The 123862-nt window shown below is 46.7% G+C and overlaps 1 protein-coding gene across 2 annotated transcripts; it reads left to right on the top strand.

Annotated features, from left to right (window-relative positions):
• The first annotated feature begins 51342 nt into the window (after positions 1-51342).
• On the top strand, positions 51343-122978 carry LOC135896911 (papilin-like). 2 transcript variants are annotated; one of them, XM_065425414.1, is made up of 19 exons: positions 51343-51422; positions 54227-54415; positions 58118-58147; positions 60596-60766; positions 64416-64607; positions 70540-70590; positions 71741-71794; positions 76037-76207; positions 82003-82053; positions 84664-84834; positions 88199-88246; positions 91837-92010; positions 93566-93616; positions 99181-99354; positions 108782-108832; positions 111856-111906; positions 116294-116467; positions 118644-118703; positions 122416-122978. In XM_065425414.1, the coding sequence occupies exons 1-19, from the start codon at positions 51380-51382 to the stop codon at positions 122616-122618; spliced, it is 2109 nt and encodes a 702-aa protein (XP_065281486.1). In that variant the 5' UTR covers positions 51343-51379; the 3' UTR covers positions 122619-122978. The 2 variants fall into 2 exon arrangements, with proteins under 2 accessions (XP_065281486.1, XP_070378510.1); XM_070522409.1 differs by lacking the exons at positions 51343-51422; positions 54227-54415; positions 58118-58147 and adding an exon at positions 59253-59314.
• Positions 122979-123862: the final 884 nt, after the last annotated feature.

Here is a 123862-nt window from a genome sequence, read left to right as displayed (position 1 = left end):
TCGCCTTATAAAGTTGGTCTGCGTTAATTTAAGGTGTGCTTCTTGAACACAGAGCACCTTTGGAGTGATTTTGCGGAGGAGTTCTTTAACAGTGTCAAGGTTGTGAAGAAGTCCTCTTACGTTCCATTGTAATATTTGGGTATACACAATGGGAATGAGGTTATTGCTGTGTGGATCACAAGAAAGGTTAGGTTACAGGGCGCTTTCGTGGTCCCGCAATGCGATGTTTCTCTTTTTTTGGAGCGGTCGAGAGATTCTCGCCGTTCCTCAGGCGCTGGTGGCGCCGTTTGACTAAGTGTCGTGTCTATCGCCTCCTGCGAAGCGCTGGACACCCGCTCTTGAGACGATTAGTTTGACGAGAAGGCTTCTTTTCAAGGGATGACGCCTTTGAGGGCACCAGCCCGGAGGTCGATGGTCTCTTCATCTCAACGGCGGAGCAGCGCCAGCCGCAACCGCCGAAGGGGTGGGTGACGTCCTTGCCGGCTCAGTGTGTTTGGTCCGGACAGCCGCCGGAGGCCATTGTGGTGCTGCCCCCTGACGCGCCACTTCGGCAAAGGTATTCTTTGGGAAGAAGGATACGCGTCTGCGTGCCTCTTTAAACGCAATGTTCTCTTTGATTTTGGTTGCCACTATTTCTTTGTTCTTTTTTCCAAGATGGGCAGGAGCGCGTGTACGTGGGGTGCTCCCATTCACAATTCACACAGTGTGGAGTGTTCGCACCTGGCTCGGACGGATGTTCGTGGTCGCTAATCTTGCCACAGGTTAGTTGGCCACGGCAGTTCCGGGAACTGTGGCCGAATCTTTGACATTTAAAGAACTGGGGGGGGGGGGGATTTCGTGTACACGGCCTGACCCTGATATTCACATCGCTTGCCTCAATTGTTTCTGGCAGAACACTTGAGCCCAATGTGAGAATAAGATGCTTAGTCTGTATTTCTTTACCATTACGCGTCATCTTGATTCGTTTTACATTGACTCCATTCTGGTCACTCCAGCCTTCAAGAAGTTCAGCATCTGTCAGATCAATCAGGTCACTATCAGATACAACACCACGGCTGGTGTTCTTGGTGTGATGCGGTGTCACATTCCCTGAAGCGTTACCAAAAGACACAAGATCCGGCAGCCTGTCATATTGACACGTGTACTTATCTTTATCGGGCGACCACGTTTCGCCGCTTAACAACTGTAATCGCACAGCGAGGGACGCGCCTGAATGTATCCGACGTTTCTGGAAAGTTATCGATGCTTCTACCTGGCTGTCTGTTGTCGCCGAACCTTGTGTTATCTGATTTCATCGCGTAACGCGAATGGTGTAGAACTTTGTGGAAGGCACACGGGTCCGAACGATTAGTCTGGAACATTCGACGACTGCTCTATAAAAGCCGACGCACTTGACCCGCTGATCAGATTTTCGACGTTCGCCGACTGTGTTCGCCGCTATCGTTGTGCTTTAAGTGTATCCTGCTTTGTGGGCACAGGTTCGCCTAATGAAAGCTAGTTTTGTCTTTCACAGTACTGCTACTGTGTTCTTTCTTCACCGTCACTACCACGTGACATCTGGTGGAGGTGCTAGTGCGTTCATGTACCGAACGCCCCCGCAAAGCCGCGATCCAAGCCCGAAGCCCGAGGACAAAACCGACACCGCCCAAGACCAGCGTGCTAGCCGCAGACTGCAAGGACTGCCCCCAGAGCACGGACTTCTACCTGAGGCGACAAAGAAGATCGTGGTCAAGGCAACCTCAATGGCTGCCCCAGCGTCCCCCGTTATCTTACAACAACCCCGGGACCCACCGACCTTCCATGGAGCAGCGACTGAAGACCCGGAATCCTGGCTGGAGACCTACGAGCGAATCGCGACATTCAACAACTGACTCCGACGACAAGCTGCGGCATGTTTACTTCGCCTTAGAAGACGCCGCCAGAACGTGGTTTGAGAACCGGGAGTCGACCTTAACGACATGGGACCTCTTCCGTTGCGGCTTCCTGCGCACCTTTACGAGCGTATGGCTTTCAGCATGGCTTCCGCACGGCTTCCGCACGCATGGCTTCCGCACCTTTACGAGCGTATGGCTTTACCAGCATGGCTTCGGCCCTTTAAGTGCCGAAGCCATGCTGGACGCCCGAGTGCAGCTACCGAACGAGAACGTTGCTATCTTCACGTAAGCAATGAAACGTCTCTTCCGCCACGCCAACCCGGATATGCCCGAAGAGAAGAAAGTCCGCCTTCTCATGCGTGGTGTGAAGGAAGAACTTTTCGGTGCAATGGTACGAAGCCCACCGAAGACCGTAGAAGAGTTCATTCGCGAGGCAACCAGCATTGAGAAGACACTCGAAATGCGGAACCGGCAATTCAACCGCCGTACGAGCTCTACCCACTACGCAGGAATTCAATCACTGGCCACAGACGATCTGCGCGAGACCATCAGGTCCATTGTGCGCGAAGAACTGCGCAAGGTCTTGCCTTCGTCGCAGCCTCAAGTGGCCTCGATCGCCGACATCGTGAAAGATGAGGTGCACCGATCCCTTGGAGTTCCTGAGGTGGAACCAGAATCACCGCAGCCGGAGGCAATGACCTACGCCGCCGCCGTCGCCCGCCGTCAAGGCCCCCCTGCGCGACCGCGCCAGGGTCCTGCAACGCCGCAATTCCGTCGTCCGCCGCCGCCGCCGCAGCCAGCACGCCAATACGTCGCCCAGCGCACCTACGCGAGGAAGACGGACATTTGGCGAGCCCCCGACCACCGCCCGCTCTGCTATCACTGCGGAGAAGCCGGCCATGTGTACCGCCGATGCCAATACCGCGACCTGGGACTGAGAGGGTTCGCCGTCAACGCGCCGCGTCCACAGCTTGGCGAGCGCCCACGTGAAATCGCCGATTACCTAGCCGCCACTCAGCGGAACTCTCGACGACCATCCCGTTCACCGTCACCAGGCCGCTACCTGTCACCGCAGCGCCGACCGTACACTGGTCCAGCTCGGGGCCGCTCTGCGAGCCCATATCCGGAAAACTAAAAGCAGTAACCGATGGAGGTGCGGTTGCTGTTCGTCGAACTGACGAAGATCCTCCGCCGCCGACGAAGTCGATGAAGAAACCATCTCGACGACCTAATGACGACACGCCGCCGTCCCGACGAAGTCAGCAAGCCAAGACTACACCGACGAAAGACGACTTGACGACGCGACGTTCCAGTTTCAGTTCAACACGACGCAGCCGTGATCCGACGCCGAGACCTAACTGCAACGCCAGACAAAGAACCACCGACCTCGACGTGCTTCTCGACGGCCACGCAGTTACCGCCTTAGTGGACACCGGTGCTGATTACTCCGTCATGAGTGGCCACATCGCCGCCCAGTTGAAGAAGGTTAAGACTGCATGGGAAGGCCCTCAAATTCGCACCGCTGGAGGACATCTGATTACGCCGACTGGAATCTGCACGGCAAGGATAACCATTCATGACCGGACTTACCCTGCCACCTTCGTTATCCTCCAACAGTGTTCTCGAGACGTCATTCTCGGTATGGACTTCCTGAACCAACACGGCGCAGTCATCGACCTGAAGTCGAAGTCAATAACGCTGTCGGAAGATAAAGCGATACCGCCGGAGAGCCCTCGTAGTCACCACGCCTTGAGTGTGCTCAAAGACCAAGTGAGCATCCCGCCCCGCTCCAGCATTGTTATTTCGGTCGGCACCGAAATACCCGCTGACGTAGAAGGTGTCATCGAAGGCGACCAACGCCTCCTGCTAGACCGTGAAATTTGCATCGCAAGAGGGATCGCTCGACTGCATGGAGGGAAAACTGAAGTGTTGCTGACAAACTTCAGCCCGGTGTTCAAGCACATCAACACGGGCACGACGATCGCGTACATCGAGGAAATTGTGGAAACCAGTAATGCGTTTGTCCTCTCGGATTCCGCCACATCTACCCCGACGACCACGGTTCCCGAACCAGACTACGACATTAATCCAAGTCTCCCAGTGATTAAACAACAGCAGCTCAGAAGTCTGCTCCGACGATACAAAGACTGCTTTTCGACGACATCGAGGATTCGACAAACACCAGTCGCCAAGCATCGCATAATCACCGAGGAGTACGCTCGACCACTCCGCCAAAGCCCTTACCGAGTTTCGCCGCGAAAACGCGAAGCTATAAGAGAACAAGTCGACGAAATGCTGCGCGACGACATCATCCAGCCGTCGAAAAGCCCGTGGGCATCCCCTGTTGTCCTGGTGAAGAAAAAGGACGGAACCCTACGTTTCTGCGTCGAATATCGTCGTCTGAACAAGATCAGGAAGAAGGACGTATACCCCCTTCCACGGATAGACGACGCATTGGATCGGCTTTGCAACGCTAAGTACTTCTCCTCGATGGACCTCAAGTCTGGCTATTGGCAAATAGAAGTCGACGAAAGAGATCGCGAAAAGACCGCCTTCATCACCCCAGACGGCCTCTACGAGTTCAAGGTTATGCCATTTGGACTGTGCTCGGCGCCTGCAACGTTCCAGCGCGTGATGGACACGGTTTTAGCGGGATTGAAATGGCAGACCTGTCTCGTTTAATGGGATGATGTCGTTGTATTCGACGGAAATTTCGACGATCACCTTAGGCGGCTTGCCACAGTACTAGAGGCCATCAAGTCATCAGGGCTCACTCTGAAGCCAGAAAAATGCCGCTTCGCTTACGACGAGCTGCTGTTCCTAGGCCACGTCATCAGTAAATCCGGAGTACGCCCCGACCCGCAGAAAACAGCTGCCATCGCAAAGTTCCCGCAGCCCACCGACAAGAAGGCAGTGCGTAGATACCTTGGCATGTGTGCCTACTACAGGCGCTTTGTCAAGGACTTTTCACGCATCGCCGAGCCGTTGACACGTCTAACTAAATGTGATGTTGAGTTCAAGTGGGAAACGGCGCAGGCCGACGCATTTGAAGAACTCAAACGACGCATGCAGTCGCCGCCGGTACTTGCGCACTTCGACGAGTACGCCGATACAGAAATCCATACTGACGCCAGTAGCCTAGGCCTCGGTGCCGTTCTAGTCCAGAGGAAAAACGAAGTCGAACAGGTGATATCTTACGCTAGCCGGTCGCTGTCAAAAGCGGAAGGCAACTATTCTACGACCGAAAAGGAATGCCTCGCCATCGTTTGGGCTACAGCTAAATTTCGCCCTTATCTTTATGGCGGGCCATTCAAAGTCGTCAGTGACCATCACGCTTTCTGTTGGCTAGCGAGTATAAAGGATCCTTCAGGACGACTGGCGCGGTGGAGCCTCAGACTACAAGAATACGACATCACTGTAACCTACAAGTCCGGACGAAAACACTCCGATGCCGATTGCCTTTCACGTGCCCCCATTGACCCGCCACCGCAAGATGACGAAGATGACGACGCCTTCCTTGGCATGATAAGCGCAGAAGACTTCGCTGAGCAGCAACGGGCAGACCCGGAGCTAAAAGGCCTGGCGGAATATTTGGAAGGGCACACCGACGTTGTCCCCAGGGCATTTAGGCGCGGACTATCTTCCTTCACGCTTCAAAACAATCTCCTCGTGAAGAACTTTTCACCAGTCCGCGCCAACTACCTTCTTGTTGTCCCGTCAGGACTTCGTCCAGAAGTATTGCACGCCCTACATGACGATCCGACCACTGGACACCTCGGTTTTTCCCGGACACTCTCGAGGATACAGCAAAAGTATTATTGGCCGCGCCTGACCGCCGACGTCGCCCATTATGTCAGAACATGCCGAGACTGTCAGCGACGTAAGACACCGCCGACAAGGCCAGCTGGATTACTACAGCCAATCGAGCCTCCTTGCCGACCATTCCAGCAGATCGGGATGGACTTGCTGGGACCCTTTCCGACGTCAACAACCGGAAATAAGTGGATCGTCGTGGCGACAGACTACCTCACCCGCTTCGCTGAAACTAAAGCACTGGCGAAAGGTAGCGCAGCCGAAGTGGCGAAATTTTTTGTCGAACACATCCTGCTTCGACATGGCGCCCCAGAAGTCATCATCGCCGACAGAGGAACGGCCTTTACAGCGGAGCTCACCCAAGCCATTCTGAAATACAGTCAGGCAAGGCACAGGAGGACCACGGCCTACCACCCGCAGACGAATGGCCTTACGGAGCTGCTGAATAAGACCCTCGCCGACATGCTAGCGATGTACGTCGACGTCGAACACAAGACCTGGGATGCCGTCCTGCCGTACGTGACATTTGCTTACAACACGGCGGTGCAAGAAACAACACAGATCACGCTGTTTAAGCTGGTTTACGGCAGGAACCCGACGACGACGCTCGACGCCATGCTGCCCCACGTCACTGACGAAGAGAATGTTGACGTCGCTAGCTATCTCCAGCGCGCCGAAGAAGCCCGACAGCTCGCCCGCCTACGGATCAAGAACAAACAGAGGACCGACAGCCGACACTACAACCTCCGACGACGCTTTGTTGAGTACCAGCCCGGCGACCGTGTTTGGGTTTGGACACCGATACGCCGACGAGGACTCAGTGAGAAACTACTCCGACGCTATTTCGGACCCTACAAGGTCATACGACGTATTGGCGCTCTGGACTATGAGGTCGTGCCAGACGGCATTTCGCATTCACAGCGGCGCCGCGCACGATCTGAAGTGGTCCACGTGGTGCGCCTTAAACCCTTTTACGGACGCTGACGAAATTCCTTATTTTTTGTTGTTTTCTTTGCTACGGGTGTTTTTATTTCGCTTGTATGTAGCATCGGGTCGATGCTTTTTAAGAGGGGGGTATTGACACGTGTACTTATCTTTATCGGGCGACCACGTTTCGTCGCTTAACAACTGTAATCGCACAGCGAGGGACGTGCCTGAATGTATCCGATGTTTCTGGAAAGTTATCGATGCTTCTACCTGGCTGTCTGTTGTCGCCGAACCTTGTGTTATCTGATCTCATCGCGTAACGCGAATCGTGTAGAACTTTGTGGAAGGCACACGGGTCCGAACGATTAGTCTGGAACATTCGACGACTGCTCTATAAAAGCCGACGCCCTTGACCCGCTGATCAGATTTTCGACGATCGCCGACTGTGTTCGCCGCTATCGTTGTGCTTTAAGTGTATCCTGTTTTGTGGGCACAGGTTCGCCCAATAAAAGCTAGTTTTGTCTTTCACAGTACTGCTACTGTGTTCTTTCTTCACCGTCACTACCACGTGACAATATTGATTTTTATCGCGGAGTTCCAAAAGGAGATCTCGACTTGCAAGTTTGGAAACTTTATAGCCTTTACCAAGAACATCGGTTATTGATTTCGACACCAGAAAAGGAGAGATCAATCTCGCTCACTTTGCGGTTTTCTCGGAGTGTATGACATGGAATTTGGGAAAGTTTTCACTATGATGGCCATAGAACCAAAATACTTCTTCGGTGCGCCCTCGGTTATGAGGGCGATCAGGAAGGGGGGCAAAAGAACTTGCCATAAATATATGCGGAAATGCGGAAGCACCGCCAGCCACTCACCATGGAATTCAACAAGGGGACGCTGCAAGACGGTGAAAGAACACGTCCTGAAAGAGCCAGCTATACGACACTACTATAACCAAATCTGTTATAACGAAGTTTGGGTATTCCACACAAGGTTAACCCTTGCTGTCTGGAAAACTGTATGTAAAACGAAGCCAAGAAAAGAAAGCAATCATATAAAGCAAGAGAAAGGCAAAGATTAGAGAGGAGGATAAGAAAAGGCAACTACCGATTTCTCCCGGGTGGATAAGTCCGGGGGTGCCGTCTACGTGAAGCCGAGGCGAAAGAGGTGTGTCGCCGCCGCGAAGGGGCCGTAAGGGTCCGAACACCCAGCATTGGCTCAACCCCTAGGATCCCCTTTTCGCCGGACTGGGCTAAGCCACGAACCGTTAAAGGCGGGATGGTCCAACCCTCATGTTCTCGGGTACGTGGTGTCGCAACACACCAAACGCCTGCTCATGCAGACACCCCTGCGGGAGGAATGGTGTCTGCAGGGCCTTTGAAGAGGATGGAGTAGCCCTGGCTGCTTCTACCACGGGGCCCGGAGGGCTCACTGCGGGATCACTATGCGTGGGCTTGGAGGACTCCTGAGGCCTCCGTGACGGTGCCCCCCTCCTGCATGTTAACGGCGTAGCTTCTTCGCCAGAGGCACACCAATCGCTTTCTTGCTTCAAAGAACGAACTTTTTTCCTTAAAGGTGTGTGCAATTATATCTTTTTTTCTAGCAAGGGCAGGACCGCGAGCAAGTTGCATGATCTCCTTTGCAGTTAACACAATGTGGGGAAGAGGTGCAATTTTCAAATTGCTGATCGTTGGAGCTGTATATAGCACAATTTGTTTGTCCTCGGCATGCATGGGGAGCATGTCCACACCTTTGGCATTTGAAACATCGCCTGGAGTTCGGGATATATGCTCTGACATTTACTTTTACATAACCCGCATCCAGCGAGGTAGGCATTACGCTTGTTCCAAAGGTGAGTATAACATGTTTGGTCGGGATTTCTTGGTCGTTTCTGCGGATGACAATTCTTTGTACTTCGGTAACATTATGCTCCTGGAATCCTTCACGCACTTCCTCATCGCTCAAGCCAACCTGGTCTTTCTGGATATCACTCCCACGCTTATATTAAGTGTTCTGTGGGCTGAAATTGCAACGGTCGTGTCGCTACTACTAGTAAGTTCCGAGAGCTTCTCTTCTTGATCTTCATCATTCACTTCTAGGAGGAGGTCCCAGATATTTTTGAGGCTTTGTATGTCGGTCCGATTTTCTCTTTCAGGCACTTGGCAACCAGGAATGGAGCGAGCTACATAGTACTTGGGGAAATATAGAGCGCTGCTCCGAAAGGAGAATGGAACGGTGCTTCGGTGCGGCAACTTTTCAGGCGCTGATCACAGACAACAGATATTTTTGCTGCCATAAGAAAGTGTGCATGTTCTGCAAGAGCGCCGACAGCACACCACGGATCCCAACGGGGTGACGCGGCAGAGCTTGTGTACAAGCCTGCACGACGCCAGCCGTACGCCGTCACTATAACCAAATATGGTGTACCCAAGGTAGGATAGCCACACCAGGTTAACCCTTGCCGCTAAGGAGACAGGAAGTAAATGGAAGACAGAAGACCGTAAAGGTCAACTGAGAGAGAAAGATGAAGATTTCAGGAGAGAGAGAGTGAGGAAAAGGCGACTGCCGATTATCCCCGGGTGGGTTAGTGCGGGAGTTCTGTCTACGTGAAGCAAACGCCAAAGAGGGGTGTTGCCGCTTTAAAGGTCGGACCGGCATCGGCTCAAACCCCAGGATCTCCCTTTCCGCTTACACAGCTTTCTGCTTACGCACGCGGGAAGGTCCAACCCTCATGTGCTCGGCAGTGGCGTCGCCAGAAATATCGTTCGGGGGGGGGGGGGAGGGCAGGGGCTCAAGTTGCAACTCGGCCTCCTCCTTAGGAGGAAGCTTTAGCTCGAGTTCTGCGATCTAAATACGTGTGGAAGCGGCATTCGTTTTTCTCGGCAACCGCTGCACCAAATTTGAAGAGCTCTGTTGCATTTAAAAGAAAAACTTAAATTCTATTGAGTGCTAGGCGGCTATCCTATACACGTTCGAAAAGCCGACGCTCGATTTCGCCTCACGCGATTGGACTAGATTACTCTAGGCCGCATTATCGGCGCAGCCTGGCCAATCGCGCGAGGTGAAATGGAACGTCCGCTTTTCTAACGTGTACAAAATAGCGGCCCTAGTTTCGAATTTTTCATTTACGTTGCCAATTCATTATTAAAAATAGGCCGAATTCGCACATTTTCAGAAAACGAAACTATCAAGTTTCGAACTCTGTAACTCAACAATAAAAAATGATAGCATAAGTCTGTGAATTTCATCTAATAGTACATTTACAGTGGACAAAATTGATATGTTACACATGAATCTCAAAAAATTAAGTATTATAGAAATACGGCTTTTGCAGTACCCTTGTACACAACGTAACCAATTCACGTAAGGTACAAGTTGACATACCAAATTTGTACGCTTTGCTGTTTACAGAACCGCAATATATGTTCTTGATACAGAGCTATTAGAGTGTAAACGTTGTGCTTCTATTTTTTTCTAACTTTCGAATTTTTCGAAATATTTTAGACAAAATTCAGGTCCTAAATCGAGATTCCGCTTCCAACAGACACTAGAATTTACCTTTCTCTCTTAAATGCAACATATTTTATTCAAAGCGACCTAAGGGTTATCTCAGAAAAGCGTTTCTGCGTTTTACATGTATTTGAATAGGCCGCGTTGGAGTTGGGCCCGAGATAAATCTTCCTCCTAAGCAATTTGTCGAGGGATCAAATATTTGAATAATAATTGCATTGCCACTGCAAAAGATGCTGCAAACGAATTCTTTAACACTACGCACTGACAAAACAAGCAAGATATTTATTTTTTCATAGAAGAATATACTTGTATGTGCCAAAAAGTTTGCCCATAATAACTGATATCAATGCTTCCACGTTTTTTGTCTATTTAATAAGTAAAGAATGCATAACGTGAACTTTAGAACTATATCAGTTCGAAACTAGCAAAGCTGTGCATACCGTTGATATGAAAAATGTAAAGGCCATGAAATGAACAAGTTGAAGACAAATATGTTAATGTCATTCTTTGTCTTATATCTTTGTCATTCAAGAGCCGTGATCAAGAACGGCCAGTGAGAAATCTCAATGATGCCGTCATTTGTTCCAATGTATTACGCAGTAGCAGCTGACACCGGTCGTGTATCGTGATTAATTGCACCGAAATTATAGTCGCAACAGAGAGCACCTATAAAAAGCAGGAGTTCTGCAAAATGTACGAGGGCGAGTCAAATGAAAGTGAGCCAATGCGAATATAGGACAAGCGAGGCACTTTATTTAAAAGTAGTCTCCATGAGCATTTAGACGTTGGTCCCATTGAATAACGAGTCGCGTGATTCCCGTCTCATAAAACTCCTTGGGTTGCTGCTTTAAAAAGTCTGTAGCTGACTCTTTCGCGTCATCGTCCTACACGAATCTGGTTACCTTGAGCTGTTTTTTCGTTTGCCGCAAAATGTGGAAGTCGCAAGGCGACAGGTCTGATCTGCATGGCGGATGTTACAGCGTTTCCCACTTGAACTTTACCAGTTTGTATTAACCACATCAGTGACGTGGGGATGGGCATTGTCGTGGAGCGAGATGACCCCATTCCTCAATTTTCCACGTCGTGTGTTCTTGATTGCGACACGCCGCCGTTCCGGCGTTTCACAGTATCGGAAACAATAGATAGTCTCTCAGGAGTTAGCGAATTCTATGTAATGGCCCCTGGCGACCGAAAAAAAAGTCACTACCTTTGCTTTCTTTGAGCGAGGTGAATTCGAATGTTTCCACTGCAAGCTTTGCCGTCGTGTGTCAGGCTCGTAGTAGTGGCACCATGGTTCGTCCCCGATAACAATTGCAGACAAGGAGTGGTCACCCTCATTGTGATACCGGATCAGATGAGTCAAGGCAGCGCCGAGCTTCTCCGTCTTCTGGCGGTGGTTCAAAACCTTGGGCATCCATTGCGCACACAATAGCCGATAACCGAGCTTTTCATGAATTATGCCGTGAACCGAACCGTGATCGATGTTCACACGCTCTGCAAGTTCATCGATGCTTATCCTCCGTTCTTGTCTGATCAGCTCATCAACATTTGCAATCTTGTTGGGGCTGATTGCACGATGCCTTTGGCGCGGTCTCGGTTCGTCTTTGCAAAATTCATGTCCTTCCTTGATCCGTTTGCTCTAACATTTCACAGTCGACAATGAAATGCAATGTTCAACGTACACGGCAGCCATACAGAGACTAATTTCTTTTTGGGAAATACCTTTAGGTGTCAAAAACTGCACGGCAACACGCTATTCAACTTCTGCAGTGTCATTTATGTCACGCAACCATGCTCAACCCAGCGTATGAGAGCATTAAAGAACCTTCATCCTCACACTTGCATGTCGCTTTTGTAAATGAGAGATGCCTCTCTGCTTCGCGCATGCCTCTCAGATAATGAACCGAACCATTATTGCGTAGGGTGGGTAGGCTCACTTTCATTTGGTTCATCCTCGTGCATTAGAAATGCGAAGATACAATGGGATATACAAATGCGAAGATACAGCTTGATCAAGGGCAAAAAAAGTGTCAGGCAAACAAAGTTCTATGCACGTATACACAAAACCTCGCAACAGGGTATTTAAATATACGTATAGGGCTCCAATAAATCTACGTATCTGAGAAAAAGTCACTGTATATATACCGTCAAACAAGGCAAATAAACATGTTGCGCAACCACAGATCCACAGAATCCTAGATCCCGCTCTCATTATATGCACTCCCCCCCCCCCCCCCCCCCCCGATGTATCGCGCGCGACGCGCTTCCTCCCTGCTTTTCTCCTTTGCGCACACAAGACTGAGTCACCATCGTCGGCTCACCGATTCAACCCCCCCCCACCCTTACGCTTTCACTCGTACTATCAGCGTCCAATGAAAGTTGAACAGCGGAGCGCGTGATGATGATGATGATGTGGGGTGTTTGTGGCGCAAGGGCCAGGTTTGGCCAAAGAGCGCCATGACACGTGGTAATGTTGACGATGAATTATGGAAGATGTGACTTGGCTGTAAAGTGGCCTAAAAATAGTCGCCGTAAAGTGGTAAAATCTACGTGCTATAAAATTATGGCGATGACTAATGACGAATACTGTGAACATTAAAATCCATCGTTGAAGAATGATGCAAAATATAAAATATATAAGATGGCCAAAAAACTTGGAGCACTGCTGCCTCGCAAGAGCCTTTGAAACACAAGGGCCTAGAGGCATGTGCTATACCAAAGAGCTATCACAGCGGCATCCTCTGAAGAGAGGACCCTCTACGAACATGTGGGGCTAAAAACATGCAGGAAACATCTTTCAGGAAACTTAGGACTGCGTTGGTGTCAAATAAAGATTCTAGGCTGAGTAGCATTGCAGGATGAAGGGGGATCTGCTGCCGGTACGCTAGGGGAAAATGTTTCTTTTTCTCAGATTCGGCTGCCCGACACTCCAGGAGGACGTGGAGGACGGTCAGCCTCTCCCCGCATCTACCGCAGGCTGGAGGGTCATTTTCAGTGAGTAAAAAGTTATGTGTGCTAAAGTGTCTCCTATTCTGAGGCGACAGAATAGGACATCTGTTCGCCGTGATTTCGTTACGGAGGGCCAAGAACCTGACTGTGGCTTTATCACGTGCAGTTTGTTATTTACTTCTGCGTCCGACTTACGCTGCCAGTGGTCTCGCAGTTTCCTTCTTAAAAAAAGGCTTCAGGTGTGTGACAGGGATCTAAGCAGTAGGATTAACTGTATGCAATGACATTAATGTGGCCATCTGGTCTGCCAGAACGTTACCCTCGATGCCTCTATGTCCAGGCACCCAGCATATAATGGCATGCTGGTTAGACATATACGCTCTACAGAGAATGGAATGTAGCTCAATAATTATGGGGTTTCTGTGTTTACAGTGTGACTTCAAGGCTTTTACGACGCTTAAGGAGTCTGTAAATAATACTGTTTTTTGAGTATTTGATTTTCTGATGTGTTTCACAGCCGACAATAGTGCATGGGCCTCAGCCGTAAATATGCTTGTTTCAGGGTGCAGTACACCGGATTCCGAGAAGGATGGGCCGCGTAGGACACCCCGACATGCGACGTAGAAACGTCTGTGTAAAACTCTGTGCAAGAGTACTTGTACTGGAGCTCCAAGAAGTGTATTTTGATATGTGTCTCTGGAGCATGTTTAGTGACCTCTACAAAGGATGTGTCACACTCTATCAGTTGCCACTCCCAGGGCGGTATTAGCTTAGCTGGAGGCATTAGGCGTTGTTCGAGAACTGGGACATCCATTTCCGTGCTAAGTTCTCTTGCACGCAGTGAGAAAGGAAGTCTCATAGAGGGTCTGTTATGAAAAAGTGTTTTACCCGTCAGGTCCTTAGCAGTTGCGAAATACGGATGTTCCTTATTAGAACGAACCTTGAGAAAATACGTTAAGCTGATGTTTGTTCTCTGAAGATGGAGTGGCCACTTATCTGACTCTACATATAGACTTTCGACAGGGCTTGTTCTAAATGCGCCAGTGGCCAGACGGATACCCAGATGGTGAACGGGGTCTAACATCTTAAGCGCGCTCGGTGCGGCAGAGTGATATATTACGGCACCATAATCTAACCGTGATCGAACAAGGCTCTTGTAAATATTCAATAAACACTGTCTGTCGCTACCCCGCGTTGTGTGGGATAGGATTTTAAGTAAGTTCATTGTTCCAAGACAAATTTCTTTAAGATGTTTTATGTGAGGAATGAAAGTGAGCCTGGAGTCTAGAATAACACTTAGGAATTTGTGTTCTTTGTTTACAGAAATTTGTTGTCCGCCCAGTTCTACTCATGGATCTGGGACCAGGCCTCTCTTTCTTGTGAAGAGAACACAAGAACTTTTGTGGGGGTTGCCCTTAAATCCGTTTTCGTCTGCCCATTTGGACACTTTGTTTAAGCCCTGCTGTACCTGTCTTTCGCATACTGTGAGGTTGCAGGATTTGAAACCTATTTGTATATCGTCTACGTATACGGAATAAAAAATGGCAGGTGGTAGTGAAGCACGTAGTGTGTTCATCTTAACGATAAAAATAGTGCAGCGGAGCACGCCTACCTGGGGTACACCACTTTCCTGGGTAAAGGGACGTGACAGTGCATTGCTGACTTTTACACGGAAGGTACGATTGGACAAATAGCTTTCAATTATTTTCAGCATATTTCCACAGATGCCCATTCCCGACAAATCTCGCGAGATCCCGTAGAGCCATGTTGTATCATATGCCTTCTCCATATCGAGGAATATGGAGAGGAAATACTGTTTGTGTACAAAGGCATCGCGAATATATCCTTCAATACGCACAAGATGATCTGATGTTGACCGCCCTTGTCTGAAGCCACACTGATAGGGATCGAGTATATTGTTAAATTCAAGGAAGTGTATGAGTCTGTGATTAATCATTTTTTCAAAGAGCTTACAGAGACAATTTGTAAGAGCTATCGGACGATAACTTGGTACCAAGGAGGGGTCTTTTCCCTGCTTCAGGACAGGAACCACAATCGCCTCTTTCCATGCAGATGCGAGGTATCCCGCAGCTAAAATAATGTTGTAAAGTGTGAGTAGTGTAACTTGTGTATCAGCATGTAAGTTTCTGATCATATCATACATGACTGTGTCAGGTCCCGGTGCAGTGCTTCTGCATGTGTTCAAGGCAGCTCTCAACTCGGCAATACTGAAAGGCCGGTTATAGGGTTCGTTCTGTCTGGATTTTCTAATTATTGGCTTACATTCTTCTATTTTTTATATTTGAGAAAGGACTGAGAATAATGGGTTGAGCTCGACACGCTCTCAAAGTGCTCATCAAGTGAGTCTGCCTGATCTTGCAGGGTATCACCTTGTGTGTTTACCAGAGGGAGTGAATATGTTTGGCGCCCTCTAATCCTATTGACCCTGTTCCAGGCTTTGGCTTCGTCTCTAAACGAGTTAATACTCGATAAAAACTTCAGCCAACTCTCTCTTCTGGCCTGTCGGCGTGTTCTCCTACCTTCGGATTTTGCTTTTTTAAAGTTAATAAGATTCTCCGCAGAGGCAGAGGCGCGTAGCGACCCCCACGCTTTGTTTTGTCTCTTACGGGCGGTCCTACATTCGTCGTTCCACCACGGGACGCGCCGTTTGCATGCTAAACCATTCACTTCGGATATGCATTTTGATGCGGCATCTATTATGAATGTTGTGAGATACTCCACCCCAGCATCAATTTCTAAAGAGGACATGTCAGCCCATGAGATGCTAGTGAGAGTTCGAAATTTCTCCCAATTAGCTGTCTCAGTCTTCCACCTAGGAGCTTGTGGAGGATATTCGTTTTCTTTAGGTGACCTTAGCAGTATAGGGAAGTGGTCGCTGCCGTAAGGGTAGTCGGTAACTTCCCATTCAAGTTCAGGCAGTACAGACGGGGAGACTATGCTAAGATCTATTGAAGAATAGGTTCTGTTTGCAAGAGAGTAATATGTGTGTTCCTTCTTATTCAACAGGCACGCACCAGAAAAAAAAGGAACTGTTCAACAAGACGTCCTCGCGCGTCTGTACGAGAGTCGCCCCACAGGGAGCTGTGCGCATTGAAATCGCTAAGAACAACATAAGGTTCTGGCAATAGATCTATAAAGGATTGGAATTCATGTTTCGTTAATTTGTAGTGTGGGGGTACGTAAAGCGAGCAAATGGTGACGAGTATATTTAGAAGAACAGCTCGAACCACCACTGCTTCAAGGGACGTTTGTAGCTATAAATGCTGACAGGAAATACATTTATGAATAAAAATGGCAACACCGCCTGATGATACGACAGCATCATCGCGATCTTTGCGGAACTTGACATAATGTCGGAGAAAGTTTGTTGTGGTTTTAAGTGTGTTTCCTGTAGACACAGCACTTTTGGATTGTGTTTTGGATAAGCTCTTGCACGTCATCATCAAGGTTCCTAAGAAGACCTGTAACGTTCCATTGAATAATTTGTGTATCCATATTGAAAGTAAATAAGTGCTGTGTGTATGGAAAACGGAGGTGATGCCTTAGGTTACAGAGCTCTTTCGAGGCCCTGTAACGGGGGTTCTGCCCTTTCTGGAGCGTTCGAGTGAGCCTCGCCGCTCCTTAGGCGCTTGGTGCGCCTTGGGGATAGGTGTAGTGTCCATTGCCTCTTGTGAGGCGCCGGACACGTGCTCTTGCGAGCGAGAATTTACCAGCGAGGGTCCTGCCTTGGGGTGCAAGACCCCTGCACCCACCAGCCCCTAGGTCGATGGGGCTCCCTGGGAGATTTGGCTGCGCTGGCTGTTGCCAGCGCTGGAAGGGGTCGGGGAGGTTGGGGCCGCCTCGGCTGCGCCCACCTTCATTGTTGGTGACACCGTCTGGTGGGTTGACGGAGCAGCGCTACCTGCAACCGCCGCGGGGGCAGATCGCATAACTGCCGACTCACTGCCTGTGGGTCGGACAGCCGCCGAAGGCCGTTGTGACGCTGCCCCCTGACGCGCCGCATCGGCAAAGGTTTTCTTTGGCAGGTTCGATACCCGCCTGCGTGCCTCCTTGAATGAGATATGCTCTTTTACTTTGATCGTTACGATTTCTTTTTCTTTCTTCCAGGAGGGGCACGACCGCGAATATGCGGCGTGCTCCCCGTCGCAGTTTACACAGTGGAGAGCGTTCTCACAAGCTTCAGGGGTGTGTTCTTGAGCACTGCATTTTGCACAAGTTTGGCGGCCTCGGCAGCTCTGCGAGCTGTGACCGAAGCGCTGGCATTTGAAACGTCGGAGTGGGTTTGGCACGTACGGCCTAACACGGAGCTTGAGGTACCCGGCCTCGATTGATTAGGGCAAGATACTTAATCCAAAAGTAATTATTAGGTGCTTCGTCTGAATCCCTTTACCATCCCGCCTCATCTTAATTCTTCTGACATTGATCACATTTTGTTCGCTGAAGCCCTCCAGGAGTTCCGCTTCAGTCAGCTCAAGCAAATCGTCATCTGTCACAACACCACGGGTGGTGTTCATTATACGGTGTGGGGTTACTGTTATGGGGGTCTCTCCAAATGACACTAGTTGCGGTAGTTTCTCATGTTGTTTTACATCGCGGAGCTCTAAGAGGAGGTCGCCGCTTACCATCCTCGACACCTTGTATCCTGGACCAAAAACATCAGTCAGCGACTTTGAAACAAGGAATGGTGAAATGTTTTGTACTGCTTTGTTTGGCTTTCCGGAATGAATAACGTGGAAGCGCGGAAAATTCTGGGTTTGGCGTTCAAAAAACTTGAAGACATCTTCGGTGCGCCCTTGTTTCTGAGGGGCGATCAGCAAGCGAGGGGAAAGAAGTTTCCATGAAAAAATGTATACATTCGGCAACAGCGCCGACCGCCCACCACGGAGCCCAACGAGGGGACGCGGCAGAGCTTGCATAGAAGTCTGCACGACGCCAGTCGTACGCCGTCACTATAACCGAATATGGTGTACCCAAGGTTGTATAGCCACACAGGGTTAACCCTTGCCGCCAGGAGAAAGGAAGTAAAAAGAAGAGAGAAGGAGACAAGAAAGGTCAAAAAGTGGGAGATAAAGACGAAGATTCGAGGAGGGAGAGACAGGAAAAGCCGACTGCCAATGTCCTCCAGGTGGGTCAGTCTGGAGGTGCCGTCTATGTGAAGCCGAGGCCGAAGAGGTGTGTTGCCTCCGCCGGGGGGCCTTAAAGGTCCAAACAAACACCCAGCGTCGGCTCAACCCCCAGGATCCCCTTTTCCCCAGACACGGCTAAGCCGCGCACGGCTACACGCGGGAGGGTCCAACCCTCGTGTGCTTGGGTACTTGGTGTCGCAACACACCAAACGCCTGCTGACGCAGACGCCCCTGGGGGGAGCGGAGCGCGTGGCCCAAGCATAAGTGAAGATATAGTGCGCGCCGCCCAGTCATCACCATTGACAGGCGCGCACATCTGGTTTGGCCGCACTGCGGGATCACCCTCTAGTAAGATAATTTCGCTTCTGTTCTGGCTTTTACATTTGAAAGGGAGAAAATTAAAAATACAAATGAAGCTAAAATATTGCAGTTTACGTCGAGTCTCGCCGAACAGATCGCCGAAGCCACAAGTGCTGTAGGCGCGAACAGCGGTGTGCGTGATGCCGTTTGCACCGTCATCGCAAGGTAGATTCGCCCGCCCAGACGGCACGGGCCTGGCGCGTTCTGGGCCTGGCGAATCCACCTTGCGATGACGGTGCAAACTGCATCTTTTCGCGCCTACAGCACTTGTGGTTTCGGCGATCTGTGCGACGAGACTCGCCGTAAACTGCAATATTTTAGCTTCATTTGTATTTTTCATTTTCTCCCTTTCAAAGGTAAAGACCAGAACAGAAGCGAAATCATCTCACTAGAGGGGGATACCACAGTGCGGCCAAACCAGATGTGCACGCCTGTCAATTGTGATGACTGGACGGCGCGCACTATATCTTCACTTATGCTTGGGCCACGCGCTCCGCTGTTCAACTTTCATTTGACGCTGATAGTACATACAGCATGCGGCGCTCGGTCACCATCATATCGCCCTTGGACTTTATATGAAACATGAAGACGACGGCAGGAATGCGCCTGGCGTGTCCAAATAATTGGTATTGGAATAATATAAGAGTATCCGGCAACTGAAGCGTCCCGTGGCCCATTACCTTCCGCAAAAGAAGTAACAAAATCGAACTCTAACCATGCGACAATCCCCTTCACCGCAACAATGTATTTTTTTCCTCTTGTGGAGCGGGGGCACCGAAATGAAGAAACGCAAACGAAAGTATGTTGGCTGCAATTGAATGCCTACTTTGGGCACCTAATGTGGCTACCAAAGGAATATCGAAGAAAACGTGCGACGCTTGGTCTACCGAGAACCATACGCATAATGCTCGGTATCCTACACCGGCGAGACAAGACTTAACGGCGAGGCTGTGCTCAAGCGAACGCAGTGCAATCTGTCGAGTCCCCACAGTGATGGTGGCGAGCGACCATTGTTTCTTTTTCTCGTCTGCTAGCCACTAAGCGTCCAAAACTCTGCCAGGTGAAAATCCACTTGGTCATAGCAAACCGAACGCGCACCGAAGTGCGCCGCGTGGTGGTCGGGGCAACACGAGAAAAACTTATGCGCTCTGGCTGGCTCTGGCAGCTCGCGGGTAGGGTAACGAGAACAAAAAAAATGAAGAGGCTCAATGTGTCTGCGCGAATAAAAGTCACAACAGAAAAAATAAATGAAAACCTAGTTACCTTGGCTGGCTTTAGTGTCTTGACATGGTCGCTTTGGCATAGGTGAACAAAAAATGTTGGTATTTTTTCATGTGACATGACGGCGCAAGTGATCCACCACGACGCTTCGTCTCATCGGACCTCGCTGCGTGCTTTGTCAACTTGTCTGATAGTGTGTTGATTTCGCTTGTCTCGCTGTATGTTCTGGTGTAACACAGAAAAGTCAATGCCCCTGTGTCGTGAAATGTTTATAACTGCATTAAACCCACAAAGTTCCGCAATTTAAAATCTAAAGCACAACTTTGGAAATGTCAATGCACCTTTTATGTCAAAAGTTTGTGAAATTTATACCCATAAAATTTTTGAATTGACATACATGCGCTCCGTAGATTCCGCAGCCTCGGTGATGTGCCGCAGTGAGCCCGTTCGCCATCAAAACGCCTTTGAAACTTTTTGCTCAGAAGTGGCTGATTGCGTTACGTGACTACCGGTACATTGGTATGGCCACAAAATCCAGCCCGACTTCGTAATGTTCGCGGTGAAATGTGTTTTTGAGCGTGAAAAAGACATTCTATACAAAATCTAGAATGATTTCCAGCGCTGGGGGTTGCTTTGGTCAGCGGTGCATCCGCAGCACTAAAAAATTTCGGGAGGGGGGTTGAAGCCCCATAAGCCCTCCCCCCCCCCCTGGCTTCGCCCCTGGTGCTCGGGTACGTGGTGTCGCAAAGCACCAAACGCATGCTGACGCAGACGCCCCTGCGGGGACAGATTATGAAGTATGGGGGACAGTAACGCCTCACGCAACCAGCTGCGCCTGTGTGTTCTCTTTACTACGCAGACAAGCAGCAGTGGTGAACGCGAGTTAACGTTTAACATCAACTCACCACTCTCGTATTAGACTAAATCTGAATAAATGTTGACGAAATTAAACATTCGCCGCCACCACCCGCATAATATGTCGTCAATCCAAGCAAACAGCACAGAAATCTCCGCTTACATCGATTCCCATAGTGCGGTGGATCCGCATAATTTTTATTTCTTCCAAGATGGGTATCATCCTGAATAGATGGTGTGGTCTCCATCAAAGTTAGCACAGGGGATAGCGGAAATTCCCATTTTTGAGGAACGGTCATTCTGTGCACATTTTCCACAGCTACAACACCTCGGCAGCTTTGCGACCCATCCCCAAAACTCTGACATGAAGCATCAGCGCCGATTGGGTTCGTGCGGTCGTACACCGGAGCTCACAATATGCGGTTTCTACTGACTCGGAGAGGATGCTTGTACCAAAGGTAAATGATTAGGCATTTGGTTGAGACTTTCTTGTCACTACTTATCTTAATTATTTCCAGCTTTACCACATTCTGGCCTTGCCCTCCATCCAGCAGCTCGTTTTAACAAAGTTCAACGGATCGTCACCAGAGATGACGCCGCGCACAGTGTTAATTGATGTGTGTGGGCCCACTGAGATAGAAATGTCTCCAAATAGCACGAGTTTTGACAGCTTGACGTACTGGAGATTGCCACGCACTTCTACAATGAGGACGCCACCTCTATCTTCGTTACTTTGTAACCTGAGCCCATTGATTCTGCAGGACATTTTGCCAGAACAAATGCGGATATCGGTTTCGTGCTCGTTATGCGTCACAGGGTATTTGGGAAATGCATATATTGGTTTTATTCGGAAGTTGAACGTTTCATCGGTGCGCCCCATATCCTGTCAAGAGTCTCTCCAAGAGGTGTGATACGCGCTCACATATTCTACGACTATACAGGGTTCGGGAACTTTATCAATAACACTTTGAAATTCTGTTTTAATCGTTGATAGCTAGGAGGGCTCTATGAAGAACTAATTGCGACAAGCTCGTTAAACTTGACCGCTTCAACCGCAGCCACATCAAGGGGTGTTACAAGCTCCAAGTTCTGGCGGGCAACACTCTCATCTACTTCTGTAGCTAGTCTGCCCGACGAGCAATAACATCATGGAATCGGCGCTTTGATTCCGGAAACTGGCTTATTGCAGGAGAAAATTTGCTTGTATGTATTTGAACCTGGCATGAACCTGATATGAATCTGAACCTGGCAACGTTTAAAGCTAGAACGGTATCTAGTGAGGAGAGTCTAGAACAGGGACAACATGGCCACACAGGGACAACATGGCCACAGTAACACATGACCGAGGTACTTGCAGAAGTATGGAAGAAGCCTTTGCCCTGCATTGTGCGTAGCCAGGATGATGATGATGACTTCATGTATATGTTATGTAGCGTCGCTCAAGTAAGTGACTGAGACATATCTGTGCACAGATGGGTTTCGTCTGCCATTTAATCTCCAACCCCCACTAAAATCCTCTTCTTCTTCGTGACCGTTTTCGTCGCCTTCTCTGACTATTCATAAGCAGACCGCTTCCCTATACCGGACTACATTTTTCACACCCCCTGTTGTAATATTGGGATAAATTACTAATGGAGGCGAACTCTATTTCGTCGGAGACTCCTAAGTACCACGTGGTACTTGTGTTGATTACTTGAAAGTGTTAGCAGTGTTGATTAATTGAAAGGATCCATAGAACTTGTCATTGGAAGTCCCAATTCATTTGCGTACTAGAACCTGGTAGCCAAGTTGTATGCCCACTATATCGCTTCTACGTTTTCTCTGAAAGCTTTTCTTCATTTAATTTCTATATGCCTGTTGTCTTTCGAACTTTTCTTTCACTCAGAAAGCTCTAGATTGTCGAGGAGGCCGAGTTCGCAATCCACTGGAAGTATGGGCGCAGTTTCTCAAGCAGGAAAACGTGGGCTACATCCAAGACCACTCGTGCTAGAACGGTTCCGATGTCTCACAGCGGCTTCGAGGCAGCACTTCCAACCCCCTGAAAAGTTCAGGTACATTTTTATGCAATATTTCGTGTCTCGTATAGCACGTTTGGCAAGGCCATTAGCAGGTGGGTGATATGGTGAACAAAACTTCATTCTCATTCCATTGTCTTCCACCCGCTTTGCAAGTGTTTTGCTCCGAAAAGCAGGCCCATTACAGCACACGAAGGTATTTGTGTCTCCGAAACAACTAGCCTTCAGACAAGCGATGACATTGGCGTCTTCCTTTTCTGCCCTGGGCATAACCATCCTTCTGCATTCATAAAGAACCAGCAAGAAAGTTCTCCTTTGTGTGACGCCTAGCCCTCTCTTTCTGAGCTCCGCGAAATTGCAATTGACTTCAAACGGTTTGTTTTATTGATCTGTGCTTAAAATTATGTCTATTGAGTGCCTGAGCATGACTACTCTTCTGGAACAAATGGCACGTTCGGCTTTAGGCTCAGCTATCATCCTTCATATCTAGCCACGTAAATCTCTTTAGCCATTTATTGCAGGTGCGCCAAAAATCATCTTGTTTACCTTATTATGGGGTGTCATTGTAGAAATACAGTACTTTGGCGGCCATTGTAGCGGGAACATAGTATTTGCAGTCGATAAACTTCGTTTCTTCGACACCCTCCCTGAGCATCATGTGATTATTTCTTGAGCATAGTCAAATGTGTTCCATACCAGTAACCTGGACAGCGCATTAGCGTCGGCGAGTAGAAGACCGGGGCGATGGAAAATGACAAAATCAGACTGTTCGAGATAATCTACCCTTTCCACAGATCACCAGATACTGACTCACCTTCTTGACAAGACACAACCAAGAAGACTCATCGCTAGATAAGTAAATTATCCCCAACTCCCACTAAAATGCTTATTTGATCTATTTATTTGTATTTGATGTCACTATTCAAGACGGAGGAGTTCATTATTTTTGCCAAAATATGAATAAGCACTCTAAACATTCTATTGTAGTACTTGTTTGTTCATATTGTAATGGAAATTTGTGCTGTGTCTCTAAGGGAGGGAAACTATTTTACAGGGCATATTGCGGGCACCGTAATACGGGGTTTGTTTCCTTTCGTCCAGTCCTGAGACGCGCGCCGTTCCTTAGGGACTGGCCGTGCCATCTGCTTCGTTTGGTCCAACGCCTGCTGCGAGGTGCTGGGATATTTACCTTTAAAGCCTGGCGTCGAAAAACGAGAACTTGGAACCGATCACTCAAAAGATAACAGCTCCTTCTTCTGAGATAGCGAAGAAGCGCTGGATGCGGCCGCTCAGCAGATGAACACCGTTGCCATCGGCTCATTGAACGTGGGCCGGGCAGCCGCCTGCAACCGCTGTGACGCTGCTCCCGGATGCGCCACTTGGGCGAACCTGTTCTTTGGTAGGCGTGACAAACACCTCCGTGCTTCATTAGCAACAGGTCCTCCTTGATCCTAATTACCACGATCTCTTTTTCTCCTGCATTATAGACAAATTATAGACTTCGCAGGTTTAAGCTGGTTGTTCGTGGGTACTCCATTCAGCTTAGGTCCGTCGGCCTCGACAGCTCCGTGAACTGTTGCCGAATATTCGGTGTTTTAAACAACGGACAGAGTTAGGCATTTATGGCTTTACTCGAACACGAATGTAGCCGGCCTTGATGGTTTCTGCTAACATGCTGATGCAGAACGTAAGAATTAAGTGCTTCGTTTCAATTTCTTTCCCATCGAGCCTAATGACGCATGGGTCACTCAGTATTCCATGATCAAATGGGTAGCGCATCGAGCAGCTTTGCTGAGGGAACTGTGTTCTAGACCAATCGTCCGACCGGCCTGCATTCACCTTTACCGTGTTTTCCCCGAACAATGGAATCTGTTTCATGATTATTATAATAAGAAACAACGCAATACAAATGAATAAAACACCCAAGAGATATGTTTCAGGATTAGTGCAATAATCGCGCTATAATAACAAAGGTGGGAAATGGTACAACAGTGCCAGTTTGGGGTGGTAACAGAGACTGAGGAGATGCCTTGAATAATTCGTTCCAATCAGATAGCGTGCCCAAAAAGTAGGGATCTTTATTATTGCCAGTGCTAGAAAACTAAAGTGCCAGAGAGTTGGCCTGGTGGTGGTTTGTGGGTCCAATCAGTAATAGCGGTAGATCTATAGTGAATTTGTAGTTAATAAACAGTCAAAAGGAGTCACTTCTGAACTGTTTTCCACGCTTTTGAAGAAGGGGAATGTCATGGGCTATCGCTATTTCCGATGGATAGTCAGGTCAGGAGAATTTGTTGTAAATAAACAGGACTGTTTTCGACTGTATTCTTTCCGGGCATCTAATGTTTAGTTGAGAATGCGGATCCGACAATGTACAGTCGTATTGGAATTTTGTCTGATAACAAATCACAACAAAGTAGGGTAACATTACTTGCAGCCGTTTGAAATCGTTTTAGGTACCAGAGCTTTTGTAAGGCAGATGAGCAAATAATATTAACGTGTATATTCCAGGATAAATTAACTGATGATGCAACAGCGAAATATTTGTATTTATCAATTTTTTTTCAGTTACTATGAACCAAGTATAATGTAAAACACAAAGCCACTTTTTACGTGTAAGAGGGAGGACTACAGTTCTGCCGGTTTTAGCAAAGGATCGTCCCTTCTTTTCTGTATTTAAATATGCTATTCACGTTGGTAATTAGCTCAATTTGGTTGCCGGAACAAAAAAAACATATTTGAAAGCAATGCAAACATCTACAAACAATTGAATTTTCACACCTGGACCTATTACATTCACAACACCGTTAATTTAAGCCCACAATAGCAGGGGACCCAGGAAACTACCCTCTGGCACCCTTGACGTGACGGGCAGACTATTAGATGATGGTCCTCCAATGTCAATGTGCTGCTTCCTGCGAGTCACGTAAGCGGAAATGCAGTTGATAAAGATTTCTGAGATTCCAAAGATTCTAAGCTTTATAATAAATTTATCATGCGCGATCTTGTCACAATCTTTACTAACACGAAGAAATATTGCGCCTATTTGGCCGTTACAATCAAGAAACAAAGCGAACGAGTGAACTACCATTATTAGTTGGGTTATTGTTGAATACCATTTTTTTCGAAAGCCATGTTGATACTCTCTTAATCAAGCACTATTGAGGCGAAGGCTTTAAGTGCCTCATGGGTTGAAACATCCCTTTTCCAGCGTTATCAAAAGATTAAGCGTCCGGCATTATGGCACCGAAATTCAATGGCAACGAAGTTGATGGTGCAACCACGGCCATTGGTGGGACTCGAAAGCACGACCTTTGCGTTCAAGTCCATTCGAGTTGCGTTCGAGCCTCCAAGTGCAGCACCACGCAGTTGGAGAAATAGCGATCGCGATACTGAGCCTCTGCTATAGCGCAGATACGCGCAGATAAGAATGAACAGTGTTCGACAGCGCATTCAATGCAGATATCTGAAAGTTTCGGCAGCAGATGTATGCCAAAGCCCGCGGAATGCGATTGAGTCTGCAAAGGTCGGGCATTTCTTGTTTCAGAGACAAATCAAGTTTGTATTTCGGGGACAAATCAAGTTCGACATATCTATTGGCAGGACCATTTGACTTCGTTGAAAGAAGGTTTTAAAACGTGGATATCTACGGAGGTTTAGATGGGGATTTCCCTTTGTTACATCCAACAATCGTTATGTCCTGTTTCGTTATAACGAAGCTTCACTGTAACATGTATTTGCTAATATCTTGTTGTACCTTCTAATTAGAGGTGACAAATCTCTGTTCACGCAACATTAGGAACAAGCTACATTGTCTGCAAGTGCATCAGCCTTGGGAGCTGGTGAAGCCAGCTCCTTTAATCATGAAGTGACCAATGTGTGATAACCTAGTCACAAAGTAAATCTCTAGGTGTGTTACAAACATTTTGGTTATGTATTGGTGTTATTTATTTGATTTAATAAAAATTCTTTGAAGCTTTTCGCCACTTCAGCTCTTCATTTGGGTGATTGATCATTCTTTATTTTAAGCGTGGCTTTAATATGTGCTGTCACTAATGTGGCCTTGCCAATATTTCAGTGGTACTATGGTGGGTGGTAAGAAATGGGCCATAGACATTGATTCTGGTGCTGCAGCCAAACTTTACAATGTTACGAGAATTAGGAATATTCCCATTGATTTGTCCATTTAGCTTGTCAGGAGCAACTCGATTCCTTTATCATTTATGCTACAGTGGAAGGGTGTATTGTGCTCCTAAATTCATGTTTGTGCCAAACATCCATGTGAGAAAAACTTCTGTGATAGTGTAGTTGGGGTCCTTGATATTGTTACGTAGGAAGACGCAGACGAAAAGCTATATACAAATATATTTACAAGGAAAATACGCTGCGCTTGGCCAAGAGGCAACAGCCCGCGCAAGCTTCTAACCGTCGTCGTCGTCTTCACACTGCTGGCCTTTCGTGATCGCACATATTGTGCCGTAGCACTACCCCCGGCTGCAAAAGCGCCGTCCCGGAGCGACTAAAGATCGGACTCGGAAGCAGTGTAGTAGGCCTTGAGCCTACTGACGTGTACGACATCACTAGATGCCACAGGAGAGGACGAGGTTGAGCCCACAGGAGCAATTTCGTAAGTCACAGGCGTCACCTGGCGCAGCACGCGGTAGGGCCCTGTGTATCGCGAAAGAAGCTTCTCTGAAAGTCCGACGTGACGAGAGGGCGACCACAGGAGCACGAGCGCACCAGGTGAAAACTGCACGTCACGATGGCGGGCGTTGTACTGACACTGCTGAGTGGTCTGTGAGGCCGTAAGTCGAGCACGGGCAAGCTGGCGTGCATGGTCGGCGAGGGCGATGGCGTCGCGCGCATACTCGCTTGTTGAGACCGCAGCAGGAGGAAGTGCCGTGTCTAGGGGCAAGGTAGGTTCGCGACCGTACAGTAGATAAAAGGGAGAAAATCCGGCGGTGTCGTGCCGGGAAGAATTGTACGCAAATGTTACGTAAGGAAGGGCAATGTCCCAGTCGTGGTGGTCCTTGGAAACGTACTTGGCCAGCATATCGGTAAGAGTACGGTTTAACCGCTCTGTCAGGCCATTGGTTTGAGGATGGTATGAAGTAGTCAGTTTGTGTTGAATGCAACAGGAACGCACAATGTCAGCGATAACTATCGAGAGGAAGTTTCGACCACGGTCAGTAAGCAGCTGTCGCGGGGCGCCATGAAGCAAGATAAAGTCACGCAAGAGAAAGTCCGCGACGTCAGTGGCGCAGCTGGTAGGGAGAGCCCGAGTGATAGCGTATCGGGTGGCGTAATCAGTCGCGACGGCTACCCATTTGTTCCCAGAGGATGACGTGGGCAAGGGACCGAGCAGGTCTAATCCAACACGAAAGAACGGTTCCACAGGGACGGTCATCGGCTGGAGATGACCGGCAGGTAGCACCTGAGGTGTCTTCCGACGCTGGCGGGGATCACAGGCAGCAACATAGCGTCGAACGGAGCGAGCGAGACCAGGCCAATAGAAGCGGCGGCGGACGCGGTCGTACGTGCGGGTTACCCCAAGATGTCCTGCAGTGGGTGCGTCATGCATCTCAAAGAGCACAGTCTGTCGTAGATGTTTTGGCACGACAAGAAGAAGATCAGGGCCATCAGGGAGGAAGCTCTTTCGGTACAGAATGCCGCCCTGGAGGACATATCGGCGAACGGATGCGTCGGTATGTGTAGAGCGCAGACGCTCGATGAGTACCCGCAGCGATAGGTCTCGGTACTGCTCATCGGCGATGTTAGCGAAGGCAGACACAGAGAAAATGCCGTCGGCGGTACTACTGTCGGCGTCGTCAGGCTCGTCTATCGGGTAGCGAGACAGGCAGTCAGCGTCCTTGTGTAGTCGGCCAGATTTGTAGGTGACAGGGAACGAATATTCTTGGAGGCGTAAGGCCCAGCGACCAAGTCTTCCTGAAGGGTCTTTCAATGAGCATAACCAATAAAGCGCGTGATGGTCTGTAACAACGGAAAAGGATCGGCCATATAAGTATGGGCGGAATTTCGCAACCGCCCAAACTAGGGCCAGACACTCACGCTCAGTGATGGAATAGTTGCGCTCCGCGGGTGAGAGGAGCCTGCTGGCGTAAGCGATAACACAGTCGTGGCCACGCTGGCGTTGTGCCAGTACTGCTCCAATTCCGTGACCGCTGGCATCAGTACGGACTTCGGTAGGCGCAGAAGGATCGAAATGGGCCAGAACGGGAGGCGTTGTGAGAATGTCGATTAGATGAGAGAATGCAGAGGCCTCGTTATCGCCCCACTCGAAAGCAGCGTCTTTTTTCAAAAGGTCGGTTAGTGGTCGTGCTATGGCGGCGAAATTCCTCACGAAACGGCGGAAGTACGAACAAAGGCCGATGAAGCTGCGCACATCCTTGACACACTTCGGAACAGGGAAGTGCGTAACAGCATGGATCTTGCCTGGCACTCCGTTCGCGTCAACGAGATGTCCAAGAACGGTAATCTGGCGACGGCCGAAGTGGCACTTCGATGCGTTGAGTTGCAGACCGGCTCGCCGAAAAACGTCCAGGACTGCTGAGAGGCGCTCGAGGTGCGTAGCGAACGTTGGGGAGAATACGATAACGTCGTCCAAGTAGCACAAGCACGTGGACCATTTGAAACCGTGAAGAAGGGAGTCCATCATGCGTTCAAAAGTGGCAGGAGCGTTACATAGGCCGAACGGCATCACCTTGAATTGATAAAGACCGTCGGGTGTTACGAAGGCAGTCTTCTGCGGCAATCTGCGGCAATCTGCCAATAGCCGGAGCGAAGGTCAATAGAGGAGAAATAGCGAGCACCGTGGAGGCAGTCAAGGGCGTCATCAATCCGAGGTAGGGGATACACGTGCTTTTTGGTAACCCTGTTAAGGTGCCGATAATCCACGCAAAAGCGCCATGAGCCATCCTTCTTTTTTACCAGCACAGCCGGTGACGCCCAAGGACTACATGACGGTTCAATAATGTTCTTGGCAAGCATTTTGCGAACTTCTGCGTGAATAACTTGACGCTCAGCTGGGGACACTCGATACGGGCGGCGATGAATAGGGGGGCATCGCCGGTATTAATGCGATGTTTGACAGCTGTAGTTTGGGCCAAAGGACGATCGTTAAAGTCAAAAATATCGTGGTAGGAAAACAGAACGCGGTAGAGTTCACGAGCGTGCTCGGAGGGCAAGTCGGGGGCAATCATTTTCCGTAAGTCAGCGATGGTACAATTTGTCGACTGCGATGGTAGAGGAGTATCGGATGAAGTGTCGTCTACTGCAATGGATGCTACTGAGTGATCCTCGAATGAACAAAGCTGGGCCAAAGCCATCCCACGTGGCAGCACTTGTGTCGTCAAGGCAAAGTTGACCACTGGCAGGCAGACGCAATTCGCCGTAATAGATAAAACTGTATGGGGTACTGTGATCCCGTGTGTAAGGAGGACGTCTTGCATAGGAGCCGCGATGTAGTGACCGTCGGGGACTGGTGGGGATGACACTAAGTCAACGTAGGTCAGTGCCGAAGGTGGCAAGCGAACGAAGTCGGCGGAACTGAGGCGACTGGGGTGGGGTTCAGCAGGATCCAGAACAGGCAGGTCAAGGCGGAGAGTACTGGCGGAACAGTCGATGAGAGCAGAATGTGCGGAGAGGAAATCTAAGCCGAGGATGATGTCGTGGGGACAGTGGGCGATGACTGTGAATAGCACGATTGTTGAGCGATCGGCGAAGGAGACGCGGGCGGTACACATACCAATTACGGGGGCTGTTCCGCCATCGGCGACACGGACAACAGGCGTCGTGGCGGGCGTGATAATTTTCTTGAGCCGGTTACGAAGGTCAGCGCTCATTACGGACAAATGCGCTCCAGTGTCTATGAGAGCAGACACAGAAACACCGTCGACTTGCACGTCAAGAAGGTTCAGATGAGTGGGCAAAGTCAGTAGAGGATTTGGCGGCGTAGGGAGCAATGCAGCGTCACCTCGAGGTGCTGCATCGTCTAGTTTTCCGGCTGGGAGCGGCGTCCGAAGGGAGTCGGCGAGTAGGAGCGACGGGGCTGGGGAGAGCGAGATTGTCGTCGTTGGGGCGAAGGCGAACGAGAATAGGGGCGGTTCGTTGCAGGAGAATCAGTGGCGGCATTATCGGAGCGTGTGGCATAGGGACGAGAAGGGCCACCTGAGGGGCGAGAGTAGGCAGTATAAGTAGACCGGATCGGGGAACTCCAGCGACTACGACAGTACCGAGAAATGTGCCCGATTCGATGGCAGTGGAAACAAATAGGCTTGTCGTCAGCAGTGCGCCATTCAGATGGGTTGCGGAAACGTGGTGGGTAAGAAGATGCGGGACGGGGCGAAATCGAAGAAGCCGGGCGGGTATCAGGGCGATGGGCCGAGCAGATGGTGCGAAGACCCATGTTTTCAAACTCCTGGCGGACAACTGCCTGGATCAGTGAGACCGTGACTGCAGATGTGTTAGTGGGACTGGAGTCCAAGGCAGCCGGATAGGCGGCCTCGATCTCACGCCGGACGATCCTGGTAACATCGGCAGTGTTGTTGGGACGAGGAGCGTCGGCACAGGAAGATGTCGCTGGGGTGTTGGGCAGACGGGCAAACTGCTGGTCAATACGTCGGCTTTTGGCGAGTTCCAGGCGGCGGCACTCTTTTATAACAGCATCCACCGTGGCTACGTTGTTGCAAACGAGCAAGTTGAAGGCGTCATCGGCAATGCCTTTGAGGATGTGGGAAACCTTGTCTGACTCAGTCATGTGGGTGTCAACTTTGCGGCACAGAGCCAAGACGTCCTGAATGTACGTGACATAGGGCTCTGTTGACGTCTGCACACGGCCGGAAAGCGCCTTCTGCGTGGCAAGTTGTTGACCGTAGGGGTTGCCGAACAAGTCTCGAAGCTTTGTCCTAAGGGAATCCCAACTGGTGAGCTCATATTCCTGCGAGCGATACCAAACTCGAGGTGTGCCACCGAGGTAAAAGACTACGTTGGCGAGCATAATAGTAGGGTCCCACCGGCTATTGCGGCTGACGTGTTCATACAGGCTGATCCAGTCATCGACGTCTTCCCCATCTTGGCCCGAGAATACGCCAGGATCACGGGGAGCGGGGAGAGTGATGTAGGTCGGCGAAGTGGCAGCAGGTGTCGGAGCCGGCGGAGTCGGGTTGTCGTCACCGGGAGCCATGAAGGAAGGCTCGACGTACCGTCCACTGCGAAGCTCCGTGACGAGGTGCAGGGAACGTCCACCTCCACCAGATATGTTACGTAGGAAGACGCAGACGAAAAGCTATGTACAAATATATTTACAAGGAAAATACGCTGCGCTTGGCCAAGAGGCAACAGCCCGCGCAAGCTTCTAACCGTCGTCGTCGTCTTCGCACTGCTGGCCTTTCGTGATCGCACATATTGTGCCGTAGCAATATTATTCCATCCGTAAATATTGAATAATGTTGACAACATAAGGAAAATGATGTTGGGTCTTGCCAGACCATCGCATAAGTGCAGCGTATGCAGTTTCTATCCAGATCACTGAATCTCAGCATCATTTCGTTGGACAGTTGATCTGAAAGGAAATCGACACTGGATTGCAATGTTATAACTCAATTTTACCGTCAAGAGACTACTAAAAATGTCAATTTGTGCTAGTGATTCTCCCTATAATAGTGTTCGCACCGTAAATTGACAGCTTTCGTAGGTCTAGCTGTCATTTTTGCAGCTATTCAACAAGTGGGACGTTCCAATATCATTTTAAGGTGGTCTTGGTTGCAACGAATGTTAAACATTCCTGAGTAGAAGTGCGGCCACGGTTTAAAGATTTTGAGTGGTTTGCTACTTCCGGGCCCTAAATGACCTGTCGCTCAACAAATTGCTTTACTAAATTGACTAAATAATTGACTAAATTAACTATGAATATTATCATATGTATATTTCATATTATATATCATATATTCATTGATATATCATATGATATATCATAATATGATATCATATGAATAATATGAATGAATAATTGACTAAATTTACTAAATACTAAGGCGGTAGTGTACATGACACTTATTTTTTCTATATTTTTCGCGTAAACTGCTATAGGCTTAAGGTTATAGTCAGCACTATGCGGTCTCACTTTTGTTTCTCGTGCTTTAAGTTGAGGTGGATCCTGCACCGTCGTTCACGAATAACACAAATACAATTTTGGTTTAAAATGCCCCCTTTTAGGACATAGTAATGTGTGAGAAACAGATTATCTCCCTTTCTGATGTAAAGAAGGGGTAAGGAGTGCATACATGGACGCAAGAGAAGTGGACACCACGAAGGCCGCCTGTCCAATGAAGGAAGCACTGAGGCGAAAAAAAGAAGACTCAAATCACATCTGCGCATGCTCTGGAATGGTAGCACCCCGTGTTAATCGTGTACACTTCCAGCTCTACGTCAGACGTAACTGTTAAGGCATTTGATCTCAGCACGCCTGAGTTAGATGAATTCGCGATATTGTACAGGCATAAAAATGAAGATATGGCTCTTATGGTCTGGCATAGCGTATCGATAATGCTGTAAGTGCAGGCGTCTGGTGGAAGTGCGAGCATTCCAGGCCGCGCGGTTTTACGTATGCAACGACCTCATTGATGCCTTGCGTGTCTTTCATGTCCTCGTCGCTGCCCCGGTAACCCACAGGGTGATATCGTCTGCGTATAGGCTATGCTTGAGGTTGGGGATGCTAGGTAATGCAGGCGGTATTCCGACAAGGCCACGTTAAACAGAAAAGGGGACAGAACCGATCCTTGCGGCGTGCCTTTGCTGCCGAAGTGAATAAATGTCGACGACAACCCTCCGATGGTAATGGTGGCCGTACAACCTGTAAGGAAATTATTCACGTAGTAATCTGTTCGATTTCTATCCTGGAGTTCTGCCAGTTGGTTCAGTATGGCCTTATGCATGACGTTATCGAAGGCATTGGTTAATTCTAGCCCCAAAGTGGCTCTGGTGTCCAGCCTGGAGCTTTTATCGCCGTCGATAATTTGGTATTTGAGCTGAATCATGATATCTGGAGCAGGAAGTTTCGGGCGGAAGCCAACCATGGTATAGGGTAAGAAGTCGTTGTCGTTAATATCTTTGTGTAAGCGTGTGAGAATGACATGTTCGAGAACCTTCCCGACACATGAAGTAAGGGAGACAGGGTGGATATTTTAGAGTAGGAGGCACTTCTTTGATTTGAGAACCATAATTATTTTTGTCTTCTTTCCTTTGTGACGGGAGGTTTCCAGTTACCGAGCAGGCGTTAAAGTAAGCTGTGAGGGCTAGTATAAAAGCCTCTTCTAGGTTGCGAAGAATTTTGTTATTAATGCCATCAGGGCCTGGGGCCTAGTTAGGGGGGAGTGCGAGGATGGCTTCAGATATTCTGCTGCTTGTATTCACGTATTTTACGTACTTTGGCTTGCTTGCTAGAAATCCCAGAAGGTCGCAGCACCTCCAGTGTGATGCTAGGCAACACTTCGTTCTCAAATAGCTCAATTTTCGAAACTGTTTCGTCGCAGCCACAGATATCTGGAAGTGAACCTCGAAGGGTTAAAGAAGTCAGTCCACTGGTGTATTGCTCATAGAAGACTGAGCATTTCCGTCTACCTCTCACATTCTGCATGTGTCATGGTTACTAGATTTGTGCTTAACAACAGGGAATCTTCAGTATAACAGTTGTTCAGTCACTCAGGCAGAAAGCACGCTTTGCTGTAAGCGGTGTTTATTTTAAAGTGGAGTCCTAAGCCATTGTAAGGCGAGAAGTGCACTCCAATTGCATGTGAACTCGTGAATCCTAACTTCAAATGAAGCCACATTCAATTCTAGTGACATGACAGCATGTATTTGGAGCTTGGAAAAGCACAGTAAAGTGCTGCACATATAAATATGCAAGTTGTCAGTAGTTTAGTTTTCTTCATGAATTGCATGAAGCTTTTTTTGCACCATTTTCTTTCTAAGAAGCAAAGTTCTCATCTTCGACATTGAGGATATTCAAAAATTTGTTTTGCTACAGTTTGTTGTTCCTCTGTGCCATTTACTGCATTTGATATTTAGTAGAATTCTGTGCCACTTTGAATAAATTTAAGTGATCATGCATTAAGCGGTACCCGCGAAAAGTTGCAATAGTGCGAGACAAATACATAGATCAATTTCATTATAACGAAGGCGTATTGTATGCCACACTTTTGCATGTAGAAGTTGCTTTTTAAAACTTGTTCTGGCCTATTCTTGTTTTTTCAGTCTTCACGTGTCGCAAATTTCCTGATCCCAGCAGGCCCTATGTAAAGAACTCTAGCCTCGCTTCTCCCATGGGACAAAAAGCCTATGAAGAGTCCATGTTGGACAGCTGAAACCAAAACACAAGTGTTGTGCCTTTCTAACTCTCGGTATTTTCATGTTTCCTTATGTTTATGTTAGTCTCCTGAAGAGCCCGATTCGGATGTCTCAAAGCAGTGCACAAATGTTGTGCTTTTGTGTGCCTTGACAGGTGTATGTTAAATTTATGGACGTAAATTATGCAAGTCTCCTGATCCCACGTTGAATGGCTCAATCCACCATACAAGTGTTGTGCTTTTTATATTTCACTACATCTTTATTCCATGTTTTTATATAAATCCAGCAAGGACAGCATTTCATAATCGTTACATTTTTAGGTATCTTCAGTCATTTCATGCCAACCCACCCAGTTTTTTTCAAAAACTTTTTCATTATGACAAACCATTTCATGTTTGCTTGGTATGCAAAAGCAGGTACAATGAGAATTTTTGTGAAAAAAATTGCTTTGTTATATACACCTGAGTCCTTCCACATAAACCAACAAGCGTTTATTTGAAATAGTTGGAAATAGTTGGAAAGCTTTCCTTATGGCTGTTGAAACTCCAAACTATTTCTCCTTATTTATGTTTCTTCGACCAAGTGTTCTACAATTTTGGAAAAACATTTATTGTTCTTGCCGAGCTAAGGTTGAAGGCACTGATCCACGTTTATTTTCAAATGAAAATTGTAGGGTCCAGATATTCAGAGGGTGTTCATGTCAAGAGAATGAACTGGTGTTACTGCCAAAATTGGAAAGCTGGAAATCTTTTCTTTGTATGCACGGAAACACAGAAGGCACAAAATAAATATTGAATCGCCGCCTGGTTGACTTGGTATAGCTGAAAAATATTTGAAGACATGAAGGTTCAGTTGATCGCCTAAAAAACTGTAAAGTTAAAATGTTTGGCAAAAAGCTTCGTGTTGAAGGTAAAACTTGCTTTGGGGTCCGGCGCAAAAGTATATGTGACCCATCATTACGTAGCCCTACATGTCTGCTATGTATGTGACAAGTTACGATGATGATGTGCGGTGTTTTGTGGCGCAAGGGCCAGGTTTGGCCAAAGAGCGCCATGACAAGTGGTAGTGTTAACGCTGTATTATGGAAGATGTGACTTGGCTGTAAAGTGGCCTAAAAATAGTCGCTGTAAAGTGCGTAAAATCTACGTGCTATAAAATTATGGCGATGACTAATGACGAATATTATGAACATTAAAATCCACCGTAGAAGAATGATGCACAATAAAATATATAGGATGGTAAAATTGGAGCACTGCTGCCTCGCCAGAGCCCTTGAAACACAAGGGCCTAGAGGCATGTGCTATACTAAAGTGCTATCGCAGCGGCATCCTCTGAAGAGAGGACCCCGTACGAACATGTGGGGCTAAAAACATGCAAGACAACATCTTTCAGAAAACTTAGGACTGCGTTGGTGTCAAATAAAGGTTCTGGGCCCAGCAGCATTACGGGATGTAGGGGGATGGGCTGCAGGTATGCTAGGGAAAAATGTTTCCTTCTTTCAGATTCGGCTGCCCGACACTCCAGGAGGACGTGAAGGACGGTCAGCCTCTCCCCGCACCTACCACAGGTTGGAGGCTCGTTTCCCGTGAGTAAAAAGTTATGTGTGCGAAAAGCGTGTCCTATTTTTAGAGGGCAGAATAGGACATCTGTCCGGCGGGATTTTGTTACAGGAGGCCAGAAACCTAACTGTGGCTTTATTACGTGCAGTTTATTATTTACTTCTGCGTCCCACATACATTGCTAGTGGTTTCGCAGTTTTCTTCTTGAAAAAGGCTTCAGGTCTGTGACAGGGACCGAAGCAGTAGGACTAACCGCATGCAATGAAATGGATGTGGCCATCTGGTCCGCTAGTACGCTTCCCTCAATGCCCCTATTACAAGGTACCCAGCATATAATCACATGCTGGTTAGATATATATGGTTTACACAGTGCGGAGTAGAGTTGAATAATTACCGGATTTTTGTCGCTACAGAAAGACATCAAGGCCTTCACAACACTTAGGGAGTCCGTATATATAACTGATTTCTGGAGTTTTGACTAATGCTTTGCGACCTACAGCAGTGCGTAAGCCTCAGCCGTAAAGATACTAGTTTCCGGATGCAGTACATCGGTTTCAGAGAAGGATGGGCCGACGGCTGCATTGGACACCCCGTCGTGTGACTTCGATGCGTCTGTGTAGAACTCCGTGCAGGAGTATTTGTGCTGGAGTTCCCGGAAATGCATTTGGATTTCAATTTCTGGAGCATGTTTCGTAACTTGCACGAAAGATGTATCGCATTGTATAAGCTGCCACTCCCAAGGAGGTAGCAGCTTGGCTGGATGCATTGGGCGAAGCTCGAGGATTGGGACACGCATTTCGTCACTAAGCTCCCTCACAAGCAGCGAGAAAAGCTGTCTCACGGAGGGACGATTATGAAATAGTGTAGCATATGTCGTATCGTTAATGGTATTAAAACACGGATGTTGAGGATTAGAGTGGACTTTCAAAAAATATGTTTGGCTGATGTATGTTCGCTGCAGATGAAGTGACTACTCATTTGATTCTGCATATAAGCTTTCAATAGGACTCGTTCTGAAAGCTCCAGTGGCCAGTCGGATTCCTAGATGGTGGACCGAATCTAGCATCTTTAGTGCGCTCGGGGCTGCAGAATGATAGATCACGGCACCGTAGTCCAACCGTGATCTGATGAGGCTCTTGTAAAGATTCATTAAACATTTCCTGTCACTGCCCCATGTTGTGTGGTATAACACTTTAGGTAAGTTCATTGTTTTTAAGCATTTGACCTTGAGGTACTTTATGTGTGGAATAAACGTTAATTTCGAATCAAGTATTATGCCTAAGAACTTGTGTTCTTTGTTCACAGGAATTCGCTGACCATACATTTCGATGCTGGGTTCTGCAATGAGCCCTCTCTTTCTTGTGAAAAGCACATAAGAACTTTTGTTGGGGTTAACTTTAAGTCCCTTTTCTTCTGCCCATTTGGACACTTTGTTCAAGCCCTGTTGAACTTGCCTCTCACATACAGCAAGGTTACAGGATTTGAAACCTATCTGTATGTCGTCTACGTAAACAGAATTAAAAATGGCTGGCGGTAATGAAGCACGAAGGGTGTTCATTTTCACAATGAAGAGCGTGCAGCCAAGTACACCTCCTTGAGGTACACCAGTTTTCCGTATAAAAGGTCGCGACAATACATTGCCGACTTTAACGCGGAATGTACGGTTGTTGAAATAGCTTTCAGTTAGGACGAGCATATTGCCACGGATGCCAATTCCCGACAAGTCTCTCAAGATTCCATAGCGCCACGTAGTGTGGTACTCCTTTTCCATATCGAGGAATACGGATAGGAAATATTGTTTATGTAGAAAGGCGTCGCGAATGCTTCCCTCAATGCGCACAAGGTGATTGGTTGTGGACCGCCCTTCTCTGGAGCCACACTGAAAGGGATCGAGGATATTGTTGAGTTCAAGGAAATGTACAAGTCTGCGGTTAACCTTTCTTCAAAAAGCTTACAAAGAGAATTTGTAAGAGCTATTGGACGGTAACTTGCCGCCAAGAAAGGGTCTTTACCCTGCTTAAAAACAGGGACCACAATCGCTTCTTTCCATGTGGATGGGAGGTATCCCGTAGCCCAAATAGCGTTGAAAAGCGTGAGTAGGGTAAGTTTGGTGTCAGTGTGTAAGTTTCTGATCATTTCGTACATGACTCTATCAGGTCTCGATGCAGAGCTTTTGCATGAGGTCAAAGCAGCTCTCAATTCTGCAATACTGAACGGCCGGTTATAAGGTTCATTCTGTCTGGATTCTCGTATTATTGGCTTACATTCTTCTATTTGTTTCTATTTCAAAAAGGATTGCGAATAATGGTTTGAACCCGACACGCTCTCAAAGTGTTCTCCAAGTGTGTCTGCCTGATCTTTCAGTGTTTCACATTGTGTGTTCACCAAAGGAAGTGAATATGTTTGTCGCCCATTTATCCTGTTAACCCTGTTCCAGACTTTGGCCTCATCTGTATAGGAGTTGGTAGCAGATAAAAACTTCTGCCAACTTTCTCTTCTGACTGGTCGGCGGGTTCGCCTGCCTTGGGATTTTACTTTTTTAAAATTGATAAGGTTCTCCGCAGTGGGGGAGGCGCATAGCAACCCCCACGCTTTGTTTTGTTTCTTACGAGCGATCCTACAATCGTCGTTCCAACACGGGACACCCCGTTTGCATGCCTATCCATTTACTTGTGATATACATTTAGTTGCGGCTTCTATTATGTAGGCTGTAAAATATTCCACGGCAGCATCAATTCCTAACGAGGACATGTCATCCCATGATATATTAGTTAAGTTTCGGAATTTCTCCCAGTCTGCTGTCTCAGTCTTCCACCTAGGAGCCTGTGGTGGATATTCGTCTTCTTTAAGTGTTCTTAATAGTACGGGGAAGTGGTCGCTTCCGTAAGGATCGTTCGTAACTTCCCATTCTAGTTCAGGCAGTATGGACGGAGAAACTATGCTCAGATTAATTGAAGAAAAGGTATTGTTTGCAAGACAGTAATATGTGGGTTTCTTCTTATTCAGAAGGCACGCACCAGAAGAGAAAAGGAACTGTTCAACAAGACGACCTCGCGCATCTGTACGAGAATGGCCACACAGGGAGCTGTGCGCATTGAAATCGCCAAGAACAATGTAAGGTTCTGGCAATTGATCAATAAAGGATTGGAATTCATGCTTCGTTAATTTGTAATGTGGGGGATGTAAAGAGAGCTAATGGCAATGAGTTTGTTTAGGAGTACAGCTCGAACCGCCACTGCTTCGAGAGGCGTTTGTAGCTGTAAAAGTTGACATGCAATGCTCTTATGGGTAGCAATGGCAACAGCGCCCGATGATGCGACAGCATCATCGCGATCTTTGCGAAAAGTTATGTACTGTCGGAGAAAGTTTGTGTGTTTGGGTTTTAAGTTTGTTTCTTGTAAACACACCACTTTGGGATTGTGTTTGTGGATTAGTTCTTGAACATCATCAAAGTTTCTAAGGAGACCTCTGACGTTCCACTGAATTATCTGTGTATCCATATTGAAAAGAAATAGGTGCTGTGTGCACGGAAACAGGTATTAATTAGAGAGATTTCAGAGATTTGATTACAGAGCCCATTCGAGGCCCTGTAATGGGGGTTTTTCCCTTTCTGGAGCGTTCGAGAGAGCCTCGCCGCTCCTTAGGCGTTTGGTGCGCCTTCAGGACAGGTGTAGTGTCCATTGCCTCTAGTTAAGCTCCGGACACGTGCTCTTGCGAGCGAGAGGTTACCAGAGAGAGTCCCGCCTTGGTGGGCAAGACCCCTGCGCCCACCAGGCCGGAGGTCGATGGGGCTCCCTGAGGGATTTGCCTGCACCGGCTGTTGCCGGCAGTGGAAGGGGCCGGGGAGGCCGGGGCAGCCTCGGCTGCGCCAACCTTCGGGGTCGATGATCCCTCATTCTGGGTTGACGGAGCAGCGCTAGCTGCAACCGCCACGGGGGCAGGTGGCGTAACTGCCGAATCACGGCTTGTGGGTCGGACAGCCGCCGGAGACCATTGTGGTGCTGCCCCCTGACGCGCCACTTCGGCAAAGCTTTTCTTTGGCAGGTATGCTACCCGCCTGCGTGCCTCCTTGAACGATATGTTTTCCTTAACTTTGATTGTGACTATGTCTTTCTCTTTTTTCCAGGACGGGCATGACCGCGAGTATGCGACACGTTCGCCTTCACAGTTTACACAATGGAGAGTGTTCACGCAAACTTCAGAAGTATGTTCGTGTGCACTGCACTTCGCACAGGTTTGACGGCCTCGGCAGCTCTGCGAACTGTGGCCGAAGCGTTGGCATTTTTTTAATGCGAGGATGAATGCCTCAGGGCATACAAGGGTATGGGATGGGGGTGAATAAGGATGATTAAATGAATGAAAAGCGTTGGCATTTGAAACATCTAAGCGGATTTGGCACATATGGCCTAACACGGAGCTTGATGTACCCGGCCTCTACAGACTCGGGCAGAATACTTGAGCCGAAAGTCAATATAAGGTGTTTGGTCTTGATTTCTTTGCTGTCACGCCTGATCCTAATTCTTTTCACATTGATAACGTTCTGGTCACTGAAGCCCTCCAAGAGTTCATCCTCTGTGAGCTCCAGCAAGTCATCGTCCGAAACAACACCGCGGCTTGTGTTCATGGTACGGTGCGGGGTTGCTGTTACTTAAGTCTCCCCAAATGACACAAGTTTGGGCAGCTTCTCATACTGCTTCTGATTTTGCAGCTCCAAGAGGAGATCGCCACTTGACATTCTCGACACCTTATATCCTGTACCGAAAACTTCGGTCAAAGACTTAGAAACAAGGAACGGTGAAATGGATCGTGCTAGTTTGTCTGGCTTTTCTGAGTGAATAACGTGGAATCGAGGAAAGTTGTGGACTTGTCGTCCGAAAAATTGAAAGAGATCTTCGGTGCGCCATCGTTTCTGAGGGCGATCAGGAAGTTTGGGGAAAGAAGTTTCCATGAAAATATATAAAAATTCGGCAACAGCGCCGACCGCCCAGCACGGAGCCCAACGAGGGGACGCGGCAGAGCTTGCATGCAAGTCTGCACGACGCCAGACGTACGCCGCCACTATAATCAAATATGGAGTACCCAAGATTGGATAGCCGCACGGGATTAACCCTTGCCGCCAAGAAGAAGGAAGTAAATAGAAGAGAGAAGGAGACAGGAAAGGTGGAAAGTAAGGGAAAGACGAAGTTTGTAGGAAGAGAGAGACAGGAAAAGGCGACTGCCGATTTCCTCCAGGTGGGTCAGTCTGGAGGTGCCGTCTATGTGAAGCCGAGGCCGAAGAGGTGTGTTGCCTCCGCCGGGGGGCCTTAAAGGTCCAAACACCCAGCATCTGCTCAACCTCCAGGATCCCCGTTTCCCCAGACACTGCTAAGCCGCGCACGGCTACACGCGGGACGGTCCAACCCTCATGTGCTCGGGTCCGTGGTGTCGCAACACACCAAACGCCTGCTCACGCAGACGCCCCTGCGGGGACAAGTTAGGAAAAGGTGTTGTTCTTTAAGTGAAATAAATTATTTTTTGTAATGTTCATTTGTGGATCACGTAAAAAGCATAAATATATGAAGCCTTGTCATCTAGCAAGGAGAGATTGTTAATATAGTTACTCACAAAAGCTAGTCAACAAACTGTGACTGCCCTTTTTATGAATACGAAGGCAGGTGACGTCAAGCGCCGCAGTCTCGACTCATATATTTTTTTACCGTGAACGTGAAAGTGGTCGCCATAACATCTGAACACATAAGGCTGAACATGGCACATATGACTTTTATAGATGAGCATGTTCCGGCTCACAAACAGTAGTAATGCGCAACACCACAAGAATTTGTTCATGCTCATGTAGGTTTTCAATTTTAATTATGAATGTGTTTTCTACATGCATAGTCACTGAGTTCCAGAGAGCTCCCTGTATGTCGCATTGCATGTCTACACATGGCATTGCCGTGCGACATGTCTTTAAAATGCTTTGCACGAAAAATATCAGCGCTCTCTCGGGATTTACTGGCTACGTAATAGCAAATATTTCTTATAGTAAACGGTATGAAACGTATCTTTTAACACTGCAGTAGTCTCTCATAAATTTAACACGTATTGATATTTTATACGCAATGTCTGTATGGTTTACCCGGCCCACACCAAGCACAAGCCTTGTTGTGTTAGAGCGCGCCTCTCTTGGCAATAAAATTCAGAACCAATTACCGGTTCTAAGTCACCTGTGTTGCAGACGAAGCCAGCTTTGTTGTCTGCATTCCCGGCCAGCAAGCTTGTGCACACATCGGAGAAACCCCAATGCTGACAAAAACATTACAAAAAATCACATTTAAAAATAATGCCGTCTTTTTTAACTTCACATATGCATAGCAGACATGTACAGCTATCTAATACTGTATCACATATATTTTTGGGCTAACCACCAAAGCTGTTTTTACCTTGAACATGAAGCTTTTTGCAAAAGATTAGAATTTCAGTTTCTTTACAGGTGATCAGCTGAACTTTTAGAGCTTGAAATATTTTTCTCCTATTCTATGTCACCTGAGCTGTCATCCTGTATTTAATTTCTCTCTTCTGAGTTTCCGTTACCAATAAAAATACCGCATTGCAATTTTAGTCACTCTTGCCGGTGCCAGAAGCACTCGAAGTAGTCAAATATTTGAAAAATGTGCTATTTTGACTGTCGCGTCACTTCACCGTATTTCCATGCACACCATCTTAAGGCCTAGGTCCATACAATGTGCGCTTGAAAACAAATGTTGATTCACGTCTTCTAGCTGAGCTGAGCAGGAATAATAAACTGCCACCAAAATGCCACAAAATTATATATCAAGCTATATCTGTGGTCTCGAAAGAACGATGGTCCCTTGAGCATGGAATGACACACCTGCAAGTGCATCTGTGCCATTTTCAGAGTAGTTATGTTCAGTAAAAACTGCATTTTACATACCTTTACAAAAATGGCTTATTTCGGTATTTAAAATAGATGCGTAAATTATTATGTATAGGTTGGCTTAAAGTGCAACAGAAGCTCTCCGGTAATGGCAATGATGTGCCGTTCATGACTGCATCAAAGCAGATGTTTTTGTGAATAATTTTGTAATTTTTTGTGACACCAAACAAAATTGAAAAGGAACTCACGCGAGGAATAATTTTTAAAAGTCGTCCAGCAAGTCACTAATAGCTGTCTTTTTATTTAAAAATCTGTAGTCAATATCAATAAGTCGCTTGATATAGAATGACCTGCGCAGGAACGTTATCATGGCAGACACCGCAACAGCATCATGCAACAAGCCATGTAGCGTAACAAACTGCTTCCATGGCATCACTTATTGTGATTGCCTTGTATCAAAATAGATCATGTTTACTGAAATTGGCCCGCGCCATTCAACCAAGAAGTAAGGATTGTACGGAGTGATCCTTTTTGAGTATTACAGATATATTTTTTTTAAGTTGCCTGTGCCAGGTAGCATAGTTCTTGTTCTTGTGCAGGATTATTAAGAGCTGGATATTACTAGCATAAGAAACGGAAACACATCCAACTCATTCTCACAAATTTACCAATTCACTTACAACACTAGGGCACATATTGCAGTTCACAAATTGTTGCCAGTGAGGTTGAAAGACGTATTCGCTTGAAATTAATTTCCAGTTTGGCACCAGATTTGAGATTTTTCCATAAGTATGAAACGATGTACACGGGTATTGCTGTTACTTTTGTGCTTCAAGACATTACAGTGTGTTTTGTTAAAAACTACAAATGTAACAACACTGCCTTTTCTCGGCCAGCTTGATGGCATGAGTTTCGTCACCGGTGTCATTCTGGAAATTCTTTCTAAGTGCATACGCCTTGTAAAATTACAGGCCACAATTCGTAAAAAATAATTAGGAAGTGAGTTTTTCTGAATTAGCTGAATGTGTGTTTTGATTTCTCATGCAAGCAATGTCTGGTACTCTGTATCTAGAATTATGTTAGCCGCAGCAGCCAGTATTTAATAAATTCTATAAAACTTAAATATAACCACCCTGCGTATCAGTGACTGCAGTGGGCTCAAGCGAACCGTGACATGGTTATTTAGTACCACTGGCTACCTAATAAAGAAAGCAAGTACCTTTTTTTAGTGTTCTTATTTGCTGTCATGTCAGTCTGCTTGTACATATAAATATATATACTTAGATATTTATTTTTTAGGACTTATTTCTTTTGGAAAATGTATTTACTTGATGGCCATACAAACTGGTGTCAAGCTGCAGGAAGTTGTACTTTGCAATAGTTCTTATGAAGTTTTGTTATGTTCTCAAACTACAAATGGTTGTACATTTACAGAGATGTTTGGTCACAAAGAAACACTTCACCTAGAGAAATGGTTTTTCTTTGGATCAGTTCGGTACTCTTGATTTCGTGAAGGACCATTCACTTTGACAATTGAAAAACTGGCATACCAGTACTGGTAGCAGCTTTACAATATGGTTTATTACTGGCAATCTAAAAGCACAATTTTGAGCCCAGGGTTACCGAGGCCTGCAATGCAGAAGCGCCTCTATTTAAATTTTTCCCTATCCTCTCAGAGCAAACGTATCAGTGTGACATCAAGATAATTATATGCAATGCAACCCGATCAGCAGTATTGTAAGAAAAGTGCAGTGTTTAACACTGATAAATACACACTGCAAGCATAAGGGGCTTTCAACATGATTCGAGTGTTAACATGCAATACAACTCAGACAATACTTCAATGGTCTTTCCATATTGAGACTCAACACGTCTGCAACAATGCTGCAATGGACTTTACATGTTAAGACAACACATCTGCAACAATGCTTCAATGGGCGTTCAATATTGACAAACAACATGCTTTAATAATACTTCAATGAACTTTTAATTTTATGACTGAAAACATATTCAACAACGCTTGAATGGGCTTTCAATATTGCAATATATTGTGGTTTCAACAATACATCAATGACCTTTGAAATGGAGAGGCCCCAACATGTTTCGAAAAAATGTCGCAGACCAATTATCAACACTTGTCAACAACTTGAATAAAGGAAAAATCAGACATCCACCCGTTCGTAGCAATTGCTGCAAAGGAAACCCACACGGGTTCCTCGAAAGAAAAGCCTCATAGTTGAAGAAAAATTCGTCCTGGTCCGGGACAAGTTCGTCCAATTCTGCAATTCGTTCTGGTCCGGGACACCTGTTCGTAGTACTTGCTACGAACGGGTGGATGTCGGATTTTCCCTTTATTCATTACTTCTCTCCACCTTGCGGGCTTCCGCAGAACTACTTGTCAACAACTTCCTCAATAATGTTTCAACCATTCCCCAATGTGCTTTCAGTAACATCTGTTAACTTTGCACAGTGACATTTCAATACCCTTTCAAAAATTTTGTTTTGTAACGGTGTGCACAAGTTGGCTCCAGAAACATCGATTGGCACAATAAAGGAACACAATGAGTGTGTGTTGCAATATTCACAAACCGCTGGCTACATAACAGCTGCCTGTGATGGTGGGCCATCGCAATGCATGGTTTTCCTCGAGGATCGAAAAAAATGCTCCTGTTCGCCATCATGGGATGACTAACCTCGAAATAGAGGGCTTGAACCTCAAAACTTCGGCAAGAATGAGTAACGCTCATTACACTGTGACCAAGTAACTTTCTGCCACGTATCCGCGCCAACTCACACTGAATTTTATGCCTACTTCATCGATTACCTATCAAGGAAAATCAACGCGTGCGCTCTTTAATCAATGCGCCAAAGCATGGGTGATGTACAACAGTGGCAGCCCATGAATTTTCGAAGGTGAACGTGTTGTGAGGATCCGCAAGCAAGTACATAGCGATAACACATCGTTGCTGCAAGTTTTTACAGAGTACATCGCATTTACGTTCTAAGGTAACTGCATATCAAGAATAAACCAATCGCGATTGAGCAGACCCGCGAGCGATTAATAAAAAAACGGACAATCACGTGATGACCACAGCGAAGAACGTTATTGAGTCCGAAACATGATAAGCCACTGCATCAACGCTATTGGCCAGTAATCAAAGAACGAAGCCTAAACGATACTGATTGCGATTTCCTTCGCAAGCGGGAAGTTTGAAAGGCTCGGAAAATATTTCTAGCCCCACATCGAGTGCCAGCACCATACGCGCTGCTCCCACCGTCTGGGCGAGTGGCAATGAGCTCGGAAGGCGTTTACGTGTCTTCTGAAGCTGTGGTCCAAAGTTAATCTTTCCCGCCTATTCACTGTCCACGATATCCACCAAAGGTTTCCTGAGATGGCCCAGTGCATTGCCATGCACATCCATGGTCAACACGGAGGCAACAGAGCTGCTGATTGAGGCAGCTGGGACAAGCAATGGACGGGTAACAATGAGATTAAACATGACGGCTCCCACAGGCAGACGCGAAAAGGCTCTATTCATATGGCGTTACACTATATGAACCCACAACCTGAGGGTAGGTAGCCAAAAAGAGTTACCCCTGAGACAATGACTGTGCTAATCAGCTCTAATATGGCTTGACACCATGCTAATATCCTTTGACGCTATGGCTATCACATTTGCATTACGGCCTTTCTGTGACGTTCACATTTCACGGCATACCCATCTTCCTTTGAATAGCCCGTGCTGGTACATGCGCAGACTCTATAAATATTTACTCTTTTCCCATTCTGTCATCATTAGATAAAAGTTGTCACGGTATTGCGATTGTATGATTTTCACACCTGATGATGTTTAATAACTGTGGGTGGGGCCTACGAAAGCGCCGAAAACAAGAGTGTACTAATTCTCTAATTGTATCGCGTAGGAGCAGTAAAATTTCTTCAATGCTCTCAACAATTACACATTCTGATGCGTTTCCTTGGAACAGTCGCCCAGTGTCTTGCGGACCCGGCGAAGTAGCGATCCTGTTCCCAGCAAACGTCACCTAACACAAAAGTTCACAGGACAGAATAGGTCGCGCTAATCTCAAGCCTGCTGCTTATGACGGTGCAGATTCAGCAGCAAGTTGTTCAAAATGGCTCACAAAACAAAAAGATAACACAGCGTGAAGGTGGCTGGCTCTCAAAATATTCCAACGCTGTCATAAGATAGCTTCGCAATGGTGAACAACTCCTTAGTATGCGCAATACTTGCTACGTCCAACTTCAGTGGCGCAAATTTTTACATAATATCGAGAAAAGTGATAATCCATAATTATAAGCCTATGATTACGCCAGTTTCTTTGACCTAGACGAGTGCGCCACGATCCGTTCATTCTTCATCTCGTCCATGTCTTTCGGCATATCAGTCACAATCGTGCATCTAATGCAGCAAGCCCCGCTTTCAGCCTCACTACATCAACAAACATTTCCGTAAGGTTCCTGTACATCTTACAACTCCAAATAAAAGTGTTTCTGCCTTTACAGATTCCACGCTAAAGATCTCGAATAGAATGTAGCACGCTTGGAAGAAAAATATGTGCGCAAGCAAAACTGACGAACACAGAATGAAATGCCAGTGTAGGCTGTTTACACGTGTGCGAATGTAGAATCTTAGGCCACAAGAGCACAGGGAGCTTTTGCTTATAAGAAACCAAAGCATATCAAAATACAATATGGTTATGAGGAAAGGAGACGTTACTGATAAGAACCATCGCAGCTGAAAGTAACATTATTGTATCTGAGGTTCGGCCGTCCGTGTAAGTCCATGCTAAACATGAAGGAGCTCTGTCGCCAGTCGTGCAGGACTGGCGACGCTACGGTTTCTGAGTGCAAATGGCAATGGTGGTTTGCAAACGCCGTAGCTCTCAGTAAATCGGCTCTTTCCTCCTAAGGCCACTCTTGGATACCCTCATTTGGTCTTCGTATCTCTACTTATGGGCAATAGACTCCAAAGCAAAGATTTTTATTGATGTTTTTTCGTTATATTTTAACGCCGTGGTTGTTACAAACCCTACAGTTACTGAGGCGCTGTCACCATTTTATGTTGTGTAATATTGAAACACTGACCTCCTATGCGCAGAAGTACTGCAGCCGGTTTGCCAAGTAGAAAGTGTCGTTGGCTTGATCGGCGCAGAATTTGGTTCAGTTACACATTCCTTTCTGCTCTACTATAAGATTTCGTGTGTTATGTCAAATATTATTATTGCGCTCTCTCTCTCTCTCTCTCTCTCTTGTAGTTCCCGCCTACAGTTCTTGCGCCATGAGACCTACCAATGTATATGTATGCAAACTTCTCAAATATCTGAAGAAGGAATTTCTTGATAATGCGGCTTGTATGAACAGTAAATGTCAAGAATGCTTTACTCTTTCGAGCATAGGACAAAGAAGCCCGATTTATCGAATATGCAGCGTACGGAAGCAGAGCTTCAGAATGGTGGAACCGCTCATAGAGTCTCGTCAAATGAAGTGTCACAAATGTCATAAAAAATTTTGGCAATTCTCTCCCGTCCTCTCACTTTTTCTACATGCTAATTAACTGCTTGCTTAGAGGCTTCGAGACAGAGCTTACGTGTGAAACAAGTTGACAAGGTTTGACTAAGCATTGCGACTAGAGTGATCAATTGGCAGGCAAAAAACTGTTTCCTTACTGTCCAGGTACTTTCACCTCTCTTCGCCAGCAAGAATAATCAGGCAGCTGATAAATGGCATTATTTCTAACAATACTAACAACTTGCAAAATGTGCACCAAGACGCCCGCGGCACAGTTGTCAGAGACAGAACAACAAAGTAATTTCACTAACGCCTGCTCCTTGAAACTTTTGGACATGATCTGAACGAGCTGCGACCTTTCAGTACTTGAAAGCCTCAAAGGAGTAATGTTTACGAAAACGACACTCCCTCTTTTTCTGTGGACGCCCTCAAGACAGCAGTCAACGAACCTTGCCAAGTGTTACTCCGAGCAGCAAGCACGAGCGGCTGACAGTGCAACCTTCTTGGCAGCACGAGGCGAAACGCGTTCTCAGAACTTGGCCGCTCGACCTCTTGTAGTGTTCGCCAGTCCGAGCACGGTGGCTACATAAAATGCCCTTTCCCGCCCTTCGTGAAGACCGGCGGAAGAGGGAGCCAGATAAATACTTGCCGAAAACGCGTGTTTTCGCCTTCGACTCTCTATCACGAAAGTTGATAGCTTATCTACACCAGAGTCTGCTGTGGCCTTCAATTCCGTCGCGTACATAACAGGCCCCGCACCAGGTCTGGCCATAGTGAGCTGACAAGCGCACATCACACATTGCGCGATAACGATCGGGTCTGCGAAGTATTACATCACTACGTGCCCCGGAAAGATCTGAAATTTCAAACCGAACGCCGTTTTCCCTTCTCGCTGCCGCCGCACTCCAAGCAGGAGGATAACGTACTCTTGTACCATCGCCTACGTAGCCATGTCCCTAGTGTGACGTCGCTCGTGGTGACACGTTACTTCGAGAATTATCCAAGACGACATCGGTTATATGTGCGATCTGTTGCTTGAATTGACGAATTGAGGTTTAGACAAATAATAAAACACACAAAATGAACGTCTGCGCGTTTTTTCGTTTTTTTTACTTCGCATCGAAGGAGGAGAGATGTGCTTTCGCTTTGTCTGCTTGTTCCCACGGTCGTGCAGTCACGCGCGCAGATACCGAAACTATGCCATTTTCTACCGTGTTCCAGCCTGTGTTCATGCTCTGCGATCCGGTTGTTGTTCCTCAGTATTCGTGCAGCACTGAAGTATACCGCCAGTCATGTGTCCTTGTGCACAGCGCTCAAAAGCGTGCGCTGCGCGAACCGATAACATCTCGCACGCAACGACCCCAGCGGAAGTGCGCATCGCCGAAACAAAAAAAAAGCGAGGCGAAAAAAAAGTGAATGCGGGTCCCGTGACGTATATTTCAAGCGATCCCCGAGGCCGGATATGGGAGGACGCAGGAAAGTAATTCAACTTGCGGAGGCTAAACGGGGCGCGTGGAGGGCGAGTCTCGCTATGCAGTAGAGCTCGCCTACTGATATCATGTGTTCGCGGCACTTAAATATTTATACCTCGGCTATTAATTAGCCGATTTGAAAACTTTTTGTGGCACAACGCTCCCTGGAGGACACATAACAACTTCAAGTTTATAACCAACATTTGCTATGGGACGTGGTGAGGGGCCCTTTAAGAAACCCCTCCTGAATACAAGGCACGCACAGTCATGCGCAGCCAAATGGATCCCCGTATATATATATTTTTTAATTTTCTGAAATTGCTTAGCGTAGCGCAAGACACCAAACATAGTATATTACAAATTTTCGCAAGCACAATTTTTTTAATGCACCATGTACTCAACTTTATGGCAGTGCTAGTTTGGAGGCATTGCTTAATAATTTTTCTTCGGATACGCTAGATATAAATCACGCTTGCCTTTAGTGCATCAAGGTGTGCCCAAGTGCTATCAGATATATCTAGCCACATGTGTAAGGATACTGAACTCTGCCTATCGATTACCGCCAATTTTCATCCTTTTAGACATGAAGTTGTCGCCTGTAGGTCTTTTCCTGAGATTTCCCGATCGCTGAAAGCCAACATTCTCCTTAGAACGACAGAAAGCCAAAGCCAAAGTTGTCGCGCCTCAAAAGTTACTAGAGGCAGCTGCTCGCCTTTGCTGGGTAAGCTTGTGGTCGCACCAGCTGATAGCGACTACCTGTGCCAAGACATGCACTTTACCTTCGATCGTGCGCAAGTGAGGATATTCTTATCACTCCAGCTCGATCACGCCAGCTGGTTCCCAGATGGTATAAGGTCGGAGGCTGCCGGTTCTCAGACATGTCACTCTGGAGATCGGTGAAGCTAGCATGAAGATATTCGTGCTGTTGGCGCTCTTCGGCGCCGCTCTGGGTGAGTGCTATGACCGTCCAAGCATGGTCTTAGAACTACCATGAGCTCTAGAAACGGCTTCAACGCGGAACTATAACCGTTCGAAAAGAGCACCGGGAAATTCGTAGGGAAATTTGAACCTCTGAACTGCAGATGGAAACAGCACCTATCAAAGAATCCCGCGCGTGGCCAATTCAGTCTCTTGTTTGGTTGATAAAATTATTGGCTGACGCCGCCTTTGTAGCCTACCCTTGAACCAGTACCACAATGAAATATTACAAATGAAGCGTGAGGCAAGAAGCGAACGACAGGCCAGAATTGTGTCTCCCCTTCGTTGATGAAGACGAGTTCTATTGACATTTTATTTGAAACGGGACGGCGATAAATACTAAACGAACCGGCTTTAATTTGTCAGGTTTTACTACATCTATTGATATTCAGCGTTCTGGTTATCTCTTGTGAATTTTCTGTCTCTTCCTCAAAACCCCTTTGTATATATTTTACAGTTACAACCACGGCTCTGTCAATTTCTTCCGTTCTTCTACCAATATTCTGAAGGTGTCTTGCTTACCTCGACCTCTGACTAGTTAATCTTTCCATCCGCTCGCTTTGAGTCAGGACGCTTCTGTCAAGCGATGTCCCTACGGTTTTTATAGGGTGAATATATTAACATTCCATTACGATGTACTGAGTCATCTCGGGACTGCTGTTGCAGCAGTCGACACATTCCTGACTACGCTAGAAATGTTTTACTGGGTAAGTTTTTTTGTCGTCACGGAGAGACGTCGGTCCTTAAACAACAAGGCACTGCGTTTTCTTTTATCGCACAAATTTTCTACCGTGGTTTGTTGTTTGCCATATTTAAAAAATTCTTGGGAATGTATTCCGATAGCAGTTTTATGGGCGCTCCAAGCTAATTTTCACCGTGAGCGTCACTGTGGGGCTGCGCATATATTTTGGTATATCTATGATATATGTTTATCTATGCCATCGGTTATATTGCTTCACTATTTAATAACTAAAGTTGCTCATACCATGTCTTACGTTCTTGAAGAAACTACACGTCACCATTTTGAGAATGACAGCCCGCAAGCACATTTTGTAAACAGACATTGACAGCTCGTGCACTTTATCCTAAATCTTCTCAGATTATTATTAAAAAGTATAAAGCACTACCAGTGCTCAAACCTGGAAGAAATATAATTTTACTTGGCGGGATTTTTATGGGCAGGATAATTTGGGGACAGCGGTTGCTTTAGCGAAACTGTAATTAACGTGTCACACGTCTTCTTAAACAAATTCCCTTAGAAATCACCGCTAGTTTATTACTTTTATTGCACAGTTATTACTGCTAACAGTTTCTAAACAAACCTTGCTTTATATCATTTCTTTTTTTATTTCCCAATACTTCACACCAGGCAGGCCCAAGTAGGAGTGGAACATAAAGCAAGCATTAGAACAAATGCGGGTTCAGAAAAACAAGTTCACAACATAGAGTATACAAACAGTAAATACCTGTAAAAAATAAATTGCAACAAATAAAGAAGACAGAAGCAAGAACATCTGTTCTAGTTTTCGCCCAAAATAAGTCGCCTCATAAATAGATTTACGAAGATGGTTCCCGTCAGAAATTGTGTGTGAAAAAGAAAAACTGTCTTTAAATGCATTAGTTTTTAGCAGATATCGGTTTTAGTGCATAATCATGTCGAGTCTTTCCGGTATTTCATGAACCTACTGCTCTTTTTTTTCTTAATTAAATCAATACAGTCAAGTTATTGACGACGTCGAGAGGTCATGAAGAGCTATATTTTGATTGGAGTCCTTTCTTTTCACAACTACATCAAAAATTACTTTTGTCAAAGGTTGCGCAGTTCGCTAGAACGAGTTCACTGCAACTTGCCCAGCTGTCAATATTGCTGTTATAATAAGGGTACTTCCCTACTAGCACCAACGCGAGGTCCAAGTGCAAGTGAGTGCCAGTTGTCGCCGATGCTACTCTTCAGAACACGAGACAAATGTTGAGCCTTATCATGTGCATTATCGTAAAAATAAATTCCACTGATTTGTATAAACTTGTCTTAAGGTCCAGCCGCATTCCGAATGTGCATATTCCGAGGCTTACCAGTGGCGTCATGTCGTGTGTGTCCATAGGCAGACGCTTCCCCGAACTACGACACGATTCTCTCAAGTTATGAGGAGAGAAAAAAGGCAAGTAGCACTACTTCACCTGGCGTGCTCAATGGAATCCTCAAGCGAGTGCTGAGATTTTGCTAATGCAAGTGCCCCGCACCCCACTTTTTCCAAGGATGCCGTGTCTGGCCACTTACAAAGTCATAAGTTATCTTCTGCTCAATATCCAATTTACCTTTTCTTAGGCTGCTAGCTACTTTTATTCCCCATACTTCTCTCATTATTGTTTTTATCTCACTCTTTTGCTCCATCACTCTCTCTCTCTCTCTGCCTGTTTATATCCTGCACAGTAACCAAAAGTTTATTCACGCTTCACGCCAATAGATTATATGGTGACAGTGCTATGCGGCGAAGTGCATGGCGATGGTTTCTGGTTCGTTCGTTTTTAAGCTAGTGCAAGCGACGAGGCACTTTGCTTCCTGCTGAATCCATGTAGCTGTGTCAGCGCAAAAGAGACCATTCGTGCTCGAAGCGAGTTCTATCGAAGCAGCCAGTGAAAGTACCGAATTGGCTACATATTTATGAGCCGAAGTCAAATCATTTGGTTCAAGAGAAAAACAAAAAAGAGTAACTTGATTTGAATCGACAATGTTCAAAAGATGTCACAGAGGTGACTTGCAAGGGCTATCTTGCAGCCGCCAGCGATTTCGACAGGCAGTGCGCACCTTCGGCTGACCCTGGACCTTGCAAGGGCTTCTTCCCCAAGTGGTGGTACAATGTGGTCTCGGGCAAGTGCGAGGAGTTCGTCTATGGCGGTTGCCAAGGAAACGACAACAGATACGACACCCAAGAAGAGTGCGAGAGGACATGCGCCGCTGAACCAAGTAAGTCGACATCCATACGACGTTTGTTCCAACATTTTTTTTTACACCGCCATTTTCATCACTTTTGTTTATCACTCTTCCGCGACAACTCTGACTTGCGAAAAGGTGATCAGACCATCGACTTGCAGCAGCCGTGTCTTGATTGGACAGTAGCGAACGAGACACGTACAACAGAAAAGAGGCTGTAAGTGGTAGAAATCGATTTCGCTCTTTTGCCATACGAAAGATGCACCAAGTCAGAGCATCAATTACCAGCTAGCTCAAGCCTTCCTAACCATCAGTAAGGCTTCCGAAACAAACTGGGTACATAGTGTCGGAGGCTGTGATCTCAGGGATTAGACTCTGAAATGAATTAGGCGGTAGTGAGGTGGTTTGTCAAGTGGCCCCGATCTATTTTCTAGCAGTTAGCAGACGAACCACAGCTTAGACAATTGTATGATGTGGCACCTTTACCCTGAAAATTCCGTCGCAACACAAAACTACCCTGTGAGGTTCTCGCAGTTACCTGCAAATAGCGGAAAGGTGGCCAACTGGTGCCACCAAAACGTCAAAAAAGAAATCGGCTTTGTCGACCGAAGGTCGAAGCACGGATTATGATAGAAAGGTTTAACGTTGCGCATTAACTTCTCGCACAGAGTTCTGAATATACACAGATCCAACTAATGCCGATGGACCATACGCGGGTGCACAAGAATTTCTGTAACCCTTAAAATCATTGCCAGGCCATATACGGCCTGTAATGAAATTGCACAGCAGCTGCTGCGCTAACCTCAAGGAGAAGCGCCAGTAAGATTACTTTGCTTTCAGGTTTGAGCGCCGATATCGTTTTGCATTTTTAGTATTTAGCAGGCTGAGAAGATTTAATATGAAAGGCAAGCCCAGTGTGTGGCATATATTTCATGACATTTTCATCTGGGTTGCCATTCTCGAAACTCTGAGGAATAATTTAGTGAGGAACGTAAGACCTGGTATGAGAAACTATAGGGATAGAATAGTGTAGCCATACAACTCACACATACCCTATGACATACAGCATGGCACAGCAAATATATAGGCCCCGGATGGCTTCCGGTTTTGAAATGGCCTGCTAAATATAGCGAGCAAGAAAAGCATTGGCCGCTATATCGAGTTGCAGGAGTGTCCTAAAGTCTGAGCCCGCAGGTTTTCAGCAGTTTTCCTCTATACATAACGACAATTTTAACAGCAAAGATTGCAGTAAGTAATACGAGAAATTTTAGGTATTAATCTTAACGGGTAATGTGCATGTCTTTTATCTCAAAACTCAGAGATATACTTTCGCCCAGTGGAAGAACTCAAAAACAGGCTTGGTGTTCCGGCGCAGCACACTCACGAGGCCTATGACCAGAAGTTTCGAAAGGCTGCTCTCTCGCTTCTGCTATTGCTTCTATGAAGCCGTCTATCGACGGTTTCACTCGCGAGAAACGAGAACTCTCGGGAAGGACGCCCTTCGCCCGCTTGCGCACGTTTCTTTTTTGCCGCCGGCAATGATAACCGGATGCACAAAGTTTGGAGCGCTGCTTCCGTGGCCTCGCTGATTGCTTTAGCGTTTTGGGACTCGCAGTCGCAACGATGGAAAATCGAGCAGCGTGCGACTGCCCTGCGACGATCGCTTTTAGACCAATGCGACCATTTGCGACAAGAACAGTCGCACGACCTCTGCGATTCGCAAGAGTGAATTGGGCCTTAGACTGAATTGTCAATCTAACACCAATTTTATTTTAGATAAGCGGTGCTCTATGCTAATTTCTGATATATTTATTGTGGATTCTTATGCGAATATTTCCCACCTCTAAGACCAAAATCAAGAAAGGGGCTGACAGATGGAATAGCACACTGGGATAAAGTTTCTAAACAGGGATATGGTGCCTCAGAAAGGCTGGCCAACGTATTGACAGAAGGACCTATCTTCGCCAAAGGCGGCCTCGTAATCGTCGGCATGTTAGTTTTAAAGGGTCAGTGCAGTGACGTCACGTATGTTCGCCGTCGGTGGTGGCTGGTTATAAAGGGAGAGACTTCAGAGGTAATGAGCGCTGTCGTGCGGCATCTGAGAGCGCCGTTCCCGAGACGAGGAGACAAGAGTGGGGGAGTGGGAAGGCGGGGAGAAAAGAAAAATAAAAGGAGAGAGAAAAACGGGGGGGACACCAAGAGGGAGAAAAGGGGGGAAAAAGAAAAAAAAAGGAGAAGGAAGCAGAGGAGGGCGTTGGGCAAGCGAGAAGTTAGGGAGCATTCAGAGGTGTCGTTAGCGGCATGCTTTTGTGGCACTAGAAGAGCCGGTTAGGCGCTCAGTGCTCGAGAAACACACCAGGCAAAAAAAAAACACCTTGAGTTGAAAGCGTGACTTTAGTAGCATAGTAGCAATGCATCGTGTAATTTTGAAGTAGTTAAGATGGCGAAAAGGAGTCTGGGATGCAATATGTGGCGTATCCGGAAGGAAGCGGCATGGTCTTTACGAAGCGGCTCATTACGAAGCGAAATCGTCCAAGGCGTCTGACCCGGAGCGGCCAGGAGTGAGTGCGCGCGTGCAAGGGTGCGTGTGGTTCGAGGCAAGCTGAGTGTTAAAAACTAGTCGAAATTCGCGAGACCCGACGGCTACGACGCCGACAAGCAGGGCCAAAGTTTAATTACTACGCAGGTGTCGCGGCCAAGTGTGAGCGGACGAGTCGGCTTTTACCAGAAGTACGTAATTATTATAGAAATTCGAAAGCAGATTTTCGCTTACTTCAGCCTGTTTATCCAACCGCGTCAATAAGTATTCACAGTAACCGCAGGAAGAAGCGCAGTGATCCAAACGCCTTTCTTGACCGATGTCAGTCATTGGCCAATGCCAGCCGCCTACGCGAATCTGCTATATTACGAAACGAAGTGTCCTGAAAAGAGTGAGGAGCAGGCTTCAGTTCAAAAGAGAGCGTTTGAGAGAAAGGTGACTTCTCGCTGCACTCGCGAGATCCATGCGTCGCGCACGACTCCGTAATTTGGCTGATGTTCACAGCAGCACATCCCATTCGCGAACTGTGTATTTTCACCAAGCCCGAGGGGTGGTTCAATGCCCCTTCAAACATTCTGAGATGCACTTGAGCGCACTAGAGTAAAATGACAAATAACGTCATTTCTGCATCTTAAAAAGCAACCGCTTTGTTCGTTTCGCCGTGTTCCTGTTTTTCCCCAGTTCACGCTAATTATTCCTTCCCCAATAAACCAAGCAGCGGTCAGTATGACGTGCGCTTCTGCTGGCACATTCTGCACTATTTCTCCTAGCGAAAACGCCTATGACTGGTCATACGCGACATTTTCAACATTCTTAAACAACAGCTTTCGTCCTGGCAAATTCGAGCTCGCACGTCCTGTTCTTTTCTGTGTCGTTCATTATTTGACATGTGTTGGGAACGTTTTCAAGTAAATTCACGCGCGAGACTCCGCGAAATTACTAGATAACAAAGTCAGCAGTGAGTCAGAATTGAGTGCCCCTTGAGGGCTCTTTAGTATATTAAAATGGCTTGAACTGAACTTACTTCACTTATTGTATCTAGAGTGTTTCTCCACATTGTAATAAAATAGGAAGACACTTGATTCATGTCGTAATGCTTGATTCGTAATGCTGATTCGTAATGTTCGATTCGTAATTTATGTCTTCATGTTGATTCCAGTCAATTCCTGCCCTCTAATGTAGGTTTTTTTTTTCAGTGTCCTTGAACCTCAACGCAACGATTCCAGGTAACAGACGAATACTGTTTTCTTTGCTGTCTTGTAAACATCGCGCGAATCTAAGATGTCCAGATTATAGTTTACTCTTGAGATTAGATTGACCCCGCAGTGGACATAAAAGTGCTTCGCACTGTGCACTACGTTCGGCGAATTGGGTAGGCGCGACATTTTACATGCATTGTGTTAGCGCCAAGTAAGGCTGCATCCAGCGATCGTGTTCCCGTACGGAAAGTGTGAATGGCTAAAAATAATGAAGCGTTTAAGTAGCGCAAATGCGTGTCGTAACCAAGGTTCTGACGGCCTAACTCTGTCAACACTTTACTCTCTGCCGAGGTGGCTCATCATCTACGTTGTTCTGCTGCTGCGTAAAAGGTCGCAGGGTCTATAACAAGTAGTGGAGACCGCATTTTTCCGGCTCCGGATGTAATAAAGGACACGTGCCGTGCCATGGTTCCAGCTGAGCACAAATACGTACAAGTTATCCAAGACCTTTCAACTACCAGTAATGCTAAAGTAATGCTAGTCGCTGTATGGCATTACGTATCGGGATGCCGCATACCGCTCGCCAGCGAAGCAACCGTACGAAATGGTCGATTTGGTTTCGCGAGTGCATCTTATACCAATAATTCGATCCCAAACGTACGTTCCATTGCGTGTATAACTGGTATGTTATTACCGGTCACAGTCTCCAGTAATAACGATTAATTTCTGATCGCCATGTCAACTGATTGTCGATGGAATGAGTGATAGGTGGCGTTTACATTCTCGAATCGGCGTGCAGAATGGGAGAGACAGCGCAGCGAAGTGCTCCGCCAATAGCCTTCCGCAACTACGATTCTTCACCTGCACCAAAAGCACGCTCAAATTTGTTTTTTTTTTCTGTATCGCCTGCGTCGAAGTGCGGTCCGATAACCCCCGGCCTCCTACTCTGAAGTGTAACACCGTCGCCGCTGCGCAAACGTGGCGGATGGTGCCGTGTGCTTGGCATAACACAAGGACGTGCGCAACGCCTTCGTCTCGCACGCTTACGGGCTATGCAGTCCGTCGCAATCGCTTGCCAAAATTATTGCGCTCACACCCGCATCTTTTCACACTTGCCCCGGTTCCTACGACACCTACGGGTGCTTCCGCGAGGCGCAGTAATGAGTGCGCTAGAGTAGCAGCAACAGATTGATGGTGCGAGTGCGTGGCTGGAATGAATGAAGATGCCCCACCGTAGTTTTAAAGTGTCCAATAACAACAATTCTGTTTACTGACGTATAATGCGTTTCGTTGAGCCAAATCGCAGCGTCAAGGGTGCTTTAGGAGACGTGATGTGCGGTGCACTAATTCAAGACGACGATGGATGTCGCCTTCAAAAAAAGAACAAAAACAATGTTAGGTTTCATATACAGGAACAATCCAATGACAGAATAATGAGGGGACACATGTGTGCATAGTTGGCTTATTTTCACTGAAGGCGACGCGTGCTAGGTGAACTTTCCTGGATAAACGGAATACGATTATAGAAATGCATGGTTGAATGTGGCTTAGTTTACTTCAAGTGACATATTGGAGTTACCTGTGCACGGTAGAAACATATACTACTGCAGTAGATCCAAGAATTTAGAGAAATATGAGAGGTGATCTATAATTTCATAAGTTGGCTAAGTGCGAAAACACAATCAGAGCAGAGAACGGTGCGAACATGTGAACAAACACAAAATGGTGACATAAGTTCTAACAAAGATATATCAGTACATTTTGCGCTCATAGTAAGCGTTAAGCTAATTGTTAATTGTAGCTAAGCATTAATACTAAATAGTAGCAAATGTGCAGTCATGCAAACAAGCTTATTTAAGATAAACACTTAGAAGAATAATCAACGTTACATGACATATGTAGGTAAATTCACTGATACAAGAAATAACTAAAACAAGTCAAAATTATCTAGTAACATTGCCCGACATCACTCTGCCTGCAGCCTCCGATAAAATTTTGCAACATTGCGAGAACTCCCAGATACCTGTTACCCCTGCTCTCGCTACCAATCCCCAGAAACGTGTTATGCCAAAGCGTAGCTCACGCATAGCTGGAAAAGTACCTCTATGAGGTGTTCCGTAATTTTGCTGCTAGTGTATTATGCAAACAAAAACTGACAAAACAACCCGTGCTTTCTGGAGCGAATTTATTATCATCTTGGCGGTCCCAATATCATATGTAGCTGATGAGCTTTCAACGGGTGAAACCGCAGATTTATTCTCAATGGACGGTTGATATGCACCGACGCGTAAGTTGCCAGTTACGCTGGTAGCCCAGCACCGCAAATGTTGGCCCCTTCACTAGGTCAGCGGTTTTACACGCAATGGACACGCACGTTACTGTTCCGCCTTCTAGAACAGGGATGAACAACGCAGCAGTTTGCACACGTACGCAAGGTCAATGCTCACGTGGCGACGTGCTCGTCTTTCCATGCAGTGCACAACTTCGCCTGTCTTATGGAACGTGACCGAGGGCCGTGCCGTGCATCCATAACTCGCTACTACTTCGACACCAGGACCGGTACGTGCGAGGAGTTCACCTACGGAGGCTGCGAGGGCAACCTCAACAACTTCGAGACGGTCGAAGAATGCAAGGCCAGTTGCGCTCGTGAGTATTGGTACAACCGAAGTGCCGTGGCTACGTGGACCATGGCCGCTATAACGTAAAGCTATTCCAAAGTTTTCTATTCCAATTCTGCAATCATATCTCCAGATTGGTCAATCCAGATCTCCAGATCAGGTTGGTCAAAGATTTTTGGCCCACCCTGACTACGCCTGTCCGTCACGGAACGTCACGAAACCCGCGATAGCTCCCCATCTAATATGAAGCGTACACGCTCATTATGCAATATTTGACCGAGCAAACGAAAAATGGTTATTACCGATTCGACGATTTTCACCATTGGCCCTCGGCTGTTGGTCTAGAATTTTCGGGCTTCACCCGCTTCACCTGCCTGTCACGCGACGTCACAAAACCGCGAAGGCTCACCGCGTCAAAGTGACATGTACGCGTTAAAGATACATTAATATGACCAACTAAACTGAATTTTCTTCTGAATAGCCGCAGGCTGCCCCGTTCCGAAAGGAATAAAAGATCGCTGCCACCGATCACTCAGGCACTGGCTACTCGATCCTACCGGAAAGCATGGGTCTACTTGCGTATAATAAAGCTTCCTGAGTTGCCGTGTGACGTTTTCGACCTCGTTCTGTCAACTCATCTTTTCTGACGATCGGTTTTATTGTCATTCCTAAGATTCTCTTGCATACCGCTCTGATTTTCGACCAGCCACCGCTAGATAAGTATGGGAAAGCGGACCAAAAGCAGACCGCTTCATTTCAGTTTTCTCCTCGCCTCTGGTCAGCCAATTAGGTAAGACAAGCTGCTCCGCGCAGGGAATGTTATTCGTTCTTCAAGAAAAGTGACCACCTATGGCCGAAGTGCGACCAAAAAAAAAAGATAAACAAAAGTGACCTCCTATGATCGAGGAGAGCGTTTCATTGGTCTGTTCAGAAAACCCTGCGGGTCACCACCCGGGACTTGCGTCGGCGGTTAGGCAAAGTTGACGTCAAATATCGGAATATTGTTACGTTATTGGGCGCCAGGATTACGACGGCCATTCTCGAGTAATGTCACTAAATCGCGTCGCTAAGTTATCGGCACAGGCTCTGTGCACGAGTGCTGTTGCGAGTAGAATTACGCCATCATCATCGACCTATTTATGTCCACTGCGGGACGAAAATCTTCGATCCCCAACACATTTGTCTTGCTCCACTTGACACTATCGTATGCCCGCAAATTTACCAGTGTCAACACACCATCTAGTTAATATTTTGTAACGCTAATAGCCCGTGGTTTACCTGCCCTACATACTACGAGGCCTGTCCAATTCCATTTCATCTAGAATTACATAGATACGAGTGCTCGAGGATTTCCAAAGAAATGGGAGCATCAGGTGTGATGCAACACGCCAGCTACAGCAGTCGTGCTGGTGGCTACAGCGTGTGCTTGTTTGACAGGCAAGACATGTGACGGACAAGAGCGGGACCGTGAATAAGTAGGACGGTCATCGCAACGAAGCCCGGGAATGTCGATGCTTCCAGGAATTGACGCAATCATACGATGCCATACTCTTTCCCTCTTCACTGTGATTCTGTTACATAGATGTATTCCCTCCTGTGCACCATTCTTGCACGGACTGGTGGTACATTGTGAGTCTCTTCCAATAAGCATTATCAGATCCTAACAATTTTTGCTTCCACTTTTTAGCGTCGTTGCTCGCCTAAAAAAGCCACATAGCTCCTTTACATTATTCTAGACTGCCATCGATCCATCTACTGTGCATGCGTAACAGTTCTTGCGAAGAAGGTTATAGCACCGCATTTTTTGTGTCTCTTCCGAACACAGAAGTATCGACATGATGCGAGTGTTTTTCCCAACCCATTTTCACTTGTCGATAGACAGTCCGCTGCCTGTGTTAAGGCGCTTGTAAGCAGCGTTGATAAGCGATTGCATCTCAAGCACACGGTAATCCATACGGACATATTCCGTGGCAAGCTTATAAATGTTTAAAAGGTGCCTATGTGGCCGCTATTTGAGTAGGTAACATGTTAGTCTTGTGAATGAACGCGGGCCGTCAGCAGAACATTCTCGCGTAGGGTATCGAGGATGTTGCAATGCTACCTGTGGATTTTCTTTTTTATTGGTCTTACTGACTCCAACAAAAGCTCGCCTTCATTGTCGCTTTTGTCATTTGCTTCGAAATATGTGTAACAAGGAATGAACATAATATCCGAAACAAATTGTAAGACAACATGGCCTCTGTATAATTTAAGCCTTCTTCATTTAAATGCGAGCCACAGTTGAGATTTATTGTGAAAACCACGCGCACAATATCAGGGTTAATAGCCACGTAAGTAATACCACACTTATTGCCGGTACATGGTGGCCGCCTGTTCTTGGGTGGACACCGTGTCTTATCCATTAGATTGCCATACTGAAACTTACTATTCTTTTCTGAGCATTGGCTCGCACGTTCCCACCTGTGACTGTTACTCGGACGTAGTTGTTTCGAGGCTATATTGTATAAAGCTTTGCTTATTGTATTAGCACTTGCCTCCATTGTGTGGTGGTACATTAGAGGTTGTTTTCTGATTAGGGGAAACGGTTCAGTCACAATGTTCCTAGGCTGTGCAAAACAGCATGTAACTGCCACGCTGAATGCGGAAAGGTGTCTGGCAAGGGGTAGACGAGATTGCAGAGTCATGGGGTGGTACGAAAAACGCAGGAAGGTGTCCCGGTAAGGAAGTGTCGGCCCAACAAAAAAGGCAGGCTACTGGACTTTAGAGCTTCTTTTCCGACCCTCGATGCGAAAAAAATCAAGGCAGAAAACCTTCCCAAAACATGCAACAGTTTAAGAATTGTGTATGATTGGAAAGGTTACTCCGGTGGGAGGGGATCTCCTTATCGCGCTAATCAGCGTCGGAACGGCTGCACGGATGTCACGGTTTCAGAACGATCATGTGCTTGGCAATTAAATGGTGCATAGTTTCTTTCTCCAACATCAAATCAATGCAGAAATGAGGTTTTTTTTCTACTTGTTCGGTGTTTGACACATAGTTGCTCCTAATATGGCAGCAATTTTTACATGTCTCCATCCTGAAGATGACTAAACAAAAGTGCGGCCCATTTCTACGATGCTAACGGAACCTGAAGCACAGACTGCTAGTTAGTTCCAGTTTGAATTGCGTCGCCTTAAACGAGAACGCTATTTTGACGAGCTGCAGATGGGGCAGTGCAGATCCTTCGGTATGTTGATCTGCGTTGGAACTTGCTAGACTATGTCCGGTGTAATGGCGATGGTCACGAGTGCGGATGGTCGGCTGTATCAATGACTACCCGCACTCTTCACATCGTTGCAAAAGTCAAAAGTAGGATGACGTTTGCAAGCGTTATCATGAGTGCATTAGGAAGAATAAGTACAAGGCAAGATATTCGACAGGAATGGCGAGCTTCTATGCTTGCTCCGAGCACATGAACCAACAATATGGGAGTTGCAGCGCTCGCATTTCGCACTGTCTGCTGTTGCAACTGATTATTGTTAGGTGTGTTGAGCTGGATCGAAGTTCAGTTGGTTCGATGATAGCCTTCAACGGTTCTAAATTTGCACTGATTCAGGCGAGTGCTTTGCTGAATGCACAACACGCATATAACGCCTCCTCGAAGAGTATCAGCGCTTGAATGCATTTTCTTCTTCCAGCTCAGACAGTGTACGAGGCCAAGTGTCTCGCGAGGCCCGAGACCGGACCGTGCAGAGGTCACATGATCCTTTGGGCCTACGACGTCAACACGGACCGTTGTAAGACGTTCACTTATGGTGGCTGCGACGGCACCGACAACAAGTACCCCACTGAGCAAGCGTGCGTAGCGAGCTGCATACGCCCACGGACAGGTAATGTACCCACGGGGTATTCGCGTGACATTTTATTTATTTGGAAGGGCTACAGTGGCACGCACACATTACTTCAGAAAGGATATCACAATATTCGGTGGCAAGCTACAAAGTTTATGCACGATCCTCGGAAAAGAAAAGCATATAAGCCGGCTGGTGAACATTTCGGGGGAACGTAAGTTGCATGAACGTTTGAGCACGATGTGAAAAGCTGATACCAACCATTTTGTATCGTACACGTCACTGCTTCCTTTTTAACATGTGCTGCTGTGCCAAAGCTCGCACCTTTCTTTAAGCCTTTCCGGTAATTTCAACTATGTGCACATTTCTACCAGGACATCACTGTTGCTTTTTTTGGTTCAGTCATGTAGATCTATATGTGTTTATTTTTTCCTCATTGTTTTTCTTTCCCTGTTACCCAGCCTACTCGATGTCCTGTAATCAACCAACAGGTAACAATAAATTAGCAAACAACTATATAGACAATAAACAGCAATGACAAATAAATAAATAAATAAATAAATAAATAAATAAATAAATAAATAAATACATTGAAATGGGGTTTATTGCAGCTTGTTCAAGGGATCGCCAGTGGCTCTTGATCACGAGTCCTAGCCCTTCGCATCAGCAGCCCGAGCTCGCGTCTAGCGCTGCGGCGGTGGGAGTCCCCACAGTGCCATATATATATTACCCACTACAACTGCCCCCGCGGCGAAGAGGGGCCATCCTGACCGGCTAAGGTGATGACACGATAAGGGAATCCGTGGTACGCCTTCAGGCAGCTGATGTGAAGCGGCTCGCGGCTACGGCGGCATTTGTCCGAAGATGGCGTCACCGGTTCGACTATAGAATTCACAGGCGATGTACACGCGAGGAGCCGCTACGTAGCCTGATATTTCGGTGCAAGCTTCGGGCTAAGGCCTGGAGCTTCGAAGTATAGCCGGAGCCAGACATCAGAGTACACGGTTGAGGGCTGTGTGGGCTCATCGTTGTCGTGGCGATCTTCGTGGATTCCTTGTGTATCCGACGTGAATGAGAGAATCAGTTGGCGGAATTCTTCAGCATGGCGAGCAACTTCGGAAAGAGGGGTAAATTCAGAGACATCCGGATGATATGGTAGTTCGGTGTCGAGGGTAGTGGATGGTTCACGTCCATAAAGAAGGAAAAATGGTGAGAAGCCTGTGGTAGCCTGAATGGCGGTATTATATGCGTACGTCACAAAAGGGAGGACATCGTCCCAATTGGAATGATTAGGTACAACATATATGGTGAACATGCCACCGAGAGTGCGGTTGAATCGTTCCGTTAGACTATAAGTCTGTGCGTGATACGCCTTAGTGGTGCGGTGAATAGTGCGGCACGCGGGGAATAGCTCATTAATAACTTCCGACAAGAAGCCACGTCCTCGGTCGCTGAGCAGTTCTCGCGGTGTGCCATGCCGTAAGATGATGTGCCGTAAGATGAATGCGGCGACGTCGCGAGCAGCAGCCGAAGCAAGTGCAGCAGTTTCGGCATATCTTTTGAGGTGGTCTGCTGCGAATATTATCCAACGATTTCCGTTAGAAGTGCATGGAAGAGGCCCATAAAGGTCAATGCCAATCCGATCAAAAGGACGTGCAGGACGTGGTGAAGGTTGCCGAGGGCCTGTCGTATGAGGAGATGTCTTGCGTTGCTGACAGGCTGCACATGACCGAATGTATTTGTGGACGTAAGAATACATGACGCGCCTGTAGTATCGTTGGCGGAACCGCTCGTAGGTTTTCAGGACGCCAGCATGAGCTTGTTGTGGGTCGGCGTGGAAATACGTGCATATGTCGCAACGCAAATGGCGAGGGATAACTAGCAGCCATTTGCGACAGTCTGGCTGATAGTTTCGGCGGTACAAGATGGCCTCCCAGCACAAAATTGGCGTCGAAGGGCTCGAGGGCATGTAGCAGTTGGAGAACCGTTAAGAATGTCAATGAGAGGCACAATCCACGGATGTTTTCTCTGTTCAGATGGCATGTCAGTAACAGCAAGCGTAGCAACCGGGCACTCTATGGATGAGGGTGGCGTTTAGTCGGATCACATGGGCGAACGGGAGAGTGCATCTGCATCAGAATGTTGATGTCCTGATCGATAGATGATGCGAATGTCAAATTCTTGGAGCCGAAGAGCCCAACGTCCAAGAAGCCCCGACGGGTCTTTCAGTGACGCAAGCCAGCAGAGTGCGTGGTTGTCTTTCACAGCGTCGAACGGACGGCCAAACAACTAAGGGCGAAATTTGTGTAAGGCCCAAACTATAGCAAAACATTCTTGTTCCGTGGCAGAATAATTCGATTCTGCCTTCGTGAGGGCATGACTTGCATATGCAACCACCTCTTGCGGAAAGCCAGGCTTGCGTTGCGTATGGACCGCTCCAGGACCAACGCCGCTGGCGTCCATATAAACTTCGGTCGGTGCACTCGGGTCGTAGTGGCCTATAACAGGCGGTGAGGTAAGCAGACGACGCAAATTAGTGAAGGCTTGGTCACATGCCGGAGACCAATCGCGAAGGTCACCAGGGCCAGCCAGGAGCTTCGTCAGGGGAGCGATGATGCACGCTAAATAGCGCACAAAATGTCGAAAATAAGAGCATAGACCGACAATACTTCGGAGCTCTTTCCCTGTAGTCGGCCGCGGAAATTCTGCGACAGCACCACGTTTGTCAGGGTCGGGAAGGACGCCGTCTTTGGAAGCTACATGGCCAAGTACGGTGAGCTGGCGGGCTCCGAAGCGGCACTTTCTCAAGTTGAAGGCCGACGTTGGCAAGGCAAGTAGGGACTTCGCGTAGAAGAGGGAGGGGAGTAGGGAAATCAAAGGAGAAAACTAGCGGGTCGTCTAAATAACACAAGCAAGTCTTCCATTTGAGGCCTCGCAGAGTATTGTCCATCATCCTTTCGAATGTCGCGGGCTCATTGCAGAGGCCGAAGGGCATTACGGTAAACACATACAGGCCATCAGGCCTAATAAAAGCTATCTTCGAGTGGTCGCATTCATCACTGGCACTTGCCAGTTGCCTGATCGCAAGTCCAAAGGAAAGAATTCGGCACCATGTAGACGATCCAGGGCGTCATCTATGCGCGGTAGACGATAGACATCTTTACGTGTAATCTTGTTGAGGCGACGATAGTCCACACAGAAACGAATCGAGCCATCTTTTTTTTAATAAGTACTACAGGAGACGACCAAGGGCTGTAGGATGGCTTTGTAACACGACGTTCAAGCATGTCTTCAACTTGCTCGGTGATGACACAACGCTCGGTGGATGACACGCGGTACGGACGCTGGCGCAATGGTTCCTGATGTCCCGAAGCAATGTGGTGAGAAACGGTACTTGTGCGGCCTAATGATGCTTTGTTCCAGTGAAAAGAAGTGTGCAAATCATTTAACAGAGTAATTAGCTGCTCACGTTGTGTCGGCTCGAGGTCATCGGCAATAGAGCGACAAAAAATATCCGGTGATGCCAGGTTAGTTGGCACATGGGGTGTCAGTGCTGTTACGTTGGCAATATCTACGTCGTCGGGAACAGGGAAATGCACAACAACGTCAGTGCCCACAGTCTGGATGGTACCAGTAGTCTCGCCACAGTGCAAAGCTAAAGTGTATGAATTCGGGATAGAAATCGGTATTTCTGCAGCACCATGGTGAACCGTGAGCAGGGCGAAAGGAAATAATATAGACTGGCAGCGAATGAAGACGGCAGCGGGTGTAAACATGACCGTCGCTTCGGCAAGCGATGCACATGAAAGAGGGAGAAATACAGCACTGTGAGGAGGACGGTCAGTATCTGAAGCTACACAGATCCAGCTAACATCACGAACTTGAAAGTCATGAGATGGCAAATAGCACAGAACGGAGAACTGAATCGCAGCACATGCACAGTCAATGACGGTATGATAGCGTGACAGAAAATCCCAACCGAGAATCACATCGTGGGAGCATCAAGTTAACACAAAGAAATCAATTGAATACAAAATGTGTCGAATCAGCACCCTGGCAGTGCACATAGCGACTGGCTGAACTTGTTGTGCACTGGCTGCTCTAACAAATGGTACCGAAGGCATCATGGTCAATTTCTGTAATGCACGACAAAGCTTCTCACTAATCACGGATACAGAAACCCCTGTATCGACGACTGCAATAGATCTGACGCCATCAACGGATACGTCAATAACGTTAGCGGGGGAAAGACTAGGACTTTGATGTTCCGACGATGACGCAGTTCGTGCCTCAGGAGCTGCGGAAATCAGTTTTCCGCCTCAGTAGTACTGGCACTAGGCCTACGACGCACGGGTGAGAGGTAGCGCCGACAGGGGTAGGCGAGCGACGAGTACCGTACAGATGTGACTGCGGTGCTGTTATGTCATCAGCAGCGTAGACTTCAGTTGGCCGTCGTTGAGGCATGCGGAACGGTCGGCGTTTTCCGGCCCACGAAGGCCGGAAAATGCCGGCGGCGGAAGCGCGCTACATGTACCGGGGTACCGCAGACAATAGCATATTGGGCGGTTGTCAGCAGTGCGCCAAGGATTTGTACCCTGCTGCTCTGCACTGAAAAAGGGAGCCGCCGACTGGCGAGGCGAAGGCGGAGGAGAGAACACCTGTGGACGAGGCGCCCGCACAACGGCTTCAGAGGCGAGGCCACGGGAGCCGGCTCACACGGAGGTTGAAGAGCTTCGGTCACTTGCTCTTGAATTACCTGTCGGATCGCTGGAGCCAAATATGGAGAAGGCTTCTCCGTGGTCGACATAATCGAGAGCTGTCGCACGACCTCCTCGCACACAAATTATTTTATTTGCGTCAGCAAACCTGTGTGGTTGTCGCCAATAACCAACGCTGCTAACGAATCTTCCGTAGGCTGTGGGTGCTGAGCTAAGATGCATTGTTTCCGTAGCTCGTCAAAACTTTGGCACAAATTGATAACTTCAGCCACGGTACGCGGATCCTTCGCTAACAACATTTGAAAGGCGTCCTCATCAATGCCTTTCATAATGTGTTTTATCTTGTCCTGTTCTACCATTGAGGAATTCACATGCTTACACAGGTCAATGACATCTTCGATGTAACTTGTGAAATTTTCCTCGTGATGTTGCGCACGCCGCCATAAGCGTTGTTCGGCACGAAGCTTGCGCACAGAGGGGTGCCCGAACACTTCTGCGAAACTTGTCTTGAATGCACTCCTTGTTCTGAAATCGTGTTCGTGGATTCGGAAGCAGAGGTTCGCGACGCCGGTTAAGCAAAACAGCGCGTTGTGCAACTTGGTGATATCGTCCCACTTGTTATGCTGGCTCACCCGTTCGTAAGATGACAACCGATCCTCCACGTCATGATCATGGGTGCTGTTAAAGATGGCAGGATCACGGTGGCGCAACACACCAGAAACGATGACCGCCGGAGGCTGTAGTGCATCTTCCTGGGTGATTTCGTCAGGCATGGTCGCAGCCGTGGGTAGCGTCCAGCTTCGGAGTTCCAGTTTCCGAGGTTACCCAGCAGCTCCACCTAATCCACCAGGTTACCGAGGTTACCAAATCCGAGGTTACCAGCAGCTCGTTCACGGGATTGCCAGTAGCTCTTGATCACGAGTCCTAGCCCTTCGCGTCAGCAGCCCGAGCCCGGGTCTCGCGCTGCGGCAGTGGCATTTCAGACAGTGCCACATGCATATTACCCAGTACAAAATAAATAAATAAATAAATAAATAAATAAATAAATAAATAAATAAATAAATAAATAAATAAATAAATAAACGCCGGAACCGGTGCATCAGTGGAGAGACGTACGCTTCTAAAGGAGGCGGACAAGTGTAGTAAATTTGTCTCCCAAATATCCCCTGAATTTTTTAGAATTACGGGGACAACGACGAAAAGCAACTTTGCTCTCAAAGCTCACATTCCCTATGAATTGTATCCTTACGCAGAGCTGGTCGAAGAATACATCATGGCATCCCGGCAGCTGGCAGAGTCCTACAGTGAGTTCAACTTGTGCGAACCTTATAAAATCAACTTGAGTTATTTCAAGGTTGCTTAACCCATCATGCCATTTATTTATGATGTCTTTACGTGTCCCGATGACGGTCACACAAGTTAAGCATTCTGTTTATCATAGTACTTTTTTAAGTTGACTTGTTTTGTAAGAGTTTCACATTTTGATAAACCCGATTTCGGAGTGTGCGATCGAGTTCACTCGCTCACACGTATGTTCGTTCTGGCAAGGCCACCGTGTATTTTCATGTGCGGCGGTACAGCCACTGGTGACAGTGGGTCGTTCCACTCTGAAGGCCTGAAAACGTTACAGCTATGTTTCCGTAAAGTATACCAGAACAAGCGTTCAATTACAATTGTCTTGGCAAATAAATTCTGCAGAAGCCGTTTTAAGGCTATTGCCTTGAGGCCTTTTGAATAAGGGCAACATTTCACAACTATGCCCAATAGAGAAGTATTGTTTCCAGGTTTAACTATTTGTCACACGTAAAATCTGGGCTAGTCAGCTAAATTCAACGGTTTCCAGTGCGCCGTACAAGCACTGGTACTTTAGCCGATTGGAATTATCTACTACTGCAGTGTGCCGATTAAAAAAATTTATAATAATAATAATAATAATGGAGATAAAGATTTTAGTGGTTCTATGAGCTTGAAGCAGAACTCGCACTAGAAGGGGACTATCACTCTACACTGCTACTTCGCTTATAATGGCGGACAGGAATGTAAATTGCTTTGATTTTTTTCGTGAGTAGCAGTGAAAACTCAGATTGGTGATATTACATTTTGGCGCCGAACTCAGACGATCTATGAAAAGCATGAAAGGCCCGACTAGCAATAAATTTTATTTTTTTTTATTTTCTCTCTCTTGTGAGCTTCTGTGGGACCGCTCGCTCGTGTAGGACGTGGATTTTGTAAGCATTAGGTACTTTTCAGGCATCTGCCGGTGATGGACGGCAGACTGTTTGACTGCAGTGTATGTTTCTAATAACTGCACTTCAAGGCTATCTCTTTTATCTAATATAGTGCGGTTTGAATACCCTCTTTAGAATATTAAGGCACAGGCTAACATTGGGTACGGAGGCTCAGCTAGATTCAATGAAATTTATTTCTTTTTTTTACTTTTGCTTCCTTTCGCAGATACGACTGAAGTTGAGGGCATCTTCTCTATCCCGGAACTGCAGTCGGAGGCTGGTAAGTGAGCGCATCATAGAATGATTTTTGTAAGAAACAGCCACCAATCGTTTCAAGATTTTCGGAAAACTCCTTTGCTGAACAAATGTCTGGGCATGGTATGACGTAAACTGTTCCAGTAAAAAAGGTTCACCCTGCATAAAAATGAGTGTCACAAATGTCCATCACACTACCGATTTCTATTTCGGTTTACAATTGTAGGCGTAGGTATTTGAAGGGATGTTTTATACAGAAAGTAGACCCACTGCCAGTGAGGGCACAGAGAGCCCTTATATCTTTACACATCGGAGAAAGGTTAAATTGCCGTGACAAAAGTTTTTTAGCAAAAGAGATTTGGCTACAGCGCGCAGTATATGGCTATAAGGAAGAAAGCTTCTAACACCAAAACACAATTCGATGTTCACTATTTATATTAGTCACAAATATATATATATATATATATATATATATATATATATATATATATATATATATATATATATATATATATATATATATATATATATATATATATATATATATATATATATATTCACGAAGAAGAAAGACGATAAAGGAATCAATCGTTATTTACGACAACATAACACTCAACAGTAAAATAACATGCAGCGGGCGGAGGTCCTCTATTTCGATCCTACCGAATGCCAAGCCCCGCAATTGTCCCTCAGTTTCACACGAATGTGATAAACCTATGCGATGTCCACTTAATTACTAAATTTCATCTAGATTCCCATTTTTAACAGCGACGCGGTCGATGGCCAGGATCTGGAACAACATGAGTCGGAGATGTTGACAAAAAACAAATCGTCAAGTGTGCCGATCCTGGTGATAGTGAGAAAAGGGTCAAAGTGCAATGGCACATACTCCTGTAGGCTAGGGGACATATAATGCACCCTTGAACTATCCTTGTCACATGTGGGCCCCAAAGAGGACCGAGGCACAAGGGTAAAAAACAGTTGTTTTTGAAAAAAATGATTTGCACTTCTTTTTCAAAAAGAACGTAAAAATTTTCGAGGACGCTTCAGCTTCGCTTTTAAGAGTGGAACGCGATAGCATTCAAAGACCCCTGAGTGCTTTTCACGCTTCCCGGCAACTGCAGCTTATGTAACTGTAACGTTTACCGGAAAACGCTGGCGGCGAACGCTATGCACGAAGGCATGCTTTGTTGTAGAAACGGGGCCTCTTGCGTGGGTCGATATCGTGTTATTGTTTCGCAGCATTAATATTTCACTCTGAGAAGAGCTAACATAACATCTAAGCGGTGTCGTTTTCTTTTTTTCATGACATTTGTTTGTTAGCTGCCGTTCGCAAAATTCTGAGGAATAACTTTGTAAAGAATGAAAGACGGGGTATGAAAAACTTCGATATTAGTAGAGTGGTTGGGTATGCATGGTTCGGAATTGGCTTCGAAATTCTTTTTCCCGAAGCAACGTTCAACGCTGGACGCCGAGGCCGGCTTTCCTGCGACAAGGGGCCCTTAACGCTATCGCGTTAAACCTTCTCGGCGCCAACCGCTCAAACGGGCTAATCTCGCATCTCCCGCGCTCCTCGTCATCGTCTTCCACAGAGGGCTCTGTTGCCGCCCACTATACCAGCGTACAATTTCAGTTTTGTCGTTGTAATGGGGAGGCCGCGTTTACGGGGGTATGGGCCATTGCTTAAGCGCGTATCAGCCATTTTGAGTACTAGGTGACGGACACATTTAATAACAGAGGTGAGATGCGAATGTGTGCGCGTACCCATAACGCCGCGATGGTCACAGATTGGGACAATAAATGTCTTCGAACCTCTGCTCAATATTGCGGGTGACCTCTGCGTCTTGCACTACAGAGCTTCCCTGGTCTTCCATCTTCATATAGCGGAACGGCTCTGAATTTTTTTTATCATAAAAGGCAGCGATTGATTATTTTTTTTTAAAACAGGTACCGGCCACTGGAGGCGTGACTTCGCCCGTTTTGTTGCGTAATTTTCTTTTGTTGCCCCATTCAAGAATTAACTTAACAGCATCTTTAACGGCCACACGTTTTGCTGCCGCATGGTATCTAACGGAAATATAATGTTTAAAATGATGTCGCCTTTCTCCTTTACGAAACAATGGTAGCTGACTATTCACAATCGTCCATGAACAACACGTTGTTGCGTTGTCCAATAAGAACATTGTGAGGTTGCCCGCGAAATGTAAGCAACTAACCTAAAAATTGAATTTTGCAGCTACGAATCGTTGCCTTATAGGATAGTCATCGTCAACTAAGTCATAAAAAATAGTTAGGAGCTATCGTTTAAATAGCCGCTATATCTTTGCTCCGTAACCTGGACATGAAAAAAAAATTGAGAAGCAGCTACGACGGAATCTTAACCATCCTCGTTTGGGTACGCTTAATGAAATGACTCCTATTGTGTAATAGCTGTCGGAATATCTGTAAAATATTAGAAAAGACGCGCAGAAAAAAATGCGTACGAACGAAAAAAATACCTCCATGCGTCAGTAACGCATAATTACGTCGTGCTCGTGAGTACTCGAGAGTGCAATAAATCATCAGGGCCTGTATACGCAAAGAGCGCTTAAGCGAGAATTGTTCGTAAGAAAAACTTCTAGCCATTTCTCATGTTGGAATTATCATTAACGGCCAATAGCAGCTCGCACTTACGAAAGAAGAGTTCTGTAAATTGGGCCCAAGATCTCCAGTGTAAATGTTCTTAATAACACATCCTCAACGTTGAAGCTATTTAAGTACGGTTCAAATACGCGCAAGACTACTTTACTGTCAACTTCGAATCTGTCGGTGTAACGCGTCCACTGTTGCTATTTTACACATTTTGTCGCTAGATTTAGCAACTTTCTTGCATGTTTAGCGACCAATTTCTCTATTTACTGCCGAGCGACATTTCTAACTGACGTGACAGAACAATTCGCGACATTTTAGCTACTTCGAAGTCAAGAAAACACCTTCGAAAAGGATTTTCTAGGGTTGATATATTATTCACAAACTGCATGTGATCGTGCCAACGCGCCTGTTCGGCGCGTAAGGTGTAACCATGACGAAGCAACCGTTTTCTTTACGGTTCACATCGCGATTGTGGTTCACAGCGTGGTGGTTTCACATTGGGCTCACACAAGCGATGCTTTCTTTATTACTTTTGACAAAACAAATTCATGAAGTACATTCAAATACATTTATGTATACATTTACATTCATTTTATGCATTTATGTATACATTTACATTCAAAAACATTTATGAAGTCCATCGCATTAAAGTGCAAGGAAAGATATCAAAGGAAGCACGTGCTTAATCAGAAATATGGAATGTATAGAAAGGCCTACACATCCGAGCTGCTGGTCCCGTTCACGCGAACCTCAACCCACCACTTCCGCTACTCGTGAATTTTGTACTCACCCGTAAGTACTGCATGAAGGGTTCCGGTAGGCGGGACCGCATTATTTCACCTACATAAAGATCACACAATTGCAATGACCGTGTTAAAAACATCAGACCTCCAAGGATACGAGCGGCAAGGACTACATAGTTTGCAAAGGTAATGAGACCCTAGTGACTAAATTTTAGGGCTTAAACAATGAGGTCATCCATACTTTTTTTTTTGCCAACCGTACAATCTGACGGTAAAACAACATTTCAACACATCTGCCCCCTCACCCTTTGTTATGTGGATATAGTATAATAAATGCTCTGTACATCCTGCCGGTAACTGTACTGTTTATCCTTCGCCTCCTCGGATGCTCGACTAACGCGAGAAGCTCCGGTGGATTATATACACCATGATAGATTATCTTATAATCTTCCAAAATGGGCAGCTTATTGCAACTCCACTAGATAGTTTTAGCGACAGATGTAGTGACATTCAAGCAAAATACAACGAAAATTTGGCGACTTTTTTGTCTCAGTCCAGCGACACACGCCATACATTTATGGCGACACTAAAGCGTTCGATATTCACTATGCCATCTATTGCGCACGCCTACAGCACCTGCTATTACGATCACATTACGATTTAGAAGCCCGCCCAGCGCACACTTTCGAAATTAGGCAATGGTTCAGCGACTCTATGAAACGCCAGCGTTTGGTTGCTGTAACCTCTCTTGGCCAGTGGCCGGCCACCGCCAATATTATGCCCAGCGTCAGGAATGGCTGGACGTTAGTTCCGACAAACCATCGTAGTGTCCGTTGTTTTTTAGTGAACAGACGTCAGTGAGTGCTGGGGCAAATCTTTGTGTGTTAACGCAGAGCGTTCGAACCCCGTGTGCCACCTGCCCATGAAACGCGGGCCATGCCATGCCTACCTACCTCGCTACTACTACTACAAACCCAGCAAAACGTGCGACCTGTTCTACTACGGTGGATGCCGAGGCAACGCCAACAACTTCGCCGATCTGGAAGAGTGCCTTCGGGTTTGCAGTAAGTCAACGGCACTGTGCTATTGCGTACAGTGTAAACCTAACTCTTTAGAAGAGCAACGATAAACCGGGAGCTTATGTTTTTATGACAGCAAAAAAAAAACATGAACAAGAACTATAGATTCTTTCACCCTAGATAAATGCTTTCTTTTGTTTATTTCGTTTACGCTGCAGAAAAACATAGTTTTGCCTTTCTTAACACGCAAGTGATTTCTAGACCTGAACTTTCAGTGCCTCTAGGCAGCCGCAATTACGGTTGTTAAGGTGGCGATGATCATGGTGAGAGGGCTCTAGAAAGATCACGGGATGCAACGGGTCACAGCCTGTTTGTGGTTGCTAGTCGCCTGCGATGGCTGGCGAACACCTACTTCTTTTTGTTTCCGCATACGTCGATCGCAGGGGTTCTTGCAGGTCCCTATTTGGCTGGTTGTTGGTGCGGCCAACGACGGGAGAGTGCTGTTCGGACGAATAACCTTTGTACAAGCACATTCAGCTCAGCAGATGCGTTAAGACTACGCCTAAAGTCAAGCAGTTCAGCGGGTGTGGCAAGGTCACGTCTCAAAAAGACAACACGTGGACACGCACCGCCAGTGCAGCCGCTTTCCACCGTATCCCGCTGCCCTCACCCGAAGGCAGCACCTGGTGTCGAGGGCAACGGGGCGACTTACGCTCGCCCTATAGACCGTTTTTTCGTAGGCGCCGCCATATTGTGAACGCAGTGGCGCCGCCTATGAGCAGCGCCATACTGGCTTGGGTGAAAGCGGTCTTTTGCATGGCAGGTATACGCTCGGCGGTAGGTTCTGGCGTTTGTTTTCGCGGTCGTGCGATCTGTTTTGTATGACATGCGTCTTCTACGTGGTAAACGGTTCTGTGAGACGTGCTGAAGTGGTTTAAGGCGTCATGGCCGGAATTTCTGCTGGCGTTGAGGTGGACGGAACACGCAGTGCGATGTGTGCGCGCACATTTGAGCCAACGATCAGCCTCGGAGATGAATTGTGTATTTCCGAATGTTCCAATCACTAATGTGACCTTATTGCAGTATTATCCTCTATTTCTAAGCTGTGGTTTAGGAGCCATGAAACATACGCGACGATCGTAACAGTGTGGGTAACGTTCTGCTACTATAGGAGCTGCGCTGTTGTACTTTGACAAGCGTTCAAACTGTTCGCTGTAGGGTATATTGCGTGACTACTGGGTTGGATTGATGAGGTTTCCACCCATGAATAAAATAGTTTTGGCTAGTAATAGCGGCATAGCTCAGAGTCTGAATTAAGCTTGTCCAGCAAAGCGGCCGTTTACGAACTGCGCGAGTGTCCTAAGCAGTAGTAGGTGCTGGATTAAAGATATATTTGTTCTATATAGCGCATGGTCCAAGAGGTTATGTATTTATAAACGTTGTGCGACGTTAGCCCGTTTTCTCTTGCTTTTTAGAGAAGGACGATGATAACCGAATTTTTTTTTTCCGTTGTGTTCGTTCAGTTCTCTACGGCGCACTCACATGTATTACGGAAATTTTGCGCTCAAAAATAGCCATCGCATACTTTTTATGTTAACCCTTTCATATATTATGGCTGTATACAGGCCAAAAAGGCAATGCCGAAGGACACAGCTTATATATTGTGCTGGCTCACCAACCGCAGTGATCGCTGTGTTGAGCAGCGCCATGGGCCTATGGTAATTTCAAGCATACTAGACTTGAAATGCGTGAGAACCATGCCAGTGTATCACAAATATTTGATAGCGCCTGCCGCTCAGATGTTTCGTGGTTGCCTTAGGTTGGCCGTGCACGAGCATGCGCTCTTAGGTTTTATGTTTTACTCCCTACGGCAGTCGATCAGGCAGTGAGCTGATTTACCATTTTATCCTGGTAATACAGAGACGCCGGTTTTCTGTGTTGTACTAAAATCGATATAAGCAATACAGTAAACAACACATACACGCACCGCGGCTGATAATGCGCGTACACCGCAGTCATTATGCGCGTCACATTTTTGCGCCCCCAAGACATATTTCTGCCTACAGTAGTTACCGATGCCCCGAAAGGCTTCCCTGACGAACTTATATGAACGAGCATGGCGTAAATTTCACAAAGTAAGATCTCAAACATCTCGAAATCGTTCCGCAGCACGCGACAGCAATACTTTCAAGCATCGCCGCGCCGGATCGCCCAAGCCAGAGAGGAGGAAAGGCTCTTCGCTCGCCCTATCCTCCTCGCCCAATGAAACGGTCTATAAGACTACAACCAATCTGGTCTATAGGGCAAAGCGAAAAATGTGTCATAACCACTATCAAAGAAATAATTTTGTCCGCTTCTTTATTACCCTCAAATAACGCTTGTGTGGAGCACGACCACCTGCGTAAGCGTGGGCAGACAGGTTTCATACGCTTCGTCCAATTATTTGGCTTATTTTTTTTGAAGATACAGCGGCTTGCCGGGCTAGTCCTGCCGCTCAAAGCATGGCTGTAGAGTCACTGGGAGAGTCGATGTTGGCATTATTCCTGTGGTGTTAGGATATCTTCTGCTTTGTGCACCCGTTTAGTGAGCGCGGTTATCTATGAATTTATGATCTGTTGGATACAAAGTCATAACATTTTACTAGTTCGTACTCCGTGAAAGCTTTAGCAAATCTTACTTGCCAGATGGAATCGACCGTGAACCAAACTTTGCCTGTTAATAGAGAGAAAACGGTATTAGCAGAATCTTTTAGTGAAACCACAGAAGTGCAGACGAAAAAAATGTGCCACTGAAGCTTTCATAAATTGTGTTGTTTTTGAGCAACAGCGATTTTACGGAGTAAGCATGTATGATATATTACACGAGATGGAGTATTGCTGTTACAACCAGAAAAAAAAAATGTTGCTATTTTGTTTGGCCTGCAAGTCGCTATAAGAGACTCATGTCTCTTCTATAAAAACTGGATCCTTGAAAACACATTACCCTGTTTCCACACATATTACTTTTAAATTGCGCACGGAAGAATATTTTCATCGAAATATAATGTTCACACAACCCTCGTCATTCTGCAATTTAAACCTATAACTGTCCCTTACATTTTCAAAATTAAAGACGTATGTAATGACTTCCGTGGGGACGGGAGACACGCCAAATGCACTTTTGTTGGTTTAGATTGTTTGTTTCTACATGTTCAACTAATTGACCTGTTTGATTAGCGCTTTTTTGTTTCGGTATGGAATGTATTTTTTTTTTCTTTTTGCTCCCCCTATGTAGTTCCATTAGGGTTCCTGTAGGTTAAATAAATGAAAAAAAACAAATACTGCTTTCAATGACATTGTAGCTTATTGCCCCTCAACGAACCTCTTGGTTTTTGGAACCACACTTCCTTTTCGTGCGTTGCTATTCACCCACAATCAACCGCGGAAGTGGACGAATAGCGTCACTCTGGAGGTGACATTTCGACAATAGGACATGAAGCGAGCGGTACAATGTGTCGGTGGCAGAACTGGGGCGCTATAACGTAAAGCTATTCCAAACTTTTCGATTCCAATTCTGCAATCAGCCCTCCGCGATCGGTCAAAAACTTTTTTGGACCACTCCCACTTCACCTGTCTGTCAGGCGACGTCCCGATAACCGCGACAGCTCCCTATCTGATATGACGTGTACAGGCTTATTATGCATGATTTGGCTGAACAAAAGAAAAATGGTTATTTCTGATTCGACGCCTTTTCGCCATCAGCCCTCAGATATTAGTCAAAAGTTTTCGGGCTGCATTCACTTCAACTGCCCCTCACAAGGCGCTACAAAACCGCAAGAACTCACCGCGTTCAAGTGACGTGTACGCGTTAAAGATGGATTAATATGCCGAAGAACACTGAATTTCTTTCTGGATAGCTGCAGGGTGCCCCATTCCGAAAGGAATAAAAGATGGCGGCCGCCGATCCCTCAGGCACTGGCTCTCGCACCGTACGGAGAGCATGGGTTTAGTTTTGTGTAATAAAACTTTTTGCGTGGCCGTGTAATGTTTTCGAGCACTTTCGACACTTTTATAACCTCATTATGCGAACTCTTCTACTAGTAACTAGCGTCATTCTTAAGGTTCCGTTGCATGACGCCGCGATTGTGGACGAGCCACCGCAAGCTAAGTAAGGAAAAGTGGACCAATCGCAGACACCGGCATCACCCTGTTCATCGGGTTACCGATTTCAATGCAGTGGCTCGGCCCCATCGAATCCCTCTCCACTTGAGCGTGCTTCTTCTCTCTTATGAGCCAATTAGATAAGACAAGCCGCTCAGTGTAGGCAATGTTATTCGTTGTTCAAGCAAACAAAAGTGACTTCCTATGAACGAGGAAAGTGTTTGATTGGTCTGTTCAGACAAACCTGTGGGTGACCGCCCGATGCTTGCGTAAATTTGACGTCAGGACATTGGAATAAAAACTTATTCGAATAGGTTTACGTTATATGGCATCTGGATTAGTTCATGAGTCATTCAGAGTAACAAAATTCGGCTTACATCAGAAGGCTAGTAGTTTGGTTAAGCGTCATTAGTTCTATACATTGCATTGCCATGTTAAATTCTACCGAAATTATATAGCACGCGCAATTAGTAGATAAAATTGTTTCAAGGCATTAAAACCTGCAAATGTCCAAATGAGGGTGGCGAAATCTTTACTTCTGGCACACCAATACATTGGTGAATTGCAGCCTCCATATACACAAGGACCGAGGAAACCAGAGGACAGACGAACGCTAACTTCCAACCAACTTTCAATCGTCTGTCGTCTAGTTTCTTCTGTTCTTGCGTGTATACCTGCTTTGCACTTCACCACTATGTTGTACCAACAAGCCCAAACAGCCACATTACATATATGTTTATTTGCAATGTCTCTTAGGCAAGAAAGCTCATAAATTAATATGCCGAACATCTAACGGAAACCTTCAATATTTATTACCCTTGACAGACGGGCAGGCTGAATCTGTCGTCCATCGCCCCAGTTTTTTTACTCTGAAATAGACCTTACCATTATTGACTCGTCGTGCAGAACAGTTCTCCTGTCAAAGCATTGGCTCCAGGCTAGTTCGCGCATTGTCTCGCACCATTGTTTAGGGGATTGTGTGCCGTGATTCGTTGTTCGCCCTTTTTGTTTTGATATTGATCCAGAATTTATTTGATTTCATGCCACGTTGTGCATAAGAATTGTAATATTGTAGCCTTGAACATCCTGATGTCAAAGCGGCAACCACGCAACGTACAGTCTCGCAATTCATTAAGGCGCACGTATACATGCATCCTTTAAATTTCCTAACGCCCTTCCAAGAGTGCTTTGTCATCTATGATTAGCGTGTGTTTCTTCTCACACTCATTTGTAAATGAAAATGTCCGTGCGCACTAATGAAGGGCCCGTGTTTTTATGCGCTTAGCACAACTGAGTCCGACTGCAGTAATCCCAATAGATCAAACCACAGAAGCACGATATTGCACAGATTACCAATTGATTTTTTGTCAAACAAACGCTGGCCATATGTAGGCTGCGACGCATGCGCCGATGCCTAGGTTGCAGAAGTAGAACAAGAAGTGAAGCCGAGAAAATGGAAGGACGGGGTGACAGAGCAGTGCATAATGCACATGATTAGCCATCGCAGCTTGATGGCTCCAGTTTACATGACAATTCGCTAAGTCTTACACAGCTGTACGTGGCGCATCATAAAAGGCGCAACCAACAGCTTGCCGTATCTCCCGCTTTACCTAATAAAGGGGCTTTTGCTATTGCTGCTGTTGTCCTCATATTGAACTGCGCAATGTTTGTGTGAAATAAAATTTTGTTTTTCTTTTTCAGAGCCCTTGCGCCCCGGCCCTGGCGTTGAAATGAACTACGTGTCAGAGCCGAGTACGTATGGATTGCCTACTGGGAAGCAATTTGACGCGCACCGTGGCAGCAACACTAATTAATGCTTGGGTTTTGCGTGCCAAAACCACTTTCTGATTATGAGACACGCTGTAGTGGAGGACTCCGGAATTTTCCACCACCTGTGGTTATTTAACTTGCACGTAGATCTCAGTACGCGGGTGTCTTCGCATTTCGTCCCCATCGAAATGGAGCAGGCGTGGGCGGGATTCGATCCCGCCACCTCGAACTCAGTAGCCCAGCAGCATTGCCACTGAGCAACGACGCCGAGTGTGACAGCAACACTCAAAAACAAGTTTTAAAAAAAAAGACAAAGGGCGCGTCGGGACTTGTCTTGCGGCGAACGTGAGCAAAGCACAAATTTGGGCGACGAGAACTGGGCCCAGCCAGACGCTCGTCACGTCCGCCTTAAAAGGCTGGATACCGATATGAAATTTCCTATTCTGCGGGGAATTCCACGCCCTCTTACATGCCTGATGCACAGACTGCGGTTAGGCGTCGCGTTCACGCGCAAATATTTGCACATTATTAGACGGACAGACTCCCCGGACTGTTCAGTGTGTGGCGCTGTAGAGACTATAGAACATGTGCTCGTGGTGTGGCCTGAGTATGCGCGCGAAAGACCGACAATGGCAGATACCTTGAGACATTTACACAATGGACCACTGTCGGGGGACCTCTTGCTCGGTGCATGGCCACAGAGTTGGCAGACGACAGAGACAATGCGTGCTCTTTCACATTTCCTAGGTGACAAGGGCCTGGACTCACGCCTGTGATACCAGTTGTGTAATGTGTCCTTCACCTCGTTCCTCCCATTATCATCCCCCATTGTGACCCTTTTTCTTCCCCTCTTTTCCTTCCCTTACGTAGAGTAGCAGGCCAGATGCTCCATTATCCGGCCGACCTCTCTACATTTTCCTGTCATTAAAATACTTCTTCTTCTTCACAAATTCGGATGACATGCCTAATCTCGTCTCCCACAGTACGAACATGCTGAACAGGCTTACCAGACTCCCGTCCACCTACCGTTATCCCCATTTTACCATCACCCGCACGGCAGGGGCTATAGGTGAGAACGTGTGAACCTCGCTGCAGGCAAGCGCTAAAATGTACCATTGCGCTACAGGGCACCCTTCATGTCTAAATAACTGTCCTGCGCAAGTTGTACCATGTATGATAACGAAACATCAGATATACCGTCCCCAAGCACGTTTGCGTCCAAAGAAATATTTACTCGTTTGTTCGCAATTGTCGTTATTTTGTGCTCTCTGGTTATTTTATTAGCCTGGCCGACATCCTTCCCTAAACTTGAATCCTCGATTTCGAAAACTCATTGCTATTAATCTTATTGCGACAGACACTTCAGGCAAATGTACGCCGTCATCGTCGGCGGCAATGCCGTCGGCGTCGTGGTTTGTATGCCAGCTACATTATGCTAAATACGTACTACAGTATTAGAAGACCACAGCAACCCTGGACAGGTTTTATGGTCTTCACTGATTTACTTACCGACATGTTGGCAATTGCAGCGCGTCAAAAAGCAGTCATAAGCAGTCATACTTTTGGCTGCTTTGCTTCTTTGCTGCTTGCTTCCTTGCCTTGTTCTTTTCTGCTATTGGCCGCGAGGCTGCGGTAATTTTGAGTATTACATTCTATCGTAAATTAAAGCGGTTTTTGTTCCTTGCGCCTTTGGTCCTTTGTCGTGCTGGTCGCGGTTCGCGGACCTTCAACTTTCAGTAAGCAGGGCATCCCCAGGGACACTAAACCGGAATATTCTTGGCAACAATCTCAAGCAATATAGGTGTGAATAAAGGAATCGCGTTCTCTAATTCGGAGGTACAAAGGCATTGTTCAACTTCAGGAAAGTTTCCAGTGTTCTCCCACTTTGAAAGTTGGTCGCTTGTCCCAATCCGGTATTCAGCAGAACATTCGCAAATATACCGCAGATATAAAGGTTATGGAGTATTTTCCCACTTGTCCCTTCTCATCGTATCAGTTTCTGGAATCATTATACGCATTTACGCCTGCACCATTCGAATGTCGTTACGGGCAAGAGAAAAGTGACAGAAATACTTAATACAGTAAGTTGTTCAAAAGATGGATGCGCGCACACATTTCTTAGCTAAATTCAGTTGCAAGTGTGTTCCTATACGACGTTCAGCTGTACGTGACTTCTGTGTATGTGTGCTCTTTCTGATATTCATGATGAACGCTTAAGTACTAAGCTCTGGCTCTTCACTATTGAATATACACCAGCAGTGCTTCGCAGTAATGCTCCAGCTAAGTACCGTGTAACCAAACCACGGCGTTCAGTTACAAGTAATCTAGTCGAATATATGTGCAGAATTCAACTGCATCGGAGAGTCTGCAAAAAATTAGTTCTTGGACACACGGGCCTCATTCGAAAGACACGATTTCCGTTTCAATTCATATGAATTTTTATTGGCATATACTCGTTGCCAATTCAAGGAGCATCTATCATCTGTCAAAGCAACCATACATTCACCTCTAGTGCTCTGTTAAGGTATTGCATGGCGTATAAATCTGAAACATATGAAAGAAGTTGTTCAACTGCAAATATGGCACGCACAGAGCCCACGAACCCCGTGTGCTACGAGCCTAAGAAGGTCGGACCCTGCAAGGCCTACGTTCCTCGCTACTTCTACAACACGACGACCAAGTACTGCGAGCGCTTCATCTACGGCGGCTGCAAGGGAAACCGCAACAACTTCCCCGAAATAGAGGAGTGCCTGCAGACGTGCAGTAAGTGCGACGTGAAGCCTCGTTCTTTCAACATGCATTGAAACACTTCTGCAATCATAGTTCATCACATGATGCTTGTGCATAGGGTGAAATGATCTGTGTGTTTGTGTGTGTGTGTGTGTGTGTGTGTGTGTGTGTGTGTGTGTGTGTGTGTGTGTGTGTGTGTGTGTGTGTGCGTGTGTGTGTGTGCGTGTGTGTGTGCATGCGCGCGTGTGACCATGAGTGGGCGTGTGTATAAATGCAAGAAACAGTGGTTTCAGACTCCCGTCATGTCAGTTGAACGCAATAATTTTCTCATTTAAAAATGGCTGTGGCTTAGCTACGGTTAAGCCCAGGATGCGAAGCATACTAGCCTTTATTTTAGTTGTTGAACCACTGCTTAGCCTGGTGAACTGCTGTTGCTTGGCTATATTTGGTTCGGCTAGACGAAGAAACAACTCATGCGTTTCTCTGCTTCGCCTTCAAGAGTCGAACGCGACAGCGTTCTCGTCGACCCGCCAAGGGGTGTAAGACAATGGGCTACGGCGCAGCGACTACGCGCCCCGCATTGGACGCGGTGAGCGTCGAGCAACGCCGCGTTCGGCGCAGGCAACACCGCGTCGAACGCGGCGCGGTGTTCACTAGAGGCGCTTTTGTACCGCTTTGAAGCATCGTACTCGTGGCTCAGTGGTAGCGTCTCCGTCTCACACTCCGGAGACCCTGGTTCGATTCCCACCCAGATGTTTGCAAGAGTTGCAAACATCTTGCAAACAAGCGCAGCTGCTTATATACCGCCGCGACGCCGCGAGCGACGGCGCGAGTTCGAGCCCCGTTTCTCCTCTGTCGTGACGTCACGGTGTCACGTGGTATGGCATGGGGTCAAAGGTCATTGAAGGCGACACCGCCGCGCCTGAGGAGCTGGGTTGAGCTCTCGTAATATGCTTCGCATAAAATAAACATAATTCCTGGCCACTGATTAAATCGACGTCATCGCCAGGAGCTTCACATGTGCTGCTGCAGTATTCTCTACAACATACCAATTTGGATGGAAAACTATAATTGTCGTTCGGTGCTTTGGAGTATGTTATCAGTGCTGCATTTGCTTTGCTTTTCTTTTTCCCTCTCTTTTCTATCACATTTCCCCTCCTATGGGTGAAAATGAGCCTGAGATAAACACTGTGCAACATCTCTAGCATGCCTTGTGTCTCTATATGCGAAACAATAGGCAGTGGAAGCGCTGGTTAAGCAACCTTCACATAAAAATGTTAAACATAAATGGCAAAAGCTCGTGCCACCACGCTTTGGCGCGTGCTATTGCGCTCTCCCACTTCCCTCACTATCTTCGTTTTAGTAGACATCGTTTCGTTTGTTTGTGATGCAGCCAGAGCACCAATATTAACGCGAGAGCGTTAAAGACCCCGTGTCGCAGAAAATTCGCCGTCGGCGTCCTGCGTGCCGCACCAAGCGTCGACCGTCGTTACGGCGAAAATAATATCGAACCACGCATACCACACCACGCAAGCCCTCCAGGCATCGCAAGGAAGTTACTGAACTAATTGAAGTTTTCAAGGTAAACTACGTCAGGAAATCGTAAGGTACGACTTACAGACAACGTTCAGACATCATAGCGTCGGATTCTGATTTTAACATACGAGAAAACACACTTCTGTTATGGGGCAACTGAGAGCGCAAACCCCTTTTCCAGCGTTTCTACCATTCATAAAGTGGCCATGGCCTCCGAGATTTGTGCGCGCCGGCGCGCGCAAATGTCATTGGCCATAAAGCGGCGCACCCAGTTCCTTGCAACACCTCCAGATTGCGCTTACCTCCGTCGCATCGCGGCCCACTCAAGAGGCCGCGTTTCTACCAGAAAGCTCCGCTTCGTACTTAGCGTTCGCCGCCAGCGTTTCCCGGTAAACATTACGGTTACATGAGCTGTAGTTGCCGGGAAGCGTGAGAAGCACTGAGCGATCGTTTAATGCTATCGCATTGCACTCTTAAATGCGAAGCGTAAGCGTCGCGTCCGGCATTTTTATTGCGAAAGCAATACTGTTCGCACTTTCGGCACATCGGTGGTCGTGGCGCCTCCTTACACAGCTGCACGTCACGTGATCGTGTGACGTCATGCCATACCGAGAGATGGGGCCGCAGCTCGCGGCATCGATGGTGGAGGCGAAGCCTTGCGCGCCGCTGCTGCGGCGCTACCGAGAGAGGGCGCTCGCTGGTGTGACGTCACGCTAGGAGGATATATGGCACTACAGCTCGGCTCCTCACAGTGGTCGGCGCGCTGCCTTGCGCTATGTCGGATGGTGTATAACCATAAGTTTAACAAAGGGCAACCATGTCCACACCATCAGCCGAACAAAGGCGCAGCCAAGGGCTCGCAATCCTCCAGGCTTAACCAAGCTAAGCCTTCAGCCAATTTTTTTTTCATCTGGAGAAGAGACCTGCGCTTGCACCGCGCTTCGACGCGTACGATGTCTTTCACCATCTGAGCATGCGCAAGGCGCCTGGGCGCGAGCTGACGCGCGCCGGCAAGCGTACGTGTAGTTCAGCCGTCAGGACAGCCGCAATATCTTCAAATCGCAATAGGCCAGCGCCTCCGAGGCAGCCCTCCCCGCCATCTTCTAGTACGGCCGCCTAGCGCGAAAACGAGAAAACGAGCCATAGAATGCTATTTGTTTGGTCAACTTCCTTGCAGGTATTTGTTAGAATGGATAGGGAGTAAAGAAATGATAATCTCAAATGCAGGCGGGCATCTCATTACATAATTCAGCCAGAGGGCTACCGTACTCAGACGGACATTTAACACGCTACTAGTTGAAGTCATTATTTTGCGTGTTTGTGTCCTATAGGAAAGTGCCTCTACAAGCAAAAAACTAAAGTTAAGATCTTTTGACTTCAATCTGACCGTCTCATGAGCGACTCCCCTGAAGCCTCTTTCATTCGCATCAAAGGCGCAAGCATGCAGTTAAATTAACGGCTTCAAACACTTTTGGTAACCTTTAACATATATATTAGACTCGGATACACACAAAAGTAAACTTCTCAAAGGGCACATATGTAGCAGTTTATCAGTGATAGTGAGTGCATCGATGCCTAAGTGTTGAGGGGAAGGAAAATTCAAAAATTAAGAAGTATAAATAAGAATTTTGCAAGCATTGGGAGCCCGCAAATTTACGATGAAGCAACGACTGTTGCAGCAATGCGAAAACTCTTTAGTTTTGCCTGAGCTTGTAATCACTACAGAGGTGCAATATCCCAATATGTTTTCTTTGTTGAAGCGCTTCTGGTGTCATTTCCATTTATGAGAGCGATTTGGTGATTGCGGCCTAGACGGGCCTGCACAGCTCTGACATATATTGCACTACTTGTGGCTTTTCAGAGGTCGGATACCAGAATGTCACGGAGAGGTTCTTGGAGTTGTCAACTCGTAAGTGAAAAGCGAACATTTTATAATTTAACCAAATACACGTACTCGTAGTCAAATTGATCAATTTTCTGAAGGCTTTGTATGTGCGGTTAAGAATAAACGCATATCGATCGTCTAGAACTGTCTATTGTCACTAGTACTCGTGCCTGATTTGTGATCACTTCGTGCGTCTGTGCAACCAGGCGAGAGACAAATAATTTCAACGCAGCAGTTAAGAAGGCCATGGTGGCCCCTTCGGTTCTCTTGTCTTGACCGTCTTGATTCGCGACTGATTTCAATCGCAGAACCGAGTATTCACGTGACTTAGATTTCTACGCAACTTAGCCCCTATGAGGGTCTCTAAATAAAGCGATAATTCAAACTTTATTAGGGTGATATTGATAAAGCTACTTATTTTACCATTGCGCAGTAGCCCTATCAGCCGTGCTGGTTCTTATGTTTTACCTATATCTGCCGTCTCGTCCAAATCGAACACTGGACAATTTAAAATTTGTTGTAGTAGTACACATTCGTAACTGCAGAGTTTTATGTCCGTTGTTCTAGTTACCTTCTATAGGTAGGTAGGCCTGTAGGCGGTTGCACAAATAATTCGGCACTTTTGTTGTGTGCTTTATTCACCTGTCTGTGTGGAAAGCGTCAGTTTGTTACGCTACCGGTGTCAAAATGTACACTCACCATTACATAATGCCATGAGTAGTTGCTGAATATCAACAGGTGTTCAGTCTCGTCTCTCCATCCCGAAAGCGTTTTCTTGCTTACGTCACCACGGCAACCGATGATGATAATGTTTGGAAGTGCCAGTGGTCGAATATGTTCGGACATCTCTCACGTATGCAGTGAAGATCGCACCTTCATGGTCGCCTACAAGTTGCGGAGCGAATCGGTTCGAAAGCACCTCTTTTAAAGAAGTAACTGCGTGACAACAGGCAGTGCACGGTTGCACGTATGCGCGCCACTTGTTCTGCATACCGCCTCTTCTTAGTCCGAAGAATTTTTTTTTTTAAGTTTCCTGCAATAGATAGTGTCGTCCGCCTTGACAGTTAGATTGTTGCCAGAGGCAGGAATTACCAGCACGAGAAGTCAAAATGCTTAGATAGATAATTATAACGACTCATGAAATAACTTCTTTTTTTGTACGTACATTGGGGCCCATGTTTCAATTGCAAAACTCAAGGCAAGCAGTACGTAAGTCACGCTTTTTTCTAGACATTAAGTTTTAGAGTGTGCTGAAATAAAAAAAATATGGGAGTTTCGGTGGACAGTTCCCCAAGAACACGCGTAAATGAGCCGGAGATAAACCCAACTGTAACGGCAATGCATGTTCAAGGAGATGTTACGGAAGAATATCTCGAAACCTTTGCTAGATTTAGGATTGCTGTTTAGCATGCAAAGCTTTACTATGACTGGGCTTAAATCTCGCAATTGAAACATATGTCCTAACACGAATAAGTAAAAGGTAAATAAGGAATACCTTTATTTAGCCAGCGGGATCTTGCGATTATTCCCACAAGCTCGCTTCTTCAGAAAACGTACTTAAATCGGCCAAATCGCGCTATAGTTTCTATGCAATTTTCTAAAAGAAATTGTTCTAAATAAAAAAAGTGCAGTATTTACGGTCGCGAAGGTAGTGCAAATATGTTTCTTTTTTATTGCAGCCTGATGGGTCGCGCTAAGCGCCTTTCTCAATTCGTTTTTAACTATTCACTCATGAGCGTTACGCAACAAACGTCTCATCATAGGCCTCTGGATGCAACACATATATATTATAACAATTTAAAAACTAACATTAATTCTAAAAGCCTGCTCCGCACGTTTAAATCTAAAGTACGAGATTTTTGTCGCGTTATTTGACTGTTACTTAACTTTCTTTTCTCCTTTGCATGTTTAAGTATCCCAAGTAGAACTCCAAATTCCTCGTCATCAAAGACTGTTTCATTTGTTTTGTCTTCTGTTTTCATGAATCGAAAGATTCGCATCATGTATCCCGCAACTGTTTTTCATGTAGTTTGATGTCATTTTCATAATGCCGCATAAGTTCGAATTCTTTGCGAGAACCACTGCCTAGCTGTTGCTGCGTGTTACAAGGGGAATTACGTGTTACAAGGGGAATATTTTGCGTCTGCTATCTCATACAGATTGCAATTTCTAATAGCTGCCGAAATTTGCCTTATCCGCAACATCGTCGAATTGACAATACGGGTACCAATGTTATTTTTATCTCTCCTATACTTCTTTCAATACAAATCGTTAATTTGTCGAAGTGCATACCTTGTTTGCTTTAATCAGCCCTCTTTCCTAAGCAAGCATGACTCAGAATTACTTTTATTGTTCATCATCTGCTCTCTAGAAACATCTCCGTTATTGCTTCTAAGGCTGCACTTCGTGGGACAATATAAAACACTCGCTGATATAACTCTGTCCAAGAATAAAACATTATTTTGGTTTCCATTCTTTTATTAGGAGACTTTGCGCTAGCACTAAAAGAAATATTTTGGCAGGTGTCATATGTTCAAGTGCCTTCAACGACATAAACTGCGTGTTGATGATACCTTGCCTGCACACTTCGGCGACTTTCATTCACTATCTCAGCTTCTCGATATGATAAATTATGAGATCATCAGCCATGCGTGAAGTAAATGGAGACGCTGGTGCTGCGGATACTCAGTCAGTGTAAAATAAAAAACACGACAGCAGCATGATGCACTATGAAAAAAATATGCTTCACGGACAATTATTTGTTGTTTCCAAAATGGCCTGCTATATTGGAGTGTCCTTAATGTCACGAAAGGAAGAAAAGGCGTACAATGAACAACAACATTTTACGTGAAAGGGGTTGATTTCTTTGTCATATTTTACAAAAAAGCCGATCGTCTTGGAATGGTGGGCACATGTATCCTTGTGAACATAGAAACCACAAATGTTACAAAAAAGTCACAAAACTGCGGCATTCGGCTGTTTTGGGGCGCACGTGTTGTGTTGATAAAGAACAACTCAAAGCACAACACGTCGGCGGAATGCTCACCACACGATGAAGTGCGACACAAAGCACGTAATTACCGGTATTCGAATGAACTAAATTCTGGAGCTTCACGTGCCAAAAAAAAGAACAGATTTGAATATGAGGCACGCCGTAGTTGGCCACTCCGGATTTAATTTCACCACCAGGGGATCTAAGGGAGCTAAGTAAACAGAACCAAGACAGAGTATCACACCAGTGTGGGACCGCTAACCGAAGATTACAAAGACAAGTTACAGCAGTCACAGAATGTAGTCTCCTCCTCTGTAAGAGCGATAGCAAGCTAGCTAGCGCATATGCCTTCCTTCTTAAGAAAATTCAGAATGCTTCAATAACTTCACGCGCACGTTGATTCTGGTGCCTTTTCATAACGTTGGTGCTTCAAAAAGACGGCACCCAAAAACCGTCACGATTGGGAATGGGGGATTGGGGATCGGCGCACCTTTCCAGGTGTTTTTGTGTTCACGTTGTTGAACGTTAACAAGGTGTCCTGTCTGCCTGATATCAATTTCAATCTTGCCCAGTTCGTACATTTCTTTTGCCAATGCTCTTTTTATTTCCTCTATGCTCTCAGCGCTCAAGAACGACACGTGCTACCTGCCGATGAAAGCAGGCCCTTGCTTCGGCTACTTCCCCCGCTACTACTACAACGCCACGACAAACTCCTGCAAACAGTTCATCTATGGAGGATGCCAGGGCAACGCCAACAACTTCCCGACGCTCCATAAATGCCAGAGTGTATGCACCAGTAAGTACATCGAAATACAAACATGACCGTGATCAAAAAGCAAGCATATACGACTCGTAGGGTAAAAGCTTTCTGCTGGAAAATCTTGACTCGCTCTGACTAGCGAATAAGACACAGAGCGTATAGTAATTCAGGGGAACTGACGCGTGATAATAATTAATTGGAGGAACCACTCTCGATTGAATAAAAGTATTAGAATTTTGCTTTTGATTGTTGTTACTCATTTGCAGTGAGTAAATTCGAGCATATGGAGAAGGAATGCTCGCTTTAGGAATCAAGTTCAGAGCAGAGGTGAAATTATTGGAAACGTAAAGGTGGAAATCAACACCTTTTCTTGTTTTTTTTTTCTTTTTGCTATAGGAGATACACGAAATTATACAACTTCCACAACATTTAGTTTTAGCCAGACAGGTTGGCAGACGCCGCCTTAGGATTAAAACCAAAGCAGGGGCGCATGAGGGTATTCTTGCCATCGTTTCTTCCTCAATAGGGCCTCGCCAAGCTTGTGTGAATGTTTGAAAAGCATCCGAGTGTTTCAAAAGCATCCGACAATCAAGTTGATTCATTTCTCGCACTAATCGATTCCTATTCGATACGGTGTGAACGATTACCATTAGCACTCCCCCACTCCTCGCTGTTTGCATGCCTAACCTCAGCTCAGTGGTGCCTTGAGCTGTAGGTTGCTCATATTGCGAAGTGCGACATTATACTGCTGAAATTCCTACTTCCTATATGTCACATATGCTATGTGGATTGTCCTTGTGTGACACTGTCGAGTAACAACACAGACTGCAGCTAAGCGGTGTAGTTTTCACGTAGACAGAGGCCGCAGAATCTGGCATGCTCTATTATCACCTATCTAGCATTGACCCAGAGAAAGCATGTCCAGTGCCCGTGGAACTGTAGCGTAGACCTCGCGTACTCAGCAAACGCCCGCACTGAGTCATGTCCTAGATCAGAGCTTGTGGCGCCAGCCTTATCTCATAGTACATTAGTGTGGCCAATCTCATACTACCACTTCCGGTCTTATCTGGTTAGTTGAAAAGGTTGATTGCAAGCATGCACTTACCTACACTTGCCCAGAACTGCGTACTCGATATGTATAAATATTGAGGTGATTGGTGTTATGTAATTATTTTGTTACCTTTTTATTTGGAACTATTCTGCGGAGTGGATGTTTCTACCTATTGTTGCTCATGAATGCTTCGAACTTATTATTTAAGCAATGTTGTAATTGTGTAGCAATACTGGTGCCCACTTCAGGGTCTGTAATGTTTGTAGGATATCGCAACGCTTTTTTATTTACCATATTCATCGCACACTTCCCCAGGGCGAAATCGGAAGTGTTTTGGGAACTCTGTGTTAATATATGCAGCATCTGCGCGAAAATTTGAATCTCCTCACCCACGTCTGGTAACCCATATTAATGAATATCCTTGTTTCATTCACTACTATGATTGAAACGAATTAACATCTACTCTGCTTGATATCATAATTTTAGCGCGCGATTTTTTATAGTACCACGTAATATTAACTTTGCCTTTTTTTATTTCAGACAGTTCTTATCTACAGGAGCTCACGAGGTCCAGGCTCATCACTAAACTTGGTAAGTGTAAGATCATATAACAGCTTCAAAGTGAAAACAAGCGCTGTTTAAAATGATAGCCGTTGCCTGTTTGGCTGAATTTCGGCCGGCTTCTCGCTCAAAAATTGCGTTTCGAAGCAGCTTTCATGGATGTAACGTTTTAAAAGCGCCACGCAGTCGCTTAAATAGGAGAGAAATCACTTAACGCAGATGGGGTGCAAGCTCCGCGACTTTTACGAACGAACTTTTCATGGATCATTAATGTCCCAAAGAAGCGCATGGCCTATTGCAGCAGCGCAATGTGGAAGATACCGAATGAAGATACGCTTTTTCAGAGGTCACATAATTTCTTGTGTTGTGTTTTACTTCGGCATTCCCGAACTTTACCTACGTTTCTGATAAGACGGCAATAAATGAGAATATTATGTCAGGCTGCGTTAGTAAATCACGCTCTTGCAATGAAACAAAGTCACCGGCAATTGAGACACCACCTGAATCCAAATTTGAGCGCAGCTCTGTATGCGTTTCCCTTTTGCTACATATAGGCTATATGTCGCTTGCGATACAAATCATATCATTTCGCGATGTAGTGCTGAACGCCGTAAACGAAGGGAAGTCGGGCGCGACTGCCTCGCTAACCTGGAGATCGCGAGAGGCTGCGTCCGCATGACGTGGGGGCACCATTCAGAGCAGCCGCCGCAGACAGACCTGGCAGACGACGCGGGCTACTGTGGCGCCATCTCGTAGCCCCTGCGACCTCGTTATTTGACCCTGCCATGCAGAGCAGCCGCCGCAGACAGACCTGGCAGACGACGCGGACTACTGTGGCGCCATCTCGTGGCCCCTGCGACTTCGTTATTCGACCCTGCGACCTCCTTATTAACAGCGCAACACCACAAACGCTAAGGCATTACGGCAGGCCAATATTGAAAAACTGTCCCTCGAATCTAGTTAACTGCTTATCAGTAAACAAGCACTGAATTGCAATCTAGCGGAAGTATCAGTTAATCACGAAAACTTATGGAATTGATTATTCGTGTTAAATGCACAAATATGAAAAAAATTCTTTGACCTCTACAACGCCTCCCTGACAAGAGGCATGCGACTTTCGCGCGGCATTCAAAACAAGGGGAATTTGGCCATCATTTTATTCACTAATACGCCACCCGTTTTCGCTAAAGCAAGAAAAATAGGGTTTCACAGCAATGTTTTGCAAATATGCAATGGCATAGTGTTGCTGTCTATTGTCACAAGCCTCGTAGACTGACAATTACTGCGACCCCCTCCGCCCATTTTTGGTCAGCATTATGCACCATCACCACGCATCCATAGCGACCGAAGTATCGCGGATGTTCTGCCGCGGCGTGGTCGCACCTAGCCGTTTCCTTTAACTTTAGTTCGGCCAGGAGGTAACATGACCAAGAGCGCGTTAGGGCGACTCCGGGAAGGGGCGGTTTTTCGAGCGACCATAGTTTAAAGGGACACTAAAGTGAAAAGTGATTTCTCCTGCATCAGTAAATCACCGTTCTACAACACCAAAAACACCACTCTTACAACGATAAGACATTTGGTAAGCCAGAAAAAGCGCAAGAACGAAATGCGGGTGGCGACGCCTACTTGAGTTCCAGCACCTGGGGGCTGTGACGTCTTGGATTTTGATGGCATCTTCTAGGGCCTACTAATTATATATAGCGCTACAGATTGACTACATTGTGTTCTAAAGGAACCAAATATTAAACATGCCAAGTTTCGGGAACCTTTATTCAGGCAACGCGGCCCAATTGCGAAAACTTACTTTGGAATCCCTGATGTCGCGCTGACGTAACGGCGCTGGCGTTTCGGCGCGGTATTCAAATACTCATACTTGGACCTTCATTTTCTCATCTAATATTCAAACTATTTTCTTGAAATGACTGCCTGCAGGTTTCTCAAACAATGCTTTATTAGTCTAAACTGATTTATTGTTTCCCTTTAGTGTCCCTTTAACGCGATGTTTAGAAAAAAATCACTTCAGCAAGAGACAATACGAACACTGAGTCGCAATCACGCACAACTCTACCAGGACGATATCATATACAAAGTACAAAGCATTGTGTTGACGGCAGGTTTAACGCGATAGCGTTGAGGGCCCCGTATCGTAGAAAATCCGGTGTCGGCGCAAGCTGTCCGCGGTGTTGTCCGTCAGAAGAAATCGTCGCGAACCACAACTCCACGCGGCGCAAAGGCGTTACTGAACTAACGGAATTTCTCAGGAGTAAAATGCGTCAGAGAATTCGTAAAGTCCGACTAACACACAGCCTACAGACATGATAGCATCGGACTGTAATGTGAATATACGAGAACGTACTTTTAATGTATCATAAAACGCAATTCTGTTAAGCGGAAACACAAACGCAAACCCCTTTATCCTTGCTTACGAGGGTAAGAGCCATTGATGAGTGACTCACTGCTTGTGGCTTCTGCCTTCGCGGGTATGAGCGATTGCTCTGCCCTGCATGGTCGCCGGGGTCATCCCACCATTGTTTTCCACCGGGCCCCATGTCACAGAATATTCGGTGTCGCTGTCGGCGCCAACCTGGCGCGTTAACGCAATCGCGTTCTGTTGTAGCGGGTGGCAGAGTGACGGAGACGATCCAAGAGCACGTACCGCACTGTTTTATTTCAGCGACAGCGATCTAGATATATAGGCTGCTTGCCTATGACGTAACATAAAAAGAACGAATCATGTTTGACACGTGTGGCACAGCACTTCATATCACTTCTCCCTTTCTTTAAAACTGCAGTCTTTGCACGGGTCTTCGTTGTCGGGTAGACCTCCGTAAGACCGGCGGACTTGGGGGAGAGAGAGCCTGTTCGGCTGGGACGGACGTTGGAGGTGTTGTCGAAGGAACAGGCGTAGCGCCACTTGCTTCTGGAGTGGCCAGGCTGCACCGGGCTTCTGGCGTTGACGTGGGCCGATGCTTGTTGTCCGGGCTGGGTTGAAGCGAGTCGGACGCCTCCGCTTTTGGGGTCACGGGTGACACAGGCACGCGACGGAAAATTTGGTCGAAGTGACGTCGGGCTAGGCCATCTGGACTGTCGACCGTTACCAGGCGTGAACCCTCTATGCTCTTGACGATGCCTGGACGCCAACGCTCCCCTTGGCCAAACTTGCGAACCCACACCTGGTCGCCGGACTGGAATCTGGGAGGCTGCGAGTAACTTTGAGGTAGAGAAGGGATGCAAGTATCCAAGCGCGAACGAATTTGGTAGTTCATCAGCATCTCTGAAGGAGACTTGCCGCACGGCAGTGGGGTACGTCGATAGCCTAGGAGCACTCGCGCTAGTTTTGTTTCGAGATCGTTCACCATCGAGTGCTTAAGAAGGCCATCCTTTATTGTGCGGACCGCACGCTCTGCGAGACCATTAGATTGTGGGTGGTACGGCGCACTACGTAGATGAGTTATGTTGTTGACAGTCATGAACTGGGAAAACTGCTGACTTGCAAACTGAGGCCCGTTATCTGATACAACTGTTTGCGGCAAGCCAAAACGCGCAAACAATTCTCGAAGCCGCGCAATTGTGACTTCTGTGGTCGCCGACTTGACGGGAAGTGCCTCAATCCATTTAGTATGCGAGTCGACGACTATCAACAGCATGCGTCCCTCTATCGGTCCGGCGTAATCAATGTGAAGCCTTGACCATTTGGTTCCGGTTTCTGGCCAACAGATAGGAACCTGTCGATGGGGCATTGGCTGAGCTTGTACACATGAGATGCACGAACGTGCGAGGCTTTCGATCTCACCATCCAACCCAGGCCACCAGAACAGCGTCCGAGCCAGTCTTTTCATCGCAGATGCACCCTGGTGTGACCGATGTAGCTCAGCGAGCATGGAGACTCGCGCTTTGCGGGGTACGACGATGCGATGACCCCAGTAGAGCAGGCCTTCTACGCTTGACAGCTCCAGCCTTCTGCAAAAATAAGGTTGAAGGTGATTGTGACACGGTGACAAGCGTTTAGGCCATCCATTCAGTACAAAGTGCTGCACAAGGCTAAGGTTTTCATCTCCGTTCGTCAGCGCCCGTATGGCATCCGCTGGCACGAACGAGCTGTCAAGAGTCTCTGTAGACAATACGTATTCTGGTAAGGTTCCCGATCGACAAACGTCTGTTATCGGCACGGGCAAGCGGCTGAGTGCGTCCGCGTTGGTGTTTTCCTTGCCGGCCTTGTACTCTATGCGGTAGCTATATTGGCTTAGAAACAGAGCCCATCTCTGAATACGTGCCGACGCCATTGGGGGCACAGGTCGATCTTCTCGTAGAAGTCCCACCAGTGGTTGGTGGTCCGTGACCAATACAAACTCGCGGCCCAGCAAGTAGTCTCGAAACTTTGTTACTCCGAACACCAGTGCGAGCGCTTCCTTCTCGAGCTGAGAATAATTCTTTTCGGCGTGTGTTAACGTGTGTGAACGGAAAGCAATGGGCTTATCCAATTGTCCAATTCGGTGCGAAATTACGGCACCTAAACCCGAAGGTGACGCATCGCATTCCAAACGCACTGGTTGGTTGGGATCGAAATACGTCAGAACAGGCGAACTCAGAAGTGTTTGTTTAGCCTTGAGATATGAATTTTCCTGCGCCGTTCCCCAGTGCCATTTATGCTCTTTTTCAAGCAAAAGATACAATGGTGCCAGCATCGTTGACATGTGTGGCAAGAACCGGTGATAATAAGTCAACAGACCCAAGAAAGAACGCAGTTCGCTCACATTCGTAGGCCGTGGCGAGTCGCGTATTGCTGCTAGGTTCTTTTCAAGCGGATGCAAGCCGTCTTTGTCAATGCGATGGCCCAGGTAGACGATTGAGTCTTTGCGAAAATGGCATTTTTCGGCCTTCATCCCACCATTGCCTTCATCCCACCATTGCTTACGAGGGTAAGAGCCATTGATGAGTGACTCACTGCTTGTGGCTTCTGCCTTCGCGGGTATGAGCGATTGCTCTGCCCTGCATGGTCGCCGGGATCATCCCACCATTGTTTTCCACCGGGCCTCATGTCACAGAATATTCGGTGTCGCTGTCGGCGCCAACCTGGCGCGTTAACGCAATCGCGTTCCACTCTTAAAGGCGAAGCCTAAGCGTCCTCCATGTTATTTTGTTGTCAATAACGCCGGTAGATTATAGTAGGTTTAAATACAGTCGTGGCGGTATGATTCAAAAGCCCATTTTAAAGAATAAAAACAAAAGTGGATATGCTATTTTGCTGACGAAAAAAAAAGTATCTACCACAAATCACCGCAGGGTTTCATTTCAGTCTCTTCCACGCCACAGGTTCTGCGACTCGCAGATGCGTAACGTGAAAAATGTTCCCCTTCCTTTCCAAGCTGTAGCGCAGAACATCATGTTGCAAACGGTCACCCAGTCTGTGCTATATCTGCGCTTGCGCTTAGCCCACGGCAGTGAGTACTTGAGTAAAAAGTACTTAGTATGCACCAGTTGGGTGTTTTCTTAGCAAGAGGCAGCATGAGCAATGATAAGGAAGGCTATATCGCCACGTACCTCGATACTGTTTCCCAGACATCTTCGAGGCATCTGCTGCTTAAATTTTCCAGTGACCCTGGACCCGGTATGTGAGCTACCGAAGAAGATTGGTCCGTGCCGTGCCTTAGTCCCCCGCTACTACTACAATACGACGACAGACACCTGCGAAGTGTTCATCTACGGAGGATGCAAGGGCAACGCCAACAATTTTGAAACACTTACGCAGTGCGAGACCAGGTGTGGCGGTAAGTGTGCTCAATCCTTCATTCGAGATCAATTGCATGAACTGCAAACTGAAAATAGTTATTCAATATCTTCAAAGAAGCAGCACACACACACGCACACAAACTCTCTCTCTCTCTCTCTCTCTCTATATATATATATATATATATATATATATATATATATATATATATATATATATATATATATATATATATATATATATATACCCTACTGCACAAGCCATTCTCACATTACCTCCTGTATAATTCAGATATAAAAACACGTACGCATTTTGTAGGCATATATTCAGGAACACAATGATGCGTAGACAAGATGGCCATTAATGGAGGCGCTTTTGATGATTCAGTGCAGCTAGAGATAATACGCATTCAGTGAAAAATATTACCTGAAGAAGACCTCTTTGTGCCTTTACAAAAATTACAATTCATTTCAGAGCGGACTTATCATCCCGTGTGAACAACAGTGCAGCTTCACTGTGTTGGGAAGTTATTTATAGCTATTGGCACCCTTGACTCGTGTTAAGCCGCTAAGCCAGAAGTAAATGGGCGTACACAAGGATAAGTTAATTGACTGTTCAGGGCAGACAAACATCAAGGTCTTGCGTTGATGCACTGTACGCGCGCATGGAAGCACATCAACAATGTAGCAAACTAAAATCAATATATTTGCGCGGACAAAATTGCCGAGAGATAATCTGTTCTTCAATTAGGTACAATGTTGTCACACTGCTTGTCCCAGGGCGTTCAGTTTCTCAAGCACAGACGTGCGCAGACTGTCTGTCGAGTAATGGGCTGCCACGCTGATGTTTCCTGGGGTCTACGGATTACTACATTAAAGGGCCTTTGACGCTTGCCACTGTCCACGTGACGCGTTCGTATTGTCAATGAGGCAATTTCGTACACAGGCAGCGCAATCGAAGGTAAATATGAAACACTAAGCTGTGAGACATACAGAATGTAGCTCAAAACAAAATTACAGGGATATTTTTCAATAAGCAATAACTTCAGTCGAGTCGTACTATATAGCAGTTCGTTTCAACTATTCCAAATGTTTTTCACTGCCCACCACGCGACTAAAGTGGCGTCCACCACTCTTCGGGTTAGGCGTTACCAGGTGCACAGACACGGCCTCTATTCCGCTCTAGCTCTTTTTAACAATGACCAAGCCTGAGAGGCTGTTGCTTCGGAGCCGCTGAGCCATTGTCTTGGGACAGCTCGCGAAGGTAATAAGGACCCACTGTTGACCGTCACGGTGAACGATAGGAGCACTAGAGGATCTAAACCAAAAGTACCAAAACTCAATCAGGTCACGCAATCGAAAATCCGTGCTCACTTTCTGTCGCTTTGGATTGCGCCACATGCTCCCTGCGTAAACAGGCGGTTTCGCCGAGAGTGAGCCTCGCTACTGCATCCAATAAGGACAGGGTCTGCATAAACCTCTGCATGTATTCAAGACTGTGCTTACCGGTCATCCGTTCTGCACTTCGTGCAATTAGACAGTGAACATCGGACACTTTCTCGGGTCTTGCCCAAGCTACACTGGTGCAAGGCTCTACTTGAGAAGTTAGAAAAGAAACAAACTGCCCTCCACATGTGTGCCTTCAACCCCTTGTATTTCCGGAGGAATCTGCTACAGCCCGCAGGGAAGCTTCACGCTTTCATCTCACGTTTTCAAGAGACGCCTAACTGTTCGACGGATGGTGAATAACCAATTCACAATGAGAGAGACGCTCACGTGGAGAAATTGTCAGCATTGATCGCCAGCCTAAACCAACTTGTAGCTACAGACCATCACCAATGCAAAAATGAAAATGTGACGAAGGATCACGCGCACTGGGGACCGGTTTAGCTCAGCATCGCATACCGCCTGCACCGCTCACTTCTCACGAGGTGAGATGTTGCAAACAACCGGTATGATTGCGCATTTGACAGCCAAGCTGGTTCACAGGGTTCCGCAAGAGTTTTCATGTGGCGACGTGCCATTGTGTGGTCGCTTTCTAATGTATATTGACACGTGTACTTATCTTTATCGCGCAACCACGTTTCGCCGCTTAACAACTGTAATCGCAGAGCGAGGGACGCGCCTGCATGTATCCGACGTTTCTGGAAAGTTATCGACGCTTCTATCCGCGTGTCTGTTGTCGCCGAACCTTGTGTTATCAGATTTCATCGCGTGACACGAATGGTGTAGAACTTTGTGGAAGACACGCGGGTCCCATCATTTAATCTGGAACATTCGACGACTGATCTATAAAAGCCGACGCGCTTGACCCGCTGATCAGATTTTCGACGATCGCCGAGCGTGTTCGCCGCTTTCGTTGTGCTATAAGTGTAGCCTGTTTTGTGGGCACAGGTTCGCCCAATAAAAGCTAGTTTTGTATTCCACCGTACTGCTTCTTTCTTCACCGTCACTACAACGTGACATCTGGTGGAGGTGCTTGTGCGTTCATGTACCGAACGCCCCCGCAAAGCCGCGATCCAAGCCCAAAGCCCGAGGACAAAACTAACATCGCCGAAGACCAGCGTGCTAGCCGCAGACTGCAAGGACTGCCCCCAGAGCACGGACTTCTACCTGAGTCGACAAAGAAGATCGTGGTCAAAACAACCCCAATGGCTGCCCCAGCGTCCCCCGTTATCCTACAACAACCTCGGGACCCACCGACCTTCCATGGAGCAGCGACTGAAGACCCAGAATCCTGGTTGGAGACCTACGAACGAATCGCGACTTTTAACAACTGGGACTCCGACGACAAGCTGCGGCATGTATACTTTGCCTTAGAAGATGCCGCCAGAACGTGGTTTGAGAACCGGGAGTCGACCTTGACGACATGGGACCTCTTCCGTACCGGCTTCCTTCACAACTTTACGAGCGTCGTGCGCAAGGAAAGGGCCGAAGCCATGCTGGACGCCCGAGTGCAGCTACCTAACGAGAACGTCGCCATCTTCACGGAAGAAATGAAACGTCTGTTCCGCCATGCCGACCCGGATATGCCTGAGGAGAAGAAAGTCCGCCTTCTCATGCGTGGTGTGAAGGAAGAACTTTTCGGCGCAATGATACGAAGCCCTCCGAAGACCGTAGAAGAGTTCCTTCGCGAGGCCACCAGCATCGAGAAGACCCTCGAAATGCGGAACCGGCAATTCAACCGCAGTACAAGCTCTACCCACTACGCCGGAGTTCAGTCACTCGCCGCCGACGACCTACGCGAGACTATCCGAGCTGTCGTGCGGGAGGAGCTACAAAAGCTGTTCCCATCATCACAGCCTCAAGTGGCTTCGATTGCCGACGCCGTGCGTGAGGAGCTCCAACAACAACTTGGAGTAGCCCCTGAATCGCCGCAGCGTGAGCCGCAAGCGATGACCTACGCCGCCGTCGCACGCCGTCAAGGACCCCCTCCGCGACCACGCCAGGGCCCTGTCACGCCACAGTTTCGTCGTCCGCCGCCGCCGCCGCCAGCACGACCACCCGTCGCCCAGCGCACCTACGCGAGGAAGACGGACATCTGGCGTGCTCCTGACCACCGCCCGCTCTGCTACCACTGCGGAGAAGCGGGTCACGTCTACCGACGATGTCCGTACCGGGAGATGGGACTGCGAGGTTTCGCCGTCAACGCGCCGCGTCCACAGCTTGGCGAGCGCCCACGTGACATCGCCGATTACCTCGCCGCTACTCAGTGGAGCCCTCGACGGCCGTCCCGTTCGCCATCACCAGGCCGCTACCTGTCGCCGCAGCGCCGACCATACACTGGCCCAGCCCGGGGCCGGTCAGCGAGCCCATACCCGGAAAACTAAAAGCAGCAACCGATGGAGGTGCGGTTGCTGTTCGTCGAACTGACGAAGATCCTCCGCCGCCGACGAAGACGACGAAGAAACCATCTCGACGACCTAATGACGACACGCCGCCGTCCCGACGAAGTCTGGAAGCCAAAACTACACCGACGAAAGACGACTTGACGACGCGACGTTCCAACTTCATTTCAACACGACGCAGCCGTGATCCAACGCCAAGACCTAACTGCAATGCCAGACAAAGAACAACCGACCTCGACGTGCTTCTCGACGGCCACGCAGTCACTGCCTTAGTCGACACAGGGGCCGATTACTCCGTAATGAGTGGACACATCGCCGCCCAGTTGAAGAAAGTGAAGACCGCATGGGAAGGCCCTCAGATTCGCACCGCTGGAGGACACCTCATCACGCCGACTGGGATCTGCATGGCAAGAATAACCATTCATGACCGGACTTACCCTGCCACCTTCGTTATCCTCCAACAGTGTTCACGAGACGTCATTCTCGGTATGGACTTCCTGGACCAACACGGCGCAATCATCAACCTCAAGTCGAAGTCAGTAACGCTGTCGGAAGATAAAGCAATGCCGCCGGAGAGCCCTCGTAGTCACCACGCCTTGAGTGTGCTTGAAGATCAAGTGAGCATCCCGCCTCGCTGCAGCATTGTTATTTCGGTCAGCACCGAAACACCCGCTGACGTAGAAGGCGTCATCGAAGGCGACCAACGTCTACTGCTAGACCGTGAAATTTGCGTCGCAAGAGGGATCGCTCGACTGCATGGAGGGAAAACTGAAGTGTTGCTGACAAACTTCAGCCAGGAGTTCAAGCACATCAACAAGGGCACGACGATCGCGTACATCGAGGAATTTCTGGAAACAAGTAATGCGTTTGTCCTATCGGATTCCGCCGCATCTACCCCGACGACCATGGTTCCCGAACCAGACTACGACATTAATCCAAATCTCCCTATGATTAAGCAACAGCAGCTGAGAAGTCTGCTCCGACGATACAAAGGCTGCTTTTCGACGTCATCGAGGATTCGACAAACACCAGTCGCCAAGCATCGCATAATCACCGAGGAATGCGCTCGACCACTCCGTCAGAGCCCTTACCGAGTTTCGGCGCGAGAACGTGAAGCTATAAGAGAACAAGTCGACGAAATGCTGCGCGACGACATCATCCAGCCATCGAAAAGCCCGTGGGCATCCCCTGTTGTTCTGGTAAAGAAAAAGGACGGAACCCTACGTTTCTGCGTCGATTATCGGCGTCTGAACAAGATCACGAAGAAGGACGTATACCCCCTCCCACGGATAGACGACGCATTGGATCGGCTCTGCAACGCTAAATACTTCTCGTCCATGGATCTCAAGTCTGGCTATTGGCAAATAGAAGTCGACGAAAGAGGTCGCGAAAAGACCGCCTTCATCACCCCAGACGGCCTCTACGAGTTCAAGGTTATGCCATTCGGACTGTGCTCGGCGCCTGCAACGTTCCAGCGCGTGATGGACACGGTTTTAGCAGGATTGAAGTGGCAGACCTGTCTCGTATACTTGGATGACGTCGTCGTCTTCGCCGAAAATTTCGACGTTCACCTTAGGCGGCTGGCAACAGTACTAGAGGCCATCAGGACGTCAGGACTTACTCTGAAGCCGGAAAAGTGCCGCTTCGCTTAAGAGGAGCTTCTATTTTTAGGCCACGTCATCAGCAAATCTGGAGTCCGCCCCGACCCGCAGAAGACAGCTGCCATAGCAAAGTTCCCACAGCCCATCGACAAGAAGGCAGTGCGTAGATTTCTTGGCATGTGCGCCTACTACAGGCGATTTGTCAAGAACTTTTCACACATCGCTGAGCCGCTGACAAAGCTAACTAAATGTGACGTCGAGTTCAAGTGGGAAACGCCGCAGGACGAGGCATTTCAAGAACTCAAACGACGCATGCAGTCGCCGCCCGTACTTGCGCACTTCGACGAGAACGCCGATACCGAAATCCACACTGACGCCAGTAGCCTAGGCCTCGGCGCCGTCCTGGTCCAGAGAAAAGATGGGCATGAACACGTGATAGCTTACGCTAGCCGGTCGTTGTCAAAAGCGGAAGGCAATTATTCTACAACCGAAAAGGAATGCCTCGCCATCGTTTGGGCTACAGCGAAATTTCGCCCTTACCTATATGGCAGGCCATTCAAAGTCGTCAGCGACCATCACGCCTTGTTCTGGCTAGCGAATTTAAAGGATCCCTCAGGACGGCTAGCACGGTGGAGCCTCAGACTACAAGAATACGACATCACTGTAACATACAAGTCCGGACGAAAACACTCAGACGCCGATTGCCTATCACGCGACCCCATTGACCCGCCGCCGCAAGATGACGAGGATGACGACGCCTTCCTTGGTATAATAAGCGCGGAAGACTTCGCCGAACAACAACGAGCGGACCCGGAACTTAAAGGCCTCGTCGATTATTTGGAAGGGCACACCGACGTTGTCCCCAGGGCATTTAAGCGCGGATTATCTTCCTTCATGCTTCAAGACAGTCTACTCGTGAAGAAGAACTTCTCACCAGTCCGCGCCAATTACCTTCTTGTTGTCCCGTCAGGACTTCGTCCAGAAGTATTGCACGCCCTACATGACGATCCGACCGCTGGACGCCTCGGTTTCTCCCGGACACTATCGAGGATTCAAGAAAAGTATTATTGGCCGCGCCTGACCGCCGACGTCGCCCGTTATGTCAGAACATGCCGAGACTGTCAGCGACGCAAGACACCGCCGACAAGGCCAGCCGGATTACTACAGCCAATCGAGCCTCCTTGCCGACCATTCCAGCAGATCGGGATGGACTTGCTGGGACCCTTTCCGACGTCAACAACCGGAAATAAGTGGATCGTCGTGGCGACAGACTACCTCACCCGCTTCGCTGAAACAAAAGCACTGCCGAAAGGTAGCGCAGCCGAAGTGGCGAAATTCTTTGTCAAAAACATCCTGGTTCGACATGGCGCCCCAGAAGTCCTCATCACCGACAGAGGAACGGCCTTTACAGCGGAGCTTACCCAAGCCATTCTGAAATACAGTCATACAAGGCACAGGAGGACCACGGCCTACCACCCGCAGACGAATGGCCTTACGGAGCGGCTGAATAAGACCCTCGCCGACATGCTAGCGATGTACGTCGACGTCGAACACAAGACCTGGGATGCCGTCCTGCCGTACGTAACATTCGCTTACAACACGGCGGTGCAAGAAACAACACAGATCACGCCGTTTAAGCTGGTTTACGGCAGGAACCCGACGACGACGCTCGACGCCATGCTGCCCCACATCACTGACGAAGAGAATGTTGACGTCGCTAGCTATCTCCAGCGCGCCGAAGAAGCCCGACAGCTCGCCCACCTACGGATCAAGACCCAGCAGCGTACCGACAGCCGACACTACAACCTCCGAAGAGGCTTCGTCGAGTACCAGCCCGGCGACCGTGTTTGGGTATGGACCCCGATACGCCGGCGAGGACTCAGTGAGAAGCTGCTGCGACGCTATTTCGGACCCTACAAAGTCATCCGACGTATTGGCGCACTAGACTATGAGGTTGTGCCAGACGGCATTTCGCACTCACAGCGGCGCCGCGCACGATTTGAAGTGGTCCACGTGGTGCGCCTTAAACCATTTTACGGACGCTGATGAACTTCCTTAGTTTGTTGTTTTCTTTGCTACGAGTGCTTTTTTTTGTTACTTTCGTTTATTTGCAGCATCGGGTCGATGCTTTTTAAGAGGGGGGTAATGACACGTGTACTTATCTTTATCGCGCAACCACGTTTCGCCGCTTAACAACTGTAATCGCAGAGCGAGGGACGCGCCTGCATGTATCCGACGTTTCTGGAAAGTTATCGACGCTTCTATCCGCGTGTCTGTTGTCGCCGAACCTTGTGTTATCAGATTTCATCGCGTGACACGAATGGTGTAGAACTTTGTGGAAGACACGCGGGTCCCATCATTTAATCTGGAACATTCGACGACTGATCTATAAAAGCCGACGTGCTTGACCCGCTGATCAGATTTTCGACGATCGCCGAGCGTGTTCGCCGCTTTCGTTGTGCTATAAGTGTAGCCTGTTTTGTGGGCACAGGTTCGCCCAATAAAAGCTAGTTTTGTATTCCACCGTACTGCTTCTTTCTTCACCGTCACTACAACGTGACAATATGTAACGCATGTCTAACGCATAACGGCTCCCAGCTAAACTTTTCTCTTAGGTCCACTCATTTACGTTCTTTCAGTTGCCTTGGCGGACTACATTTGGTGGACCCGCATTTGTTTTGAAACGCATTGATGAATGATTACATAATAACGGTTACCTTGCGCATACGTTATTTCTTTAGTCGACAACCAATATGTGGCCTTTTTCTAAGCAGCTTACTGTACCTTTGCTCCTCCCTTTGCCTGATGCCTGCTCCACTTTGGAGGTCGGCCAGAAGTTTGCACCTTGGCGACGATAAATGAAGCAGCAGTAGCGCTGCAACGCATCCTGGGGGTGTATTCTGTAAGAGTACACCTAGTGGCCTGTCCATTTCGGCCGCTGCTGATTGGTTGGGGGCGCGCGTCTCCCCTTCTCTCGTACAGGTACATCCTATCAGCAACGGCCGAAATGGACACTCCACTAGGTGGACTCTTAAAGAGTACCGCCCCCTGGTTTCGAGCCGTCAATAAAACAGCCAGCCTCGGCCGCGCTCCGAAGCAACAGCAGTTGGTTCGCTTGACTAAGGCCGACAACTTGAAAACACACCCCTTGTACTTCCATAGGGTGCGAGTGTATGAGTTGGTCAAATTTAGACACATCCAGGGAATATTTTTTTCAGAAGCGCATTTCCCAGAGGCGGGAGCGACGGGCTGCGATTGGAGGCGTAATACAGAATACTGCAGTGTATTATTACATCTGTAATACTTAAATTGCATTTATCGAATTATTTGTGACGTCTAACATTCCCTCCAGGGCCATTAAGCTGTCGGCTTGAGCAAGACATCACGCTTAGACGGAACCGTTGACGAGATCAATGGTTGCTGAAAATGACTAAGTTCGATGATCATCGCTTGTAAGAGGATTAAAGGTTTAGGTGTACCCTCGGCAATAAATCGTGTTAGTGGTGAAACCTGATCTCTGTAAGTTATCTCCGTTGTATCCGTAATAAGACACGCATTTAAGTAATTGCGATCCGGAATGGGCAGTACACGACGCTATTAGCGCGTAATCTAGCGCTTCCTGAATCACATAGGCCTCACTGCTCCGTAAAATGCAATGAAAACCAAGCGCTCAGTGTATGACGTCTCACTTCTTGAGCACCGCTTTCATATAGAGCACTGTGCTTTTCATGAAATACTTGCACATTTAGTGAAAGTTTCGTCAGAGAAAATTGCATCATCAAACTACCAGCGACAGGTGGTATTCATGGTTACAGCGTTAAACCCGAAGGACGGTGAAGCTATACAGCAAAGTAATAATAAAATGACGATTGCAAGCCCAATGCCTACGCAGTTGGTTCTCCGATAACGAATTAAATATTTGTGCCTCGAAAAATGTACGGTGGGCTCCCTTTGCGTTTGCATTGAAGCATCACGAACGAGGGGCCCGTATTTATAAAAGATGCTTCGCTACTCTCCAGGTAATCTCACCCTCGAAGACGACTCATGGAAGAAGCACATCACGAAGCCGGGTGAGCACACACCTCTTTTGTGCCCTACAAATGGTATAGGTTGCACAGTAACGGAATCTAGTGTAGAACTGGCAGGACGTGACGTCGCTTACATTAGTTTACCGCGTGTTTCTTGTGGTTAACAATTTTTTTATTCATATGTGGCAGGTAGCATAAATCTGCGTACTGAGCTGGATTATTCATACAAGCGGACATCACTTCAACAAAAGATGAAAATGCATTCATGAATAATTAACAAAGTTTCACTATCAACATATTATGATATTATCTGAGGTTTCGTTCTCCAATTTAAACAGTGAAGACAAAGAGTTTTCGAAGCACATTCACTAAAAAGGAATATTGAAATTAGCACCGGTTTCGAGATAAGCGCCGTCAAACTATGAATACACCATTATTGTTATAGTCGTTTATTTAACGAAACGCCTTTTCTACGCATTGAAGATCTAAATGTCTGGAAACCCTCCACACACGGCTGCTTCTGTTATGCTGGCAATTCAGTATAAGTAGCGCAACGAATCTCGTCCAATGCATCACCGTTCTGACCCCACTTTGCGCCATTCTCTTCTTTTCTCCACACTCGGCTGCTTCTGTTGCCGACCTGTTTCGCATTTTATTTGCCGTCTTGTTCTCCTTGTCTACCCAGTGGCATTAAGTTATTCTGGTTGATTGTCTCAACATTTCCCATATTCCGTGGTACATGGCCAGTTGCAGATGCCCAGTGTCTCAAACAGTCTTTTTCGGGCATACATTCGGTGGCATATACCCCGGGGCCCACGTTGTTTGCCTTTACCAACCGACGCACAACGAGTCACACATGCCACGTGGTTCAAGCTGTGTACTCGCCAAAACAGCAGCCAGTATTTAACAGCCGGCATCTCCAAAGTGGGTGGAAGAGGTGGAGAAAGATTCGCGTTGAAATGTATTTTATTGCCAATTATACAGCAACTTGGTTGATGGTTATGAGCCCTTATAGACAACTTGGACCAGTGTGGATGTGCAACTTGGCACCTGGATACGTGAACATTCCTTGCCAATTACCCAAACCGGGTATGTGCCACTGGGAAAATGTCCCAATAGACGAGCAGAAACAATGGACAAGAAGTAAACAAGTAGGCAATATCAAGTTCAACAAGTCTGCTAGAGAAGCAGCTGATTGTGGAAGAGATGAGTTAGAAAGAAACAGCCAGAGCGTGAATTCGGCGAGGAGTGTTAAGTTACACAGAAGTGAAGAAGAAAGAAAAGTGAAGACATTTCAGTAACCATAAGAGAGAGCTTTGCTTGCAATGGATTTCCACATATGCGTGGGATCGCCCAGAATTTCGAGTGTGCGTTTCGAATTCGCGTGCAAATAATGTCCACCTCCGAGTAAGTAGTACAGTTGAACTTGTCGAATACTGATACATGCCAAATGGAAATTGTAATATTTCTCAACGTAAGAAAAAAACGTGCTATATATATATATATATATATATATATATATATATATATATATATATATATATATATATATATATATATATATATATATATATATATGAACGGTTTCACGATGTTCATTGCTACGTATTTCTGTCTATGCTTGTCACATTGAAAACTGGTAGAATAAATGATTGTGTGGAGATTCTCTACAAAGAGCTGCACATTTATACCATGCTCACTGAAAGTACAAGGGTTCTTTTCAGGTATCTATTAAAGCATGCCGAGTTGTTTTTGAAGTAAATCGCCCTTAGAAACTTCGTGATATATATATATATATATATATATATATATATATATATATATATATATATATATATATATATATATATATATATATATATTTTCACGTCTAAACATATTGTATACGTGGCAGTGCTCGCACAAAGATGTAGAGGCCGAAGTCACGCTACAGGACAGATAGATTGCTGCAAAGGCTATCGCAAGAGGCATTAGTCCTAGTAGTTAGTGAATGCTACTTCTCTTCAACAACAGCACAGTCTTGCGTCTTGGATTGGAACATCAGCACAGTCTTGGATTGTGACACCGGATATACGACAAAATTTGGTTCCTCACGTTTCTTGTGCACTGAAATTCCTTTAGAATCACTTACATTACAAATGTCTTCAAAATAACGTTTCGCTACACTTCGCAGCACTTTGCAATTATTCTCGCTAGTATGTGAAACACTGACCATAACGTGCCGCAGTGTTTCGTATGTGTGCCAAACTGAACGGCCCATGCGGTGTTTTCGAGATCAAAAGCATTTTTTTTCACTTCCCTGCTTCAAACTGCTACGTTATATTTATACGCGAAATCGCAGTTGTAGACTTCGGTTCACCTTATGTCCTAATTCACATACTTTTGGCAACTATTTGGCTGTATGTTATTCGTACATATTTATCCCCTATTGCTACGCGTCTCCTTCGCTTCAAGAATCTTCATTTAATATTTGTAGTAGCTGCTGTCGCGTAATTAAAAGTTTTATCAAATGAGTTGTCCCATCACCTTCACACACTACTGAAAATGTCCATGCCAACTGCATATGCGGAGCCTAAGCGAACCGTGAGCGAAAGTTACCGAAAAAACTTGTTCCTTATGTGACACATTGTTTCACGATTACTTTTATTACTTTTCTGATTTCGTGTTCTCAAGAAACGTTACGCTCGATAGTTCCTAATTACCTACGTGGGAACAAAGAAACAGTTTTTTTTTCTCGGCTCCGACATATTTAGTTTAGGAGAATGCGATGTCTGGTTTTTCGTGCACAGTTACGGATTGTATATTTCGTGCATCCGTCTTTTTTTCTTTGGCTTACAGATTCTTGGCCATGTTTTAAAAGCATTTAGTTTTTCAATCCGGATTCGGCTTTTGGTGCCTAAGTTAGCTTTCAACTGTCTGTCCCAAATGCAAAACCCTCATTTATACCGGTGTGGCGGTTGCCTCGTAAAAAGCGTTTCTGTGTTTTATATGTATTTAAATAGGAGACTCACACTTAGCACGAAGCGAAGCTTTTCTCTTATGTCCACACATTTACATTGTTGCAGTTGCCGCGGCGGAATACATCCGCTCCAACCCTGTCCTGCCCAGGAGCCTTGGTACGTATATTGAACACTCTGAATAAGACGCAGAGAATCGAGTCAGGCAACATTGATCCCTCCAGGTAGGATGTGTGGGTTTACTAACCAGTTGCCGTAACCCAAAAAGATCAAGTACTCGTGACACCCGCGGTGGAAATGATGTTTCACATCCGTCGCGACGGTTTGTGAGTGGTGCCGCTGGCTAACACTCTTTGCGTTAGTTGTGGTAGTAACACGTGAATACTCCCGAAAGCATATATATATATATATATATATATATATATATATATATATATATATATATATATAACGAGAAGAAAGGGGGTTAACCGAGGGGCCCGATTTTTATTAGTCATATCATAAGAAGCCAACAAACACTGACACCAAGGACAACATAGGGGAAATTACTTGAGCTTAATCAATGAAATAAAGAAACGATAAACTAATGATGGAAATTAAAGTGGATGAAAAAACAACTTGCCGCAGGTGGGAACCGAACCCACAACCTTCGCATTTCGCGTGCGATGCTCTACCAATTGAGCTACCACGGCGCCGTTTTCCCATCCACTTTCTTGGGTATTTATGTGTCCTAGTAGAACCCTGGGAGTGTTAGCCAGTGCCACCACTCACAGACCTTGGCGGCGGACGTGGAACGTCTTTTTTGCCGCAGGCGTCACGAGAACGTGATCCTTTAGGGTGAAGGCAACTGGTCAATAAACCCACCTATGCTACCTGAAGGCATCAATGTTGCCGGATTCGAGACCCTCGTTATGTAATAACGAGAAGAAAGGGGGTTAACCGAGGGGCCCGATTTTTATTAGTCATATCATAAGAAGCCAACAAACACTGACACCAAGGACAACATAGGGGAAATTACTTGAGCTTAATAAATGAAGTAAAGAAACGATAAACTAATGGAAATTAAAGTGGATGAAAAAACAACTTGCCGCAGGTGGGAACCGAACCCACAACCTTCGCATTTCGCGTGCGATGCTCTGCCAATTGAGCTACCACGGCGCCGTTTTGGTAGAGCATCGCACGGCGCCAATTGGTAGAGCATCGCACGCGAAATGCGAAGGTTGTGGGTTCGGTTCCCACCTGCGGCAAGTTGTTTTTTCATCCACTTTAATTTCCATTAGTTTATCGTTTCTTTATTTCATTTATTAAGCTCAAGTAATTTCCCCTATGTTGTCCTTGGTGTCAGTGTTTGTTGGCTTCTTATGATATGACTAATAAAAATTGGGCCCCTCGGTTAACCCCCTTTCTTCTCGTTATTACATAACGAGGGTCTCGAATCCGGCAACATTGATGCCTTCAGGTAGCATAGGTGGGTTTATTGACCAGTTGCCTTCACCCTAAAAGATCACGTTCTCGTGACGCCTGCGGCAAAAAAGACGTTCCACGTCCGCCGCCAAGGTCTGTGAGTGGTGGCACTGGCTAACACTCCCAGGGTTCTACTAGGGACACATAAATACCCAAGAAAGTGGATGGGAAAACGGCGCCGTGGTAGCTCAATTGGTAGAGCATCGCACGCGAAATGCGAAGGTTGTGGGTTCGGTTCCCACCTGCGGCAAGTTGTTTTTTCATCCACTTTAATTTCCATTAGTTTATCGTTTCTTTACTTCATTTATTAAGCTCAAGTAATTTCCCCTATGTTGTCCTTGGTGTCAGTGTTTGTTGGCTTCTTATGATATGACTAATAAAAATCGGGCCCCTCGGTTAACCCCCTTCCTTCTCGTTATTACATAACGAGGGTCTCGAATCCGGCAACATTGATGCCTTCAGGTAGCATAGGTGGGTTTATTGACCAGTTGCCTTCACCCTAAAAGATCACGTTCTCGTGACGCCTGCGGCAAAAAAGACGTTCCACGTCCGCCGCCAAGGTCTGTGAGTGGTGGCACTGGCTAACACTCCCAGGGTTCTACTAGGACACATAAATACCCAAGAAAGTGGATGGGAAAACGCCGCCGTGGTAGCTCAATTGGTAGAGCATCGCACGCGAAATGCGAAGGTTGTGGGTTCGGTTCCCACCTGCGGCAAGTTGTTTTTTCATCCACTTTAATTTCCATTAGTTTATCGTTTCTTTATTTCATTTATTAAGCTCAAGTAATTTCCCCTATGTTGTCCTTGGTGTCAGTGTTTGTTGGCTTCTTATATATATATATATATATATATATATATATATATATATATGTATGTATGTATGTATGTACACGTTGTTCAAAGTTCAGCTGCATGGTTGTCTTAAAATTAGCCATTGGCACGCGCGCCAGGACCACTTGTGCAACTAAGTTGTGTGGCCAAGGGGACACAATGTGAGGAGATAGTCATCGCTGTTAGCAGCCCAGTTATCTAAAACTGCGTAATCAACTTTTTGTTCACTGCAGCAAGTGGGTATGTTTGTATTGAAAAGTTGGAGGCAGTAGTATTTCTACGCAGTATCAGTATGAAGAATGCTTCTACCGTGTCTGTGCGTAGCGATATAGCACTCCAAATTTTAATTGTTCGCGTGATCACGCACGTAAGAAAGTTAGGATCTGCGCAGAGGTCCTCCCTGATGTCACATGGATGCTGCGTGCGATGTTTAGTCTGACAATGGGGCGGAGGCATTGGCAAAGATGATTGCTGTCGCCCTTCCCCTCTCAGGCGGCACAATAACAAAAAAATCAAAGAACCCGGAAACGCTGTCGTAACACGCGACCGTGCAGCGTGTAACGATGGCGGCAGCTGCCGTGCCGAGATAATGGCGCGAGCAGGGAAGCCGGACGACTGTGCGCGTGCATAATGGTGACTACACGAGCAGGCAAAGTCGTTGCCTGGGCTTCGCAAATAAAGTGACTGCTGATTTTGAAGTACTGCAAGATTTATTGAAATCAAGAGCGACAACTGCACGGCACCCCGTGCTGTCCTGTATAGGTTTCGCCAGCCAAGAGGGGAAGGGGAACAGTTATCATGTTTGCCAATGCCTCCGCCCTATAGTCAGGCTAAACGCCACACGCAACAGCCGCGTCACATCAGGAGCTTTGCGCCGGACGTCACCCTCTTGCATGCGTAATCATGCGAAGGATACTTGAAATTAGGAGTCGGATATCTCGGGGGCACAGACACGCTAGCATTCTTCCAAGTGAAACTGCGGTCCTAATATTAAAAAATAAGGGGGTTTACGTGCCAAAACTTCTTTCTGATTATGAAGCACGCCGTTGTGCGGCTCCTTGAAATTTAGACCACTTGGGGTTCTTTAACGTGCACCTAAATTCAAGTACACGGGTGTTTTCGCCCCCTTAGAAATGAGGCAACACTGGCCGGGTTTTCATCCCGCGACCTCATGCTTGGCAGCCCAACACCATAGTCACTAAGCAACCACGGCGTGTTTGCCTAAGTTTAAGAAAACTCTAAAGCTTAATTTTGAACACCCTGTATATAAGGCTTTTTGGTTCAGTACACGGTCTCATCCATAATATTAAGGTATTTGCGTTTCGGCTCTTGCTTATTTGCTCGTTCATTACCTTGCTAGTCACAAGTCGTGAGCAAATTCCCATTACAGGATTTGCATTGCGTCTTATCGCACTGCGATTATGTTACCCTATTTAAGTCTAGGTGTGATAAATACCAAGTAACATTTATATAATTGTCAAAGCTATAACTCGGCCTATAATTGTTCCCACAACATTGGTGCAGTTTTCCACATCCGAAAAAAAAAAATAATGATTTCAGTAGGTTTCGCAAACTAGCTTAACCATTTCGTATTTGGTGTTCGGGTCTGCGAAATATGAGTAATGAATTCTGGTCTATAATTCAGCGACTGTTCTGCTAACTCTCAACATTTCCGCCAAAGAAAAGCTTAATAGGGTTACTCGTATATAATATTGCAGTTCTCGTTTATGATGTCGATTCTCTGGTGCCCCTGAAGTTCCCTGTAACAGCAAATAGAGCAGCGCTTAAGCGAATACGTACGTACTGAGGCAGAATAAAATGGCGAGATACTTCGAGAAACTAACAGTTTTAATGACTGTCTTTTTGGTGGAGGCTCCGGGAGCACATTTGAATGGGGCTTTCGTATAGAACGAAAACTTGCAAGACGCAATTAGGCCATAGTTTAAATCACCAACTTCGATATTGTCGGCATCGTATCGAGGAAGTCGCAATACTCAGTGAGCTATGACAGTGGCAAGTGCTCGTAGCACGATGCATGTTCGACGTAAACGTTGGGTACATACCAATACGTCTATCCGTTTCTGATTACTTGCGCCTATTAATATGCCGCAATTCTTCGTTAACCTTATGTGGGAATAGGCGTTCTTCCGAGCACGCACTCCGGGGTAGGATCGACGCTGACCAGCTACGTGCGCAGCAATTCGCATTTCTGTCGCACGCTGAGTCATGCACGTACACTTGACTCTCGCAGTGCGACTAAACCCGGTGTGCAACGAGCCCAAGCAACCCGGTCCCTGCGCCGGCTATTTTCCTCGGTTTTACTTCGACAACGTGACCAAGACTTGCGAACCGTTTATCTACGGAGGATGCCAGGCCAACGGTAATAACTTCTACACCCTCGAGGAATGCAACAACACGTGCTGGGGTGAGTGATCAGTTGAACAGTTTTTTCACTGCGACAGCAAAATCCGGCAAATGCGAGCCTTTCAAAAGTAACAGAACCCTCTCTAAAGCGCCATGGCTTAAACTATATACTTGACGTTTCTCTAGGCAATATGTGTAGGTCGACAAAACGCGGCTGTGCAATAGCCACAATGAAGCTGATTTGACTAGGCTGCGTTGCATCTTTTGTATGAAACACGTGCGTGCGACAAAGAAAGGTGGAACAAGACGCAGGTGAGTGCAATAACCACAACAGCCGAAAGACGGAATATATTCCTGACTTTAATTCACACCAGCTCAACAATATTACGAGCGAGTCCCGGCCCCTTCATTTCAGTGCTTGTCAATTTAAAAAAGGAAAGCCTTTTCAGCGCTTCGCAGAAATGATTTCAAAGCTGTTTCACTTGCCGAGATGTGTTAGTGCTTATAACGAGCTGGTGCTTCTTGTTATTCATCACGATGACGATGCTTTGCATTTAAGCAAGTTGATGCACTGCTACGTGTGATCTTAAACAGCACAAAGGTGCGACACGGTAAGAAGGGCAGGGCAACGCACTCACTTGGAACCACCTCATTTTTTTGCCAAAAAGACGATCGCATATAACGCAGTGTACGTATACCTAGCCACACACAAAAAAAAGGTTGAGCGGGTATTCCACGATAAGCAGTGCTTCACGTTCACTGTAGCAGCGGCGGTCTCAAGTGTTCGATCACTGCAGTGTGCTGCAGAAAGAAACCTGGTACGCGGGCAGGCGGAATTATTTAAATCTACTTATACATACACGATGTGACAGGTATGTATAAGCACGTCAAAGTATCATCATTTAACAGTAAAGTATAATATCCACTAAATTAAACGGAAAGTGCTACTTGCCAAGAGTTGGCGTTTTTATTTGTATGTTGCCTTCTGTTTGCATTTCTTTGTATTTCTCAGTACCCTTTGTATACATCGCGGGTATATCAGGTCGTCATTCGAACAATGAACTCAAACGGTGCGGCGTGAGCGCATTTTCAAGTCGCTTCTAAAACGCTCCACATTAGGCTGCGTATAAAAACAGGTAGCAAATGCTCGAGGGCCGTATTGACAAAACAATTATTCACTCTACAGCTGTTCGTAGGAGCATACATCAGCCAATTAGGATGAGCTTATTTTGTGCGAAGGCGGCGTGCTGACGGGAAACGGCAGTTACGAACTAAAAGACTCGCGAATTCGGCTGCATAGTTATTTTAGCCAAAGCAACATTGCGGTACGAAGCCTAAGCCCTGCACTGCGCTTCAGTTGAAACTCCACCATTCAGGGGAACAAAGAGTAAGCATCACACTGACACTTTCTATAATCAGAAATGAAGCGTAGCCTATCGAGCGCATTAAACAGCATGCACCAATTTACAATGTCTATTGCTTTTCATACACACTGAAATTCATCCTAACCTCCCTCGATTAATGGGTCACGTACGCTCTACATCGCGCTGAGAATGCTGGCTCATCATGTCGACTGTGATCGTCAACCGGTCCACGCTGCAAAACTCAATGTGCTAACCTAAGTCCAGTCCCGAATTGGGCCCCCTGGGCATCCTTCAGAAGTTCACCCCATCACGTTCGAAGCCTTTTCTATTTGCCAGAATTGTAGTGACTGCCCCAGAAGATTGCATTACCGTATACGTGCTACTCAGAATTCGACATGTCACCGCATGTTTTGACGTTGTATTTCCACATATTTCCACAGCTTGACATGGTGGATCGTTGGACCCATGTGCATTTGCAGCAAAATGTCAAATGATTTTACCCTCCTTACAGCTTCACATTCAACTTTGTGAGTCTCGATACACAGAGTTGCTTGAAACAAAGCACTCAATTTTCGTAAAAGGATTTGCCAACTGGTTTTCTATTGTGTTGGAAATACACTATTAGCTGCCTTTCGTCTACCTGTATGAAGTTATGCGCGCCTACTGTGCTATCCAAAAAGCAATCGTACTACTTCAAAGTCCCTAATTAAGGTTTGCCATTAAGCTACGCACAAGTGTTCAGTTCACTGTCTCTGAGGGATGATCTCGGAAAGGCAACGGGAAGGTGCATGGCACGTTAACCTAGAAGTCTGTGAGTGCACTTCACCCAAGAACGACGTCATTTAAAACTGTTTCCTTCCTGCATCTATGCAGCATCCCTGCACCACCACCCCCTTGTGATCACCAGCGCCGTTGAAGTTCCATTCTGGCCCCGTAAGTATTCATTTTTTGCTAGGACAAAGCTAGTACGTTTCATTTCGTGCATTTGAACTGTTTTTCACAAGGCAGATTATGAAACCGTGAGGGTGGCTTACGTCTGACTCGATGAAAATTAAATATCCAGTTTTCGCGTGCCAAAATCAAACGGTGAATATGAGGCATGCAGCAGTGGAGAGCAATGGATTAAACTGCCCCCCTTGGGGTTCTTTATTTGGCACGTAAAGCTAAGCACACGGCTGTTCTCAAATTTCGCCGTCATCAAAATGGAGCCCAATCGAACCCACGACCTCGACCTTAGCAGCAAAGCGTCATAGCCACTATGCTACAGCAGCGGGTCCTCTGACGCATCCGCTCTCCAATTTCATTGGCGCCAGTTTTCAATGTCGCGCGGTTTGTGTGCCATTTGTACGGGACGTTCTGCACATTGAGGCCGGAGGAAAGTAGTCTTACGAGGTTCATTCTCAACTACCTTCTTTCCCAGCTAATGCAGCGTACAGTGCCGAAGCAAGCATCACATAGAGGGATTGCAACGAAGCAAAATTAAGCTGAGGTTTACGTCCGAAAGCTGTGGCGTGAGCTTTGAGGACCGCTATTGTCGAGAGGTCTGCATTACTTTATACAGCCCGGGATTCTTTAACGTGCACCCAAAGCAAGATAAATGGTTGTTTTTCATGCTGTGCTCCCTTTTAGTGCGGTCACTACAGCGGCGGATCAAAACCCGTGACGTTGAGTTCACCATCACAACGCCATACAAACTGGGCCGCCGCTGTATATTTATTTGATTTCGTGGTACACATATTTATTAGCCCTCAAGCAATCTTTGACAGACCGCTTTGCGAAATGCACCTTTATTTACAATCATCGCTGTTCATGGTGAGATTTCCATTGCTTTGGGTTGGTTAACAATTTCACATCTGAGGGGTCTGTTCTTCTAGCTCAACATTTTCGGATGCCCGAAATAATTCGTCCATAAATGCGCCCTCCCAACAGCAGCCAGTTTCGAGCGAGCCGCCACAGAACCCATTGCATACATCTCCTTCGGACACCACCAAGAAAGCTACATTATCGTTGAAACCACATTATGACCGGAAAGAACCACCATTATGGGCAAGCAATACAACACGGAGCTCAATAATGAAAGCGAAAACTCTCCAGAGAAAAAAAAGTAATTATGTATAACGCAAAAACACAAGGGTTTTTGTGTTTTCAGTTTATACGCATTCACTTCCTTGAATAAGAATTCCAGTGATCAGTCAGCCATGCGTCACCTCATAACGTTTGTTATTGTGTCCTGTTCTTAGTGTTAGGCTGTTCACTGCAACAAACGGTTCTACCCTAACCATCGCTGCGGGCAGAAGATGCAATGGACGCCGTCGCGGTTTCCGAATAAGACAGTCCCTCCGTCACGAGTCACGCTGCGCTTATGAGTGTAGTGCTTCACCCAAGATCTGCGCCGGCACGATTCCTGTGAAGGCAATTTATTTTTTCGCCACTCACTTGAAGTGAATGTAGTCCATCTGTTCGAGAAACACCGAGGCAATACTGGTACCCTTCGATTTCCTAGGTAATTGAAAGAGCAGCATTTTTTTATATTTTGCTATTACTACCACATTCAGGATATTTCATCTTTAGATTTCCTGCTTATCTGTTACACCAAATAGGAAAAGTATTTATTGAACTTCACTCTCTTCGCAAGGAAGTGGCAGCTGCTTTATTTTTTTTTTTCAAATAAGAATGGGTTAGATATTCGAATTCTAAAATCTTACAAATGTTCGCGATCGATTCACAAATTTCGCTATTCGAACACTTCGTGTTCTAACACTTCTAGATGTCATATTCGCTCATGACCTTCAGTGCTCAGCACTTCTAGATGTCATATTCGCTCATGACCTTCAGTGCTCAGCACTGACGTGAAACGTACAAGGAGAAGTCTTTGTCCAGTCTCGTGGGCCATATCCGCTGACGGAGGATACCAGCTTGTTCTAGTAACGTTGGTGGCCACAGCGACCACCGGTGCAACTTATGCGACAGGAGCGGCTAAATAATAAGCCATATTTGTGTTATTAACAACAGCGTGATGCGTAGAACGCATATGCGAATGAAGCAAAGTGGCGCCCTGAAGACTAACCACGGCACGTAATTAATGTGGAACAGGTGGTGTCTAAAATATGGTAGCTATGACCCGTTTTGGGTTCGCGCAGTCGCTGATGGCACCTGCAGCAGACAACAGTATGACCTTCGAGATCAGTTCCTGTTATTCCAAGATAGCCTTTGCTTTGGTTGCCATGTGTACGCCTTGTATGGCAGCTATAGTCGGTATCAACTATAACAGAACTAGTACAGTGCTATGAGACGCGGACTAAAGATAGGTGTCCCACGGCTTCATTTTTTTTCACTTCCGTGTCTATGGTTGGGCTGTGTTACTTGTGCTAAGGTAACATTAACTAGAAGTAGCGCACAAGTGTAAAAGAAACTGAACCGCAGTTTACAGTTTTTAAGCTTTAAAGCCCTGAGGAAGTACGCGAGATAACAATAAAAACGTTACGTTATTGGCACTACATGAACGTCACGGAAAATTTGGGGCTATGTTGTGGCAAGGAAAACCAGAGAAGGTGCATGCGCAAACGCGTGTCAGTGACTTGCGTGAGAAATTACGTGCAACTTCGCCCTAAGGCTTGCGACGCGTGTAGGCACGAATGCCACGCTTAGGGAACGTAAAACACAATAAGGAAGCTCTGGGGAAAACGCTATATGCTGCGCTGAATAATGCTCAAACGTCGAGAAGCCATAGTTGTTTTCTTCCAGTAGCGTTCAAGGACAGCTCGTTTTCATAAAGAAAGGCTCTATCGTGGGCCCTAAAATATGGTAGTCTTCCGTGAAGAATTTTACTCGTAGATATCGTATTGTACTCGTATAGCTGAGTCTTTCAGCAGCGATTTATGCCTCCCGAAATGAAAGTGGTGGTTACCGTGTCAATGGCGCTAGCGTAGCGATGTTTTGCGCCGGCATGATGCCTTTTTATGAGATGTTGCACCTCGTATCTATAATGGCAAACGATGTCACGTTCAGTCATCGCAAACGCACTGCTAGGGATTCTACCTTTAGAACTCAAGGCGTGGTACTGTTAAGTTTCCTGTAACATAGCAGCAGCTCATACATGCGAATGCCACAGATCATGGTGCATGCGATCACGGTGTTCTGGCCACTTACGTTCATCTTCCCGCACTTCGCGCTCGTGTATTGCCTGCTGGCACAATTGCTATCCGCCTAATGCCGATGTGAGACGCACACAAAGATGCCCCTATCACCTTGCAGCGGGTAAAATATTATTCACTCATGTAATAGCGCAATGAAGTCCATAGATGCGTAAGTCTCTACTTGCGTGCGTTTGTGTGTGCGTGAATGCGTGCGTGCGTCTCTATGCGTGTACATGTGTGTACGTTCTAATAACCTGTAGTTCAACGTTGAAAACATCTACGTCTCATGTCTTACCACAATTCGTTCTTATGCATCAAAATGGCGAAGATTTCTATTCAAAACTGTCCACAGAGTATTGAATTTCTGAATCTTGCACAATGCGAAAGCAGTAATAGACGATCTATCAAGTTCATACAAGAAATCACACAGAGGTAGATACTCGCGCAAGGCGCTATTTCGCCATAGTAAGGCAACGTGTCACTTACACTATCGCGACCTTCTTCCACAGTGTCGCCTCCGGAAGAATGCACCTACCCGGTCGAGGCCGGACCCTGCGAAGCCTACATGCCACGCTTTTTCTACAACACCCTCACCAAGACGTGCGAGCAGTTCATCTACGGAGGATGCGGAGGCAACGCCAACAACTTCCGCACCTACGGCGCGTGCCAGAACAAATGCACGAAGTTCTTGGGCGTCATCCCTCGCGCCTAAGGGCAAGAGATACCTCTCTAACCGTCGCATCCGCTGGCACACAGAATCCTCCAGAGGTACAGAGATGACTGGAAGCGCTCAACATGAAAGAGAAAAAAATAAAGAACACCACTCTAGCATTGCCGTCAGCAATACGACGTCAACACGGAAGCCCGAAAATTATTCCCGCTGCTGGGAGATTATTTTCTGCAAATGTTGTTTTGCTTACAAAGCAAATATGTTGCGTTTAAGAACAATGAAATTAAAACATGCTGATCCAACATAAGTACTCTTTGTATACCTGTCAGCTGGAGGACTTGACAATTTAGAACGGGTCCGACTCAGTTTATTGCTTAATAAAGCCGTATTTCTGTAAGCCTACATTGTTGCTTCGGTGTTAGGTGTGTATCTTCAAGTAATCTCTCGGCGCTCTTCGGCCTGCGGGACTGAAGTTGAGAACCTATTTAAAGGATAGATGGTCCAATATTGACTTCCATTTACCTTGGTTGCGAGGGCGACAACTTCATCACTCCTAAAACCCGTCAACGTAGCTCTTGTTTTCTTTTCATTTCAGTTTAATGTAACGGCTTCCGGATATCTTGCGATTGCGAAGAAAAACTGGAAATTACAATTCTGAAATCTTTGGCGATGTGCAACTGTGATCCCTTACCCTTACGAGATCTGAAAAGAAAAAAAAAATAGCTAGTGATTCAGACTGAGACATGTAAGGTTTATTTTATCAATTCCTATTCAATCAACACATGCTGATTGAATCAACGCATGTCCAAACTTTTGCCGATTTGCCAATAGCCAGGGTAGCTCGGCACAACTCTTATCCACAAGGCACTTACATCCGCATCGCAATGATTCCCAAAAGACACGAACTGAATACTCAGGGGAAGCTTAGATTACGTTATTTGAGACTTTCCCAAAAGACATACAAGAGACATATAACGGACGTTTAACAGAAAAACTAGCGTAACTGCCTTTACTAAGCGAGATAAATCGTTGAAATTTCTAGACGTTGCTAAGTAGGACATTCTGTTTGATTTGACAAACTATTCCACACATTACTTCATCGACTGGACATGTTTCTGACATCGTCAAAAGAACTCGCGTATTCCACGCACGTGTGTATCAGTGATACGTGAAGCTTGTGTGCTCCTCATTTCATGACGTTTCCCCAAATGAGGAGGATTGGCTTCTATCTCGTGCATACTCACTGGCCTACTAAGTGGTTATGTTGCTGAGTGTGTTGGTATTAC

This window comes from Dermacentor albipictus, chromosome 7, assembly GCF_038994185.2.
Source record: "Dermacentor albipictus isolate Rhodes 1998 colony chromosome 7, USDA_Dalb.pri_finalv2, whole genome shotgun sequence".
Taxonomy (NCBI): domain Eukaryota; kingdom Metazoa; phylum Arthropoda; class Arachnida; order Ixodida; family Ixodidae; genus Dermacentor; species Dermacentor albipictus.
Note: the sequence above shows the minus strand (reverse complement) of the source record. Positions and strands in the feature narration are given on the sequence as shown.

Bases quoted from the DNA above. Each gene is read 5' to 3' on its own strand.
- LOC135896911 (XM_065425414.1), top strand. From the start codon at position 51,380: ATGAAGATATTCGTGCTGTTGGCGCTCTTCGGCGCCGCTCTGG. The intron at 92,011-93,565 runs GTAAGTACATCG...TTTTTATTTCAG, and splicing joins ATGCCAGAGTGTATGCACCA to ACAGTTCTTATCTACAGGAG. The intron at 116,468-118,643 runs GTGAGTGATCAG...GCATCTATGCAG, and splicing joins ATGCAACAACACGTGCTGGG to CATCCCTGCACCACCACCCC.